Source organism: Lipophrys pholis (genome assembly GCF_963383615.2).
Source record: "Lipophrys pholis genome assembly, chromosome: 12".
Classification (NCBI taxonomy): Eukaryota; Metazoa; Chordata; class Actinopteri; order Blenniiformes; family Blenniidae; genus Lipophrys; species Lipophrys pholis.
In genome coordinates, this window is record NC_137641.1 from 24,931,889 (window position 1) to 25,045,834 (window position 113,946).

At 40.8% G+C, this 113,946-nt stretch overlaps 2 protein-coding genes across 3 annotated transcripts; one reads left to right on the plus strand and one right to left on the minus strand.

The window, feature by feature from the left end:
* Positions 1–35,772: 35,772 nt before the first annotated feature.
* Positions 35,773–99,761, minus strand: ap3b1a (adaptor related protein complex 3 subunit beta 1a). 2 transcript variants are annotated; one of them, XM_080476647.1, is made up of 27 exons: positions 99,464–99,761; positions 92,643–92,718; positions 92,451–92,525; positions 89,300–89,395; positions 88,935–89,095; positions 87,299–87,365; positions 80,904–81,086; positions 80,507–80,662; positions 78,620–78,717; positions 78,469–78,523; positions 78,316–78,387; positions 77,278–77,340; positions 77,042–77,174; positions 76,842–76,951; positions 76,551–76,727; positions 74,039–74,225; positions 72,744–72,874; positions 71,903–72,044; positions 71,401–71,572; positions 68,714–68,864; positions 66,306–66,354; positions 65,750–65,853; positions 56,046–56,274; positions 52,764–52,848; positions 52,087–52,184; positions 47,408–47,540; positions 35,773–37,549 (listed from the first exon to the last, which is right to left on the minus strand). In XM_080476647.1, the coding sequence occupies exons 1-27, from the start codon at positions 99,589–99,591 to the stop codon at positions 37,396–37,398; spliced, it is 3,285 nt and encodes a 1,094-aa protein (XP_080332773.1). In that variant the 5' UTR covers positions 99,592–99,761; the 3' UTR covers positions 35,773–37,395. The 2 variants fall into 2 exon arrangements, with proteins under 2 accessions (XP_080332773.1, XP_080332772.1); XM_080476646.1 differs by lacking the exon at positions 99,464–99,761 and adding an exon at positions 94,478–95,027.
* Positions 99,762–100,596: 835 nt separating this feature from the next.
* LOC308118030 (secretory carrier-associated membrane protein 1-like) lies at positions 100,597–111,575 on the plus strand. The gene is made up of 9 exons (XM_080477233.1): positions 100,597–100,849; positions 103,592–103,669; positions 105,182–105,289; positions 105,943–106,054; positions 106,562–106,690; positions 108,985–109,144; positions 109,250–109,351; positions 109,665–109,782; positions 109,885–111,575. Exons 1-9 carry the CDS (start codon positions 100,793–100,795, stop codon positions 110,032–110,034), a joined length of 1,014 nt encoding a protein of 337 aa, XP_080333359.1. The 5' UTR covers positions 100,597–100,792; the 3' UTR covers positions 110,035–111,575.
* Positions 111,576–113,946: the final 2,371 nt, after the last annotated feature.

Here is a 113,946-nt window from a genome sequence, read left to right on the forward strand (position 1 = left end):
TTCTTTTTAAAAATGCAAATGAAAATGAAAAAAAAAAGCACCAAATAGAACCATCAAAGATAATTAAAACACAGTTAGACAGTACATACGGACTTTTAAGCATCACACCAAAACATTTAGAAAGACAGACAGAAAGTGAGCTGCCAGCTTGAAAAAACTAAATATTCCTGTATGAGGGCTCTCAAATGTCGTCATGAAACAATTTAACATATTAGGGTAATAAAAAAGTCAAATTCTACTCAGATAAGCATTTTGTGGTCTGAAAATAGAGAATTTAAAGAATTAGATTTTCTTAAGCTCAGAATATCCTCCCCTGCATCATTAACTTCAAACTACTTTATTTTTATCTGCTGACTGACTTTATTTTTTTTTTCCCAGCTCCTTGCCGACAATAAGATAAAAGCCCCTCCTTTTAAAATGTGCTGGAATACTCTTTGAGTCTTTTTTTGCCCTCTGTGTAAAATGAAGACATCACATCTCCAACGCCGTCCTCGTATTTTATGAAGGGTCCCTGACAAATAGGGCCTCCCCGCTACGCTTGGGTGGCCACCTTCATTCCGCACTTGGCTTGTTTACATAGCGCCAGGACCATTTCCACGGATTAAACAAATCACCGCCCGGGGGGGACATCCATAATCCGCTAACGGGTCACCAGCAAGACAGTTATAAATGCCTGTGTCTAGAATTGGGGGTAGAATAGATGTCCATGTCCAAAGATGACCTTCCCTGAATGCAGCACCCGCTGCTCCCTGCAGTTTATTATAAAAAAAGAGAGAGGGGGGGGTGGGGGAGAGAAGAAAGAAAGGCTGTGTCACCAAATGTTTTATCATATTGGTATTAAATGACCCATTTTAAGAAAAGAAAATCAGGGATTTCTGGTATCATCCACAGTGAACACGGCGGAGTGAGGCCCAGTGATGAGAGCCCATCACTGTTTATCAGCTCCTATCAGTGTCTGAAGGATTCCGTGACACCCACAGTAATAATGGGAGACATTTTTCCCACAGACAGCGAGGGCCAGTGAAGAAGATCAGAAAAATACTGTGTGCATCTCTGACCAATTTTCTTCATCATTCCACATTACAGCCTTATGAATTGTTCAAATTTGATAACAAGCACTCAATTCACTTTATTATGTAAGTTGAATTAGACTTTGCAAAAAAAAAAAAGAGAGAAGAAGTTGTGGTGGCATTCAGCGGCTTCTTGAATAAAATGTAATTTGTGTGAGAATTTGTTGTATCTGTCACAAATATTCACAATTAGCGGCGGTAATTATTTGATAGTTTCTGCAATTACAGCCTAAACGGGTAAATTTGGAACTGTGTGGATCCCTAATTGACCTAAATGTGATATTTTGCATATTTGCATAATGAGGAAATTGGTAGAAAATTGTGTTCATTCATTTGTGAAAAATCCTATGAATTTTATGAATTTGAAAGGTCTGTTCCTACAGCCTGTGACTTTGCTGGCTGCTCCCTGAGGAGCCCGGGAGGGGGAGCGGGGCTCCGGCAGTGGGCCAAATGGAGGTGATTTAAAAGAGAAAATAAAAAGTACCAAAGTCTATGTCTGCTGTCCTGGACCAGACGGGATGTAAGGCATGATCCCAAAAAACACTTTTGGCTCTTATTGAGAGATCTTCTGTCTTCTGTCATAAAGCTTCTGTGTCTGAGATCTTAGTGAGAATTGTAGGTTAACGGATTTTAGCGGTAACAGCTGAATTTATACAATTTACACACACACACACACACACACACACACACACACACACACACACACACACACACACACGCACACACACATTTTTTTACAACAGAGATAAACTTAAAACATCAATTCATGCCATGTTTTATATGTATTCTGTAACATGGCACAAAGATCTGTTACACTACCTTAGATCAGGGTTTGTTTGTTTTTTTGCTTGTATGTTGCATTTCTTGTTTTCCGTGAATTTGTAATTTTTTTTTTGTCATTTTCTTCAATAATGACTTCTTTTATTGTATTCTAACATAATATTTTGCTGTCGTACAACATACAATGAAAACACATTTTGACTGTAACTTACAAATATTTCCTCAAAGCTGTGTTTTAATATAGTTTTATTCAAATGTCATACATTTAATTAAAAGAAAAAAAGAAATGTATGGTACATGTGCATGTCTGTATATTCACATTTAGTTATGGTTCATTCGTGATTTTATTTAATCTATTGTACTTTATAAATTAAATTAGATTACTTCACATTTCAAAGTCTGCTATGTTTTTTGAAAATAGTACTATTGTCATCATTCATCTCAAACCGCAGTCTGTGAAGACTTTTCTGTTATATTGTCGTTTTGTGTCATGTCTAAAATCGGATTATTTATAAATAAACACGTTGCAATGGAGTTAAATCACACTATATCATCTTTGAATAACTCTTTATAAACCACGTCTATTTTTATTAACAAACCTGGTCCATCATATATTGCAATTTGTCCTTGTGTAGCATGCAGTGGAGCTCATGTGTACTGCTTTAGTCGCAATAATAATTGGCTAATTTACCATTGAACAGCGTGTGCTCATTTGTTATCAGTTTCATTAGAAAGGACACAATAACATTACAACATTGTTTAAAATCAATTATGTGACCAATTACCAGGCACAGATTATATAGGGCTAATGATTATATGTTAACGTTCCAATATTAAAAGAATTTCCACATTAAAGTTGCTGCAAGAGAACAACAACATCACCAGGCTGTTGTTTCTTCTAGAAAATAAGTAAATACAAATAAACCTGTTCACTTGTTGGTTTAAAAAAAAACTGAATTGTCCTCTTATTTTAAAATCTATCGTTGTTAAAATATCTTTTTTTTTTTTTTTAAACATATAAAGCATGGTTATTACACGTGCCGAACATCAATACAGCATGTTTTTCTCCAGCTAAACTGACAGAGGTGATCTCACTTATGACTTGTATTTTAGTTACTAGAGAAAAGAACAGGAGTATTCAAATCAGTTCCAGAGAAGATCCTGCGGTTCTGCTCACTCTGGTGAATGAAAGAAATAACTGACAGCTGCAGTTTCACAGAGATCAGGCAAGAGTCAGCACGGAATAAAGTGTGCTGCAAGTGGACTGAAGTGGCCATAGAAGTAGAATTTCAGCTGACATCGAATGCAAAACAGTATGACGATGCTTCTCTGGTCTGGCTCACAGCAGAGCTCGAAAGCTAAAACAATTAGCATCCAGGCTTGTAACAACTTCAGGGACTTTAAAGAAGAGGTGACTAAACCAAACTGTGGCCTGATGTCCATTTTTAATTGGCGTGCAGCAAGTTAAAACATTTAATGGCACTGTTATGTAGTTCTGACCTTTACCTGTTGTAACACTGGGCGGAGCTTGAATGTATTCTCTTTGAGAATATAGTTTGGACGCCAGTGCTTTAAAGGAATGTCCAGTTTCCCCTTGATAGGTTTAATGTATCAGGGTTGTGCTGATGACACAGAAGTGAGTCTGTACATTCTTATTGTCATATAGTTTTGTGAGAGAGTAGCTGCATTGTCTTTTTGGCTTGGAATCTGTCGAAGTCGTGTCGCCTGCAGTTGTGAAATTGATTATTAAATAAAAAAAATGAAAACTAAATGTAAGAATAAATAAAAGTTCATATTTCACTTTAACTTCTTAGCAGAATGTCTGTCAAGAAATGACGATAAATAATGATAATGATAAATAATGATAATGATAAATAATGATAATGATAAATAGTTGTTTCTAACTTTTTCACATAACTGTACAGCTATAAGTTCACAGTTATATCTAGTATCAAGCATTGTTGTTCATCAATAATAAAAAGAAGAAAGTGGCAACAAATGTAGTCCAGTGAAAGATGGGAAAAGCATTTAGATGATGCAATCTGCTGCTCATCCTCAGTAGTGGAGGGGAAACAAAATGAGCCTCTCAAAGCTCAGACTGTATTATTTTCATCTTAATGAGAATCTGGTTGTTTATGTTTTGTGTTTTGAGGATCATCCACATTAATTAGAATTTGACAGATCCAATTAAAATTATAGGCCCATAATGATGTGATGGGGTTGCCACCAGGGGAGCTTCCTCAAAACAAACAGCACTGGTTTAATGCAAAGGTTGAGGGGCTGGATCACAAAGAGTGAGAGGCATCGGTAGGCTCGTGCACGCGGGCCTATTTTCCCGTATCGCGCTTCTCTGCCTTTCCCCAGAACCTCATAAAGCTCATAGACAATAATGATCCTGCCATAGACTGTAATGATCCCACCATTTCATGGGGTATTACACTATAATGATGATAGTCCTCGACATTTGCATCCCATCCAGCCTTTAGCTATAGCGAGGTGCACCTCCATCTTACCTGGCATTGGTAATTTATAGAGCAAAGGCGTGAATAAGCCGCTCTGGAATAATACAACCCTCACTTAGAGTCAACCACGGAGATTTATTATGGGAGTGTAAACCCAAATCGGCCGGCCGGTGTGTGTTTTTGCAGTCGGCGTCGGAGAATAAAGACATCCATGAAAACCCGCCAGTGACAGCACATAAAGGATGATGGGAAGGGTGTGAGACCTGGGAGGGGAGGTGGGTGGGGATGTGGGTGTGGTTGAATCACACAAATATTTCTGTCCAAGTACAAAAAGGGAGAGAGGGAGAGAGAGAGGGAGGAGAAAAAAAAGGCAACTCCGCCATAAATATGTTCTTTGCCCGAGAAATTTTTCACCACTATTCTTTACAAACAGAGAGACGCGTGCAACACAAAGACGACACACACTCGACACACACAATCACTGCAAGGAGGGGGGAAAAAAACAACAACCCTGTGCGTATTTTACTCTGAGAGTTAATGGGAATAAAATACCTTGGTGGATGAGTGCAGATGTGTTTGATACAAATAGTCATTTTCCTATTTGCTGCCTCATTGAGCATGATGAATGATGGGAGTCAGGGAGGCGGCGTGATGAATGGCAGCACCTTGGCTCCATTGCATGCCCTATTGATTCTCCTTCTTTATTACTCCTACAACCCAGCTGGCTGCTCCTGCCCTCCCTACACTCTCTCCTCTCCATTGAGGGGGAGAAGAAGAGGGATGGGAGGGGTATCTTCTTCCTACTGTATAAAACCACGCCTCTTACAGGAACAACGCCAGGGTGTGTGTGTGTGTGTGTGTGTGTGTGTGAGTGTGTGTGTGTGTGTGTGTGTGTGTGTGTGTGTTCTGGTTTTCCACACTTTTAGGGGTCTGCAACCCCAAAGTCCACCTACATTGTGGTGACCCCACAAAACTTTCAGTATATAAAAATATAATAGTAGTTAGTTGTTTTATGTACTTCAGCAAACAGAATGTTCACCTCCCTTGTTAGAGTCCAAACAGGCAGAACTCACATTGGGTGTGTATTTAATGATTAATACATGTTTTTTTGTGCTCGGGTGATATTTGAGTTTAAGTTACGGTGATGCAGTCATGGTTGCAGTCTTAGAGTTTAGGTGTCCAAGAAACCTATAAATCCACTTTTCCCACCTTGCTGCCGCCTTCCTTATGGAGATGAAAACATCAAACATAACCACATTTTACATGTAGTTGTGGGTTGAGACGTGTTAAGGTTAGACTAAAGATCAGGTTTGGTTTAGAACACGGGAACCAATTGAATGTTGTTCCAATAACCACCTGAAAGCATGACAAATCAATATGTGAGGAAAAGAGCAAGCATTATATGTATGGCTGTCTTAAGGTAACGGCAGTGGGAAGCTCATTGATTGAGGAAAAACAGGTTTTTATATAATGAGAGTAGAATCCAACAATCTTTGATTACAACGTGTCTGCGAGGCAATAATCTGATAGTAGACGAAGGGAGGAGAACCCAGGGTAAAATACTAGGACATTTATATCGTTACTACATTCAAACAGACCTGATAAGATGTTTTTGAAACATATGGGAGTCTGTGATGCATTAACATTTGATAAATTTCACCTCAAGGGCTGACCCGGGTCAAACCGATGACTCCGTTCCTTCTTCCTCCCTCTAGTGTCGACACGTCGGTAGCAGAACATAGCGAGGTAAACAATGGTCCAGTCACCGACCCTGCGACTTGTAACAAATCTCCTCCTCCCGACAAGAAGCTCCCTCCTCTCTGTGTTTTCCCAGTACAGCATCGTTCCTGTTGAATTTTCCACACAATCTCCTCACTCCTTGGGAGTGGCCATGTTTCTGTTGACCACGGTTGTGAGTGCATTATAACAATGTGTTGATGATGCAATTGAGCCAGGTTCACTTTTCCAATGTTCCCCGTTCACACAGCTGCTGACTTTGACCATATACAAAATCTAGATGGGTCTGCTGATTAGCAAAGTTCACGCTAACCCTGCATTCCCTAAGGGGACTTAATATTAGTGGGTTTCCAGGTCAGTGTCAAAGGGGTGTATATATATATATATATATATATATATATATATATATATATATATATATATATATATATATATATATATATATATACACAGTGTTTATTTATTTATTTATTTTATTAAAACATTTTTTTTTATTAATTAATTCCAGGCATTTAACATGTCAAACATGTGAAGAATCACATATGCACATTGACGTAGCTATAGTATAACTATATATTCCATATATACACACACACATACATCCTGGCCATACCCTTTTACTATCATGTAAGTAAGAACTGGATATATCTCCATATATTTAGAGTTAATACAAGCACATATGAATGGGTTATGACCTCTGGAACTGTTATGTTTGAAGCCTTCTCCGGTAGTTCTCAGTAGATTACAGGAGACTGTGAGGTGTGTTAAGTAAGAGGTAAAACACGTGTCATATACAAAGCCATGTGAGTGACAGCTTTGTGATTCCTCTCACTGTGGAGCCTTTAGAAAGATCAGAAAAAACATCTTGTGCCGGGGACTGTAACCTCAGTCCCACCGGCTCTGTCAAAACAAAGGCCTGTTCATCCATCCATCCTCTCATCTGAGTCCACATCTGAGAGGCCCGGCCTCGGCCTGGACAACAGGTCCGCAGGGGCCGGGTGTGTTGTCACTGCTCTGTCTGCGTGATGGGGGAGACTGGGGGGGTTCAACTTTACTGGGATGAGATTGGCCAGGAAAGACGTGGTACTTAACACATAGCCGTTCCAGTCAAGCTGTATTTTTGAACTCTTTAGAATCCCACTGAAGTCAAGCATGAAGCAGGGCTGTCAGGTTTCAGTCCATTTTCTTAAGTACAGGCTGCAGGCCGTGTCAAAATAACACAATAATCAGAAGAGTGGCTTTCCATATGCTTACTTCACACTGTGTCTAACCACGGTCTGTAAATGCAAATCAAATCCCAGATTTGAAAAACAATGCTCAGTGATGAAAATAATGGGCTATCTCTGCAGCCGATGAATTAAATTTCGATTCATTTCCTAAATGGTGCCAGGTAGAGATAGAAATGATCCCAACCAATAATATGCATGCACACATTACCCTCTGAGGCACGCACGCACACACGGCTGCTTCCTCGCACTCGCACACTCACAGGCATCCACACACAACCATCTCGCTCTCAGCATGGCTTGCGCGAAGCTTCCCAGACTAAATTACAAATGTTTCAGCGGATTGGAGTTGCAGGACATAATGAAGCAGTGCGGCACGCTGAGAGGTAATTACCCAGCAGCACTCCTGCCGTTCTGCAGCCCCGCCGAGGTGAGAGAGAAGATGAATAGCCAAAGTACAAAACCACTGACCCCTCAAAAGTTTCATTTACCATCTCCCCCCGTCTATCTCCCTCCCCCTGGTTTTTGGGAGCTTGGAAGAGGTAATCATCTAGGGACAGTTTTGGTAGGTTGATGAATGGTGTGTGTGGCTTTGGTGCTCGTACACACATGCACACCTATTTATCTGCTCCAGGCCCTAAACCCAGTCGAGCAGGGCTGGAGATGTGGAGCATGCTGAGCCTTATTGAGTCACCAGGGCTAGCTGAGTGGAGAGACAGGCCAAGGGAGGAGGAGGAGGAGGGGGAGGAGGAGGAGGAGGAGGAGGAGGAGGAGGAGGAGGAGGTTTTAGAAGGATGGAGCGATGGAAAAGAGGACAGACCGCCTGGCTGGGAGACGTGGAGCCGATCAATTTTCCCCTCCAGCCTATCAGTCATGTCCTCTCACTCTGTCCGTTTCTGCTGATGACACACTTTCTCTGCCCATCGGCCCATTTCCAGGCCAAGAGCGAGTGAGAGAAAGTCTGACTGTGTGTGTGTTTGTCTTGAGCGTGCATGTTTGTGTGTGTCAGTCGAAGAGCACACACCTGGGGGTTGTCCGGAGGGGAGCGGCGGTGGGGTTCAAGACGGCGGGGGCTCGCTTCTGTCAAAGTTTCCTCTCTTCCCAGGAGTGTGTGCAAGGACTGAGAAGCTCAGAGAGGAAAAGAAGGAGGCGGGAGGAGAGAGGGAGCGGGGGAAAGTGGAGCCGAGGCCCCTCAGGTGAGCCCGACTCAGCCTCCCTCTCCCAGGCGTGCCAGCGGAGGTGGCAGGATCCAAAGGCTTGTCAATGCATAATGCATTAGAGGCCTCCTTCTACTGACAGCCCCCTCTGCTGCCTTCCACTCCTGAAGCCTGGCCGCTAATCAAAAACGACACATCCGAATGTCCGGACATACACACATGCGCACGCCTGCGTACCCAAACAGACGCACACACACACATGGCCAGAAATTTACTAATCAAAAAGTGTATTTCCTAGAGGCTGACTCCCAAGAGAAATCCAGCTGGAAGAAATTGGAATAATTTATTAGCTTACAAGTTTTCGTTGACAGTTAGCCCGAGGCTATTTATCTCAGTAATAGAGAACGTCTCCAATGTGGCAAAATTGACCAAATCAAACAGCTTTGATCAGAAAATGAATCTGGCAAGGCTGTCTGTCTCTGTGCGTCCCACGAGGCGAGCGGGAAACAAACAAACTGAGAGACAGAGAATACCACGGAGGGAGAAAGAGAGAGATTATTTAACAATTGACCATGGGGAGGAAAGAAAAAGTGAAGGATAGGGCTCACGCTGCAAGTGAAATCTCTCCCTATAAATTATTATTAATTCAACAAATGGCGGCCGACAATATTCAAAAACGGGGGATATGGCTGGATAAATAATGTGACAACAGCAGAACATCAAAGCAATTTGTAGAGTTTACGGTCTCTCTTCATCGAGTTTGAGATGGCAGAAATTGTCCTGTTTTTTCACATTACAGCAGCAGAATAGCTAATTCACTTTGTCAGCTACAAAACCTGATACACAGAAAAACAAAGACAACTGTCTGACAGGAAAAAGTCCCACCAGCACTGCACAAACCTTCATTTTTTACAGAGCTGCTGAGATTTACTGGCATCTCTGAGTTACAGATATATTTCTATTAGAGTTTTATGGGGGGGGAATTATACAGAAGAATGGGACCAAAACTAACATATTCCAATAATTGGGCTGCCAAACAATTTAAAAGAAGGAAACAAATACAAATAGGAAGTTGACACTGTATCAAAATCTTGTGGGAAGAAAGACACGAGTAAATAAATCAGGATGAACACTGCAAACTGAGCTAGAAAGGGCCTGGATATTCCCTCACATCTATTCCATACGCTAAATTTCAACAGGGACAGTCTCTCCAGTTGTATTGGAAACATCAAGTCCTTTATTTACTGAGCAGAACTATACAAGCCATGCAACCTGCATTCTGAGATGATACCGCGGCTGAACATGCAAAGTACAAGTGTGCATGGTTCTTTGTCTCTGTGCTGGCCCTGTGGTGGCCGACCAACATTTTTTCACCGTATGTTAGATGAGATACTCCAGCGTTAATGTCTGCATCGGTTAGAGCAGATGGATGGAGTCTATTTTGCAGAGACAGAGTTCAGCTCGCTCAAAAGGTTTTTTGCTCATTTTAGGTCAACACTCATCTTGAATTTGGCCATTTTGTCATCTTTTGTATCGCTGCATGTGCACCTTCATCTCAAAACCTGTTTTCCAACATTGGTTGGGATTTTTTATTTTTTTTCCAAATGCTCTCAGATTTCATCATTCCTTTGAGTAATTCTGCCCAGCTTTGTATATTTATCATGATTAATCGCAACTGGGTTGCAAGAACCTACGCACTTTCCAACACAATTCCCTTCTTTAATTCTACACTCCTGGCGGGTTTTCCAGACACTTTTAAGCCAAATCTACTTCCACTCCTCCACAGTATATCTCTGTCACTCCGTCTCAGTGACAAAGACACTGAGGCGAGCTGTAGAACATGCTTTTGACATGATCCCCAGGCATGCCTCTCACTGTGAGGGACACATTCATTTGTTGGGGAGACTGACAGACAGTTCAAAGGGTCATCAGGCTGACACCGAAAAGGGGACAGTAAACACACCACAACCGTCTCAATTAGCAGTGGGGCCTTTGAATCACAGCTGTCAACGCACAGATCCCTTAGATAGGTCTCATTATGTTAAATGCACGTCAATCAGGGACGCCTGAGGCTAGCAGACGGAAGGAAGCGGCAGCGCGGCGAGCTAGTCGTGTCGTGATGGCGGCCTTGTGAATTCGCCGCATTCGAAGAGCTCAAAATAAGTTTCACTCGAGCCGAGTACAAAAGTCTGCTCTGAGTTTGTCTTCTGACCTCGCAGCTGAGCAGAGAAGTTTATAGAACAAACAAACAACAAATTCTCCCTATAAGTGGTGGTGGTGGGCCTCGCAGTAAAGAAACAATGATTGGATCACGCTGGGAAATTTCTCCATAGACTGGCATTAGCATTGACCCCCATCCTCACTCCCCCCACCTCCACCTGTTCTGCTCCCACACCTCCTCCCTCTCCGCGTCCTCTCCAATCTATCCGCCTAATGAATTTTTACCTGGCACAGACTGTTTTAAACTCCATTTGGACCTGTGCCTACAATTACCTCCTCAGAGTCTCCAAAGTAACTGCGCACAGCCTAATTAGTATGCATTATCAATTAACAAACTTAATAGCTGGCAGATTGATTGGATCCTCTGTAGAAGGGGGCAGAGCTGAAGCGAAACACAAAATGAAAAATCATCTCCCAACGCACTTCTCATTTCTCTTGCACACAAATTCGCATATGCATGCAGACATGTGCACGTTTGAATATGTTAACGGCTACATTACATTGTGCACACGAATGCACCACATGTCAGGTTTGGCCAAGCATGGACTTTGTTTAATTTTGTAGGGAAATCCATAGAACATGGGAAACAATGCTATATCTACACAGGGTTTGGTCCGCTTTAACATAATACTGCAACACTGATACAAGTGCACTGGCGGAAGTAGAAGGCAGTTACTTTACCCCAGCGAAATGATCAGTATCGCAATGTATGCATGCTGCGTTATCATCACTGAAGCATTCCTGAGCAAACAGCATTTTGATGTGATATGAGCAGAAGGTAGAGCAAATTACATCTTTATGAGGCCTGAACTGAAAAAAAAAAAAAATCATCTCCCCACACACTTCTCATTGCTCTTGCACACATTCACTCCAGTGCGCATGCAGGCATGAATATGTTGAATGTGTTAACATCTGCATGACACCATGCACTTGAATGCATCGCCTGCATGTAATTGTTTGCGATGCATGTTTTTTTTAATCATCATTTTTGCAAACAAAATCTCTAAATCAGGAAAACTAATCACACAGACATGCACAGATGCATTACTGCGTTACCAGCATTTAAATGTGTTATAAAAGTGCTACAAATAAGTGCTACGGTTGAGTGAATATACAATGAGTTATTTTCCACCATTACAGGATATTTTGTATTGTGTCACTTGGACAAATGAAGCAAAATGCATTATGTATACATGTAGTGAAGTGGGTATAGGAATCATTTAATTAGGCAGCACTTACACTATTAAAAAAGTAACTTCATTTAAGTTTTGAAATCAGTTAGACAGTGCAACAGTAATTGTCAGATCACCTTATATAGATATATAGAATGAATCATTGCCACTGATTCATTTGAGTGTAAATAACATTACTGGCTACAGTCTTTACCTACTGATTTAAAATACATACAGGATACTTTGACCCTTTAACTTACCGATTCCAAAGAGAGAAAATGTTTTTCTTTCTTATTGCAGATGCTGATAAATACCTTCATTTCGTCATGTGAGCAAAACTATATGTTATAGGCTTCAACAATGGAATACATTGGTGGAAAAAACTAACCGTGTGATTCTTGGGTTATCGTACGAACTGGCAATATAACTTTAACGTGCTCTAATTAAGTCACGAGCAGAAGTAAATTAGAATAATTTAACCTTTGTTACTGTTGATAAAAAGATAAACATTCGCTCTTTATAGTTGAAGGAAATAACACATATTTCATGTCAAATATCTTGAAAATGCCTATAAATTAAAAAAAAAAAAGAAATATGGCGTGGGGGGGGGGGGGGGGGGGGGGGGGTAAGATTTATAAAAAGTTCTAGAATCTTTTCTTACAAAACAATTCACTATTTGCCAGGGACATATTATGACTTGCACTCGGTCTACGTGCATACAACCAAGATAATAACGTTTTTTGGATTCAGGAGCATCATATTAACACGATATTTCCATTTTTCCTTGGAAAAGCTTTAACACAATATAAGTAACAGTGTAATGGAGTGAAAAAAACAGAACAGTCACATCACAAATCCGTAAAGTATTATGTATGTCAGATGTGTCAATATTTAAGTAAATGTACTCAGTTACATCGCCTCTATCTGCATGTCTGTGATGAGGTTTTTCATCCATGTCCTTTGACACCATAAACACATTGTCTCTTAAATAGGAGTAGAGAGGGGGGCTGCACTTCCAGTAATTCAGTATTAGGGGCTTTATGAAGAAGAAAGGCAGATGATGGAGGTGACGGTGGTGAAAAATGAAAAACAGTCTGCTTCCTGGGAGGCGTAAGTGGCAGCCATGGAAGGCATGTTAGGCAAAAGAAACCAATTTGTCAGGGAGATGAAAATGATATTTAAAGCAAGCATTCATTTTCTGGACATTGACGTGGCCATTAAATTGTGCTGTCTGACATAAAAGTCGCTGAATGGATGGGAATGTCTGCATTTTTCACTCTTCTGTTAATTAATGCCACCTGTTTCCCTCCGAGAACAAAAAAAAAACAAAAAACAAAACACTTTTCCGACAGGACAAAACAGATCACCGGCTGTGTTGTTCTGGTGTTCCTGGCTCATACTGTGAAGCCTGAAAGCTCAGCACACATCCAGCAGGACTATTATGTTAAAAAAAAAAAAAAAAAATCTTCATTTGACTCAGTTGTTTGTGTGCCAAGTGGTGATATTATCCCGTTTGTCTGTGTTAAAGTCTGTAAGTTTAGCCCACTTTAGAGCAGTGACTAAACAACACTCAGCCAGTGCAGACTTTTTAACTGCAGAGTGCATTTAGAGGGAAAATCATCCACCTTAATTTCACTCTTTATTCATAGCACTAATGCTCAGATAACATTCATAAACGCATTACCAAAACATGTTTGACAGAGTTGTTTTAGATGCAAATTGGCCAATACGTCCTCGGCTTAAAGTGCGCTGTCCGTGGTGCTAAATGTTAACGCTGCATTGATTCTCCACACATGCATTGTAATGAACCCCAACATTTTCACCTGATTCGAATAGTCTGATTAAACAAACTTGCTTATTTACATAAATATCAATAAGAAGACATTATGACAATTACCCGCCCTATTGGCCACAAACTTTATATGCTTGAAAATATACTTTATTTTCATTAGGGGGCATGAAATGCAGTCATTAGTGCATTAATTAAGGCCACTATAAACAATTATCTGGGTTAGTTTTTCAGTTATCCTGTAATGGGTCATTGTTGTGATAGAATCAACACCACCGCGGGACTAATTTCTGCACAATGCCATTCAGGACAGTACGAAAGGGCATGAGATCCTGCAGCAGGAAAATGAACAAATAGAGTAATGTTTGTGCTTTTATGTACTTTTCTTTTTTCTTTTTCGTGGGGTAGAAATGGCCTCTCAGCACATCAGGAGTGAGGTCCAAGAGGAGAAGATTGGAAAAAAAAAAAAAAATCCCCAAAACAATCCATTACCTGGTGCAAACACCGGTTGTCCAGATAGTTCATAGCACGGTAATACTGTTCCAGAAATGTGCTGTAAATGCAGGGAAGCAGCGAAATTGGGGAGTCACATACAATGAGTGTCACCTCCTGGGGGGGGGACAGTGGCCTCAGGGTGGGGGGTGGGGTGGGGGGGCGGATAGATTCAGCAGTGATTCCTAAAACACTACAGCAGCTTTGAGAAATGAGGGACACACATTTTAGTCTGGATGTTCGCTACTGCAGAAGTGTCGACTTTGCATGAGGTAATATGTAATATGATGAGAATGTTAACTGGGATGATGCGATCGTATTGTTTCACACACTCGATATTGGAGCTGAACCTGTCTATTAACAGATACTTGCTGATTATGAAAATGACATTGGGTTTATAGTAAGTTAATAAGCAAAAATGTAAATTAAAATCACTTTATAGTTCTCAATGCAAATGCTAGTTGTTAACAGGTTATATTATAAATAACTGCATTAATATTCAAATATGTTATATTGTTCCCCTGGTTGTGCTCACAGTGGTTTGGTCCATGTTACTTCCTGTGGATCAGTGGAAACTGCTTAGTTTTGTTAATGTAACAGTAAAAATTATGACATTTTCTCTCTTCACACAATAATGATAACATTTCCACCCCTGATATCCATTTATGTTTCATCTCTGATTTTCCTTTGGAGAAGAGGTTCACATCACGAAAGGCTCTCGCATACAACGTAGTCACAATAAAATACCAAATACAATACTACGAAATATTTCTCCAGTGCCATTGATGCTGTGTGTGGTGCATGTTGGCTATATGCTGCAGAAGAAAAAGCGATGGAAATCGTAGGCTAATTAAAGGAAGAGCCCACAGGTCCCTGTCCAGTTTAGCTTTTAGATTGCGTCTAATCGACTGAGAGCACGTTTAAAAGGCGCGAATGAGTGACTTATCACTAGTGCTGATTCGATTTGTAGAGCTAAATGAACATTTGATGGTTTAAAATGGCTGAAAAGGCTCTTAACACAAAGCAGGTTATGTGCTGCCATTGAGTGCCAGTACAAGTGACCAATAAATAAATAAATATTCTAAACAGGTTATGGGCAGAAAGACCTGCCCTTTGGACCCCACGCAAGGCGTTTCTTTTTAGAACAACCTTTATTTGCGTTTCTTGCCCTAAATTAGTTTTTATGGACATTATTTCTCAAATGAAAGTATGTTTAGTGCTATTATGGCTAAGCCTTGCATGATTTACAGTCTAAGTCTTGCAGTAGCCTATGCTGTTTATGTATATGTTAAAAGAAAAAACACACCCTGAAGCCAGACCAAGCAGTATCTATATGAAAACAAAGTGTGTAGCAGAGCTGGCGTGGTGTACCTAATACAGTGGTTAATGGCCCAGGGACCAACCAGATATTGACATAGATTTACTGAGAAATTAAACTGAGAAATAGCTAATGCAAGATAAAGATGTGGTGATATAGATATGGAAACATATCAATACACTATATAGATGAACGTACAGATATCTCCATTTACAGATATCAAGGATGAGAGTGATGGACAGATATAAAGATGTGTGGAAAGATATCGTATAAGATGGGGAAAACAATATGGACATATGGATGAAACTTTGGTATGAAAGAAAACATAAATCTAAAAATAAACTGTAGATATTGAGAGATAGATATGAAGATTCGAAGATACATGAATTGAGATACTGAGAGGAGAAGATATAGATATCAAGATGTAGAAATACAGCCTAAACAATGATAGATGAATGTTTATTTATACATATTTACGGAAAAAGATATAGAATGCTTTGAAAAAGAGGTACATATATAAATAGATATGGATACAGATATAGATAAAGGTATGGAAGTAAAAAACAAAACAGATTTAGACATAGAAACAAAAATAATGATATTTAAAATTAAACTGTAGATATAGAACTATATAGCTATAATGCTATAGATACAAACTTAGATATATTTATATGAAGGTATAGAGATATACTAATGGGAACTTAGATATAAATATATTGATATGAATAAAAACATATACAGAGATGTCAATATATTCTCCTTGATTCTCCTTTATATATACCCCTCTCATTCAACTTTACTTTTTTTATAGATAGATAGATAGATAGATAGATAGATAGATAGATAGATAGATAGATAGATAGATAGATAGATAGATAGATAGATAGATAGATAGATAGATAGATAGATAGATAGATAGATAGATAGATAGATAGATAGATAGATAGATAGATAGATTTATCTTTATATAGAGTTTAATCCATGAAAGGCACAAAACCTACCAGAAATTGTGTTTATATGAAAACTGTGTGACACATGAGAGAGAGAGAGAGAGAGAGAGAGAGAGAGAGAGAGAGAGAGAGAGAGAGAGAGAGAGAGAGAGAGAGAGAGAGAGAGCATACAAGGGCATCTTTGTATGTGAGCTTCCTTCACTTTCTCTCCATCTCTCTCTTTCTCTCTCTTTTCCTCTTCCCCTCTGCACTGATGTATATTTCGTTGTCCGCCGGCTTAATTTTGATTTATAGTCTGCCCATAAATTAGAAAAATATGTTTTAGAATTCCATCCCGCGGAAAAAGCGGCCCGTGATGTCAGGGGATTGGGTGATATTTAAGATGTCAGAAATACATATTGGATTAGTGCGCTTTGTTCCCCCAGCAAAAGCAGGTGTTTAATCATGGCTGATGGCTGGAGCGAAATGCGTTAGGACAGGCCAGGCACCAAAAAACTGGAGCCGCGTTCCCTTCGCGATAAATCATACGGCCCAATGTTGTTACATTCACACTCAGATGCCTTCCTCCCTCCTCCTCCTCCTCCCTCCTCCTCTCTCCGTCTCTCTTTCTCTCGCGCGCGTGCACGCCTGCGTCTGTTTACCGTGGCGCGCGCTCGCCCGTGCGCCTCTCGCACCTTTTGCACCTGCGGGTTAAATCAACTGATCAGCAGTGTAATTGAAGCAATAGTCCATTATCTGAGCCCGATGCGATGACAGTAAAACAATTACTCTCTAATATTAATTTAGATCTAATTCTTTGGCCTAATCAGGATTTACACAGCAACACTCTGCTTTAGATCATTTGCTTTAAACGCGTTTATTCATTCTCTCTCTCTCTCTCTCTCTCTCTCTCTCTCTCTCTCTCTCTCTCTCTCTCTCTCTCTCTCTCTCTCTCTCTCTCTCAGCATATAGGTGAGCCTTGCTGTCATTTCCTCATATTAACACGGATGAACAGATGAGGACAAACCCCACTACTAGTCTTTTTAAGCTCATATAAATCTAAATGACACAAATTAATGCTATCCATCATGGCAGACAGTGAAGAGAAACATCCATTCATGCCTTTCTGGGGGTATAATTGATTTTTCTTTTTTGTTTTGTTGATACCACCGGTTTGAAATTCCTGTGCAGGAGGTCATTTGTTCAATTGTTTGTCTACTCTGTAAAACCTCATCCAGAGGAGCATTTAACACAAACACGTTGTTAATTAAAATGATTAATTCAAATATTTTGAGCTCCTGTAACATTTTCTTTCTTTTCCTGGTAATTAACACATGATTTTTTAATTTACTTGAGGTGTTTTACGAATTAAGTAACCAGCACATGAAAGCACCATTTCATTGTGCTCATTTTTATTGTTTCGGAAACAGAGCATGGTTCACTGATGCTCACTCATGTAATGTTTGCATATTGTGGAAATGTGATGTATTACTAATTAAAAAAGTTAGGATAAACATTGAGTATTGACTTTTAAAAGTGTTTGTATATACTCATTCTAACTTAATCTGATATGAAATCTTAATTAAAAAAAATATAAATTGAAAATGAAAAAAAAAAAGCATAGTGGAGCGAAAATTCTTTACATACAGGGTTTAATATTCATAAAATTTAATATATTTGTATTTATGACTTGAAATTTTATATTCTAACAAGTTTAAGGACATCAGGTCTTGAGATTTACTGACATTATATGTAATCTTTCAAACTTAGTTTACATTTTTATTATCATATATAAAAAAGTTCTGACCATATTGAGTTTTCTAAATCATATAGTTAAAAAACATTTAAACAATATTTTTGAACATCTACAATAATAATATTTGAATTATGCCTACCACAATAATATTGTAAAATAGTAATCTGGCCTATACCACATCCAGCTTTGTATTGACTTATTTGTATCTGCCAGTTTCACATTTTATCTGCCACATATATTTGTTTTTATTTAACTGTGGTCTGTCATTTTAATCACATTATACAGTAATGCTTTCATTATTAAGAAATAATCAATACAGATTGCTAAAGTCCAACTTGACTCAATCATGGTTGAACCAAATTCAAAGCTACAAGTTGCATGGCTGAAGGGGAACAAGAGTCTGTATTGTAACAAGTTTGAGTTATAGATAGTTACCTTGTGGCCATCAATGGTGCATCATGTCACTACTACTTAACTAAACTCATGTTAACTTATTATTAACAAGCGCACTCACTGATCACGTTTGTGCCCCCATTTTTACATTTGCAATAAAAAGGAAACTTGACCCAGCCTTGAGATATTTAAATAAGTTTACTCATGGCATTACATACATAAAGATTATAAGAGGCCTTATAATTAGAATGTTATCAAAGCATGCCTTCTCTGTATGAATAAAAAATACAGTTACACATCAAATAATAATACTTTATTTTGTCAAAAGAAATCTCTCTTTGACAGTATGGCACTAAAATAATTTATAATTCTTTGAATTAAGTAGGGATAGAGATCATGTCTTTTCTGGATATAAAATTAGATTTTAAGTCTTCCTGTTAAAATAGATATGTAAAAAATATGAAATAATCTGAAGTACTTCTGTTTTTTTGCGACACTATGGACAGGTCAGCATAGGACAACCAAGATTCAAACCAGGGAACACTCGTTGTGAGGTAAGTGTGCTAACCACTGCACCACCATGCAGACCACCCTTACTATGTTGGACACATATTATACAAATACCTTTAGAATGGTCTTCTAACAGTAATATGTGTCCCCTTAGCCTGTGCATCAGTGAAGAAAGTCTGTCATCTCCCTCGCCTGCTTTCTCCACCTTTTAGCAAATGTGTGCTCATACAGGCAAAACCGAGATTTTCCCATCATGATGACAAAGGATGCTCCCTTTAACCCTCCCACAGGTACATGAGCTCTGCCCAGTGGGCACTATCTCCTCGCAAATGCTACCAGAAAACATACAATAAGTAGGTGTCGGCTGATTAGCATCGAGAGGTCAAGACACAGAAACTGCCTGTTCTTGGTAGAACTCACTAGAGGGACTTTTAGACTGGCTGAAATTCAGGACCAAGTCTGGATTTGGGGCGATGCACGTTGAATACAATGCTGCTTGACCTCTGACAACTATGTGGAATGTTGAAAACTGTATAATATGGGGCCTATAAAGAGCTTTCAAAATCAATATTACTTAAAATTCTATTGTAAAACTATTAAGTGTGAACAAACTTTAGTGTTTTAGCAATAGGAAAATGCCTTTTTGGGGTGGGGGTGGGGGTGGGGGGCATTAACGTGTTTAAAGCCTGCTGAGGTGGCAAACCTCCAGTAGAACCCCTGTGTTAGACCAACATGAGTCCACCAGTTTGTTGGCATAGATAAAAAAAAAATCTACAGTGAAAATGTTCAGTGGGTAGGCTTGTACACCACTACCTTCAGCCATCAACATCATCATCATCATCATCATCATCATCATCCTCATCACCATCATCATCCTTAGACTGCGTCCGGTTGTCGGCCTGTCCCCGACCGAGATCGTTTCCCGGTGATCAGCCGGAATGGATGAGGGGAGGGAGCCCAGGAGGCTTCAGGGGGAGGGGGGGGGGGGAGTGAAAGAGGAGGGGATGGAGGGAGACGTTTAGGAGAGCAAACATTTTCAAGGTCACCCGGTGAACTGGAACCAGAGGGGGGGAGATGCATGGGGAAAATAGTGCGTTTTGACACCGGCGTGCCGTTTGATTAAAAGGCAAAGTAATGGGTTTAAACACACGCAGCGAGAATGCCGCCAGACTGTGTTGGCTTTTTCCCCCCCGCAAATTACTTAACGGTGCAGTGATGGAAATAAGGTTGTAATGTTTGGTAATGGAAAAGAAAGCCTATATATTCTTTTTTTTTTTTTTCTAGTCTTCTTGTTTTCTGACATACACAAAATAAATTGCCCAGCCTAATAACCATGGCGCATGAGATTTTCTTGTTTTCCCCCCAGTGTGAGGGAGAATGTGGAGACCCTCTTTTCTTTTCTGCTGTTTCATTCTCCCTTCGTTACAATGAAGAGTAAATGGAGATGAAACCTCAATCTAGTAGTGTAACATTAGCAGTTGTGACATGGTCTGAGACATATAACAATGACAATAATAATGATAATTAAAATAAAATCGGGTTAAAAGAGGATAACTTTGCAAGGAGGAAGAAGAGAACACGTGGCGCACGGCAGTGTGGTACAGGGGAGCACCTAAACGCCTCACGGTGGCACCTGCAGAGTGAAGGAGCCTGCAGAGCAGAACAAAAGAGAATTGCAAAACACACTGGAAGATGATTTAATGCAGGGTGCGTGGGGAAAACAACCTCAAGCATATTAAGCTCGCTGAGAGAAGTGCTAATCATGCATGCTCGCCAAGCGGGAATACCGCCCGCAAAACCAACCTAAATATAGGCTTTATTGAACATGGAAATTCAATAATCAAAGCAGCTTGGGAAGGAGAGGAGAAATGCAGTGCGAGGCTGCAGGGTTCCTCGGTCTGTCTGCCGGTGCTGAGGCGGCTCCTGTTTATCCTGGAACCACCTCCTCAATGAGTCTCTTAATTCCTCTCTAATTCTGTGTGTCAGGGCAGTATATCCCCGCTGTCCCGCCCAATGGCCCTTTGTCGCCCCGTTTTCAACTCTCCCCAGCATTACTCAGCTCAATGACACACGGCAAATTGCATTTAATAAATTAGCTTAATGGATTCGACGATCGGTTAGCGGGCACAGTGTTTCCTCTGGTTAAGCAAAACATTTATATCCCACAAGCTCCCCTCACTCCCTCTTCCTCTCACACACTCCCTCACATGTGATCTGCAGTCTTATGACCCTGTGCATCCAAACAATAATCACTATCCAATACATTTTCCACGAAACGTCTACAAACTTGAATATGTTTCCTGTTTGTGACGGTTACTTGCTTTTCAACGAACATAGTATTTTCTTAGCATGCATTAGACTTAAAAGTGTCATTTTACTGCTCTTCCTCTGGACCACTGTCAACAGTGACAGTGAAGAATTGAACCAAAGAGGATCATCGCGATCAGAATGTTGATATTTATGTACACCTGTAACCTGTAAAGTCTGGGGCTGAAAAAAAAAAGAAGGTTTATTTCTTTGTAAAATTCCCTAAATGCTGATTTGTGATTGTAAATTGTATTTAAATGTATACATTTATTATGGTCTTTTGTACACAGTGTAGTGGTGAGACTAACATCACTGTAGAAGATGGAATCATTGTAGCAGGGTTATATACCATAATGAGGAGAAATAAACACCTTCAGGAGATTACCAAAGTGATCCAGATACTACTGATATAGTGTAAAGAAATTACTCCTTACATTTACTTAAATGGCAACCTTAATATTCTGTTAGAGTGTGTGACATTTTAACTTAATTCAGTAAATCATTTTGAATAACTCAGCTGTAACTAAAACTACATTTTCACTTAATTCCAGTTGTTTACGTTCCTAATCAAATTGTAAAATTAATATTATTATTGACTTTTCAAATTAATTTTGCACCTGAGAGCTGCTGAGCAGTACGTCATTGTTTTCTCTGATACTACACATTTCTTCTTTTCGATTCTTTTAAATTAGACACACTATTTTTATACCCTTTTCTGAACATATATACGTAGTGGTGGGTCTACCTTTAAAGTGAGGTAGGAGCAAAACAACACAAGAGACATTTAACACCAAAACAAAGCCAGTAACTCAGACATCAATCTTGTTTAAGTTGTTGATATCACTTAACTCAATGGGCTGGACGACAGCAGACAGAGAAGTTTGAAACTTTGTGCCGGTTAGCTTTTGGTAAATCGGCGATCACTGAGGCGAGACCATTCCGGCAAACTCCCTAGGCTTGTCATAACACGTACACAAACAAAAACTACAAACATTATTCTAAAAATCAGGAGAGCAGAGCGGGAGAGAACGACAAAGAGAGATAGAGAGAGCACGTACGTAACAAATAATGACTAAACTAAAATAATAATAATTGTAATGTGAAGTCATTAAATCTGGAATTGTATAACCTCTGTTTATAATAGTCTCTCTTTTGCACTTTATTCAACTTTGTTGATAGATATCTATGCCAGTCATTTGATACACAAGAGGTAGCTGAAGCTTTATTATTTTCAACAGTATTTCTTTCAATCTTTAGTCCCTTCAGATCATCATTAATCCATAAAGCATACCTGCATTTGACTTTTTTAAAGGAACATATTCTTCTACTGGCCCTCATATACACTGACCTAGAATAACACCACGTATTCTAAATGCAACTGCAAGACAACTACAGCAGGTACTTTACGTTTTCTGGATGTAATAGTGAAGCCAAGTTTCTGCTCTTGTCGATTGATATCCTTCCTTAGTGCAACAGGGATTGGGTGAGGGTGTTCTTTAGTAGAACCCCAATTATTATGTCTCACTTTTCACTGGTACCATGTGGAGCAAAGGTCTTTCAAAATGTTTTAAATATATAATAAAAGCGACATTATAAGCGATAACTAAAAGACTAAGAAGGCAAACACATAGTCGTCAGCAAAGAAAGCTTAAATGTGGCTAAAAATTTAATAAAATATCAACTTTTTCAAAATAAAGTCATTAAACCTCTGCTGCTAATGTGTACATGAACATTATGAGCTGTGGTATCCTCATTTTAAAGGTTAATTCATGTTTTGTGGCTCCGGATGAATTTCATTTGGTGGAAAGTGGTTTTAAAAAGAAAAAAGAAAAAAAAAAGGCTCCTTTGGTTGTTAAAGGTTGCAGACTTCTGGTCTAAGGTCACATCCTCAGGCTCATGGTGCGAATGGTCCGGCATGGCTTGGTAGAATCATCATAGACCTTAAGAGCCTCGACAGCGGTGGGCTCTGGACCCCCTGTCCTCCCTCTGCAGCCGAGGTTTCAAATCTTGCGGAACTCAGCAAGCGTTTGAAAATGAATTTCAGCTGAACCAGCTCCCCCATTTTTACAGTGTACTTAAAGGCGACCCCAAAACATTTTCAGGCTATAAATCATCATCATCATCACCATCACCATGAGCATCATCATCCACTCCTGAAGCCACGCTGGCTGCACGCACCGCTAAATGTCACGACATCCTCCTCCCTCACCGCCACAACAACAATCCTTTATGGCCTCTGCATGTTTGGGTGCGCAAAACAATCTCATCGGACATTATTGATGTTACAGATGTTATAGTAATCAAATTATCGGCCTGTGAAGGGCCCCTCTGTCACCGCGCCGTGTGATGAATTATAGTAAAGGTCACAGCCTGCTGGTGCTTTATGGAGGGTTTGTATGGTAACGCTCAGGTGAGCGCCTCCAGGGCCGGCGGTGCAGGTGCTGCTACCTCTCACACACACACAAACACAAACACATAAACATACACACACACACACACACACGTTTCTGTTGCAGTATAACGTGTTCCTGCACTTCAGGGGAAGAAGGCTGGAGGTGAGGGTCACATTTTTCAGAACAGAGTATTTACAGATAATGTGAGGCCAACTTCCCAGGTGCCTTTGCTGCTGGCAGGAACAGTAGAAGTGCACAAGTGTGGCTTTGCAGTGCAGTTAAAAGATTTATAATGATCGATATTGTTTTACAGGAGATGTTGGTATTTTAAGGGAATTTGGGTATATAAGTTGAAATACCTGGTTTTGGTTGATTGGTATTAACCAAATACTCTCACTGATGATTATATTACAGTAAATTGCACTATAATCCAAACATCTTGGAACATTTGGTAACAATCAATGTGTTTTATTGTCGACACTTTAGAAATGTCTGACATGATAGAAGCTCTGAAGCGAACCTCTCTAATATAATATTGACAATCCTTTTATGTAGACTGACCATCCTGGTGCATTGTTTCAAGTCCATACTTTCAGTGTCGTCTCAAGTAAAGAGCAGCTCCATTACTATTTCACTAAACTCCTATTTACTTATGAACTAACTCCCAGCGGCCGTATGGAAAAAGTCTGACTACATAATTTGCAACCTTAGTTTTAGCATTTGATCAGCTGTGATAAGAATCACTGGTATTAAATAAATGTTTAATGTCTACTTAAACGTTTTAGTTGCTACTTTTTCTGTCATGAATTCATAAATATATTAAAGTTGCACTAACATACAGGCTGTAGAGCATCTTCCCCCCATTTACTGAAGTAATGTCATCAAAACTCAAAGACTTAACCCAAAACAGAGTTAAGTTGTGACCTTAGATGTCAGGAAAGCAGGTTGGAGGACTCTTATTACTCTGTATTTTCCTTACCAGGAAGTAATTTTCACACACACAGTGGAGTTTCTTTTAACCACCATGCATATTTTTTCAATACATCATGTATACTATGTCATTGTCTCGTAAGTGATGAGTTTCTATTTTTGTTTTGGAAACACAATGACCATACACTCATACAGTAAAATAGTAAATTATTGGATTGGCCCAATATGGAGAAACTAATACTAAATGAAACGTTTTAAAAGAGAAGAAATATTATATAGTTATTTAACAGACCAAATCTCCATACATATAATTTAAACAATTTACATCATTGACAATATATATGCAAATTATTTCATTAATTTCAGTCATTATGCATTGTATTTCCATAGTTGAGCAATATTTCCATTCTGTACATTCAGGGTGAGTTCAGTATGGATGATAAACGTTGTACAGAGGCAGTGAGATCAAATTCACAAGTCAGTGAACTATTTTATTGTTTCCCATTTTGACATATATGTATGTTAATGTTCCAGTGTTGAGTGAAAATGTTTGAGTCATTTCTCTGGAGCAAACTCTGCAGTCAGATATTTGGCATGCTGTGTTTCTATCTTTCATGCAGGAGTTCTGAGAGCATTACCTGGGTTTGTAACTTCTGTATGGTTGTTTAAAAAAAACAACAGCTATGTGACACCAGTTGCAGAAGGAATGGAAAAATAAAAGTCTGCATTGCAAGTTTTAATGACTTGCTGTAAAAGGAAACGGCTGAATCGACACTAACTGTTTCACGTTATAAAATTAGTTCTCATACAATCTTTACAGGTTGGGTTGATCCTCCAGTGACTCCTGCCCATGTTACAGTCAAATAATGTATTCAGATGCATAATGTGTGCGTCATTTCTTTTAAAAAGCTCATAAAATCACTTTTTTTTTTAAGGTTGGATTTATGATGCTCGCAAAGGAGGCAAAGTGTCGGGTTTGGTGGGAGCTTTTTGCTGTCAGTCTTGGCCACATTAATCCAGACGCAATTATGTGTCGGAGCTGCGGCTCTCACTCTGATGGTCGCCTCGGGCTGCGCGGCGCACAGAGCCCTAATCAGGAGAGTAAACTCCGCTATATTTCAATTTGGGAGGGCGCTCTTCCGCTCCGGGGGGCTGTGGCACCGGTGATAAATAAAACGCCCATTTACTCTCCCCTACCGCAGACATCCAAACCCCGCACTTCTTCGCCACCACAGGCCCGTAATCATAGCCCCGCGTTTGGACGGCGCACATAAATCACGCAATTGGAAACGCCATGATTAGGAACGCCAAAGCCAAACAAATGCAGCGTGTAACCTTGTCAGCCACCGGGAGCTGATATCAAATCATCCTCAATGAGAAATGAAACTAAATGGAACAATTGACACCCATCCAAATATTGAGGCGAAGAGAGAGGAGGAGGAAGAAGGAGAAGAAGAAGGAGGAGAAGAAGAAGAACGTGCCCGGATCACAGTTGTAATCTTAACCTAACAGGATTACAACCTCCTCTCCTGTAATCCCCGCAGTATTATGACACATCTGTTATTAACCAAAGGTGGCTGCACAAGTGGGTCCGGCCTCAAACTCCTTTTCAAATGTTAACCAGCATGTTCCCGGAGCCGTTTTAAAGTGTTAATTGGCTGATTGAGTCCATTTATCTAATCCCTCCGTTTCCCCGCTGCCCTCAGATGAAAACCTCCAGAGCGCCAGTGGATTTGGGTGAAGTGCTGCACACGATCTCTATTCAAATATTTCCATATGACAACTGCTCACGGAGCACTCCAATTAAAGGCCAGTCACTTTCTATTTAAAGCGCCTCAAAAGATCTCCGCCGTGTGCGTGGAGCAAACAAAAGGATCTTTCCAAAAGCGTTTAACTCCCCAAAAGTGACTCCGGTCGACCCCGTTCCCGCCCCCTCAAAGGGCCATCCCGGGGGATTAAATGCTGGATTTGGGAGGAGAATTGGGGTTGCAACACTGCCTTTCCCTCCACCACCACCCCACTATTTCTGTTTCCATCTTTGGCGCTAAAGAGAGGGCTGCCTGTGCGTGCTCAGCACCGTGAAAATGAGATGCGCATTTAAAATGTGCGCGCAGTGTCCACCGCCTGTGGCCAAGCGCTGCCAGCAGAGCCGCCCGCCCCGCCGGCAGGCCCGGCCGGCCCGGGGGTTAATTAAAGCGGCTTGCAGAGCTGCAGGAGAGACACAGGCCAGGTTTTGATGCTGTCTACATCTGTGGTTTCCTTACTGCTTGTGGAGCAGGGAGGATTTTTAAACAGCGAATTAGCATTCAGATGAGCGCCGGCTGCGTTATGGCGCTGCGCTCCGGAGCGCGACGCAGGAAGAGTTACGGATTACACTTTTTTTTTTTTTTTTTTAAATGTCCAGGGAAAGAGGATGATGATGATGACTCAAAGCACGAGCGTCTCTCTGCCAAAAACGCGTCACGCTCCGAGTCTTTTGTCCTAAAGTGAAATCAGATCAACTTTTCAACGTATTTTCAACAGTTAGACGGTTAAAACTTAATATAATCTCTCCAAACAGCTATCTCATCAACTGCTCATGCGCAGGGTTTTCATTCCATAACGTCGGAAAAATAAAGATAATCCACAGGCAATAGCAAAGAGTGGAATTACTTCACTCTCACAGTATTTTTGGGTTCTTCTGAGTGGTTTAATTCAGGCAAAATGAAAGACCTGGGTTCGAATCCCTGCAGCAGCTTCCTTTGTAAAAACGACGGCCACGTTGTTTAATGTGGTTTAAAGATATTTAATACTTGTAAACTGAATCAAGTCTCTTCTATTGATAATGTGATTAAAAACTACAATTCTGAGTAGTGTTGGAATGACCATTTTATAGATTTAGTGTCTTTCCAACAATAATATTATCAATTATAATTAACACAGCTTTAACTCTAGTTTTACTTGAGTACAGATGATCAGTATTCCTTTCACTTCAGTGACTGTGTAATAAAGTTTTGCAAAATGAAGGTTTTGAAAGTGAGCTAATAAAGTGAGTTTCTACTGTTTATTTATCATTCAAAGAGTCTATATTTTTGGTGGTTTAGGTTTATGTAGAAAGTTAAAACTTGGTTAATGTGTGAACTATACCTATCTTGGCTATAAAAAAAAAAAATAAGTCAAATGTTGACTCAATTTTCCTGCTTTTGTGTAATTTGTTGAGACATTTTCCTCTAAACTACATATTACCAGCTATTCTTTCTCGAAAGCTTATATTTTCTGTGCCATTGCTGCATTCACGCTGCTATTTTTTTTATACTGTGAGCTTTTAGATTGTTATACATCTCATGAAGGCATGTAGCCTGGATTTGCTTGCTCATTTTTTTTCTATTGCATGCATTGAAACTAAATGTCGCTTGAAAAAAAGTTTCTGAAAGTATATTTTGCTAACAATACTATATGTCTATGTGGATGAAGCGTCTTTACCTCTGCTGGTAATATCGGATTCACCGTGAGGTAAAAAAAGACACATAAAACCAACACAGAAGAAGAAGAGCTCTTACCCTTTCATCATAACTCACCCATTATAACAGGTTCACTTAAACATTGTTTCAAGCCGGAACGATATTGTGTTATACACTTACCACTTCATTATTTTATTACAGATGTTAGTAAACTCATATGAATTTCACCAGCTTTACAAACACTGCATAAGTTCTGAGAATTATAGCTACTTTTTTCATTGATTTCTTTTGATTAGTCAGCACAACATAAGCCCCCCCCCCCCCCCCCCCCCCAATATTTATAAAAAAAAAACAAAAACAGGAAAAAGTCAAATTAATGGTTTGGTCCAATGTACAGTCACATGACTGAAATTATATCTATGTAGCAATCGTTACCATACAATTTTTGATTTTAATCATAATTTTTGCCTGGAAGAATATGTTCCTATATTTCTGGTGCTTCACAAAATAATCAGATTTGACAGAATTGATCAACTTCTAAGTCAAATTCTTAATGTTTCTATTTATATGAATGTTATTTTTACACGGCCAAGATTCAGGGTTCGATACGACTCAGAGTGGCATGCACTTACAGAAATCTGGAAATTCCTGCAATGAAAAGTCAAATTTATGCAAATGTTTTGATCTTAAAAAGAAAATAGTTGTTGCATGTTCACTGCAACAAATAAAACTTCCACAAATGTGTTAATTGAAGTCGAAAAACCACCTCAAAGTTGCATTTAAATCTGCAATGTGGCGTATATACACATTTTCACGATTGCATGGATGCTAAGAAAGACAAGAAAGTCATGATACCACAAGGATGTATTATTCACTGTTGGTTCAAGCAGATTATTTCTAATTCATGTCGTCTGTAGATATGAGAAAATAATGGAGAATGCTTATTGCTTCTTGAGTCTAAAGTATCTCCTAAACAACAAATACACCAACATTCGCCATCATGTGAAACAGTCAGAGTAGCCAGTTTTCTGTCATTGCAGCTCTAATTATTATTAAAAACTGCGGGAACACAAGGTGCTCTGAGGGGAATGGACTCATGCAGACATAATGCACTGTGTAACAAGAGGGAAATCAGCAGATAGGACTGTGGTGAGTAAGCAAATCATGAACAAAAAAGGGGGCTGATTCAATCTCCTAAATGCAACTAAATTCCTTGAATGAACAATACATTCATTGCAAACAGAGACACCGGCGCAGAGGCACTTCTTCTCTGATTTCCAGACTCCGCTCTGGCTTTTATGATCATTGAGGGGACGGAGGCTGATGCAGATGCAAAGTGTTTGCAGGCGGAGGCCCGGCACTCTGCTCCCGGTGCTTTATTGTGCGCTTGCTGTCACATACAGGTCTTCATTAGGAGCGTCGAGAGACTCGGAGTGGGGGCTTTTGTGTGCGTGAATCACTGTGGTTTATGTGTCTTTTTGCACCACTAATATGCCACTATGTCAGATGGAGTCTGTTTTAGTGCAAAGCCTTTATGGGGGCAAATTGGTGCAGAATAGGACGGCGGAGCACTTTAACAGCACTCACCTTCTCCTCACCCCTTTTAACTTATTAACTTATATTAACTCATTTTAACCTGTCAACAGTGTGCTGCATCTGTATCATAAATAAATCACAGCAGTGGGTGGAGGAGAGAGTGTATGTGTGTGTGTGTGTGTGTGTGTGTGTGTGTGTGTGTGTGTGTGTGTGTGTGTGTGTGTGTGTGTGTGTGTGTGTGTGTGTGTGTGTGTGTGTGTGTGTGTGTGTGTGTGTGTGTGTGTGTGTGTGTAGGCTGGGCGCAAAATGTGTTTACCCCCGCGTGAATCCACAAGCTTTTTACCTCTGAGTCACTATTAATGAAGCCAATCTCCACTTTGACTGTGTGATCACTTTTTAATGCACTTGAGTGGTTTTTAAAGTGCAATCAAACGTTAATTAAAGGCGAGCTGGCTCCCCCCCCCCCCCCATGACCATAAATGCTCTTTCTATGAGTTTTCTTTTGTGCTTGCTTTCAGTGAGGGGGCACACAACAACCATGAGTCAATTGTTTAAATGCACCTGCAAGACGGCCCTCGGGGAGCTGGGCTTTCTTTAAATGAATTTGAAAAAAAAAAACAACATAAAAATGGAAGGTAAACAATGTAATGAAAGGGCAGCCTTTCAGAAAATGTGCAAGGATTAGATTTCCATTGCTTGTTGAGAGTGCACAAACCTATACAATGAAAAATTCAAAGTCTTATCTGATTTTTGAACACATGATGTTTCAATAGCTTCCTAAACCAATGCAAATGAGCCAATTTCGATTAATCAAAAGCAGAAACAAAGTATCTGAAATGATGGAAAAACACAAAAAAATTAAACATATATAATCAGACATCTATACAGCTTCGTCAAAGTAATTCATTAAAAGCTGAGTTATCACGTGGTCGAAATTAATCAATAAAATATGTCTTGTCCCTTCAAAAATGGGCTTGTTGTTCAGTTCCCTCTCCACAATGGTGAATTAAAAAGTGTTTGAGAGCATCAACTATGCTATTAAAATTACCAAAGATTACAACATATCTGAGGTGGAACAACTGGGAGCATGCGCCACACAGGCCGAATGCAGAGGACCCCGCTACTGAAAGAAAGGTACAAATACCCAGAGATATATATACAGTATATATATAACAACAGTTAAGGACATGTATAAACAGAATTCTCTGAAAATTAAGTGCCTCAGTTTACCCAAAAACCACCAAATGAAGTCTCGAATGAAAACTGCAAGCTCCCTATGGTAAAGCATGGTAGAGGTATCATCATGCGGTGGTGCCCCTTTGCTGCCTCTGGTAATGGAAGCGTTGAACATATCAAAATAACAATGAAAGTTGAAGATTTTTATCGCTTTTCGAGGAGCATTGTATTCAAGGGTGCCAAAGGTGAAGCTCCTGTTTTTTTTTAAAGAATAAGTGGCCAGTATGAAGTCCTGACTTTGAGTTAACTGAAAACCTTTGGAGGGAATAGAAATGTGTCACTGATGAAAAACGGTCCTGCGAAAGTTTCTCAATAGAATTTGAGCGCTACTAAATTATGACTGAGATGCTCCAAAATTTGTCATTTAAGTATATTTTGGATGTTTATTGTTGTTCAGTCAACTTACGATATTTTAGGTTGTGAATATAAAAAGAAAAAATCAACTAATTTCTCTGTTGAAATATTGCAACTTGTCCAGGAATTTCTTTATTTAGAATGAATTATAATAGTAAAACTTATTCTGAGTTATATGTCTATAAATTATTGAAGAAATTTGTCTAATTCCAATACTGCCCATGACAAGTTTTCATTTTTGAACGCCATTCAGGCACAACACAACTCAAGGCGCTCTATGTCTCCAAATATAAATCTCTATAATGGATTTCAAAGCCAAAAGCAGTGTGCTGCATGTTCTCTTGGATTAAAGGGAGATATTAACAATATCAATCTGTTGAACATCAGCCACTGAAATACTTAGAAAATGTCACACGCATTTAATATTGAATGAAACATGCTGAAATGTATAAAACTGAGAAAATAGATATAAAATCCCCAACACAACAGATTTTGGGGTTTCAAAACACCTGAAAACGGAACATATTTTTTGATGGATTTCTGCAAAAAGTCATAAAATCTTCTCACCATTGCTTGAGAAAGTGTTAAAAGTTAGAATGTCCACCGTCTGAAGTCAGACCAAAGCAATGGATTACTGTGAAAAACCAATGTTGGAATTTCCTTTGAAATTCTGAGACCCCCCCCCCCCCCCTAAACGACTCCTGCTCATCTCCTCTGGACTGCAGGTTGATAAATGCAGGACACCAAAAAAGGAAAGTGAAAAATCAAATCAGCAGAGCTAAATGCGTCTGTCCCCCTAATGAGCCGCTGATTGAACATTTCAGAGGGGAAACATGTAGTCATTAGTCTCCATGCTCCAAAGAAGCATTTAAAAGAAACTTCAGTGGAGCTTTAAAAAAAAAAAGAGAAGTAAAAAAAAAATGTAATTACAATACAGGAGACACAGGAATAACTGCGAAGCATCAATTTAAGTATAATCACCACAATTACCGTTCCCACGGGGTCCGCTGGAGCTACACACTGATTGTTTGGTTGGAGGAATTGTATTTGTGTGGATGTGACACCTCTCGCTCAAATGTCGGGCGTCTTCCCATCAGCAGGCAGGCCCGGGCCGCTTAAAGGCGTCGGGGGAGTGTAATTCTATGTTGCTGGAGGATTAGCGGCTTGTGAAATAATCAGCTGCACAATCTGTGATCAGTTTGTATCGCCGGGATCGAGGGAAAACTTTCCAATTGCTGCCAAAAAAAAATAAAATATATAATATATATATTATATATTTTATATATATATATACAAAACAGCAGTTCCCTATATATTTCCACGTTTTCTAAATCAGTTGATCATTATTTACTTGTGTAGAACAGTATGTTGCCCTCTGTGCAAACAAATAGTTCTCAGTAGGAGTCTTTTCATGTAATTATTGGAAACTCTGCAGGAAGAAAGCTAGTCCATTATTTTCTGTTGGCATGTTTGATTTTTTTCTTTTTCCTTCTTTGCTCTCCGTTGAAGAAAACAACACTAAATATAATGAATAAAAGAATTCACACCCACATCTTTGCTATGTACCTCAGCAACAGATGCTAAAAAGGTCAAAAGGTCACTTCGGGACGGTTTTCACAATAAACAGTAGATGACGATGGTTATGATGGTACGAGATGATGTACTGTGTTTTACTTTTTATAGAATTTGAATTGTGTGCTTTTATCACACTCAGGCTCAAGACTTCACCCAATTTTTGAAGTAACTTGTTATTTGAGGAAGTTATTTAAAAGATACCGTCGTCCCTCTCAGTTGGGCTGGTCTTAACAGTGGCCACAGATTTGTTTTTGACATCAGTTAGCAGGAGGAAGATGCTCTATAATCCAGATGTTATCAGTGACGGGAAGGTACAGATTTAAGAAATCATGACTGAGAAGAAGCTGTAAACTGAAAGTCTATCTCATGCTGCTAATGCTGATTACAGTGGAAACCCAAATAGACGCTTTGTGACTAAAATGGCAAAACGCATAAAAAAAAAATAAAAATAAAAAAGCACGTGGGATGTAAACAAAAGCTTTTTAGGGAATTTCTCTCCAAACACAAATGTTCATGATCGTGTTTCGCAAATGGATGGCGCACGCTTATGACGTTTTGTCGTCGACTTAAGTACATCGTCGGCTGCGATTCCGCTTGTTTACATGGTGCAATCTGCAGACGTCATGTCGTGGCCCAAAGTTGATCAGATTCACGTTGTACAGTGTGGCTCACTGTGAACTTCTGAGGTTGTTAGAATCGCAGCAGCTATTTCATCACGACCGAGGTGTTCCCCTTCCAGTAAATTGAAATGTGATGGTGGCACACGCACGTTTTCTGCGGGGCTGATTGGGGGTAGAAGAGGGCAGCAGGTCGAACAAGTGATGTCCACGGTGGGTGAGATCATTTAAAATTACAGTCCCACCCCCCCAACCACCACCACCACCACCACCACCACCCGCTGCAGGTCTTTCGTCTATAGATCAGAATCTTTTCCATGAAAATGAATCAGCAGGAACGATTGATTCAAACTTTTTCCAGCATTGTGAGGGAGTACGTTCTCCACTGGACCTTCTTCATCTCGATGATGTCTCTCATCTGGAGAGGTCCATAAAGTCCATAAAGCGTGAGCGACGCAGCGCGGTTGGGAGGAAGCGACACAGTTAAAGGCGACGAAAAGCTTTGCTGGTGCAGGTCCGACTGTGCTCGCTCTCTTTCCCCGCACGTCTGTGGCTTCCTGTCGGATTAACACGAGGCTGATCAGTCGCACGCTGGTTAATGAGAAGTTGCTCTCAGCGGTAAGGTCAGACAGGCGTTTCCTCAGCTGGGCTCCCCCCCGCCTCCCCCCTCCCCATCCCTCCTTCCATCTCCCCACTTGTCTTCAAACTAGAGACCAGCTGAGCAGACCCATCATGTCGCTGTGCTGCAGCCCAGAGAAGAGAACCAAATCAAGCTGTCACTGCACGCCGATGCTGAGGAAGAGGTGAAGGCAACAAGCCCCCCCCCAACCCCCCCACTGCTCTCATTCCCTCCCCAGAGTCCATTATAGCAGGTGCCAACAATGGGAGATGGATCTCACACACTCGCGGACACGCGCGTTTCCTTCACTTCGACTTCATTTTCAGTAAACTCTAATAAACTCTTCACAGATGTGGACTTTTCAGTGTGATGATGCCAGGCGAAGAGCCGCGACGTGTCGTCGTGAGACGCCAGAGTCAGGAAATTCCCAGCAAAAGTTACACATCCGTGACAAGATTACAGTCAATACATTGGTAACTAAGTCCCAGCGGACTATTTACTCGTTATAAAAACATTTGAATCTACTTTGCGTTTCCAGTACCTGATGTGGCAGTGAAAAGCAGCTTTGTTACCATTTCTCCAAACTCCTGTTCACTGGCGGAGGAGCGCCTCGTTTCCACGGATGCTACCAAACATACATGATTTCTACTGTACATGAGCCTGTAACCACAGTACAGCAACAGAAACACAACATTGACCACTTTTTGAATAAATAACAAAAACAAATATGTATAAAGTCCATCTGAACTCGTGAAACGACATTCCAATGCATCACCTTGTAAGAGACTTGAAAACATTTTGTCTTCCATCAAAGACATTGTTTTAAATGTGTCATTACCTTTTAAGTTGCTGTGTTGTCTGTGAAATTAGTGGATACTTCCATGTTTTCATCTCTTGTAATCATGGGAACTAAAATGTGTGCCACTTTTTGTTTTTCCTCCTTTTTGCACCAGGAGCACAGAAGTTGCAGCGTCGATGCATCGGGAGGACTGGGACTGTTTGCACACATCCTGAAACCGAATCACCTTTTTTTTATTTTATCATTTTTTTTTTTTTTAAAGATTCTAATAGTGTGAAAATGTAGCTCAGGTTTGTGTGTTAAGCCTCGACATGGTGTGAAATCTCATCCAACATCCAACGCGTCGGCAGCCTTCGTCGCGGCCTCGCTGGCGTCTTTGTGTTCGCTCTCTGTGAAGTAACATGTAAAGTGTGCAGATATGTTTGAAAATCCTCTTTGTGGCTGTGCGGGTCTGTGTGACGTTGAGAAAAGCGAGGTGTGTGCGTGTGTGTGTGTGTCTGGCAGGCCTGACACAGCTCATGCCTGTGTCTGTGTGTGTGTGTGTGTGTGTGTGTGTGTGTGTGTGTGTGTGTGTGTGTGTGTGTGTGTGTGTAATGGGAACAGCTGGCTGAGGGAATGAGTACAGAGGGAGAGGTGATGGATGCGAGTGGAGCTCCTGTGACAGATGAGCTAACAGGTGTTCACGGCGGCCCTCAGAGAGACGCTATTTATGAGCCGGAAAAGACAGCCAGACGCAGAGCACACCACGCCACGCCGCGCCACGCCGGCCTCCTCCCCGCTAAAACACATCACGTACATCTGCACAACTTTTACCCAACAATGCGCGAGGCGGCAGGGGCTGGGCTTGCTCACCAGAAGAGTCTGTACTCACACAGTGGGGCTGCACAAGCTCTACATACGTATAAAAAAATTAAGACATTTATGACGCTTAATGCAACAGACAGACAACCAGAGTGACTTTACCTGCATGTTTCTGACTGAAGGAAGACACTGGAGCTTGTTTTGAAATGTTTCATACGAACAGAATACAACCTTCATATATGAGCTTCATCGCGCTGCAGGGAGAGAAACAGCTCTGCAGGTTATAGTCAGCATATTTAGGGAGGCAACATAAGCTGTTTACACTAATGTCTTTATCTTGATATACAGTATGCACGCCAGTGTGTGTTTCTGGTTAATCCACCACATCACAGGCTCCTGCAACAGTATGGTGAAAAAAAAAAAAGAAAGAAAAAAAACTGCAATATGAAAGAATAGTGTGGTTGAGATAACTTGCAATTTATAAAACGTAATCGATCAACAGTGGAAATAATTTCAGATCGTCCACTTTTTTGGACGGAGCGAAAAGTTGTATTATTAAAGTCACATTTTATTCTTCAGAAGCAGCAACACAGATAAAAACATCTTGTTCGTTTAATTCTGACGTGAGATTGGATTCCTGGACGTCGTTAACCTCGCACCGAAGGCACTTGGATAAATGAGATTTGGCTGAAATGTGAAATTAACCAGTTTGAAATAGTGTGGAGGAGTTCTGCCTTCTCATTTTCCTCGTCAAAACGGCAGCGAGGACACGTCGAAACTGTAGACTGCCTGAAAGCTGAATGATCACAGGCGAGGCACAACCCAAGTTTCCCAAAATGTTGGAACTATGTGTACAATCTTAATAAAACAGGGTGCAATCAATTGCAATACTCATAAAACCACAATGTTACAGAACATAGAGAGAGGGCACATACTCAAAGTAAAATCATTTTACCATCTCATGAAATTTAAAGAAAGTTGGGACAGAAGCTGGAACACTATGTGTTATTATGCCGAGTGAACAAAGAACTAGAAGTGTTAGAAAAAAAAGAATCAAAAAATTGTAAAACTATTAAAAAAAAAAAATCTTTTCTTAAAGATGGACTATGTACATACTAAGAAATGCTATTTCAGCCTCACATGTTGGACTACATGCAGGAAGAGTAAATAAAATCACTCACTCTATATTGCGGTATGAAGCACCACATAATCCTAACTTCAATTTTCCATGTTGCTTAAAATGCAAAAATTGCAAAGACTATTTTTTCCTCTAAATTGCACAAACCTTAAGAAATATGAAGAACACGGCGGTAAATTTTTAGATTTTGGTAAATGTAAGCCGATAATGTCAGTGAAATGGTAAAATATTTGACTTGTCGATGTCCTCTTAAGATAAAAATCTGGAGTTATGAGAAATACACACAATTCCATCATATTTTATTAACATTTTACACACTGTGCCAAATCATTTGGGGTCTAAACTGTGAACAGGCAGGTATTTCAAGACGGTAGTGTCACCTTAATCTCTTGCTGCAAAGGGAACATTTTAAAACAATGAGGGAAACTTTGCTTTCTCAGTGATTCTATGGAGATTTTCACTTTTGTAAAGACGTTTAAACAAAACTACTCCTGCGTTTCTGGACTCCAGGAATAACAAATAGCCACAAATGTGCCAGAATCACGGGAATAAAACGCCTAAAATCTTCATTGTGGGCGTCGTCCTCTTCGATGTTTGACAACAGGAAGCTGAGGGGGCAGCGGAGGAGGGCGTGTGGCGCTACGCCTGAGCGAGCGCTTGCTTGAGGTCTCGGAGCAGCATGGACGCCATGACGGTCTTCTCCGTGTTGATGGTGAGCAGAGCCGCCGGCGACTCCCGCAGCTCCAGGGACACCAGGACCAGAGCGTCGCTGCTGACCGTTCGCCCAGCAAACCTGCAGAAGAAGAGCGCGCCGGTCACCAAAACAGTCTGGGACGGGACGTTTCTGTGGGGAGTTTGCATGTTCCTCCAGGTACTTAGGAGTCCTCTTAACAGTGTTAAAATTTTTTTATAAAATAACAATTTGACCTCTCCTGAAGATGGAGGATTCAGCATCGAAGAAAAAAAAAGACCTTCTGAGGTGGTTTGTTTCGTAATGTTGTACAATGGGTGTGAGAGGAAGGATGATTATTTTAATCAGTTGTGAAAAGATTGAATGTTTACAGATACAAATTGCAAAAAAAAAAAAATTCAAATTTTGGGGATGAAACCTAAAACTAAGGGAGTATAATTTCAAAAGTTAACTCAAAGGTAAAGTCAAAATGATTTAGGGAAAAGAACATTTTAAAGATCCAATCAAAGTGCTGACAGGTTGGGAAAACACTTAAACTGGGAATTATCAAGGAGACCGTGCGCGCCACGGAAATGAAGCAATGATGGGAAAACATTTTGATAATAAATTTAAAAATCTGGAATAAAGTCGAGCATAAAAACAAAGATAAAATCTACAAGACACATATGTTAGTGTAAAGTAAAAAATATCTTCAAAAAGGTGAAAATCATCAGGAATACATTCGACAGGTCAAGAATAAAATCAAATATCCAAATAAATTTGACACATTTAAAAAGTCAAAAGGTCAAACATGAACTCAAGGTGAACTCATCAATACGTGATGTAAAATCTGGTACATGGGGGGAAAAAATGGGATTACATAAAAAGATATGAAAGAAAATGAATGAATGAGAATAAAGTAAAAATGACAAACACAAATCGGGGATATCTGCGATAAAGAAAACATGTTCATAAGCAGGATAATGTTTGCAATGTTGACATTAAAACGGAAACTTCAGGAACAAAGTAAATGCGACTAACAAGCTGAAAAAGTCTACAGGTCAAGACATGTGAGAAACAATCTACGTGTTGGATTAAAATTTAAAAAGTCAGATTGTGGAAAATAATAAAGCCAAAATGTCAAAAACAGAGTAAACGTGTTCGTGACGAACATGAAGAAGAAACGTGCGAATGAAGTTGAAAAAAAGTCGAGAATAAAGACGATTTTCATCTTTAAAATGAAATGATATGAACATGTCCACAATAAAGTTTATCTCTCCGTGATAAAGTCGACTCATTAGCAATATATTCCAAATATGAAGGCGTCTAAACGAAATAATCTGAAGCTCAAATGTCGGGAATAAACCTGGGAGGATGTTAAATGTCCCTCTTAATGAGAATAAAGACAACGAGACTCGGAGGACGAACCGAGAGCCGAGTTTCACTTTGATGAATTCTGATGGAAGCCGTGACAAAAATGTTTCGATTAATCTCGACGTTTTGACCTCACGTCTCAAAAATCAAGTCAAAAAAAAAGAAGCTTCCTAAAGAAATGGAATAAGAACATTGAAGCCCACAGGATGACTTCAGGACGCTTCCATTCATTTGACTAAAACTGAATCTCGACGCCGGAGGGAGACGTGTCGGTCCGGCCGCGGGACGACACACTTTCCCCCTGAAGCCATAAATCCCGAGGTTGGAAAATTCTCCAACACCTCGCTCCTTGTAATTACCCTAAATTAGAGGAGGAGACAAAGGAGGAAAACGATGTGACAGGAAATATAGAGAGCGGATCAACAGCCAGTCCATTGTGGCAGATGACTAAAGAGCCATTAGGGAGGCGACACGCCCTCCGTGCCAGTCAAACTCAACTCAGCCTCGTTTTTATGGACTCTGCGTCTGAGAGTGTGTGGGAGCCTGGGGACTGCTGGGGGGGGGGATGCCCCGTCCCACCAGCTCCCTCTGGGCTGTTTGGGGGGAGGGTAGGGAGGAATTCCCAGTCCCCAGTTTCTTTGGAAACCATCCCTGAAGACTGGGGGCAAATCTGGGCGCACATGGTCCCCATTGAGAGCGCTAACAAGAGGCAGACAGGGGCTGTGACCCAGCGTGACCCCCTCCCCCCCTTTCCCTCTGGCACACCTCCCTCTCGGAGGCCTCACGTGGCTAACTCCCCGCCATCTGCCTCCATTTAGCACTACACCTCTGCAACAAAGACCCCCCGTGGCAGCCCGCTTAAGCCCGACAAACAGCCCACAAGGAGCCCCACTCCTAAAACCTGTCAAGGGCCCGCCGACGACCAGGTCCACCAATTAGCACGCACGAGTTAAAGACGTGGGGTGGGGGTGGGGGTGGGTGTGGTGGTGAAGCGGGGGGGGGGGGGGGGGGGGGGGGGGGCGCTGGACGTGCATACACAATGGAAACGGGCCCACAAACCGCGGTGTGTCTGGGTGCGTCTCTGGGGAGCGGCTAAATTACCATCAACAGAGGAGAGGGAGTTTATCAGGGAGCTCTCAGGGAGGAGAGAGAGAGTCCTCCTCAGGCTTAATTAAAATATTAGCCACTTCAGCAGGAAACAAGCCATTCAAGAGAGGGAGGATGAATTTCGATCAAAAAAAACAAAAAAACAGTCTTTGCTCTTATTTCCTTCAATAATTCTGGGGTTGTGTTATTTTAAATGAAGAGCTGGGAGCATCGGCGGTCTTTTCCTTTTAGTTTGTGGCTAATCTGAATTATGCAAGATATTTTTCTGCTTGTTATCGGTTCACAACAGTGACTGCTGATAATATTGACCAGATTTTTATGGAATCTGTGTAGAGAGAGCAACCGGAAAGCGCTGCGTCATCAGAATGTCATTTTTTTAATCCAAACAGCCATAGAAAAGTTAAACTATAGACTATTCCTTGACCATAAACCAAACTATAAAAAATGCTTCACTTTGCCGTTGTGATGGGAACATGCATTTGTGGGATGAGCAGAGGTGTTTGGTATGTGGGACATACTAGGAGAATCTCAGAAGTCAAACATTTTATTTAAAAAATTTTTAATGACCCTGAATTATTTATTTCGTCAATTAGTTATTCTGAGAAAAAGCAAAGCAGCTGTTTCGGTGAATCGTTTTCACTCAATTTTGTGCTTTTCATGCTTGTGTTTAAGGTTCCTCTGGAGAAAGTAGGAAAGACTTTAGTGAAATTTCGAATGGTTTTTCTCAATGAGAAGCCAAGGGAGGTAAAATGAGCCAGTCAGATGTTTCCTGTGAGGTACAACTTTTCTACAATTAAGCTTTAATCGGCGAATTACAATCATGGGTGTAATGTTGTGGTTCTTCTACCAGACAAGAGCTCGTTGAGAGCATAGAAAATGAGGAATAGAGCGGCAGCAATGACTTCCTTAAACACATCAAAAGGTTTCAGAGATCTTCGGCTTGCGGTCCGGTTGGACTTTAATTGAGTTGTATCAGAATTCATTTAGAAGTGAACTTAACGTTAAGCAGCTTTTCAAACAATCTGCTTCGTTAGGTGGGTTCAAACTCCTACAAACAAACCTCGAACGGTATAACCGCACCTGAGTTCAGTTCAAATGAAGCAAGTTTGCAGAGTGGCGGGGAGATAAGACCATGATGCACCTGGGCCAACGGTTGAGATTCGTTTTTGTTAAGTAAACAGAGATATCATGTGATCGTTACACTCATGTTTAAAATTGCACCAGGTGATGACTGCATTGATACTTCATGGTTTTCTGCTGGGGTTTTTTTGTTACTTTTTTTAATAATTCATATTTTTTTTTTAGATGAAATCAAATTTCTATTTTGCTGCTCCCTCTTCATATATTTGCATTTATTTTTCCCAATGATATCTCATTGCATAAATAAGTCAAATATGTCTGTTCGACAATCACATAGAATAAAATTGAAATTAAATGAAGGCTGACACAGTTAAAACAAGTTTCTCTGTGATTGAAGTGAAATAAAAAAAAAAAAATATATATATATATATATATATATATATATAAAACCAAATCACAAATAAAGGATAAAAGCTGAATTGAATGAAAAAAGTCACTTTGGAGTTGGAAATACAATCATATACAATGAAATTAAATAAGATTACATTAAAAACATAAAACTAAATTACATTAAACTTACTTGTGCAGATTATCTCAGCACAATTAAGTCAATTAAATAGATGAAGCTGACTCGTGGAAAACAAGATATTTTAATACGACCGAAGTCAGAAAATAAACATAATGGAACTCCGAGAAATAAAACATACCGAAATATAAAAAAAATACAAAAAGGTGCTGTTGAAGTCACACAAAAAGCTCTTATTACAACCTTTAATGTTAAAGAGCCACAACAAGAACCATCGTCAAAACTAAAGGGGAAGAAACCCAAGCAGCTTCTTCTGTGTTTATGTGAAGTTAAAGCCGTGTGAACACACGTGGTTGCCCCACGTCCTGTTCCCGGTCGCCTCCACCGTCAGCAGCCTGAGGTGTCTATGAGATCCCTGTGGCTTTGCTAATGGATTTAGGATATAAATCTATCATTTACTCAGCCAGTTAACACCACCCCGAGGCTGCTTTCATTTCGTCTCAGGAGACTCTGCTGTGGGCTTTTGTTCACGCGTGGTAATAAAAAAAAAAATAAAAAAAAAAGAGAAGAAGCGGAGTGAAAGAAACGAGAGCGTGTTGTAATTTTGTTGATTTCCAGGCGTGTTTGCTTTAGATTCTTTTTTAATGCAGGTGCGAAGACGGGGGGAAAAAAACAACAACACATCAACATCACATCTGGACCCAGATCACTGCATTTTTAAAAGGACTAGAAGGGAAAGATTAAGGTCAAGCAGGCCTTAAACGGGTCATTGGTATTCTCCCGCGCTCTCCTCACACTGGGCTAAACACTGGATTAATTGCGGCGTATGGAAAGAAAAGCAAAGCATAACCCCTGGACTTAGAGCAGGTGGATTGGCATCGATCGGCAGGGCTGCGGCTAAGCATCACTCTCCAATTACCCGTGATTCTCCTCAGTGCGGAGAGCCTGTGTGTGCCATCTGCCTCCCCTCCACCCTGCCACTGCAAAACACAAAGTGGGCTTCACCTTTACATTCACCCTCACGCTGAGAAGACGCAGGCTGCAGAGGCTTCGGCTCAGCAACCGAGAAACGCGGGGCTTAACCCACAGCCAGCGCGCAACCCGCCTGCATCTCAAACCCAAACAGCCGAGCATGTTCCAAGCTCTGGAAAAAAAGATTTAAAAAAAATAAATAAAAAAAGGCTAAACTGCATGTTTTCACCCAGACTCACAAACTTATATGAGGGGGGGGAAAAAAACAAAAAACTGAGGTTGAGTTTGTGGAGGCCACAGCTGGACGCTTGTTCCAGGCTGGTTCCCGGCCAGGTGGACAAGTGGAGGAGTGTCCTTCAACTGAGTGGTCAGCGAGGCCGGACCACCGAGCCCAAGGCAAAGCGAGCAGGCTCAGACCAGGCAGATGGCCAAAACTATTAGCCTCCATTAGAAGCAGGAACCCTCCAACGCGTCTCCGGAGCTGAGCCATACGGACGAACTGCAGCGCTGCACTCGAAGGGCGGCGGGGGCAGACGGACATGAACGGTAGGAGAGGACAAACGGACCACCGCAGGGGCCAAAGATGAGGGGATGAAATGTTAAACGTGAAGATAAAGCAGCTTCATCGAGTCTTTGTATCATCGGTCGTTCAATTAGTGATATACAATCACATTATAAAAAGGAATAATACTGAATAGAAGAGAATTCAGTGCTTAAAGCAGCGTGATTTAATTATATCAAAGTGTAAAGTAAAGAGAAAGCGTAGCTTGTAAATCAACGGGTTTAGTATTTTTTTTTTCTTAAATTAGGCTCTAACCAGAGGGATTGGCAATGCATGCAAAATTCGATCAAATTTGCTTTCAAACGGACTGAAAAATAGAGCACATTTATTCTATTCCGCCTGTTTAGACATAAACAAGAACAGCGTTTTCTACATTTGCTTTCCTGCTTGATTTATTGCCATCCTCCTTTCCAGCAATCAATTTCTGTGTTTCAGTGGCACACAACCCCCCTCCTCCCTCCCTCCTTCACCAAGCCTCCAATGCCTGTTTGGAGAAAAGCAGTGCTGCACCCTGCTGGTAAACACCGGGACTGCATGCAAGCAGAGGCGAGCTGTTGCTTTTTGTTTAACACAAACCTGTGCTGACTTCCAGCACTGCCATCACTAATGCAAAAAGCATCAAAAAAGCATCTGAGGTCAGTTTAAAGCGCCTGAAACATGTTTCATGAACTGCATCGTTCCACAGCTCCGTAATTAAACCCTCTTCATTATTACTGCGTTAAAGCCGAACTCTGACTCCTCCGGAGGGCAGATTTCTACGTGATCTCGCCCAGATTAGAGGGGTCTTTCTCTGGGGAGACCAGAGAATGTGTGTGTGTGTGGGGGGGGGGCACCTCAATGGAGGTCAAGTCACACATCACATTTAATACAGAGTGACCTCTACAATAAGCTCTCAGTGGGTGTATCCGACCTGATCGATCATTCCTTGCCCCTGTGTGTGTGTGTGTGTGTGTGTGTGTGTGTGTGTGTGTGTGTGTGTGTGTGTGTGTGTGTGTGTGTGTGTGTGTGTGTGTGTGTGTGTGTGTGTGTGTGTGTCAAAGCAGGTATTCCAGCACCACTGAAAACCAGAATGTAGTGACAGTACAATCAGTGGCGAAAAAATGTTTCATCCATTTTTATATATCAAGCAAAAACAAATATCTCAGAGCTTTTTAAATAGCAAAAAAAAGAAGCTTTTTCTTTTAGCTGGTCATATTTTTATACAACTCACAATTGAAGTTCATTATTTTCTAAAACATACCATAAAAACAGGCATTTATAAATACTGTAGCCATATGTTATTGCCTCTATATTTTGACAACTCAAGTACAAGTGAAAGTAATCTGAAACTAGCATTTTTGAAGGTATTAAATGTGCATTATATTGTAAAATGTACGAGCCTGGTCACAGAATTGTGCATCATCATTCAAATGTTGGCTGGGACAGACGATTATCGCTGGGACAGCAACAAATTATATTTATGTGACTCGTTAGCATTCAGTGGCTAAAGTGTTATATTGTTCCTCACACAGGGAGGAGTGGAGACCAAAAATAGAGGTACAAGGACGTGCTGTGAAGTACTTTAAGTAATGAGAGAGAAAGTGACATGTATGCATCTCTTTAGGTATCAAGTAAAGTCTATGGCATTATTTCTGTGGTGGTGTTTCCCCCCCTATTGTGTAGTTGTTGCTCCCGGCATTTATAGTACAGTAGTTAACTGGACTCAGAATAAACATGGATGAATGAATATGTTGCGATCAGTTGAGTAATTAAATGTTAAAGCTCCAGGTTTTCTTGTTGATAAAGTGGTGGAGACCAAAGATGGAGCTAAAAATGAAAACATAAATCGTTGATTATTGTCGTTTCTTTCTTCATCTGGGGGGCAGATCAGTAAGTGAGGAATAGAAAACGGATTCATGAGTGGATATGCCAGCTATAAGAAATATTTGCAAATACAATATGAGGTAGTCAAAAACACCATCTCAACAGAAAGAGTTGGAGACCAAAAATCGAAATTAAAGTGAGTGAGCACAACAGTTGTTTTCTCTGTTGACCTGCATTATGCGTCTAAAACCATCAAATCTATGTTTATTAGAATTATAGGAGAAAAGACCAATAAAACAAGAAAATTATCAGATGTTTTTGAACACAAGGCTGCACTGATGATGCAACAGGCCACTATGAAAATGATGTCTCTTTAAGCATGCGCCTACATCACGTGTTTAAAACAATGCCATTTAATTCACAACATGCCACATCAAGTGTGTAATTCCCCCAAAAAACTATGATTATATGTGCTTTATTACATGAAATGTTAAAAAACTAGAGTGATATCTGTAGCCACAGGTTGAATAAATCATAGGCATCCAAACTTGCCTCTGTTGCATCAAATCCTTAATGCCGAGTTGTCACACCTGCCTGTTAAGGCTGAGGAGACAAGGACGCGGGACTTCGTCAGTGAGGAAACTCCATCATCTCCACAGAGGAGCTGGTCATTGTGAGGGAAGAGAGTGTCTTTATTAACGTGGGACTACAGGGCGACGTCGGGACACTGTCTTCCTCTAAAGCCGTCACAAAGGCAGGAGAGAGATTGATAGCATGGAGCCTTTTGAGCTATTGGTTATTCTGAATGAAGTATGGGCTTATTGGGTGCAGGCCTCTCCCACTGCCTATCATTGATTTCCACTCACTCCCTCAGTTTTCTGTGCCCTTGTGCAAACGTCTCCCTCAGAGTTCTTCGCTGTCCCTTATTTATCCACGCCGTCTATGACATTTTCGCCTCAATCCCACCTCAGATCTATAAAGAAATTATTGCAGATCACCTGGAGACGGGGAGGGACGAGGAGGAAGATGAAAGGGAGGAGGACAAGAAAGACGGAGCGGGGGGATGGAGTGAAAAACAAAGAGGAAGTGAAAGAGAGACAGCAGAGCGGAGGGAGAGACAGATGGGGTGCAAAGATGAATTAAAAGAGAGACAGAGCAGGAAACAGAGGGAGAGAGGGAGGTGTAATTATCTATCAGGTGTTCGGGTGTGCGTGACAGAGGAGGAAGCTCATTAGCACACTCTGTGTACACCAATTACACAGCCAGGCTTCTCAGGGCATTCCCCTGGCATGTCTGCACGGAGCTGCCGGGGGGACACGCACACACTTTCTCTGACACACACACACACCAACAAAACCACATAAAAATTATAGCAGACACTCGGGAACATTTCAACTTAACCACAGGCAGAACAAACTCTTAAATTCAGATGCAACTCCCACAAGCGTCAAACTGAGGTTTATTTTTTATCTTGATTTTTTTTTTTGTGAGCTCATATTTATACATCAGTGTAATTAAACTATAAACTACTCAGTCATGTAAAGCAGATAATGACATTTAAGTAGCCAGTTAGACACATCCCTATAAAACACGACAAGGAATTAAGTAAAAAAGGCCTAAACAGCAAAGACTCAAGCTAAAAGCCGGCGCACACTACAGGATAATCGGGCCGATTTTAGTCCCGATCTCTGATCCCGAGCATCGGGAGCACAGGCCCGATTGTCGGATGTTTGCAAAAAAAAAAAACCGTGTGATTCTCCTGTGGTGTGAGGAGTGTTAAGAGCAATTTTGTTGGGTCCGATCCACTCGGAAGGTCTCGGAGGGAGAGATCAGCGATAATGAACATGTTCAATATTTGCGAGGAGAAATCCTGTCGTGTGTTCTGCTACAAGTGGAGCCGAGCAGCAGGGGGTGTGACGTCAAGTGAGCCGGTATGAAAGTCAACCAGGGTGAAAGCAACACCGCCAGAAAGTTCCCAACTTGTTACTGCCTGACTTCATGAGATTATACGATTTTAATTCATTGGACAACATAAGCGGACCTGCTGATTTTCCATCAGTTTGTTTTGAGGCCGTTTCCTTAGGTGTGAATGCAGTTTGTGTTGGAATATTGTATCCAAGTATTCCAAGTGGGCGGTACAATCCGTGCACCAATCAGGATATTGTTAAAATAGGCAGGTCATTTTCCAAGACATGTGATTGGTCAGTAGACTTCATTCTCTGCTCCGGAGTTAAACATCAGCGATGTCAATCTACATTGGACAAGAGCTGTTTAGTCGAGTCTTCTTCCCGTCATTAGTTCGTAAATCTCCTTCACTAGGAAGAAGCTCTATAATTATCCAGATTACAGAGCTTCAAACTAACTTTTTTCATTTAATATAAAATTTTTGTTACTTTTATGTACTTCAAGCCTCTACATGAGCATCATTTTCTGAAATCAAATAAACTATCACCGTGCCACATGAAATGAATACTTCTGCCGTCTGATCAATGTGTAGAAATAAAGCGAATGGTTGTTAAAACCATGTGTGTCCTGTTTTGTTTTTTTTGTCTTTTACCTGCTGATGTTGGACTGGCTGGAGGAAACCACTCCCACATTGGCCACCGACAGGACCTGCTTGCTGATGTTCTGGCTGGAGGCGTTGGTCGTGGTGATGGTTGCCGAGGTCTCGTTCATACCCAGGAGCTTTCCTAAGAAAATGCAAGAATGTCAGGCAAACATCGGACAAATCAAAGAAAATTTAATCAAATATTTCACTTTCAAATATAATTAAACATTTTTATACATTTAAAATGGCCATTAATTTTCAGGATATATGTTTCTATATTGAAACTAAAAGTGACTTTTAGTCCAGTAACATAAATTAGAAAAGTCTCAAAAGTAAACATTAACACGCAAAAATTTACCACACTAATTTGAACCAAATCTACATTAAATCCAAAATATATCTAATGTTTTGCAGGAGAACTACGATGCCATTTGCCCTCCAAATGGCATCATCAGTTTAAAACTTCAGCGTGATTTAATTGTCAAGCAGCACCTCAAACTAAAAATATCAAATTTATGTGGTTGCATAGGTTGTCAACTTAGCCGGTGACTTTTATTGTACAGTTACAGTTGCAATGTCAAGTGATAGACTGAGATGTTTTCATTCATGACTCCCAAGGAAGCTGAAATTTCCAACAGATTCAAACCTGAAAAGCAGGATGAAGTCTTGTGGACAAATACAACTATTTACCATCTATCCATAGATTTGAGACAAGTCTCTTCTCACTCGTTTTTCTTCCTGCTTCAGCCGGCTGACTATCCTATGATGATGCCAGCTTCAGGCTTAAAACACTTTCCTCTGTGCTATATCGAACTTTTCATACACAATAACACAAAGAGTTGTCCACAGTAAAAAAAAAAAAGCATGCAAACAACTGTTTGCATCACGAAATGCGGCCTTATAATTAGTCGGTATGCAGAGTACAATCTTTTATTTTTCATTCAAAATGCAATTTTTACACAATACACATTGTGTAATACACACATTAACAATAGTCTCAACATGAAATTGTATTCATAACAATTTATCTTAGCAGCTGCGCTCATGAACCCTTAAACTATAGTCAAACCATCAAGTTGAAAGTGTACAACATAGTATATCGTAACAACGACTGTTACATTTTCTTTAAACTTTCAACAGATTTCTTGGTGGTTTGTGTTGGAACAAGTTTCCTGTGTCCCTCAACAATTTGAAGAACAAGTTGTTGTTTTTTCTCTTCATTATATGCAAGCACTGTGTTGTATTCTTGAAAACGTTTCACGTCCCTTTCTACTGTGTCATTAACAACAAATCGCTTCTTCATCAGATTCCAGTAGTTTTCATTTTCTGCCCATTGGTCTGGAGAAAGTGCACCTTTGATTTCAAAGTTATGCAGAAGTTGTGATGTCCTGGATGAGGCAGTGTCCCAAACCAGCATCATCCTTCGTCATGGCTGCATTCCCTCTGACTTACCACTCTTCTGGATCTCTGTTCATTCCGTTGCATCTTTAATTTTTCTAAAGCAGAACGGCGGTCATCAAAGAGAGCTAAGCCAACAAGATCATCTGACAGATACGACAGGTGCCTCTGAAGTACCTGTTTTACAGCTCTAGTGATATCAAGTTCAATTAGCCCAAATCTTGTCGAGTCTTTCCAGAGCTGAAGGTCATTTGCAGGAGCCTGGACAGGTCGGGGTGCACAAAGCCATGCTTTGGTGTGAATGAGTACACCAAACTGCACAAACCGTGCAATTTGTGCTTGTTCCCTTTTTGTTAGTTGGATGATATCCTGGTGTCGAAAAAGATAAATCTTGATTGCGGAGATGACTTTTGCCATCCACCTTGCACGATGTAGTGCCCCAGGTGTACTCCAGTGGATCCTTTCAGGTATATTTCCAAGAACAATCAAAGTCAACTCCATCAATTCCTTGTGGTCATCCTTGATTTGTCGTGCGGTACCCTCTGGCTGAAGACATTGTAGAGTATCTCCCAGAAGGTCCTTGTTCCTGTCTTTCCTTTCCATGATTGTGAGGTCCTCTCTCTCAACTTGTGCCCGAACTGCCTTGAATCTTTTGAACAATGGGATTTTATTTATTTATTTATTTAATGGTAAATTATGTGAATCATTGAGGACCCCCTTCCCTTTTAACTACATGTTTTAAACTTCTCCCAAATACTAAATGGAAAAGCTCTAGGGCGTGTCTTGAACTGAACCTGTAAGTTGATTTTTTGGGACCACCCTTCAAAATACATGCAATTATTAGTTGTGTTTTTATTGTAGCACTTTGGGATTTGTTTGCCAAATGTAAATTGCATTACATAGAACAATTATTATTATTATTAATTCTCACCATAAAATTATTATTATTATTTTTTTTTTTACAGGAATAGAGAAATGATAGTCTATCTTATGGGCTACAAGGAAAACAAACCACTAGTTTGCCCACCTCAGAAATTCAAAGGTATTCGACAAAAATAGACCTCGCGGAACACCATACTTATTAGATAAAACATATCCATGCATACAAAGAATTCACTGCCAGTCAGCTACAACTTGAACCTGTTAACAATAACAGTGAATTGCATAGTCTTATAGAAGAGGTCATTTATAGTGAATTAGGTTCCACAGGTTCGATTGCTTTAGAAGACATCTATAATGAACCTGTTAACTCAAAAGAATGAATAAACTTCACCCAAACGCTACTCATGAACAGAAGAGAACATTGTCCTTTAAAATATGCAGTTGTGTCTGTTGTGTTTGAGTGCAGGATGTACTCAGCAGGGGTAAAACAAAGAAAAAAGACGTGTGAATAATAATTAATGCAGAGGCAGCATTTAAAAGGCACTTAGGAGCTCACTGAATGGTTGGATAGGAGGACGCTCTCAAAGCTCCCATGACGTGTCTGCTGTCGATGGAAATGTTTCTTAAAAGCAAAGGTGAGGAGATTCTTACAGACGAACACACTAAAAGACACAGAATCTTGTAACATTAGATTTTAGATGAATAAATCTTTAACGCACAAGTCTGATCATTTTAGGTTTTTATGACTTCCAGTGGCACAGAGAAGCAGTTGTGAAGCTGCTGTTCGTATCTGCAGCTGCTCCTGTATTTTCTCATTTAAAAGTCTCTTTTTTTAATGCTGTACCTGTATTGCAGACGAGCTTTGCTCCCAACAATCTGTGACTTTGTTAACCAAGCTTTAGCTGTCGTGCTTCAGTGTCAGACTTCTTTGATTTCTTTATCACGGTGGCAGTATCTTTACTTTCTCAACAGTCCCTCACAAGTTTCTCGCACACGCTGAACTCTTTCTGATTCTTAGTTTTCATTGTGTCCTGCATATTCTATAAGTTTTTGTTTGAATTCTGCCGTGTAGCTCCTTCTTTTAGGCAAGAATTTGCTTACGCCGTCAGTCAAATACGTAGCGATAAATTTGGTGGTACTGTAGCGGCATTCTGTGGCTATACAGTGACATCTAGCTGTCAGAGATGGTAGGTGTAAGGATACTTTGATATGCATCACTCATTAGATTAAGTTGCAGATCCATACAGACAGCTAAACAACACTTGTGGTCCAGTAAATAAGGTAATGTCTACAAAATGGAAAGAAATACTCACCAGATGTACAATTCACTGATCTTTAAGTAAAACATTTAATAGTCTGATGCCGGTTATGAAAATTTAATTTAAAATCCAGTACATATATGGAAACATGGGATTGTGGTCTTAAGATTTAACTGGCATACCACCTTTACATTTTTGTTTTATACAATAGTTGCTAAATAGGGCAGACTTCAAAATCTAGGGATAAAACATTTTAAATTGTAGTGTACATTATCTTTTTACAATGTACCACCTCAGGTGGGCGCTGCAGAGTTTAAGGGGGACACACAGGATCAGTAGAAATCTTTGGGTTCGAGGAATGCCTGACAATTTTTACTGATCTGGCCAATTCATGATAAAAAGAAATAAGTGGTGAGCAAAACTACTCATTTAATTATAATACGTGCTTATTGCTAACTTTGTCATAGAGACCAATTTAAAGTAGAAAATAAGCTTTAGTCCAAAAGCATACTGTGGGCTATAAAAGTCCCAACATATGTACAAATAAATCAAACTTACAGAAGAGGAGTTTTGCTTTTCATTGCCTATGGATCGCAGCAGCCATTCACAGTTAAACCCCAAAATTATAAATTACTACTTGATGCGAAACAAAACTGCTGGATGAGGTTTGAATACAACAAAATTGGTCAAATGTACGAAGAGACGGGAAAAAAAAAAAAAATGAAACAAATAGTACGAACCAATTTGTGAAACATTGACGGCACTTAACCAAGACATGGGTTTGTTTACATGAGACAAACAGAAAAGTTAATACTTTGCTTGTCATTGATATTATTAAACTCACAGAAACTCTGATCTTTGATGCTTTTTTATTATAGCTGTGTACACTATAACAATAGGAATAATGAGCATACGCTCCCATATGACAGACTCTTATTGATTTAATATGTATTCAACAACACACTAGATGTGCCATACTGGATTGTTTGCAACAGTATTTGTCCTTTTAGAGATAATATTGATGAAAATATCTAATACATGTTAGTTACAATGTCATTTCAATATGCGGCGTAGCTCTGTTGTGTACATATCAGAATTGAACTTGTGAAGAGTGTTTCGGTGTTGTATTTTGCCAACAATTTGACTCACCTTGCTCCTTGCAGAAGTCCTGCTCGGTCATGGAGCTGGGCATCAACAGCTCTCCAACAGCTGGCTGAATGGACACGTTAAACTGGTCCTCCTTGGTGCTAAAGAATGAAAAACAGGATTTAAAGCTTTATTGACACTTAAATAGGCATTGTAAAGCAAGAAACTGAACAAACAAGGCTCAATTTATCCTGCTTTTTTAATTTCAATTCACCCTAATTGGATGGAATGGACACAGCTTGTGTTGAGTGGAGTGTTTGTGTGTGCGAGTGCACGTTTAGTTTTGTGTATGAAATGTTTCTCGTTTGAATGCGTGCAGACCACGCTCTGTGAATGGTATTTTGGGCCGGATTGATTCCCCCATTTCAAACAGATTTTCTGATAAGGTTATTGATTGGCTGAGTAGTGGTGCCAATGGCATTCAGCAGGTTGATTTGGGCCGGGGCTGATTACTGGAGGAATAATTGTTATCCCGGTGAACCGGGATCAATTGTGGCTGATGTCTCACCTGGGAGTGCTGGCACAGAGCAGATAGGAAGGAGGAAATTAACAAAGAACAGAGGAGAAAGGAGAAGTAAGAAAACCAGGCATGTATAGGATGTGTGATGAGCAGCTGCGAAAAAGAAGTGCAGCCGAAGGCCCGGGAGGAGAAATACACCTGCGTTGTCGGGTTTTCTTACCATAACTGGAAGTTGGCTGCTTGTGTGGAGTCGCTGAAGTCAATACCCATAGATACTGTCACCGAGGCCTCTGGCTGCAACTGATCTGAGAGTGGTGAAGAGAGGAAGAAAGACAAGAGAAGAGGAAGAGTGAGTGACAAGGGCAGTCTGCAGCGTGGGGAAGGATGGAGCATCGGGAGAGTGGAGGAGGAGGGTTGGTTGGGTGGGGGTGAGGTGGTGGTGGTGGGCGCAGCAGCAGAGTGGAACAGACAGGCATCCACACCACTTGTGTTTTCTACTTCACAAAGCAAGGCCACAGTGTGTGAGAAATCTATCCTTCAATCTCATCTCCCACACCTACAGCCCGGGTGTAAAAAAAGAAAAAAAAAAAAAAAAGCCAACATGTGAAGGACTAGCATATTTCCAAAACACCGGGCTTGTCAAAGAGAGCGTCAGCATCAAGAGAGATGAGGTGTGGGAGATAGAGGCAGCGGGGCGAGCTCCAGGAGCGCTAAGCAAAGCCAAAAAATGCTGAAGAGAGTGTCTGGACAGCTGAACGGGTTGAGGAGGAGGAGGAGGAGGAGTCGGATGAAGAGGAGGGGGGACGTTAACAATGAGAGGAACGCAGATAGACAGAAACATCCTCCTCGCCTCTCTGGTCGGCCTGTGTATCTCTGGATGTGCAGAGCAGGGCTGTTTCACTGTGTAACTGTTTCCACAGACAGAAGTGAAGAGCAGAGACTCTAGAGGACATGCTCAGAAAACAGAGCCATCACGGACTCACATCCGAGCAGCTTTACACTGCTTCTCCAGAGCCTTTCCCTTTAAAATTCAATACAGGCGAGAAGAGACTAACTCAATAAAATCCTGGTTTGGTAGATTATTTCTTTGTTGTAAAAATGCTTCTCGGCAATGAATCAAACTGTTGGTAAAGCCCGTGTCACTCCTGCTTTAATTAGTGTGAATATATGTAAGGAACGGACATGTGTGGGATCATCCAATCCGCCAATAGGGCAGAAATGCATTTTGGTTAAATTTTTATGTGGTCAACAACACAAACCTCTCCTGCTCATCTCACAAATGCATGTTCATTAATAGTGGGGGACAATTTCAAAAGGAAAACCAGCTCACTTTACTTTTTGTGGTTTTTCTTTTTTTCATTCAGACCATAGTGTACATTAGCCATTAACCATTAACCAGCTAGTTATTCTAGATTAATGGTGCGGAATGTTTGATAGCTGTTAAAATGACTTTCCTCTTCCCATAAGTTGTGGAACCAAAAATTGGATCAGAGGCCATAAATAAATGCTTTAGAATTCACATGAACCCTGTCAGTTGTCCATGCCTTTAAAAGACTTTGCTTATGTGGTATTTTTTTCGCAATTTTAAAACCTATTTCAATGTTAACGAACGTTACATTGCTATATTATTATGCAAATGAACTGAACTTAAAAAAAAAAAAATCTGTGAATTTGTTTTCTTACAAAGTTAACTTTTTTTTTTTTTTTAATTTACATGCAACAACCTGAAAATAAGAACATATACAGCACATATGAGTAAAATATGTAGATGTTGTTACAATAAGTTAGTTTAGAGCAGTCTAGTCTGGTCCTTGAAGGACGCTGCGCCAGGATGATTTCTTCCATTTGATCTCATCATCATGAATGCGTGCTAACTGAGCTCTGCAGAAGTCTCTTCATGAACAGCTCACTAAATGACTGGATTAAGGGCATAAAAGGAGACATTCCTCATTAATGTCCACTATTACATTCTACATTTGCCCACTGTTAAGCAGCAGGGGGTCGTGCCTCTTGAAGCCACAAGAAATATTCCATTTTAAATTCATACCCTGTCAAGTATTATCTCTAAACTAGCACACACATACACAAAACAAATAGCAGTACATAAAGCATTGTCTGTATTCATCCTCTGCAACTTATCCAAACTAACTGCAGCTGCCCGCTCACAGTAGCCAGGCTCAATCGATCCAAATTACCCACTGTTTGGCTGCTTGAGTTCCTTCAATGCCCAATCAATCCGCTGCAATTGACAGTTTTAACATGCTCCACTGCACACTATACCTCTGTGTGTGTTTGTGCACACGTGAAACCGAAAGCGTTAAGGGAGCACTATTCCCTGTCTTATATTATTCCCCCATCATACAACAGTGTGTGGAAAAATATGGAGATTGTGTATGTTTGTTCGTCCTGATCGATAATAATGAACTGGGATTAGTTGGAGCAGTATTGGCTGTTTTCTGGTGAAGGGGGTGCGAGGTGGGGGTGGGGGTGGGGGTGGAGGTGGGGGTGGGTATTTGCAGCATTTGATAGCAAACAGGCTTTAAGGTTTTTGATGCCATGATGATCGCTTAATATCTGTCTGAGAAAACAATCATAGCAGCAGAAATTTGGTTGTGGAAAAAGCAGATGTGGCCTCAGAGACTGAACATATTGGAAGGCAGCAGTTGTTTTATTATAATTCAGATTAAAGGGTGGTTTTAAACCTTTTTGATTGCATTATATTTGATCCTATCCTACTTAAATACATGGAAACACACCAAATATTTATACGTTAAATGTTGCAACAATATAGCAGATTGTGCTACTTTGCTTGTGGATTCACAGTTGAATTATAACTTGCTAATTTATTATTTGACCAACTAGTTAGTGGTGCAAAAACATATCAGGAGACTATATTGCTACCCTGAGTTGATTTTAGCTGCGATTTTTCCCAGAACTCCAGAAGGTTGATTATCAGGATGACAGATTTCCTAGAGATATAAATAGAAGAATGCAGTGGAGTAATTTAAATGGCCATAGTTCTTCTACAGTTATCAAGAGCAGAAAAGAGCGTTGGTGCAGCAAGTCGGCTCTGTTGTCCAGTGCATTTGCTTGATCGTGTGTTGAAGAAGTGAACTAATGGAAGAATGCTTGCAGGCAAAGATCCACATCAGACTTGCAACTTTAAAGCTGTTTTAGCTTAATAAAACAGCAATTGGAATGAAAAATACAGGCTTGGTTTACAAGACTTGAAGAGCAGCAGTATTTACTCGTCGTTCATTAGAGCTGAGACTGTACATTTCTTTTCATTCCCTACATTTACTGCCTTTTTATATCTCTAGCAGCACACTAGTGGCTGCCCTTACCTACACAACAGCTTCCAGTTAATTTTTGTAATGCACAAAACATGTGCAAAGGGACACAGCACAGGAGCCAAGATACTAAATTACTTCAATATTCTACTCTTGATATCATTATAAAAGGAGAGAGTTTCTTAAGTCACACATGACACAATCTTACTCACCAATAGTGTTAAAGCAGTGGATGTTTAGACTTGCAGGGGTCCGGTCTCCAACGTGGATCTCCTCCAGGCAGTGGTCCGAGTTGTTGGTCAGTGAGAGCTGCACTGAAACCATACTGGGCTGGTACAAACATGGCTGCCTGGGGAAATGGTAGCTGGCTGAAAGCCCTTTTCCAGTCATGTGGTGGAGCAACTCGTAGCTTTTCACAGGGCCGAAGGACTGTGTGCTGACCTAAACGGATGGATGAAGACATGGGGATGAAGGTAAACAAATACACCAAAAAATTTAGATAATTTTTTTTTTTTGACAAAGTAGCAGACTGTGACTCTTTGGTATGAAGCATCATTAAATGTGTCAAATAATAAACCATTTTGAAGTTCTATTCTCTGAAAAAAATAAAAAATAAAATACAAGCTTAGAATTGTACACACTGGATGTTGTGTATAATGCGATATGGAAAAAATATGTTTCAGATCCAAGATGGTCAGTCAGGCCACTAAAGACTTTACATAGAAATAGAAAATCTCTTCACATATTATGAGCTAAAAGCAATAATCACACAGTAGTTTGTGGATTCAATGTAATTGACACCTTCGAGACATATACACATTTTAGGTATGTGACAATGTTGAGTTCCCCAACAATCTTTGTGTGAAACACTCTTGCGTAATTGCTGAACTGTATAACACACACACACAAAAAATAAATAAATTGTTAGGAAACCATCAAACATGATATTGGAAACATGAAAACACGTCAAATGAAATGGTCCCGTTTCATTTTACAGGACTGACAAAAGGATAACGCTAAAGTAACAAACTGCAGCACGAGACCGATTCCTGCAAGATTTATCAACCAGAGAGCAAGCAAAGAAATATGAAAAGGATAAAAAAGAAAGAAACGCACCACATTCAGAGCATCATCTGAATGCCAAACACTCCCTGCATCAACACAATATCCAGGGATGCTTTGTACATTACAGTGCAAATGCATCCACACAAGAGGCCAAATTAATACAAGAATCTCCGGTCTTCCCATCACCTACATTCATGCAATTTATGGCGGCCAATCAGCAGCCAGACTGCTCCACTTCTTAGTGAAGTGGGACCAAGTGATGGCTGAAAACTCCTCCGCCCCAACGCTCCCTTCATTAACTCTGTGGGGTAAAGAGGAGCGCATTTAAGAAATGTTCTCAATCAGCCCAGTTAGATGGAGATGGGCTGAATGCTCAGTCAAACCAGGGCTGAATAAAAACAACCCCTAATGAATAGAAACACAAGTGTCTGCACGGCCCCAAACCTGCCATTCGCCGGCGGTTTAAAAGGAGCTTTTACCTTTTCAGACGCAGGAAATTGCATTACCTTTGAGACACAGTGGAAAAGAAAAGAGGTGGAGGCAGCAGTCTTTCTTTTTTTAGCCTTAAAAATTGTGGTGTTGTTACTCTTTGATGAGCATTGTTCACACCTGGTGGCATTGAGATTTTCACTTGATGCTGGTAAACGGCTCGCATTACAGCGAGATAAGGCGAGTCGGCCCACACAATGTAAAACAACACGCTCTACATACTGCACTGTTAAACGTGGAATTAATTCTATAATGTGCATGAGCCTCAGACACGCCTCTGCTTTATTGATGTCAGAAACAAAGTATTAAAAGTGTGGCAAGTTTCACTAGTTTCTTCAGTCTTCGAGGGTCCCTTGGTTTTGAGTGACGGCGCTAATTGGCTCAAAACACAAGGACAGATCCAGCCTGTTCACACCTTCTAAAACAATTAGCACTTGAATGCACAAACACCAAGCTGGAGCGGAGACACACAAACGTCATCCTGGGTCGAGACGAGTGTCAACACACACGCACAAAAAACTTATACACCACCTTAGTCTGACCCAAAAACAGAAAAAAGAAAGATACAACTTTTAAAGAAGTCACGGGAATAACAAAAGTAATGATATCTAATATCATGCAAAGTTTTAAAAAAGATAAAACAAGAGGTGGGGGAAAAAAACAACAACAACAGACTGAGTGAGCTAATTAATCTAATTGATGATGACTGAGAATATGATGCGAAGAAACACAGTGGAAGCGTGGAGCGGCGACGGCAGCGCTCGCTGTGTTGAGTGGTGTCAGTGTACATTGTTTTACTGAAGCTCGACGTACTGCCAGTATGTTCCGACTTGGACTGAGAAATGTAAACGGCGTCCTCGGGGTTTGTCATGTGGTGAAGAGGAGGATGAAGAATCGCTCTGACATAGGAAAAGAAGCCGTATACATCCGTTTCTTTGTCCTCATTTGTGAAGGCGAGAGCATGAATAAAATATAACAACTAAACATCAGAATTGAGATAAGAAAACAACACATTTGACAGATTTGATGTCATTATTTAACTGGAGTTCGGGACCCACTTGGACAGTTGTCAAAGTCAGATCTGCACAAGTCATAGAAGATGTTCACAATTGGGCTGGACTAGTAAAATGATGGCAGAGGAACTGCAGCATAAGATCATCATAACACCAACACGTACAATATAATTTACATACTACACAACACTGACTGAACTGCAATAATTGATCAACTTCCTGAGCCCACAAAGTGCCTGCAGAGCTCTAAGTGAGCATCATGAAGGTGGAAGAGAAGAAAACTCAGGATGGGTTTTGGCCACAGAATTCACACTGATACACATGTTTTACATCTGGAATGGTTTGGCGGTGCACTCCACAGATTATATATCTGGTATAAATGGAAGCTACATAAAGTTGATCAAGCCAGACAGGAAGTTGAGTGAATCCATTCTTTTTCCAAATAAAAAAATAAATCGGTCCCATCAAATATTACTACATTAATTCATTGCAATATCAAAACAAAATAACCACCTCTAACATTTTTACTTAATATTATGCACGAACAAAGTTCAACGTTTTCCATCAGTTTTAGTGGAAGAAAACTCTTGTCATCCTCAACATTTGTGTCTTTAATTCTTAATTCTATTTAACTAGCAATAAAGACATTAGCTTTATTTGCTGCAAGTCTCACTGCTACAATTATTGCTGCGATCTTCTGTTCAGTTCTGGGTCTCAGTGTTGCATTATGACTTCTATGGTTATTGAAACAATTCCCAGAGAACAAAATTGTTAGTGAAAGATTGCTGCTGACCTTTCCTTTGTTATTTTATTACATTTTGCACAGTCATCCAGATTGAAGCCTCTTGCAACCTTGAGGTGGATCTTTAATACCCGTGAATCTCGAGCAGCCCTGGGACACTGCTTCTCTTTTTTTCCTGCCCTTTTGTGAGAGCGGGTGTGTCTGCTCACACTTGGCTTCACTAGGAAGTTTTGTCAAATGAGGTTCTTTTTTTGTTGAGAACTGCCGATTGAAGAACGACCAAAAAAATACAGTTTCACTTAAAATAAAACAATTTTTTTCTTGGGCCAGCAAACAACATCATGACTTTCAATCCCAAAATCTCTTGATTTGAATTAAAGTACCTCCTCACCAACAACAATTATTAAAAAAATGATGACAGAATCTTTTATTCGGTCTTGAATAGCAAAATATGCTTGAACCAGTTTGAGTAGCCCATGAACAGCAGCATCATAAAATTTTAAACCCCTATGAGATGGAGAATAAACCCTCCAATCAACAACACCGTCTCACTGTCCTCTTGTCAGACTAGTAAGAGTCCCTCGTGCCCACACCGCCTGAGCGACTGCGAGGGAGGTCAAACAAACATTTGTTGCCGTGCTGTAACGCCGCTCTGCCCTCACAAGCGCCCGTCACGCCACCGCCAGCCTGCGGAAATTTATTGGGCCACTTTTGGACGTGTCAGAGCAGTCCGTGTCGATAAAGCCCGCCGTAATGTTTGCCACCCCATCACAGCGGAGATTTACCTTCCTGACAGACACATCCTGCTTCAAGGTCCTGTCTTGTCACCTCGCCCCGAGCTGAGCGGAGCAGAGCCGGCGCGCAGCGACAGGACGAGGCTTCAAACTGCTTATTATCACCAATTTGACACAGTGGACAGTTAAAGCCTGACACTCGTGGCCACACGCGCCCCCTTCACATGCCCATCCATTGTTGTTGTGTTAAGCAGCGCAATCCCATAACACCTCAAGTGTAAATAAGAGAAGAAGAGGGATGTAACCTTGACTCTTGTGTTACTCTACCTCTTTTTTTTTTTTTTTTAATTCTCTTTGGGCTTGGCTTGCAGTCTCCACCCTGGACACGAAGGAGGGAGGTGACAATGAGCGAGGAAGTTGATTGAGAGGCTCTATTATGCATCAACTTAAAGGAAGCTCCTGTGATGGATGACACAGACACCTCCAGTCACCTTCAGCAGCCCCGGACGCCGCGTTCCCAGCATCCTCTCTGGCAAATGACCTGAAAATCCCGCTGACATATTCAAAAAAGGGGCCGGGCAGCCTCTCGCAGTGCGCATAAGACGGGCAATTTTGAAAGAAAGAGGAGCGAGCTGTATACAGAGATGTATGGGCATGTATTGAAAATCCATTTCTGTATTTCAGACGCCGCCTCTGCTTCAAACAACCGGGGGTGGGGTTTCATTAATGCTCTACAAGAGTTGTGAGCATTAAGGTAAGGGACATGTGTTTGACTTTAGGGGCCTAATTGTTCCCTTCAGTCAGGAGATGACAATTAATTGAGGGACGTCAGAAAGACCTTGACGGCAAATTGAATTAAATAAACGTTACTACAGCTACCTAAAACTACTTTAATGTAACAAGAAGTCTCTCCGGCGCACAAGAGACAGAGGTTAGTTAATTTATGCCAATTTGTCAGTAAATTAGGTATTCTGAAATGATTAATTGTGAAAATTTTCATTATAGAAAATTAGCAATAATGGAGGACTGTTATTCGAGAACACTGGTGTCCTTCATCTAGTTTTGTAAGTGTTGCTAACAAACTCCTGACACTTTCATTGCATTGGCAAGATATTCAATATGAATAACACTGCAGCTGACAAGCACTCATCACCAATTCCATTTCAGACTCATAAACTAAGTTTGGTTGACTTACTGTATTTGACCGACTATAAGACGACCGCTGCTTTCATCAAATCTTTTAAATAAAAATATCAAACCACTGTTCTTTGTATAAATAATATTAATGAAACACCGAAACACATGCAGTCATATGAGATGCAGCCTTAGAAACCAAAAAATGTATCGGCGCATTTATACATTATCTATTGGTTATCTTACGTTCACATTTTCCATTTTCATCCTTTCATTTCCTGGTAGACTGGTATGAAAAGACAGAGGAAAAACCAAACAATAATTATATGGACACAAGAAAAAGTGTGTAGAGTTGAAGTCAATGTCACTAAAAATGTAAGTAATCAGCAGGCTCATGACACCAACATAATAAAAAACTAATAATTTGCTGATTGTACACATTCCATACACAACATTTACAGTTAATACAGAGAATTTAATGTTTGGTGAATTTTATTCTCACAGTCTGAAAATTATTGTGAAACTTTCCGTCATGCATGCGATGGTTTTTCCAACCTGAAATGATCTATTACCTCAACAATTTAGTAACTATGCATGGGAAGAAGGGTGAATACACTAGTTTCACCATTATTCATATATGTTGATTTAAGTAGTTAATTAAATTAATCCAATAGTTGATCTAATTTGTTTTAAGGCTCTACACCTTTGTCAAAATGATGCTTTACATATATTGTAAGATCAGTAAATGTCAGACCAATGCATGTCACTGTATTCCAAATTCATTGGATAAAGAAATTTCCTTTTCAGGACTAGAATTATAATTTCAATCCTTTTATTGGCAAAAGACCATACTCTGCAAGAAATAAGCTGCATAATAGCAGCAGAGTCAATATACACCAACAATTACGTTCCAAGACTTAAATTAATTATGGCTTAATTATGGCTGAGACCTTGATTCAGTTGGTTAGAGTAATAAAAACAAAAAGAAGGTCTTGGTCAGTAGTGTCACTATCCGTCAGAAGTTGTCCAAGGAAGCAAAATGGCTAATCCTACAACCGGTTCACAAGTAGAAAGTGAATACCGATGCATGTTGCCCTTTGCAAGATTACAGAACATAAAGCACACAGAATCCATGACTCCATGGGTCGGGGCTGCTTGGCAGCAAAAGAGATTCCCACAAGATCAGTCTGGTGGTCATAATGTTGTGGCTCATGTGTGTGTACAAAGGTTTTAAAGCGACTGAATAGAAAGAAGCTTGGAAAAGATAAAATGCAAACAGCAGGAAGATACCAACATGTCTGATAAAGATACCGAGTTGCATGTAGTCACACAAAGTAGTTAATGAGATGGAAAATGATGTACGGCTGCATTAAAAACATTCTCAAAGTACCTGCCGGCCTCCCAGGCCGCCGCTCTCACTGGCTATTTCCGTGTGTGCGTTTATTCCTATTTAAGAGGCAATCTCTGCCGTTTGAGTGGCAGCAGGAGGTTTGGAGGGCAGGAGCTGCTATATTCGTGGCGCTGGAGGTCCTCCTGCTGATTCATAATTAGACGTGAACCCAGAGAGCCCACTACGGGGGGAGGTCAGAGGGGTGAGGAGGGAGACGTGGGAGGAGGAGGGGGAGAGCTGGCGCCCGCCTGATGGACACCAAATGAACAAATTATGATGGCCCCCTCTGGGCGTGATGGGGTCAAACGCCCCGCGCCCTGCCGCTGACAGTTCAATTTCCCTCCAACGCAGCCCCATTCGCCGGCTGCTAATTATGAATGAAAAGTTATCAGCCTGAGCCACCCCGCCGCACACACGGACAGCGGTCGGAAGAGGTTTGGGGTGGGCTGAGGCGGGGCGGGTTGGGGGATTTAAGAGGCATTTGTGAGAGATCCTAATGTCAAAATGTTATTAGAGGGAGCGGTAGCATGCAGAAACTGGGGAGAGGAGGAGGAGACAGAGGAGGAGGTGGGTCAAAGACAGTGACCAGGGTTAATCTAAATGCCTTTGATAACCATGCAGTAATTCTCTAAAAAGGCCCGAGCGCTCAGCTGAGACAGACTCGCTGCCTCTGTGGGCAGATTGCTGAGAAATAGAAATGACACTGAGGCCAGTGTACAGGTGTGTGTGTGTGTGTGTGTGTGTGTGTGTGTGTGTGTGTGTGTGTGTGTGTGTGTGTGTGTGTGTGTGTGTGTGTGTGTGTGTGTGTGTGTGTGTGTGTGTGTGTGTGTGTGTGTGTGTGTGTGTGTGCGAGTGTGTGTGGGGAAAGAGCTCCAGCGTACATGCACGGGGAGGGGCTGTGTGAATAAAGGTGAGGTTATTTACCCTTGTCTATGAATCCCGTTGCCCATCATGTATTTATGCATAGAATTGACTCTAAATCAGATGTTGATGTGCAAAAAGTTCCCTGTTCTAATCTGCATTTCTATTCTCTATTACTCCCTGGCCTTCACCTGAGGAGAAGAAATTGACTAACAAGACTTGTGCTGCATAAACGCTGGCCTGAGAGCCGCTGTCAATCATACTGAGTGACAGGCGGTCGGGACTGCCGGGCGGACGCAGAATATTAAGACCAACTCGCCAAGTAAGTGAAGCAGAAGAGCTGGGACGGTGCAGCGGGGCGATGAGACGGGCAACACGCAAGTGTTTAGGCCAAAACAGTTAAAACACAGACTTGAGAAATTAGACTCCCGCTCTAAACCAACTTGTGGGTTTTCACAATAAGTTATCACAAGAGCTACTTCAAACCACGAATTTGCCTCTTTTTGTTTCCCCCTAAACCTTTACAAAAATCTTTAATATGAAAGTTATCAATGCCAACTTTACCTGCCACTTAAATTTGAGGTTAGCTGCATATTTACTCTTCAGGTCAGTCTTCATAGACATTTTAAGCAGGAAAACCTATTTCTGAGGATAGTTGTCATACTTAACTGTCTTTGTTTAGATTTCTATGTCGCTATGAGCATATTCTCTCACTGTTGCATTGTCTGCTTTGATCAAAGTTTCCTCACCACTATAGTGACAGAGCACCTACGGCTTAATCTTTAGTATGAGTTTATGCATCTGTGGAGCTAAAGCCTGACTTCAAGTCTACAAAAAGAATCATTAAAGTGTTGGTGAAGGTCTAGTAGTAAGGATCTGATGATTCCATAGAGCCAGAAGTGCACCGATTTACCAACACAATATCTCGGTTACAGCATTGTGATCTATTCTTAATTGTTTCTTCCGCAAAATTAGTGGGACAGGAAATCGAGCAAAGCCAAAATGTAGCACACCTGGCTTTTAAACAATTGATGGTGACTTTCTGACACTGAAAAGTCAGAAAACATTGATGATATATTTTTAAGCTCAGTAGAAAGGCCATTCATTTCACAATAATTTCAAAAACACCTAATCTCCACAAATTGCAGTAAAAGGTGTGAGTATCGATTCAGTGCACCAGGAGAGGATTATTACATTACACGTACAAAACAGTGACGATTGTGTTCCCAGGACACAGGAGCTTATTTTGTTTTCTGAGGTCTCGTGGTAATATTTACCGTCACTAGTAATTGACTTTGTCAATACAAGTTAACTTTCCAACTCTTTCTGATGGTTCTCCTTTATTTTGTGTGGTGATACGTGTGAAGTATTGTTTGGATTAAAATAATCTTATTCCTACACAAGTTAAAAAGATTTTCACAATCTAAATGTAGTAAATGACCTAAATTGTTGACATATGAATACTTCTGTGAGGTAAAATAGACATTGAGTTCAAAATTGTCAATTAGATCACGTTAATGGGAAACAAATAAAATGTGCAAAAGGTCATCTGAAAATCCAGGCTAAATATATTATCAGTTGGTGCGTGATTAAAACGATTTTTACTGTTTTGTGAAAACAAGCTATTTGAGAACAGAACAAAGCAAAGCGATGCACTTATGACATGAATACAATAATTGCTATATTGAAGCTCCTTTCAAGAAATTTACCTACAGCAAGATTAATTGCATGTATCTAATTAAATCCAATTAAAAGGTATGTGCCAAACAGTTAAATGGAAACAGGACATATTCCAACACAAAGATAATGTTATGATTAAATATTTAAACCCTTTGTGGATTCAAAATCTTCAAACAACAGAGTGGCCTGGCTTCAAGTGACACACAATAGACACAGCAACCGCAGCAAGAAAAAAATGGACTGGACATATTCCCGTCTCCCGGGGGAAGAAAAGACAAGATACAAAATACACAAGACGAGCGGAGCCGCTCACAAACCGAGGAGAGAAAGGAGCCGTCACACGAGGAAAGGTCAACCATCAGATATACACAACATGGAGACACGGGGGACGCAACATCTGACAGAGAGAGATGGAAGGTGACAGGAGGAGGGGAGAGATAAGGGGGAGAGAGAGAGGGAAGCGTGGTGGGTGGACTTATAGATGAGACACAGAAATAGAGTTCAAGGGTGTGGAAGAGCAAAAAGACAGACTATAAGAGATACAGGAAACAGGCAGAGCTGCTGTACCGTCCTGACTGGCTATAAATATAAGAAGGCAGGAAAGGTCAATAGTTGGCGTCTGGAGCTGAAATGTTCCACAAGGGAGAGAGGCTCATTTCACCAACTCATACGCTGCCCCACAGTACCGTCAGTGTCAGCCACAAACGGAACAATCGACTTTTAACAACACATGGAGATGGAGGAAATGTCATCCGGTGTGTCTCTAATGCTGAGACATGAACACACTCAGGAGAGTGAAACCACTAACCTGCATGGCGGGCGAGACGTTGGACAGAGAGAGGCCCTCCAGGTCGGACAGCAGGCTCGGGGAGAAAGCCAAGGACTGGGGCGTGTTTGTCGGCGAGGGAGAAACTGATGGAAATGAAGAAGAAAGACTGGTTTCAAGCTCAAATGTATACATATCAGAAAACTATGATCAACAAACAGGAAATGACCAAAGTGATGCAAGGAATTAAAAAAAACAAGAACCCACACACAAGGAAAAAACACTGAAAAATAGAAGTGAAGATTTCTTGCAGAGAGCCCACAGAATACGAATGAATGATGAATGAATAGGCTCGGTTAAAAATAAAATTATTGAAAGAAAATCGAAATTATTAATTATCTTGAGTTGATCTTTCATTTGCATCTGCGACACTAATTTCTTTCTAACAGATGAACAAATATGAGCCCAACTTTGAGCTCAACCTTAGCCCCTTCATGATATCGTTTAACCGCACAAAAGAATAGGAACCATAAGCAGATGTAGGTCGAATGCCTTCACTTTTATTACATATTCAATACATACAAGGAGAAAAACTTACAATCATCAAGATCCAAGAGAGAAACTTCCTTCTTTGGCTTCACTGCCGCCTAAAGAAAGGATGGCAACAGCAAGAAAGTGAGAAACTAAGCATGAGGTGTAAAAGATGAACACTTAACAAGGGAAAACCGGGGATTATTGTAACAAATGGCTTTTCTGACAATGTCTCAGATATATTTCAAAGGGTTACTATAAGAGATTATCTTTTTCCAATAACCTCTTTCTCCTGTATCATCCTCCCTTAGCGAATGAGGAACTCCTCACAGGCTTATCTCTTCTCAAAGTGTGTTTTTTCTTATTTGTTAAAAGAAAACTTTCAGGGGTTATGTTTGAACTTCTTATTGAGCTGAACGTAATTTTGTTTTACAACGGTTCAAACACAACATACTTCCTTTATAGACATTGTGATCTAATCCAACAAGATCTGCAAATGTGGACAAGCTTCATCAACAGAATGAATGTTTGTTCAGCTTATCTGTCTCATCCAGTTATGTAACCGCAACATTAATGCAGCATTGTAGGAGAATAGCTATGTGCTAAACTCAGCATAAACCAACTTCTCGTTTCGCCAAACCAGCTACACTAACCGGCATGTAACGTCTCTACAGAGACACAATAAATAAGTTTCTGAATATTGGCTCCAAAGCATTTCGTGCTATAAACTGGAAAGTGCTCAGAGTGGACCAGGTTGATTTTAAATGGTTGCTGATTGCAATAATAGGAAGATTTACAATTGTTCCCAGGGTCACTGGACAGATATTTCAGCATCATCACCAGTGCTGCTTCTCAGGTGGTGACAAAGCCATCCTCAAAAGGAGGAAAAAAAAAAAACCCTGTCTGGATTTATAGGTGACATGTCGGGAACCATCAGTCGTCGGTCACGCACGGTTTCGTGTCACAACCACATTTGCGCGACTGGCTTGTCAGCTGTTGACTGCTGGGAATTACTACACACACTTTCCACTCGCAGCACAAAAAGCTCCAATAAAAACCCATTTAAACAAACTAATGTCTTTATCACCCTTCTCGATACTCTCCTGGCTCTGATCGCGTCGCATAAAGAACCATAAAATTCCCCTGCATACTCCAGGCTGATCAAACACGGGATGAGAGGCAGACAGAGGGAAAAGAAACACAAGTGGATACCAGCAGGGTGAGTGAGAGTGAAAACAAACCATAAAGTTAGAGGCGTATCTTATCAGATTTTCTCTGATTGATGCTTGGTGGCAGTAAAAGAGACGGAAACCTTGTTACTAAAGGGAGGAAGAGGTATGAGGAGAGAGCGGGGAGGGAGGGAAAGAAAGATACATAATTCATAGGCCATGCCCAAATAACAAAGTGTATGAAATGAGAATTTCATAGTGCAGAAAAACAACTACAGGGTAAGAAATAATGTGATGAGCAAAACTGGTATGGAAAAGACTGGGAGGGCAGAAAAAGGTGCAAATGAAAGACTTGAGGGGGAGAAATGGAGATACCACAAAGCCAGATAACATCCTAGAATATAATTTGTGACTTTGAAGGTTTCAGCACATGGAGAGCTGAACAGCGCAGGGCTTTTATCCTGTTTACATTCTCACCACTGGTTTATGCATGATGTATTGTAAATAATAAATGTATAATATCTTGCATAAGGGATGACCATTACAGCTTGATATATGCATGTTTCCTTTAGTTTTCTTTGCAAGGGCATTCAAATATTTGATATCAGTTCCAAGGCGACATCTTTTTGTATTCATCACCAGATAATGAAGCACAGTGGCATGCAGTGCGTTGCCATGGCTGCACAGATCAATGTAAACTGGGGTCTATTTTTAATATCTGGTGTCGTTGATCTACACAGGCAATGAGGGGATGATGAATAACTGCAGCAATACTTTTATCTCCTGGAACAATAGACAGATGTGAAATCCATCCTGAATGCTAAACATTTAAACCTTTTTATTTAGATCCAGTTCCAGCATGGATGAAAACTTGTTTGCATATTATTGTATTCGATTTAAAGTTACTGAAATGTTTATGACTGTCATAAAAAGATATAGTTGTGCAACAGTACAGCAAGTGATTGGGCAAAATAAATTCAGCGTGGCTTACATGCAATTTCTCAATCAGACGACATCCTTTGTTATTCGAGCAATTCTATGAAAGCTATTTGTTAACGTTGAAAACTTATGGGGAAAATGCCTGCAGTCTGAACTTTCTCTTCAAAGAAGGTACGGAAAAATGCTCTTCAGTAAGTATTTTGGGTAGCTTCCTTCAGGCCATAACGTTATATCATCAGTATTTCAAATTGAATGCTTCTAATGTTGTAGAAAATTTGAAAAATGTTATTTAACATAAAATGTAGTTTCACAATCTATAAACCTGAAGTAACACTGCCCAAACAACCTGTTAAAATCACTGCATCACCTTTGATTTCGGCTTTGCATCATTCTTCTTCTGGGGTGGAGGAGAGTCAAAGTCCGAGTCCTCCTCGGAGTCCGTCTCCGACTCCGACGAGGATTCGGCTGACGAGCTGCTCTCCTGGGTTACAGGTCCATTCCCGTTTTCATCAGATTCACTGCAGCACACAGGAGAGCCATCTCAGACATGGGATCAATATGACCAGCATATCATGCATTAAAAAAAAAGAAAAAGAAAACGGCACTGAAAATTAGACTTTTAGGTGAAACAAACTTTCATTTAAGTAAAACAAATGGTCACAAATAAACCTGACTGTATCTTTTCTCTTCCTCCTTTATTCAAACTGAAAGCATCGGAACAACGGAGATCAATCTGTTTGTTTGTGAAGTTAATTCAATGTAGCGTTCACCTACAAAGATTTTTTCCATCTTTCTCCTCTCTCTTTCACTTGCTCTGTCCCTCTTCAATTTGTCTCGATAATGAGTGTTTACTCCACCTGCCTGGGATTTTCAGCCGTTAAATTAATGAGGGGAATTGTGACGGTAACTGGCTTTTTAACTTGGGCGATGATGAAAAGCCAGTATTAATTTGGCCTACAGATTTCATTTGCTGCGAACAGGAAAAAGTGATATAAATCACTGTGGGCCTGATTAGGCCCTGCCTGAAATGACTGGGCCATAATGAGGGCATTATGCCGTGTTTGTTGTGGAAGCACTGGGGTGAGCTGCTCTAATTACTGTGTGTATGCGTGTGTGTGCGTGTTTGTGTGTGTTTGAGCACTGGGGTGAGTTGCTCTAATTATACTCTCTAATGGAGAGAACAGGGTCAGCCGGCGGCCTGTCACACAGCAGGATCAGGTACAATCGGTGTGAGTTTGTGTGTCCGTGAGCAAATGAAGTAGAGTGCATAAGAAACTAAATTTGGCGGTGTGTAAGAGCGTGTGCGTGAGCATATTCAGTAGTAATGACTCAAATCTCATTCATTGGTAACACCAGGCTGCTAAATGACCAATCAAAAGTCATTATCCATTAGCCATGTAAATGTGGGTTACGCTACTGGAGGAAAATTCTCCTTGATTAGCTTGTTAATGGAACTCACAGTGACGACATTCTTGCAGCCATGCCAGCCTCAGACTGTGTGTGTGTGTGTGTGTGTGTGTGTGTGTGTGTGTGTGTGTGTGTGTGTGTGTGTGTGTGTGTGTGTGTGTGTGTGTGTGTGTGTGTGTGTGTGTGTGTGTGTGTGTGTGTGTGTGTGTGTGTGTGTGTGTGTACACGGATGCGGACACATCCACTACTGCATTTATATTATGGAGACTTGTCACTGTTGTAGGACAGCAAACAAGTTACAATCATTAACCTCTCTGGTTAGAAAAAGGAAAAACTAAAGTCAGGTTTATGGAAGTAGTGATGGTTTAATCAAAACGGTCTAAAAAGAATGGAAGCCCATGTCATGGCTCCAGAATGCATTAGTGTCTACACTTATATCACAGGGATTTTCAACTGGAAATGAATATTAAGGCCCCAGGACGAAATATTAAATTTTTGTAAATTGCAAAGAGTGACATGGTTTAGACCGAGTTTTAGGTTAGGATTAGATCAAATGTTGTTATGGTTAATGGGAGAAGAGGTCTGTGGGAAATGATCTGTTTGATTTGACGAACATTCACAGCGAATATCACCTTTTTTTATCTCTCAAAGGACTCTGCCACTTGTCAGACCAATTGCTTATTTATTATATCCAACAGGGGTTTAATTTAAAAAAAAAAGTATGAAATTGAACTAGAGTGGTTATGGGGACACAGCATTGACTTAAAGACTGTATCTTACTTGATGTGATGCAAATTTTTTCTTTTGATTCCCAATTTTATAGAGTGATCGCAAATTTTCCAATTTATTTTGAAAATTACTACATTTTTCGTAAAGTCCTTAGCTCATTTAAATGAATATTTTCTTAAACCTTAACAGTTGAAAAATGATGAAAATGTTTATCGTGCCTCAAGCAACTCGACATGAAGCCTCGAATTCTCTCAAACCAGTTAACTATTTCAAAAAACTATTGATAGCAATACAATCACAGATAGCCACACTGGCTGCATTATTTGTACACGATTTAGATTTCACCCAGATATGATCAGAACAACAGAACGGGGTTTTTTGGCACACAGTTACTTGAACATACCTGGTTCACCACATACAAACTTCTAAAATGCGCCAGTGACACATTTTTCCTCTTGAAAACAAACTAAACATATCAGGAAATTATCAGAAAATAAAGTAGTACTGATAGCACTTTGGAATTAATACAAACTCGCTTCGGGGGATTGACAGATAGTCAGATGAGTAAGATATAAGTTAAGGACTTTCAACTGTTTTTGATGGCCTGTGTGTTGCTATGAGTGATAGTCGCTTTAAAATGATTATAAACATGCAAATATCTGGCAGGTAAAGTTTGAGAGAACAGGAGAACAGAATTAACTCAAGATGTAAACCGGGCTGTCACTCACAAAGTCTTCAACAGATGGAGGCTGAGATTACTGACGCAGCAGAGTACTTCTCACATTTGTTGTTGCTACTCGAAAACACACACCTGTCTAATTAGCCGAGCGAGAAAGGAGCAGGAAGCATCTGGACTTTTTCACGAGGAAGAGAAATGATGCGCTCAGGCTCCAGCAGACAGTTGGGACTTCACCGTACCTGTCAGGAGCAGCCGGCTTCCTTTTCTTTAGCGGGGCCTTTTTCTTCTTTTTCTGTTCGGATTCAGACTCACTGGAGCTCCTTTCAGAACCACTGGAGTCGTTCTCAGTGTCACTGGAAGTCTTTGCCGACTCTTCGATGCTGCTCTCCTCCTCGCTTTCACTGCCCGACTCTAGAGACACGCAAAACATGAGCATATCAGCTTCCATTTAGCAATATAAGGAAAGACTGAAGACCCCCTCTGATTTCTTTAAACGCTACAGCCAAATATTTAACACACTCACTCTTACCAACATATAACAATAGGAGCCTTCAACTAAAAAGAAAGAAAAAAAGCAGATTTTATTCCTCAACCTCAGCAGGCCAAGCTTTTAGGGGCCCTGGGACCTCTGGTATTTCTATGAGGAACCACAATTTAAATGCCCTGTGGATCTGTAGTACCGTACGTGTTCTGCATACACATCAATTGTGAAAGGGCTTTAGGACACAGACATAAACAAACCTTCACTGCTGCTGCTGCTGCTGTCTTCACTGCCACTGCTGTCAGATCCTTCATTTTCTTTCTCCTCTTCATCATCAGAGTAGAACTTGTCATCAGATTTCAGTTTCTTGGCCTTACTGGCTGTGGGTGCCCACTCTTGCACCTGAAAACAGACACCATAGGAAGGCATTCAGATTTTTAAAATTGTAATCATTTGAGTTTGTGCTTTAAGCAACTCAAAATTATATACATATATAAAGGAGTTAACCAGTACAAATAAATAATTTTTATACCACGTTATTTCGTCCTGCACGTTACTCAGAACATTTTTTTTTATTTTATTATAGTCACGTTACGTAGAAAACAAGCAGAAAAAAATGGTTGTTGACTCTATTGCTCTAGTGTTGTTTATAGTTTTATTGGACTCTCAAGGAAATGACACAAACTAACAAGCATGACGCTTAAGCTGCAGTTGAAAGAAAATGCACAATCGATAGTATCGCTGGCTGAAAAACAAAACTATGTCATTTTAGTTACGTTTGGTTTATAACTTTGCAACAAAGCAAAAACAAAGGTCGTTCAGGTGAATGGAGGTCAAGCATGAATGTTAATTTTCACAAAAAGAAAGACCAAATGTGATCCAAATCACAAGACATACTGGAAACTGATAACTCATGAAGTTACGCTCCTGTAAATATACTCTTCTGCAAAGTCCCTATGTGAATGCATTGGCTATAATTCATTGGTTTACTTCACATAAAGAAAGACACATTGTATACATTCACATACTCCAGAAATGGGATTTACTACAATTAATTTAGTCACCACTGATTAGTGTGTGTGAAGAAAGCAGATAACTTACTGGTTCAATGACCTCCACGTTCCTCACAGACTGGTCAGGAGCGACAGCAGGCCAGTCAGAGAGCTCCTGGTAGCCCGAGGCTTTAATGTTGAGGCTGTGTGAGAGAGTTCCCAACTGGAAACGATCTCGATCTGGAAAGTGAAATTGAAGAAAGCAAAAGGTTGTCGCTGGATTAGCAAAATGAGGGATGTAGTTAAAAAAAGGAAAAAGAAAAAAAAAGTAATGCATGATATAGGAAATGTAATAAGAGGTGAAGAAATGGGGTGCGCTGGCTATAACCTCAGTCTGTTCTTAAGGACATAACCATTAGCTGAGTGTCCATAATGAATAAGTAAAACACAATAACTATGGAAATTTCTGCCTGCTTTTAAGCAATGCATCGTAAGAAATTGTATATGATTATTTTTTTTCTTTTATTCATTTTCAAAGACGTACATTTGTGGGATGAGCAGCAAAGCCAAGCAAGTGTTGCACCGACACAAAAACTCAAAAAATTGGCATCCTACAGATGCATGCCAATTATAACTGCTGCACTATAATTAACAGGATTTCTTGCTATAAAACATTCATTGAAGAAAAAGCATGGTCACAGACAGCTTATTAAACATGCATTTTCGTCCCTTTTTGTGCTATATTTATATAACAATAATCTCTTCCATCATTCACGTGCATTTATTATCCCCTCACTGTGTTTGTGAGTACACTCATTTACTCCTCTCTCCCCCCCAGTGGTCAGCACAAGCAGATAATCAGCGTCGGTGCCTCAGGAGGTATGCTCTAAAAATCAGTGCTTTGCTAACACACAAAAAAAGAGAATATTAAGAATGACAGGGGTGGTTAACCATCTCCATAAACATCCAGTAGGTGAAAACTGCATCTGAATTTTAATGTTGCAGCAGGCAGTTTGTGTTGCTCTCGTCGAGAAGGGAGACAGAAAGAGAAGACAGACAAATGAGGGGAGATTTCTTTCAGCATCTCGGTGTCGGAAAAAAGGTTAGATTAGCTCTACAATTTACCCATCTCATTAGTCCGAGGTAAAGGGGTCTGGCCTAACTGCCCTTCAGAGAGACAGGCGCAGCAGAATAATAAAAACGCAGTCTGATTCAGCTTTGCATGCTCCTGGAAGGACAGCCAAAAGGTTTATGCATGCAGATTATGCAAAATGTATTCAGTGATTTGCTTAGACGATTCACAAAAGCAGAGATGGGGAAAGGTAGAAGTTAATCGTACACCGAGGGGAGGTAATAGGTTTGAAGATAAGGATTAGAAGATGATTTCACAATTTTCTATAGTACCTTTGAAGGAAGACTCGAGCACTGGAGCTGGCTTGGAGGCAAGTAAGATGCGTCGAGCGTACTTGTTGAGGGCGCCGCTCTTCTCACTGGGTACTATCAGCTGTCTGATGAAACGTGTTCGGTCCCTGATGTCGTAGTTCTGGTCGTATTTGCCGAGGTTCAGGATGTATTGAGTCAACAGTTTGGTCTGTGGGGATCAGAATATGTGATATGAAATCAAAATGGAGAATATTTGAGTAGATGGTAAGATAAGACTGAAACAGATTTAGCCAAGTAGAAAGAAATACTGTATATAAGAAGTGGTTTAAAGCTCAATCCGTTTCAAGAATGGACAATGCAATGTATAACTAGTTTTCTTTTCAGTCATGGTTATGAAGTCTATTCTGTTGTTAGTGGACTGTCAAGGAGTCATTGTTGTTGCTGTATGCGTCTTCATCATAACTTAAGGAAGAAAATCCAGCTCGTGGACTAATCAGTTCAGTTTCTGCATTAAATTAGTGAAAGTAAGAATCGACCCCACAGGTTGCAAGATGGCAGAACATCCGTACTTCAATTCAAAACTGTCCTCATAAACCTTGTGTACCAAACGCGCAAAGTACTGAAGATCTTTTTTTTAACATCTGTTAAAAAAAGATCCATCATCACAACAAAGAGAAAGATGATCTTTATGTGTTTAGAAGTGAGACAAACATCAACTGAACCCGAGTTTTCAATCAAATAAACCTTTATTTTCATCCGCAAACTGCCAGTTGAACAAATGACACCCTACTTTGGAAATATCTCTCAACTTCAACGTCAAAGGAGAACAAAAAAGAGAAACCAAGTTAGAGCACTCACATTAACATAAATTATTCAAGCCGGCATAAAAATTAAAGATGCTGCAGCCATGAAAGGCTCGGTATTATAACTCTGTTTCTTTTTTTACTGCGTGGTCTCTATCTTGCCTCCTCCCTCCTCCCTGACACATTATGAGGACCGAGAAGAGCAATAATCGTTTGAGAGGGCAGCGTCTGGGCTCATAAACCTGGCTCGGAGGCCACTATCACCCCATCCTAACTAAATGGGCCTCCGGTCGCCAAGATCCTCCTAAGGGATGCAACATTACATTAAAACTAATACAGCTCAGTTTTGAAATTGGTCTTCTAACTCCAAAAGAAGGCTGACGAAATAAAAAGTTTAAAGAATAATTTCCAAAATCAGCCTCACGGATCAGGCAATTTAACTTCCCATCTCCAAGTAGTATTATATCGGGACTATTTTACCAATCTAAATCTGTATTTTGGGGAGTTCACTTTTGCTATTGAGCCGCTAATTATCTATTAAGCAAGCAACATGTCTCAGTGGAGTTGCTCGTATTCCACTTATCAACACATTCCCAATGAAGTATAAAGTAGAGCACACACAGTAGTAAATCTTATTCCTCTAAAATGCTGTCAGGAAAGCAGCAGAAATGAAGGCTCTCTGTAGAGAACACGTGCATTTCTGCAAAAGTGAAAGAGACAGCTGTGATGAGGCTAAAGACTGAAAACAGCCACTGTGCAACAAATGAACTGAGCTGTATCAAGGGAAGAAAAGCGCACAGGTGTCGAGATGATTCCTGCTGCGCCACCTAAATAAATGTGCACAAGCTTTGCAGATGCACACAGGACTTTCTGACACTTGCAGCTATTTCATAAACTCAGATGAAGTAACTTAACAAGCAGGAAGCAACAAACAACTTCTACCCCTTTTGACATGTAAAAAGCAAGAGTATGCTCAATGTGGTCCACATAGTGGGCGGGGACCCTGGGGGCGTTGACACACTTCGCAAATGGTTTTATGGCTCTATTATTGTCCCTTTTACTTTATTCATACTTTACGTGAACTATGCATGCATGAATATATCCATGTGCGTTTGTAGGCTTCTATATATTTTGTGGTAATATAGTTATACAGTGAATATTGGGAGCAGTGGTGGGCTTAGGATGACAGATTCACAGGTTCCAATCTCACTTTTGACAGGTTACTGCTGTGGGTCCCTGAACATGTGGCATTTAGGTTAACTGGATAGGATGGGTTAAATGTAGATAAGTAATTTCACCAAGGGGACCAAGAAAGTAATAACGTATGTATTAAATAATACAAGTGCTTCTATTTCATACTTATTTTCCCTTTAACACATTTCATTGTCTCATATTTTTATTCAAATGGCAATGGGTGGGCTACATTATCTAATTTCTTTCTTCTCATCCAACCTAATTTATTTTTCTTATCTCATCTTCATCCATAATCTCACTGAAAATTTGATCTATACTACAATCTTGCTATGGTATCTGTCTCATTTTTATGTTGTGTACGTCTTCATTCTCATGCCATGCCATGTCTTTATTCTTTCCTGCCTCTTTGTTCTCATCTTATGTCTTTATGTCATCTTACCCCACATCGTCACTCTCATGTTGTCCTCATCAAATGTGAAAATACCTCAAGTCTCTTCATTGTGATTTCTTTTTTTTTTTTTACTTTTATTTCGTACCTGCTTGGAGTTGGTGAGGTAGAGTTTGGCAGCCAGGTTGACCGTTTGCAGCTTGACAATGTCTTCCTCAGCTGTGAACGACTTGGCCATCTTACGGAGAACATCCGGTGCGATCTTGGGCACCCTCTCGCAGTACTCTCCAATCAGCCAGAGGATGCTTGCTCGGGCCATAGGAACCTGTGATTTCAGGTGAGAATTCCCTGAATAAGAGCCGCTCCCGTCCCCTAACAATTCATAAAAACTCAACTCAACCCCCCCCAACCGTGTCAATAATGTATCGAGGAACCGTACCATTATGTTGTCAAAGAGTTTGGCCATGTGTTTGATGATATCGCTGTGCTGTGTGGGCTGAGTCTGAAGCAGCTTCTTGATGACCACCACACTCTCTGCTACTACAGTCTCTAGAGACACAAAACAATAAAGTTGGCACACAACCAGATGCGCGCAATGCCTCCATGCAGTAAACAAGACGCAACAAAATGGCATCTTACCGTCTCTGTTGGACAGCAGCAGCACCAGGCCGTTGAGACACGTGTCTGTCACCTCGGTGATGTTGGTGGCACACCTGCCGATGGCCTGAATGGTCGCCGCTGCAAACGGCTTGTCCTGACTCTTCACATACGTCTGCAAAATGAAATCATCGGTGAATGGAAAGTGCTGTTTGTTGCCTGTGTCGATCACCATTAGATTCAAGAAAACAAACAAACAAAAGAAAACACATACACACCTGAAATTCCCTCAAAATAGTAGAGATGTTTGCTTCATTGGCTAAATTAGTCAGGATCTCCAACTGCAAGAGAGAAATGCATTAATATACATAACACTCCAGAGGTAGGTGTGTAAATGACGTCTACCTCCCTGAGATTTCTAGAAAAGTATGATTTGTATATTCAATTCAAACAAAAAAAACAACAGTAGCACAATAACCCCTCTTTTCTTAACAGTTTTGTGCCCTCTGACTATGATATTAATTCCAGTAAAAGTAATGCTTTATGGTCAATTGCTCAAACACAGAATTGTCCATCACGCCAATTAAAACGTCATAACTGTATATATGCAGATAAATAATACATAAATATAATTTTACGACGCCACGACATTGAACACAGCATGTTTTGACATTGTTTATTGAGGAAGCAAAGGCCAAACTCATACGCAAGTAATTTTCATAAAATATTTTGCTTCAAAGCGCTTATCAAATGTTTAGAAAATCTGATATATTTCTTCTTCTAAGTGGCTGCATTTTAAATAATGTTGTGTACCTTCGGAACACAGATTCAAAAACTGCGCAGTTTTCTTTGAGGTTTCCTTCTTTTCATTGTGAATTGACGAATGCAAAATGTCCAAGATGATTAGAAGAGAAACCATTTCAGAGTCTCTTTAGTAAATATGGCACCCATAACATTATCCGTCAAGGCTTAGACTTCATTACTGGTATGCTACACTCACATTTAGATTTAGTATAAAACCAAACAAAGGAAAATGCTTTTAAAACAAACAAAACATTTAAATAAAGTTTATTTTGAATTCAATTTGATCTTCAATTTTAACAGAGTGGCTTCATCCATTTTTCCCCAACTTAAAGCTCATTTTGTTGTGGGGAAAAAAAAAATTAAATAGAAGTCTCCCACACTGATACACCTCAAATAAATGACTACGTAATAAGAGATGCAAATACAAGCTCTAAAGTTGTAATGGAAATATTCTCAACTCTTTCATTTGAAATCATATTTTGACAAAAACGGATAATAAAAGTGGTAGCTACCTTTAGTGTTTTTATATGTGTGGAGTCTGTGGACCTCACGTAGAAACTCTTCAAGTAGGGCTCGAACATCCCCTGTGTGGAGGCGACTCGTGTTATCAAGACAATCTGAATATGTCACATTGCGACTGTGCTGCTGTGCACCAGCACACCTACCTTCCTCTGGATGGACATGGTGGCGATATTCTGAAGCACAATGTACTGCACCTCCCTGCACAAAAAGACAATACGATCACAGGTACTAACAGAAAAACAGCACCGGAGGGAGAACGTGGCCCATCTATCAACATAGTGGGATGTCATTTACCTGTGGCTTCTCAGGAGTCGAACCAAAGACTTTGTGACAATGCTGACCTCGTGTTTTGGAGCAAGATGCCAGTAAAGCTGTGCGACGGACATTACAACCTGAAAACATCACAACAGACATGTATTCAATGAGCTTAAATATCTTCTTAGGGAAAATGGCTTAATGACTTTGATTAGAATATATCAATAATTATCTCCAAATTATGTCTCTCATGTAAACCTGATATTAGCACCAAAGACTTTTTTTTTTTTTAAACATTTTATCAGGATGTCCTTCGAAGTTCCCGTTGGAAAATCTTTCGAAGGAGAACTAAAGGTACCATGCATTAATCCAACAAGAAGTAAGAGCTAACGTGTCCTTGAAGAATAATAATATTGCATTAGTTTGTCGATCATTTTGAATTTGCCTGTGTGAAATAAACTGCTGAAGCAGCCGTTATTTCTGTGGATTACAACGTTTTGAGTAGACTGGGGGAATCTGAGAAGGGCTGACCTGATGAGCAGGAGCTGACCCACATGAGACATGAGGCAAAAAACGATAGGGTGTAGTTTGCCTAACTTCAGTGGAGGAAACAAGCCTAATGTTGGGATTTATATTGTTGTAGCTGCAGCTCTCATGTGAGGCAGTGGGACTCTCTCCTCTCTGTCTAAATTCTAAACTTGAATTTTCCACTTTTGTTATGATGGAACAATATGACACTATTCATGCTTTTGTTCTAATTCATCGCAAATCACTAGCAGTACGAATAGTTCACTCACAACTGTTTTGCATTTTAAAGTCCCTGCACAAGTCTCACGAGCGTATCACTCTCCGTCTCCTCAAGGGTAAACAGAAAACTCCTTTCATTGGCTGCTTTTTCTAAGAGCTCCACAAAGCCACTACTGACACGACTGTAGAGGGGTAATATGTCAGCAGTGCTTTAAACAGCAGCAGGCCATGTGTCCATCGTTGCAGGCAGAATGAAAGGCTTCAGGCATCGATGAAGATGGAGGATGTCACCGCGTCATCACCAGTAAAGACACAGCGTGTCACATTTTAATCAACACTTTCATTTGGGAGCATTTTTCCTCCTGCTGCTACACAGCGACAGAGACCTTGAGACTCCAGGATGATGGAGATCTGCACTCAATGTGTTGCTTTTTTTTTTTTATTCTCCCATCTAAGAGGGGTGCACTTCAGTGGGTATGCTTGTGTGTTTGTGTCGTGTGTGTGTGTTATATTTGTGTAAGAATATTTATCTACTAATGCTTCATTCCAAGAAAGTGTATACAGCGGGCTGAAGCTACATTAGCTGTTCTAACTTTTTTCTCCGAGATACGAGGCTGCACTCACTTCCTTGATCAGTGCATATATCTCTCAGCAGGGTAAAAATATACCTCATGCTTGAACTCACTTAATGTCTATCAGCTATATATCAAATGAGTGTCGACTCAGTCGTGGGGACATGACCAAGGACTGCAGTGGTGAGCAGAGCTACTCAATTCTGCTCAATACTAATATACACTATTGACAAAAAGTTAAGATAACTTCAGCTTTTGGGTGAAATGTCAGGATTAACCTAAAATGCAATAATATGACTTTCTATAAACTTTTGACTGCACATGCCCAACTAGACGACGGCCCAGTGCTATTCCCTGATCAAAGTTCATTCACACTGAGCAGAGATTTTTTGTTGCGTTATACCCAAGAGTGTTGTTGACTTTTGTTTCAATAAATTGCCTGAGATGAGAAAATCACCATTTCATGCTTCTACTTAAAAGCCATACTTTCATGATGTAGTGTGACTGTAGCATGAACTTTAAGTTTCCCATAAAATGGCTGAACAATGCCCAGGACTATTCTTAAAGACACAGCAGCCGTTTGTGTGGAGGTGGTGTGTCGACTCACAGCGGTGTTCCTGCTCTGCAGCAAAGGTTTGGTGTTTCTGAGCAGCAGCCTGTGATCTGGATCCATGATGTAGGGCTTCGACTCCATCTCGCCTCTTTTCTCCTCAGAGTCAGAGTCGTAGAAAGCTTTCTCGTTGTTCTCATCAAACTCTACACCCTAAAACAAAAAAACGCAGTACGTCAGACTAATGCTGTGACCTTACCATCGCAATTTAGTTTGTCATGTCAGCAGGTGGCGCTATGAGGAGGAAATGCTATTTAAACAGCACATTTACAACTTAAATTATCTGACAGTTTAAAAAAAAGAAAAGAAAAAGGTTGTGATCTACTGCTGTATTTATGGGTTTGAACCAATGTTCATTTCAGTCCTAAACGCTGGGGGAACAGGTGGGCCTGACCTCCTTCCAGGGGCTGGTGAACTGTGTCCTGGCGTAGCGTGTCAGCATGGAGATGATGACCACCTGCCCCCACTCCTCCACATCTACCAGCAGGTTGCAGAGTTTTCTGTAGTTTTTGTGGATCAGGTCGATGCGATCCGGGCACACCTCGTCGAAGGCCATCACCACGCTGCCGGCCACCAGCTGCAAAGGGAAGAGTTGAGAGGAGACGTGAAGAACAAAGAAAAAAAATAAACAACCTCAGGAGAAATGTACTTCTCTCCACTATTATTAACATATGAGCTAATGGAAGGGAGGAAGATTTGCAGCCGTTACGTTAGACAGTTTCAACAAATACTTTATTTCTTTAATAAGCTGTAATTTACAAACTCTGGAGAAATAAATCAGTGGTTAACAGATATGACCCTGGTTACAAAGTAGTATAATTGCACTTAAAAAAATAAAAAAAATAAAAAAAACGCACACAATGCCAATTTACAACTTTGATTACTACACACGCAGTTCAGACTCTAAGTACTTAGGCGATAATTGGAAGGGAAAATGCTTTAAAGTTTTATGAAAGCCCTGTGTGTGAAATAAATTCATCAGTAGGAGTTTGTCTCATGTATAAATGTTTAATACGAAGGAAAAACAGGCCACCAGGAGGAAGGAGCAGCTGAGAGATCCAATAATCAACTATGTTTTATTGTGGTTGGAGGGAAAAAACCCATTTATCTGCTGCGTCCGCCCACCCCCCAACCACCACCCCCCCACCCGCCTGCCTGCTCCCTCACTGACTGACTGACTGAGACTGAGTGAGTGACACCGCAGTGTATTAATATGCAAACAGCATTATCAAAGGCAGGCGAAGAAGGTGAGAGAGATGGAGGGAGAGGGAGCTGAATCTGGTCCTCCCAATTAAAGCCTCCTGGCCCCCGGTGGCCCAGCGGGAACCTGCTGCATTTACCCATCAGAGTCGCCCATGAGCATGCATTGATTGTGCGTGCTCGTGTGCACGTGCACAGCCGCCGTCTGCAGACTCCCTGAGAAATCTCTACCTTAAGCCCGAGCGATGATTAGCTTTTCTGACATTCGCACGCCAACATTGATAGATGAATCACTGGAGGTTCAGACAACTTGATTATTTTGCGGTAATACAGCGATCTATGAAGTTACATTTGTTGATGGGAGGGATGTAAAGATGTTATGCGTTTTTGAGCAATGACACTCACTTTGCAGCGACATCTCGGCAGCCTTTGAAAACAACACATACAGCACCCATCCACCACACTGGCAGTCAAAACATAATGACAGCTAATAAAAGTAGTACTGGTATCAGATGTGCGATTATGCACACTTTATGCCTCTGCAAACATCAGTAGAATTACTCTAAGACTGTAATGAGTGGTTCCCTAATGAATTTTTTTTGTTTTTTACCATGCTTCTAAATAGGGACTGATGGGAATTACACTTCGCTGTAGCCTGCCTCTGCCAACTAGTAACGTTGCAGCTAATATTAATGTCTGTTTCATTCTAGTCATGAAGAAAACTCTTAAGAGAAGAGATGCAACTACACAATATGCACATGAAAGGATATATATATAAATTTGTATGTATGCAACATACATTTGTGGAATTAGCAGACGAGCTGAGTATGTTGGTGAGAAATTGCTGAATGATTGTTGAATTGCACAGCAGTGAGCATTGGTACATTTTTCATGGGAGGGAAACTGAGCTCTTCTGCTCATCCCACAAAATGAGCAGGAGAGAGAGTCTTAAAAATGTGTCATGATTAAAAAAAAAAGAAAAAAGAACTGAACAGTCCAAGAGTGTTAGTTTTGTTGACAAATAAAAAACTATTTCTGTGCAACGTCAAACTTTTTTCCAGCATTTATGAATTCCTCAGACACAATATCAGCATATTTTAAATTATCTTTGTGTAAATGACATGTGTCCACTTACAAAACTGAAATACACAAGAACACTCACTGCTGCTCAACACAAACATGTTGCCAACATGGGTGACTACGTTTTTGTCTATCCAGCTTGCGCCCTTTAAAGATGAGGAGTGGGTGTCAAATTAGCATATTCATGATGAAAATTGTGATTTCACTCCAGACAGACGAGTATAATGTGGAGTCACAATGCATCCTCACCGCCACCAGAAAATTGGAGATAGACATCAGACATGACTTCGCAAAACATAAGGATGAGTGTCAATCAGCCCAGGATGGACTGAAGGTGATTTGTGATCCTAAACAGCTATATGTGTGGTAGAAATCTGGTCTCTGCAGACTAATTACGTTAAGCAACATATTGTTAAGTAAAAGTTGTAAGTGTAAAGAATTTTGCCCTAACAGTAGCTTTCTATTATACGTGTGTCAGCATGGAGCCATTAAGATGGTTTCACCCTCACATAACGTTCTCATTTTGTGGGGGGGGCACCAGAGATTGTCAAAATTAGCTCTGCACATAATAGGACACTTTCGACGATCTGGAGTGGAACTGGGGGACTATTCATTGTTTTTATTTGCATGAAAGATGGCAGCTCTTCCAGTGTTTGGCTTCACTGTTTTGTTTCTTCGGGGCAATCTGAGTAGCTTTGTGGAATAAAAGGTTAGAGATGTAAGCAAACAAAACTTTGCAACATTAAATTTTGGCTTATTAATTCAGTAGATGGTATGCACTTTTTTAAGTAGCATAGCGAATAGAAATGAACATGTATGCCCCCATACTCCACTGGGAATGAATCTACATACAGACGTACTGTTTGTATCCTTGCGCGCGTCTTGCATCACCTTCCCAAGGCCTCTCCTATCGCTTATCTGCATTACCGTCTCTGAGCATGTGGTTCCTGCTGCAAGGCTTTATGCATTCTCTCCCAACTTCCCCCATTAGACATAGCTCCAAGGTAAACTACATGCACCATCAACAAAACTGACACCCCAATCTATGGAGTTCATACACCTCCTTCCCCCTCCACCCCCTCCACCTCCTAGACCATATTATCTACCCTGCGTGACAAGCCGGTAATGGAAAAATCACACTAAGCAAATGGTTCTTCTAATAACAATAAATTTCCTATAAAATTATGAAGGGCCCAAACCGTTTCCTTGCATCTATTTTGCTATGAATTCTAATTAGGGTGCCAGAGAGGCAGAGAGTGCTGGGTCATCACGTCAGAGACAACGTGCGCCTATTTGATTGATGGCCCGGTGAGGGGTCGGCCTATCCTCCCCTTCCACTCGCTCCTCCACTGCTCTCTCCTTTTCTCCCTCCGTTTTCTCTTAAATTAATGGGCATCTCACCTAGCCCCTAATCATAGCAGCCCCCCTCCGCCCCGTGCTCCTCCTTTCTCTTCTCATTTCAATTTTGCAGAAGGTGCAGCAGTGGCAGGGAGGGAGGGGAGAGGGAGGACGGCAGAGATCGATCATTTATCTTGTAATGGCTGGATAATAGATCCATCACGCTAAAACAGCTGCACAAACTCCTATGTTGTCTCTGTCATCAGGCCTTCCACATTTTCTCTTTACACCATCCTGCCTATAAGCATCACCGCCTCCCCTTCCCTACACATGTGTCACAGCCATTTAACCAAGCAGGCCCATCTGTAAAGGTAAATGTCAGGAGGCCCGGACAACGCCACAGACTGGAACAATAAACGAATGTTTCCTCTTTCCACTGACATCACACCGACACTAGCTAAGCAGCAGTTACACACTTATTTGCAGTTAATTTGATTGATTAACATCAGATAAAGTAAGACTGTGCTACCAGCCTAAACACACCAGGAAAGCTGTGTGTAAGGATAAGTTAAGGTCTAAATTTTTTATTTTTTTTATTTCAAGCAGACATTTTGGCAAGAAAGGGTTAATTAATAGCTTGAACAAAAACCTTTTTTTATATTATGGGCAATAAATTGCTTTATATCAAATAGTAGTTGAGAAAAGACATTTATCTCAGTCTTGCCTTTAGGCACCCACCAGTTTACTTTGTGTGAAACAAGTTAGTTTATCTTTCAGACGCTCTTTTCGCCAAAAGCCATCTTACGTCCGAGAGGCTCTATGTATGCTGGCCTATCAAGTGCACTAGGGATGAGTGATCAGATAAACGATAATCAAATGTTGATCATTTACTCAGTTCTCATCTGGTCGTTATTTTTAAGGGGTGAATTCTAGCATCCTATTTTGCTAATTGAATAGTTTACCTTATTACGAATTTAAACAAATGTTGATCTTTGACCAAAATAAACAGAGCAACACTGTGAAGAAAAATAAACACGCGCACACACACACACACACACACACACACACACACACACACACACACACACACACACACACACACACACACACACACACACACACACACACACACACACACACACACACACACACACACACACACACACACACACACACACACACACACACACACACACACACACACACACACACACACACACACACACACACACACACACACACACACACACACACACACACACACGCCAATGAGATCTACATTCATTCTTAATAGTCTTCAAACTTTGAAGGAAAACATCCGTCTTTGTCAACGAAACCCTTACCCTCAATATATAAATGTACCCAGTTATCAAAAATAATGTTTTGACAATCGATAAAATGCAATCAAACATATTCAATACGTGTACTTTTTTTTACACCACTAGCAAACATTTTGACTTGGCCTTCAAGAAAACTGTTGATGCTGATTTACCAGTTTATGGATGTCCAGTTAGTTAATTACCATTTACAGTGAGCACGGTAACTACGCATATTCATATAAGGAACTGCGACCAGCTGGATGGAAAAAGCTAGTATGACTTTTTTGACTCATTTCGCTCACCTAAATAGTGCTTATTTGCAAACAAAGCAGTATTACGAGGCTGTCATTTGACACCAGCCTCATTTCCCACCGGATCTGAAAAATAACAGCCGAGTATTTATAAATGTCTCAAGTGTTTGTGTCTTATTCCCATCGGCAGCCAAAACAGAAATACATTTATCTTACGCCTTTCCTTCACATTATTTTTGGATCAGCAAACGTTTCTAAGCAATTAACCCTTTTATTCAAAAAATAAAAACTGTGTTTCGCCAGAAAGCAGTTTTAGCAGTTTAGGTACAATTCTTCCCCTCATAAATGTCCCAATTCAATATCCAGGTTCTAATCCAATCTTGCACAAGCAATGTTAGATAAAAGCTCTGACGTAGCAGACTCGACTCTAAAAAGTAGAATGATTCTGGCAAAAGCAACCAACTACAGACATTAGCTTGAGTGTGGTTGATGCATGCAAGGCCAAATTGTTCAAATTAAACCGTCTTAGCCATTACTAGTATCTTAACTAAACAATACGGATGCACACTGTAATAATGTGACCGGCTCAGTACTTCAGCAAACATTTGTGTAGCAGTGGTCACGGCTGAAATTCTGATTAAAAAACAGTAAACAACTAACCAACGGTTTATAAAGCAGTATCCTCAGGCTGCAAACTTAACTAATGTTGAAGTATAAATTCTGTGGGAATAGCGTTTTGCATTGCATAGACCCAACAAACCGCTCATGTATTCTTTCTCGACCTCAACTCAACTCCACGACTGCCTGCTTTGTGAGTCCTGAACACAACACGTTTATCGTCCCGGCGCCGCAAAAATGCATCGCTCGCTAGATACTGAGTATCCGCTATGTTTAGGTTTTTCACCATTCATCACCGACTGATGTGCTTGTGTGTCTGTGTGATGATGGTGCCCTCTCTCTCTGTCCCCTGCTTCGCGATGTGGGCTCCAACAGGGAGAAGTCATCTGTCTTCGTTAGCGTCCAGGGCTAAATATGCTATGCATCTGGCACTGGGCTTTCCATCCCCCCATTGGCCTGAGCCGCTTTGTTTTGTTTGTATATTGATAGGTATACTCTGTGAATACATAATCACGACAAACTGTGCATGAGTTGCACGTACACACATGGCACACCGCATTCTCCAGCCAGCGTCTACATATTTGAGTGTGGCATTTAAACAGCCTTAGTATTCACTATGACCTCTCCAAATTAATGTGCTGCCTGCTGACTTCTAATGGGCTGTCGGCATTGTGTCTGTGACTGGCCTAAACACAGAATTTGAGAATCCAACTCATTTATGGTCCATTTTGTGGAAAAAAGAGAAGAGGTTGGCCTTTGAGAAAATTAAGCTGACACTAGCATCAGTGCGAAAATTCCTTCCAAATGGACACTTAACAAGGAGCATCTGAAGATGTGTGGGTTTAAGTGGGTGTTAACAAACCATGGCATTGCCGAATGAGCTGTGGGATGAAGTGCTGGAGGAGAATTGCTTGACTGCGGCGCCCTCCAGTGGTGGTCCGCCTCACGGTTATACTGTGAAGCTGCTCATTGTGTGTACTTACTGTGCTTTTGTCTTTCAGGAGCTTCTCGATCACCTCGATCAGCTGTTCCTTCTGTTCTGGATCCAGGCTGCAAACAAAGAGATTTAAAACGACGTCAACTACGAACAGGCATTCATTCACGGGGTAACTAACAAGTTAAATCATGTTCCTCTGTTGTGCTCAGAATGTTAAGCTGTGCTCTGGTCAGTTGTCTGGGCGTGTGATGTGTTTTCTGCATTTAAAACCACTTATAGGGTCAATCACTCGCTCCCCCTACTATAAGAAAAGTCTAATACTTCCACAGGAGCTGTGACACATTAGCACCTTAACATTAGCTCACTGTTTTAAGCAGTGAAGCTTAATCTGATTACTGGTTTGGAAATAGTAACGCATTAGATTACTCATTACTGAAATATGTGGTCATATTAGAGTAATGCAGTACTCTAATATGATCACTACAACAAGCCAAAAATGTATTTCATGAATCATAACACCACATAATACATTGTGGATGCTTTTGCAGATTAAAGAACATATACCAGTTTCAATACACTTTTACCAATTTAGTCTGCTAATTTAACTACAACACCAACTAAACAAGTAGTCGGATAGTTTTATGGCGAGAGGCATTCGTAGTAATATGAAAGGTGCCACTGAAGCAGGTCTGCAGGTTTTGGATGACACATTCAAAGCTTTTCCATAACTTCCTTTTCACTGCTCAGTCAAAGAACCTTGTTTTCAAATTAAATGAGTCTTAGGTCAGAGATTTTATAACTGCGAATACCGTGACACGCTGTGAACTATCAAGTAGGTCAATAAACACGCTTTTATAACTACTAACTAAATAACTGTTTAGACTATTGGTCAAATTTACCAATTAATTAAGAATTTGACTACTTTCGTGATGATTGAAATGTTAGAAAAGGTGCCCAGTTTCAAACACAAAACAATTAAGCATATAAAGAGATTCATTAGCTGAAGCCACACAACTGAAAATGTGTTTTTTTTGCTCCATTGTGATAATAGTCAATCCATATTGGTTATAAAAAGCAGTGCAGAAAATCAACACACTAAATAAAATGTGAAAGTGTTAGTTTTTTATGAACGAGTAGAAATGTTAAAGCCGCTGTCTGTAGATTTAATGGCATGTTAGAAGTGAAGTTGCAGGGGGAAAACAACTAAATACTGTTCAGCTCACATTCCCCACTGAAAGTATATAAGAGGACATTCAACATATTGACTCAATATAGAAGGGCTTGAGGAATATAAATGATTCTACAATAAAAAAAAATTAAAAAATTGTAATGAAATGAAAACATTTCTGCATCAAAGGTGAAACCCCACTACGAAACATAGTGTGCTTCTTATATTTGATCTCTGCAAATATATCTTCTTTCATCTTTACTACTGGATGTTTTAAACAAACATGCAAACCTCCTTTTAATGTCCAATCCGACATACTGTAAACCACTAAGCCATTCCTTCATGAACAGTCTATTGATAAAAGGAAGATAACTGCAGGGCGAGGCCCTTAAAATCAACATAACGCAACATTAACTGTACAAACCAGGGTTGAGGAATGAGATGGTAAAAAGTTCAGTTCAGTTGGTTTTTATCCATTGACCATTGATCCATTAAGCTTGTGTTCCCGTTTTACCTGTAGAGCTTCTGGATGGCGTGGGCGGCGGTCTTCCTGACGTACGGGGACAGGTCGGCTGCAGCCTCCTTGATGGCCAACATCATGATGGGGACGATGATGGGGACGCGGATACTGGACAAAACCCTCAGCGCACTTGCTCGGATTAACTGGTTTGGGTCCTGCCACATGGAGAAAGAGTTTAAGCATGAAAAAGTGGTAATTATTCATTAAATACACTTTAATGTGCACAATACACAAACATAAATATCTAAATTGACTTAAAAAAGGCTGTAAGATATTAAGGTAAAAAAAAAACAATACCTGGTTCACATCTATCAGTGTTATTTAATTTCTTTTGTTTAAGCACAAGGCATTACAGGTACCTTCAGGGCCCGCTGGAAGGTGCTGATCGAGAGCAAAGCCAGGTCCTGCTGCTCCTCTGCATACCTCACCAGGTACACATACACCAGCTTCTTTAGCTGCAAAGGACAATACCAGCAAAACTCAAGCAAATACAAGTGAAAACAGTTCAACAAACCAGCCGTGTTCAAAAACCTTAATGTGAGATGACCTGCGAGGTTTTCTTTGTTTCATACACCCATTAGAAGTTAGACAAAATGAACAATAACTCCGCGGCAGTTTCTTCTGTCAGGAAATGTAAGTTTATTGTTTCAAGGGGCTTTGAAAAAAAAATAGTTTGTACAAAAGTGTTCCTGTCTCGATTTTACAAGCTTGAAGACTTGATGTGAACATTGTTGTTTCAGGCAGAGCAGCGAGGTTATGCTTCTTTTTTTTGTTGTTGTTCCTATTTAAAAATGGCTACTGAATGATCTCCCCCCCCCCACTGTTCTCCCTCCTCTGTTCTTACAGGAAAGTCTGAGATAACATTTGTCCTGCTTTCAGACAAGTTTAACTGGAGATCAAAAGTCGCCCGTCTGCCGATTCACGTCAGCTATTAATAAAGAAGAAGAAGAAACTGAGCAGAGCCTGTGGATTCACAAAGAAAATGAAGAATAATTGGGTTGGTAAAAATGACGATTTACCTCAGGAACTATTTATGGTTTCATTTATGAGTTCATTCGAGCTCGAGGTCAAATTTAAGGTTACATTTTAGGTAGAATCAGTGAGAGCTTTAGCCAGTAATCAGTGCCATGCTTTCTAATGTAGCAGGTATCGACCTGCAGGGGAGCGCCACAGTTCTCAATCATGGTTATTGTCATTACTGTGGGAATTAACGGCATTACTCACTATAAAGAGGAGATACAACCCATCTGCCCTCAAGGATCTGGTTCCTATGACCACAAAGCTCACCAACAACTTCATATTTGACCCACTAAGTAAGCAGGAGTAAAACTGCCCAGCAAAAATTTGTATTTTTTTTTTTTTATAATTTCTCACACTGCTTGAGGCACAAATCAGCTAGAGCATGAACACTGATGTGTAAGGTACACTGCCAGTCAAAAGTTTGGACACACCTTTTCATTCAATGTTTTTTTTCTTTATTTTCTTGACTGTTTACACTGAAGATCGTCACTGAAGGAATCAAGACTATGAATAAACACAGAAAGATGTAGAAAACCAAAAAAAAAAAAAGCAAAGGGTGGCTATTTTGAATAATCTAAAATATAAAACATCCATCCATTTCACACTTATCACACTCATTACTAGATAATTCCATATGTGTTTATTCATAGTTTTGATGCCTTTAGTGAAAATCTAGAATATAAATAGTCAAGAAAATAAAGAAAATAACATAAATAAGAAGTTGTGTCCAAACCTTGCACTGGTAGTGTACGTGGCGTTAAAACCAGAGTCCAGAAATGATAAAAAGAAAATATATAGCCATGATTTTAACTCCTGCAACACTGTCAATAAAGTGTCGTTATGCTGGCGGTCTAATTAGCGGGGGATCGGCAGCGACTCGCATTGACGAGGACGGTGGAAAAAGAACAGGCCATTTTTAGCCAACGACACTGCAGCGGAGAGGAGAGTGGAAGACGGAGCAAGAAAACAGAACAAGACCTCACACTACCTTAGCAGCTGGTGTGTATGAGGCGGCAGAGAGGAGATGTGACTGTGGGCTCTCTTCTACCAATTACGTCCACCCACCTGCTCCCCTACCCTGCCACGAGCTTCTTCAGCTGCATGCCTTGCACACAGCGCCCGGACGGAGGCCCCCCGCTCACATGCTGCCCCTCACGGTACCCGATTATTCTGCTGCCGCTAATCAATATTCACAGGCTCTGGGCCCTGGGAGCCCCTCTTGAGCGGCTGCTTAATGTTCGGTCACTCGGTGGAATAGGCTGTGCATGAGTCCGTCATGGCTCACGCGGCGCAGGATTTAAAGCACGTTGACACGGGCCCATTGTGCCTTATGCTATTTTGATGCTGCTGCACTTGATGAGGAACTGCGATGGATTGAGCTGTGCTACTGCAGACTGATGAGAAAAAAGTACTCTAACACATATAAAGCGGATTTATCTCCAGTGAAAACCTCTATTAAAACTCCTGATGAGTCGCGCTGTGGAGTAGTGATTAGCACTCTCGCCGAACTCGCCTTACGGTCCGGACACAAACCGAGATTGGGGGGGGGGCATTCTATGTGGAGCGGGGCGACGGTTCTCCCTGTGTTAGTTGAGAAGGGGGGGGGGGGGGGGGGGGGGGGGTACTCGATAATCTAGATGCAATGGCTTCTTAAAAGATAAATTAATGTATTAATCACAGCGAGGAGACGCTACAATTTTGAGAACACAACAGCACTGACTTCAATACAGATTGTGTCAAAGCACAGGAATAAAAAGATTATCCTGCATGTCTGAACACAAATAAGGAGAATTGTGGTTTTCTTATGTGGAGAAATTTGATCAGGACTTTAAGTTGACTAGTTTAGGTCATCCTAATGGTACAGTCTAAAAAAAAGCCATGCATGTGGGGTCAATAGGTGACCTTAATATGCTGGTTCTGATGGATGTTTACTTTTTTTAATCAATACATTTAGTGTCCTCAGCTTGCTATTTAGTCTCTTCTCTTTCTATACAATTGACTTGAATGTTCAATGCCGTGACATGATTATGCATTAAATGGAGTTTAAACAAAACTAATATGAAATAAATTGTGTGTACAAGTCAGATGATCAGGAACAAAGTTTGAAGGATAAGGAAAATTCCCCAAATCAAGTCCAGGGTCACAATCGAAGGAGGAAAATGCCTAAATCAATTCCAGCAGCTGAAGAAGTGTTTTCATTGATCCTAATGGCATTTTCTCATTATTCTTACTCTACTGAACCCAAGTCCTTCACTTAACTGTTGTATCGTAACAAATACCGAAACGTTCAAGCGGATAACAACAAACTGATTTAAGAAAACTCTTTGATATAAAGCCACATGATCCAACAGTTTTTCTCTGTGAGGAAGTTTCTTCTTTCATGTGGCTTTTTAGGGAACACGCGTGCTTGGTCACACGAGAATAGAATTAATCATCGCAGCCAGCTGCAGCGAGGACGACAGCAGCTGTGATTTCTCAATAATGTCATACCTCGATGTTCTTGCTCGCAACGTTCTTCACGACAGCAGGAAACAACTCGGAGGCGTTCTTTCCTTTCGCAATGAGCTGGAATGGAAAAATAACAAATAAATCGAACATCAAGAAAAATTATACATCAATTTTGCTTAAAACATTTTATTTTAATAAAATGAACATTTCTAAGAGTTCCCATCGTGTACTTACGCCAACAATCCTCTTCATGGCCTCCAGTTTGAGTGACTCCTTGTTGCTTTCCAACATCTCTTTGAGGTCTTCATTCCTACAAACAGAAAACAAGGTGAGCAGCGTCCGAGAGGTCAAAGGTACTGCGAACGCTCCGCACACAAAACATCTGTGTCAGAGACTCCAGGGTCACACACAGGCTCCTGCTGGTCCATCCACAAACAAACAATGCGCCCAAGCAAGCAGCACCAGTTTCATTCCTCGCAATGTGACAGCCGCATCGCAACAATTTCTCCTAAAACTTTTCACATGACAATTCATTCCTCTACCGACGCCACAGAGCCGCTGCAAAACCGCCACAAGAGGATGTTTGTTCCATGCGGAGGCGGAGTAAGACAGCGCGCCACTTTAACGGAAATATCTCCACTACTGGAGATGCTCGTGTTTCCAGGTAAATCTGCACATTTGCAGGTTTTGGCCGACCACTGGTGTTTCCAGCAGTATTGACCTTCATCATTTTGAGAGAATCCTCTTCAGATACTGTTGCTACGACGCTGAGAAGGTTTGTATGTTTCCATCAGGATGAAGGTCTTAATTCAGTTTCTTTAGCACACTTTTTTACAAGAACAAAGATATGAAACACAACAGGATGTCAGATTTAATTCAATTAACTTGCATCTATTTACAAAGCTCAGATGAAAAAAAGCAAGTTTGCAGAAACCAGGATTATCATTTTCTTAACTTTGAATTTTGTCCACCATTTTCTAAAGTATTGGGAAGTATGACTTACAAATACTATGTACAAAATAACTCCCACATTGCATTCATTTATTTTTATTTACCATTTATGTGTTCATGTTCAGATTCTTTTTCCATTAGTAACTGATTTTATGCCATTTCAAAACTGTGGCACAACCCACATATTCAGCTCGACTGCTCATCCCACAAATGCATGTTGCTTCCAAATGAGGCAAAATTCAAATGAGAAATAAAAAGGACGATTCTGTCAAAGATTTATTGACAAATGAATCATGTGTTGCAAAGGAATGTACTAAAGATTAGATTAGACAAATTGCACATCAGCTCATGTCGGTCATTTTTAATTCTTTCCCCACACTAAACCATCTATACCCAATATTATCAGATACCCAACCTACAGCCACATAACGGCATTCATACACACAAACATGCTTCACTTAAATTCCAAAAGTTTGGTGTATAGCTTAAAGGTTGATAAACCGAAGTCCCTCTCTTGAACAGTTCTCAGATTTTCATCAAAATGAGAAACAATTTTTTGTTGTGGACTGACGTTCGGATTAGTAAGATCAGGTCAGATGTTTAAAGATAATACAACTAGTCTAAAAAAAAGTGTTGGTTCCATGACGTTGTAAGCTAAAGCCAAACTATGGCTCATGAAAGTATGGAATCTATTCTAATATTTAATACTTCAGACCAGCAATGAGATTATTAGAAAAATAAATAGATCTGGAACACCAACCAGAGCAATTAGTTTGCATTACTTTTCAATGCTAAAAGAACAGAAAAACACAAAACTTGTAACCGGAAAACGTGTCTTTTATAATACTAACGAGAAGAAAAAAAAGACCATGAATGACACATTTTATTTGAAAAACAAAATAGTGAGTGTTACTGTAGTGATATCAGCCTATCGAAAATATCACTGGGAAATCATATAAACAATGATTAAACTAAATCTAAAGCACACTGCCAAAAACCGTTGCTAAATTAAATTTGTATTTAAAGCCACATGGCTCCAGGGCTGCTCAGCAGAGAATTGTTTCTAGTTCCTTTCCTGCCTGAATCATTGTCATGGAACATCCTGCCTTGTACTGTACCGGTCTTTCTGTGCCTCCTTGGACCTGCTGCTGGAGTGGCGAGTGAGGGCCTGTTCCTCCTGACTGGGCTCAGGCTTCAGGGTGAGCTGTAAGGTGTCCGCAGAAACTAGCGCCGTTTTCATGGCCAACGCCGCCTCCGAGCGCAAAGACGCAATCCCAACATCCATACTGAACCGGACCCAAGGCCAGGCACTTTCACGTTTCCCAGACGGAAGAGAAGGTCAGGGAGGGTCTCTTGGCTTTATTTGCTGCCGTCTTCCCGTCTTGTTGGTAAATCTCAGAGCTGTGGACAAACAGCACAGGCTCTGCTGGCTTTGGTCCGGTCAGATCACCGCTTTCCTTCCTCTTCTGTCGGGCAGACCAAGTCACAAGATGCCCCGTCAGCTCACTAATGGCCAGCCATCCTTACGCCTCGCTGTCGTAATATCTCCCTTTTATGACCGCCGCTCAGCTCTTTCTGGATTGTTGGAGCGTTCTTCCTAAACATGTGGCCTTTCGTATGGAGAGTCCCACCTGCCTCCTGGCTCCGTGTGCGACTCTGCCCTTGTGTGACTTCGGTTACTTCCCTCTAGGGGAAAAAGGAGGGCCTTATCTACAGTGGTGGGTAAACACTGGGCTACTTTTCAACACCGCCACAGCACAATAATCCACTTTAGCCCGACACCAGCGAGAGCACATGCCCTGCCAAGCCTGGCCCACGAGGCCGGCTGCCCAGGCCTCCATCAGAGATAACGGCACCGAGCTGAATGTCAGGAAATACCCCCGAAGACCTGAGCGGCCTGGAAGGATTATGGAATCAGAGAAATTAGCCTCCTACGCCTTTTCCCGGGAGTAAATGGGAATGACTGAGTCATAACCGTGGTGAATTACCGGGCCGCCGTCATGTGAAAAGCGTTGAGTTTAGTTCACATTTCAAGCTGTGCGCACATTGCAACTTCTAGTAAATGTTATAGCTAAAGCGTGGTGCCGTTGCTCGTTGAGGAGGGATAAACTAAATTAATACGTGGCGTTTGCTGATAAGTAAAAAAAAAAGCAACTATTGATTTCCCAAGATCTTGGGTGTCTTTCCTCCCGTTTCCTTCAATATTGAATATCCACAGCAAGTCGTTTCAACTTGCAGCCGAACAGTAGGACAAATCCTGTTGTTTTACCCCCTTGTGAAAATACTTATATCAGTACTGCGACACAGGCTATTTATTTATTTATTTATTTATCATCAATCACAAGACAATAGTTTTCTTTTTAAACATGAAATATTTTGCGTTTGATTCAGTTTATTGAATAACTTGGAAAAGTGATGTTGGTCATTAGTTTAACAGGGTGACAATATAAACTATATGATAACAAGCCAAAATAAATGAATAAATCCTAAACCTAACAAAGTCATTTCTTTAACTTGAACTGCATTCGTTGTTTTTAAAACTTGGTGTAGAAGCAGCGTTAGCAGATATACAAGGAGCTGACTAAAAACATCTGAAGCATTGTCGTCCTTCCCATTGGCTTCGTCACCTAATTTCTTTTATTTGGTCTTTCTGCGCCCCGTCTGGCTCATTACGAGCGTCTCAAACCTTCTTTCCATCACCGCTCAGATTGATTGGATTATATTGCACACATGGCAGTTTCCTAATGATTATTTATCACAAATGAGCCACGTGTGTATTCATCTCATTTAATGCCATGCTGCGATATACGAAGACAAAATAGATTTCAGTCTATGACTTCTCATGATGTCAGAGATTTTAAACTGGATTTTACGGAGAGAAAACACAATGTTTGAAGGTCTCCTCCAACTTTTCACAGCTCTTCGTTGCCATCGCTTCACTTTTCTCACATAAGCATTTCGTCCCGACGGACGGCTCAATTTGCATTTGCAAATGATCTGGTAATCTTTTCGAGCATGCAAAATGAAGAATTCTAAACGGGACTAAAAAATATCAGTCCAGATATAATCGCAAACAGCTGAAGGAAAATGAACTGTGGAGAGATCAGTGCCTCTGTGTGGCTGCCCGTCTCATTATATAATGCTAACTGTGGTAAGAGACCGTCATCGCAATGTGATGTCAAACACAAAATCTCAGATTCACAACATCTTTTTCTTGGGTACCGACACTGGTTTGTAGTCAACCATTGAAGAAATACGAGTTATAATAATAACCTGCTGGATCAGTATTTCTATTTGTCAAGAATCATTGTTCAGTTCAAACAAAGTATTTGGTAATATAGAAAAAAAAATGTCTGTACTAAGCTGCAAACTCGAGAACCTTTGTGTGTAAAAAAAAAAATAAACCAGGTTTGTATGTCTCCAGTCTGTCTGCATGCCTGCCTACATGGCTGGAACATGCAAGTAAGCTGTGAAGCAACACTAAACCCCCCCAAGAATCCAACCTACTACAACAGTACCCTGAAATAAAATGACGCCAGTTTAAGGCCGTATCTGTCAGCCCAAGACTGAACATTCATTCTTGAGCTTGTAAATAATAGCATCTTGAGTCGGTGATAAGAAATGACTCGCATGTTTCCATGTCTTGCTGCTGAATGCCTGACACAGAGCTCTCAGTGACTAAGACGAAGCTGAAAAGTATTACTGGAATGTCGCTATTTCATTACCATTCATTTTCGCACAACTGACTCTAAAACGTATCTCCAAACAAGCGGAAGCTTCGATTCTCACTTGCATTTAATGGGCTTGTTTGTTGTGAAGGTAGAAACAGAAAACATCATTCATCCGTCGACTTGTGTTTTCTTTCTTGTCAAAATAAATGACTTACTGCCTCTCTAAACTGGGTATAGGGCTATTCTATTCTATTGGGTCATGTGAGATGATTTTAAAAGGGACATTTTACCATCGAAAGCAGCATTCAGGACTTGGTGAAATCAAAAAACCTATTTGTAGTTTCTTGCAGAGAGAAGCTGCCGTGAACACGAGAAGGCTTCTGTTTCTGCTTATAACTCAAACACACGAATAAACCTGCAGTCAGTGATTCTCCAGATGAAGAAACCAACAACCTCTGAGAGCATCACTCAGACAGCATGATGAGAGCAGAGCAGCAGAGATGCACGATCATTGACTTTTCAAGGAAATGCAAGCGTTTCCCTAATGATTGGGCTGCCCTCTAGTGGCAGGCTTTTGCAATGAAATTTAAAAGAAAACACACATGAGCAAAACTGGCAGTCAAGTTTCAATCTGGAAAAAACAACAACAAAGCTCTGATTATCAAAAGCTACAACCAGAAAGTCCTCTTTTCAATCTCACCTGGGAAACAGAGATTCTGACACTTTTCACATTGGATCAAAATGCTCACCTGAATGAGAATTCTCTCTGAAAAGAAGTGCAATAAAAACAAAACAAGGCCCCCAAAGGATGCAAATCTATCTCAAAAAAGTTGCAAACACACCATAATCACAGCTGATTAAAATTGGACACAAAACAAGTGTGAAGTCGAACCAGTAAAAGATCCACCACCAGAGGCACAAGGAGAATGTACAACAGGACATATCGTTGAATCCAACATATAAAATAACACATAGAAATGACCACTAAGAGTCGCACAACAAGATTAGATGGATTACATCAAAGATGAAAATAAAAAAGATAAAAAAATACTAATAGCTCTTGAAGATGGGATGCTGCACATGTCAGCCATTAAAGTTGTTTTGCAATTGGAGCCAGAAAAAAAAAAAAAAAAGGTACAAATTCAATATTGGCCTTTTCTAACAGTGGCTTTGTACAGGAGGTACGTCTGGACGTGGGATTCTGTGAATTGTTGAAATTCATCTCGTCCCACCTCCTCGCCACGTCTCACACCTCAGTGAAGTCAAAGTTGAAAAGAGAAACGAGCATTCACACTGAGGGGGCTTTGAAAAACATCCGATCTGCAGCGCATCTGGACCCGCAACTGGTCAGTGAGACGACCACGTGGTTAATCAGGAGCAGTGGTGAGAGACGCTCAAAGGTTCAAATCCCACTGCACACACTGCACAGACAACAACGGGGCAGGACGCTGCTCCCAGCATACTTAAGGTTAACGCTAAATACAATGGGATGAATACAGAGAAATAATTTCCCCAAGGGCATTACTCTTTCTTAACATCAATTCCTTCTCTAGTCGGAACCAAATCAAATACTGAGTGTTTTATCCACGTCCAAGGTAGCGCTCAACTGTCATGCACCCGGCCCACCACTAGTCGGTGCTACAGAGCCTTCCGACAGCGGGTAGTTTTTTGCTGAAGTCGACAGCGCTGCAGAAAATCCATTTTTCAGGACTCCGTCAGATAAAAACTGACAATGACGCTGCACAAACCATCAATCCGTTTATTAATTCGTATATCGACAGCAGCTAAGGCGGACAAGACAGTTTGACACCGTTTGAGCTCGTTTCCTTCCCATTCTGAGATTACACATCTCAAATTCTCAATGCAACAATAAATTGCTCCGAATACACACACGATCTATTACAAGTACGATATTTAAAACCTATGAAACTTGCAAAAATGTTGACTGTTTTCCTGATTTGAGACCAAATGTAAGTAAAACTTTCATTTCGTCATTCAGGGACATTAGTTGCCATTATTCAGACTGTAATAAGACAATTAAATTTGAGATACATGTGGGCCAGAAAGTGGGATTTGATCCACTTCTGTCTCCAGTGAGAATGAACGTAGTCTTGTTATATGTGGGACTGCGGGGGGGGGGTCTGCGCCCAGGGGTCACGTTTATTTACAACACGCGCCTGCTCGTGAAGGGGTGAATGATATTAGGAAGTATAAAAGTAGGTTCTAATATGAAAGGAAGGTTAATTTATTCCCTGAAGTCGCTCAGTAGGAACTTTCTTGCAGCAAACCGTCATTCGCCATCACCGCCTGGTGCGCGGATGCTGGCCTCGGATCACGTCGTTCACCCCGGGACTTCTCCAGAGGAAGCCCCCCGTCAAACTGCACCACAGGTATAAGGGGGGAAAAAAAACAAAAAACACCGGGCTGGCTTACTTTTTAAAGTCGGTGCTGAAGAGTCTGAAGGCGGCTCCGGTGTTGGAGGAGGTCAGGGTGTTCTCCTGCCCCGCTTCCACCGCAGCCTCCGCTCCTCCCTGGTCGTTGTAAAGAGCTCCGGACGACATGTTCCGCTTCGAACCGACAAAAAGTCACCGTGCCGAGACACACGAAAAGAAAAACACTCATAAACGTACCGGTATGCCGGGGTTACGTGGCTTTTTAAAAGCTGCAGCGGAGCAAAAACTTCTTCCAGATTTCAGCAAGTTTTCACACGCAGCAGCGGAAGTGTGAGCTGGACAAGTTGGTGTCACATGACGGACCCTCAGCCGCCCCGGTGTAGATGTACAACACATAGACTCCGTATTGTTCTAACGTTATCGTCAAACGTCAACGTTCAAAGAGCCGCAGAGCACGTGTTAACTGAAGCCGATTCATAGCAGGGAAATCTTTTTAAGAAAAGTTCGTTTTTTTTTATAAACAATTACCAAACACATGATCAAATGTATGTATATCTATCGAAACTCTAACTACACCAATGCCAGTAAAAATATTTTTCATTTTTAACATCACATGTTAGATTAGAAATCCAAATGAGAAAGAAATGTCAGTGCTCAAAATTCTGTTACTTCACCAATGTATTGAATAACATTTTCAACAAAGTTAGAAGCGAAAAGTGATTAGTTAGTAAAAAAACATATTGAATGAAAAGTTTAAGAAAATTCAAAGTAAAAAAAGACATACATTCGGAAGAGATATTTGGCCAAAAATAAACACGGATTGACTAATGGGTCATCTTGACTTACTATGCCAAAACAAATTTAAAAAAAATAAATACAGAGAGATACTCATTCCCATCTCATGGATATACTTACATTAATAGTTAAGAAATCACAATATGAAAAGGTGTTGCACAAAGTTGAAAAGTTTAGATAATCATGCCCATATTTTGTTGATTCATTGAAGATCAAATAGAGCTGTCTGAGGCCCATGAACTAAAATGAGTTCGGCAGCCCTGCAACAGAAGATTACAACCATGTCTACAATTTTATCAGTCCAAAATTTCGTTTCTCTTTAACTGTAACCGCAGGACGTGACGTAGCCTTCACTTCCGCCTCACTTCACGTCACGTCACAGTGAATCTGCTGTTGGTGTCCAATCACCTCCCGGATACTATCTCCGAACAGTCAACAACTGACTTCACCTCCGACAGTGTCAGCTACTCCGGCGCTTTCTTCGTCTTTTAAGTGCCCTCGCTAAAAGTTTAATAATATTTATCTCTCTTGACACGCATTTAACGGAATCATCTCGAGCCGTCCTGTCAGGAGAATGTCAGATTTCGACAGCAACCCGTTCGCGGAGCCGGACTTAAGCCACCCGTTTCAGGTAACGTTAGCTTTGCTAAGTTAGCCACATTAGCTTTATTTCCCCACACCAAGTGTCCAGAAAAGTCTGGAAATGCTCAGTCCCGGTGGAGGTGCTGTCACCGGGCTGCGTGGATACAAACTGCTAACCCTTCAACTGATTGGACGTGTTTATAAGCACTCTCACGTTAAGTTGGCACAGTTTGTGTGGAACAGTACAAAAAAGTTGTGTTAGCCTTCTTGATAATAACATAGTCATCTGCAGTAGATTGATTAAAACTTCCCTATTTTCCTCTCTGTTCCTTTTACTTAAAGGGATCGACTTTCTTTATTAGGCCAGTGTTGATTCGCCTCATGAGATTTTTCTAAATCGTTAATATTTAATTATTTCGTGACGCACCTGGTTGCAGCAACATTTTGCTGCATGTTTGTAGCCCTGATGTATTTAATTGTGCAGGAAAATGTTAATTTAATTATTTAGATGGTAGCAAATGACAGCAGATTCTATTTAATGGCACGTGCATTATGGAAAAAAAATGAAATGTTTTTAGCAGGAAATTATTCACATTTCTGCCTTAAAATGTGCATAAATTAGGGTCCAAATGTCCTTTACATGTTAAAATGAGAGAAATGCATGTCTTTTAAATATAACTTTTTTCAATTGTAGTTGTACTGTTTTCATGCTACTTCAGAATTAATGGTTCAAGTCATGTCAGGGTTAAAAATGTTTTTTGAAAAACAGATCTAAATAGTCCTGATTTTTTTCAGCACATTTTCTGATGTTTCATCTGTAAGTGATTAAACTGAAAGATCAAGAGTTTTTTTTTTTTTTTATAATAGCCATTTTGGTGAGAAAATACAGATTATTGTTGCTTGAACTTTCTTGCAGAAACTTGGTGAGATGCTTATGGCTCAGTGTGGCCGTACAGACTCAGGATGAGCGAATCATTCACGCAGCCTCATTAACATACTGACATGACTAGTGAACTCTTGCTTGTCCTGCCATTTTTTTTTTTATTTAATTTTTTTCCTGCCGTTTCTTTCCCGTCGCCCGAGGTCGGCCGGAGCCTGGTTGGAATCTCTCAGCTATTCGTCAATAGTTGATGAAATCATATGGCGACATGTGGTGCCCGGCGCTCCGCTGGCTCCTTTTCCTGCTCGTCTTCATCACTTCCAGTCATGTCTCAGATTGCCCGCTCGAGTTTTGTCCCCATTTTTTGCAGGATGTGTGCTACTTGCCAAAATTAGGCTCCCGTGTTGTTTAATTAAAAACTCTTGTGATGGAGTGCAGACATCACACTGTGAATGGCTGTGGGTTAATCAGATTAGGGAATGAGGTAGCAACAGACTCAGTCTGGTCTTTATAGTATTGAAATGTGGCGTTAATAATCCTGCACGTGCTTCACTGGCACGTCAAAGACAATGTAAATGTTGGACTGCCCAAACTGGTTTCTTACTAGTAAGACTTTGTTTCATCTGGGCGTTTGGGCCATGTTGTGATAGTGAAAGAGAGGAGGTATACTAAGGTGTGGCAGGCAGATGAAGCTTGTTCTTTGTAGGTTAACAATTCAAATATACAGTGTTTCTAGGAAGTGATACAGAATGTCAGGGCAGAGGTTTTGAAAACGCACTTATCTGGTTTGATTGATGTCAGTTGGTCAGTAATGTAGGACCCAACAGCTCTGGTTTCATCAGGAAAAGCATCCAGCGTTAAAAAAAACATTGAAAAAAAATTGTGAACGTGCAAATCACAAGATCCGCTGTGGAGCGTGGCTGAAAAGAGGAAGAGGAGGAACTGACCAATGCCACAAAGTTTGGCTTAATATGTAACCAAAACTTGTGTTCATGACGTGCAACAAGTGCAATCATCTGTAGTATTTTTTATTTTATTTTTTTATGTAGATGCGGTTCGCAATGAGTCCTTGTGTGAATATGCATGCGTTTGTTTGGCTGTGGCACTCGGAGCGGGATTAAACTTTAAACCGTTACTGTCCGCTGAAATATTCATGACCCCGGTCTGGTGACAAGTGTGCGGCAGTAGAAGGGGAGATGCTCCTAGAAATTTAAGAGTCGAGGAGAGGACGGCGCCGAGGCCGGGGTCCCGGGCAGCACTTGAGGAATATGCAGATCGGATGTTGATCTTGACGAGCAGTTTGAATGAAACCGGTGACGCCAGCTGATGGTGAGCTCACGAGTGGATACGGTTTTTTATTTTATTTTTATTGCTTATTTACTTTCTTGTGACGCTTTCTGCCTATAAAAGTCTGAAAGTGTTTGTTCAAATGTGTTGTTGTCTCCTTGCTGCAACCTTTTGTCTCAAAGCTTCAGCGGCACTTAGAAATAAAAGAAGACACTGTTTTTTTTTTGTCTTCCTCTGCCAAAAGTCTTCCAACTACCCCCCCCCCCCCCCCCCCCGTTGCCTGCTAATGCCCAGGAGCTAGATTATTTATAGCCGCCTTCCTGTGGAAATTATTGGAATCATCCCGTCTTTGCCGCTATTGAATTATAGGCCTGTTGCTGGGTTGTTGGCTTTTTTTTTTTTGGGTTTAATAAAGAGTGGTTTGGTCTCAATCTGGCGGATTAATGGAGGCTTTTCACGCTCGTACGAGCCACGACACTTCTGCAGCCGTCCTCGGCTGAAATGCAGACACAAGACATGACGGAGACGCCTGTTCTGGCAACAAAACATAATTAGTATTACTTCACAGGAGCGAAGTTAAACTTGAAGCTCTCTTATCTCAGGCTGTTGCTGTTTTTGTTTCAGGATCCGTCAGTGACACAAGTGAGACCCGCGGCCCCTCCGGGCTTAGAGGAGTATAATCCCTTCACGGAGGTCAAGTCGGTGAGTTTCCAGACGTTTTACACTTTCACTACTCGTAGATTAAGCAGGTCGACGTTTAAGGGAAGCTTTTCACCTGAAGGGAACTTAATGTTTCACTCAATCACATTATTTTTTATATCTTCATCGAAGCACAGATGGATAATTAGAAGGGAAGCCTCCAGTCTTTTGTCAGACTTGTCATACTCGTACACGCCGTCTCATCTCTGATCAGCTTCCGTGACTCGGGTTACTACAACAGTTCCCTCCTGTTTTATTTTGGGGTTTGTTTTTTTTAATTAGTTTGGGTGCTCACAGTATTTGTGGCCCACAGTGTCGGACAGGTTGGTGCAGCTTACTTGAATGAACAAATTCTCATCGTCTGGCTCACTAAGCAGTTTTCAAGTTGAATCGGATCACGTTTGCGACAATCTGCATGGATCCAGGACAGTAGACGCAGGATCAGCATTTAGACTTTGTCGTATTTTTACCGTTTGTCTCCAAGATAATTGTTTTTGCTCTTTATCTCACGGTTTAACTCGTTGCATAATAATGTGAATAACATTTTATTTTCTACTTCTGTAAATGCAAACTATCTCTTGGGTCTTACTTTTTTCAAGGCCCAGAACATAAAAGCGAAAGAAAAAAAACAGTTAATCACTTTTTTTGCTACATTCAATTCTGATTAAATGTCAATAGTAGGAACTCAAATGGAAAAACAAAGTATATATACAATTCACACTATAATAATCCAATGAGAACTTTGCAGAGTTACCCTCTGCTGTTGGTTTTAAACAGATGGGTTTGAATTAAACTGCCAGTTCATTACAAAGATGCTTAATTAATGAATTATTTCTCAAACAGATTGAAGGCCAGAGGCTATAAAAGCCGAATCACTCAAGCTGGAGGATAAGAACCCACGTAGACGCCGCCTCCCTTGTTTCCACTGCCTTTTTCTAGAAAGTATCAACACATTGAAATCTTCTTTAAACGTTTCCTGCAGACTTTCAAGCTGGATTAGGTTTCGTCAGCTTTGTGTGCGCGTGTCCCGTTGCACCAAGTTATAATAAATTCCGTTCTATAATTGTAAAGGAGTCATATTTTTACTGTACACTCTTTTCTAATGTTCCTAATTTCTTAGATATTTAAAAGAGCAAAGTTATGCTGGGCTAAAGACATCCTCCTGAATAGTAGTTAAATATGCAACCGTGTCATTGAGTGTTGCCATGGTTACTGTACTTTCAGATTAGAATTTAACGATGCTCTTTCTATTATTCCACCCAAATTTAATCAAGCGCAACTTTTTGTTTTCCTTTGGAAAAAAAAATGTATGTGGCATTTGCAGATCCCACCTGCCGTTATTCAGAAGCACAGCGGTTGTTCACGTGTCATTTTATGTCGTTTTCCCTTCATTTTTATTTATTTTTTTGTGCCTAAGACTTCTGCCCCGCTGTTGCAGTTCAGTCTTTTACAATGGCGATAATGTTGTGTCGTTCGTGCGGTCACCTATCAAGCTCTCTGGCGCTTCCTTCACAGATGCCGGCGGGGATGGCGCCCAAGGCCGGAGGCGCTGCCACCAACATACAACCCGCCATCATGAAACCCACCGAGGAGCCCCCGGCCTACTCGCACGCTCAGCCTCAGGTACGACTCGCCTCAGCCCGGGGGGGCCCCTGCGGCCAATAAACCGCCCCGTTTTCACGACTTTGTGCTCGTGGGGAAGAAGAACGCCAACGTGAGCAATCAGGACAAAGACACTTGAACTGAAATGAGACGCTGCGAGTGAACGATAGCAGCGGGTGAAACAAAGCAGAGGGACAAGACGGCGTTGCTGTATCTTCGCGTGTGTATAAGCATGCGGGCCGGGCCTTTTTGCACCTCGAGGTTTCTCCCAGCATCGCCAGCAGAGGCTCCGGGCGGCGTAACGACGGCAGAAAATGTATTAACACGACAGCTGGTTTCACACGGAGGCTGAGCACCGAAGAGCGGCCCCGCAGGAGGTGGCCATGTGGAAATTCTCTCTCGCCGAGCTCGCCGGCGTCGGGAGAGAAATCGCGGCCGGTGGAGGAAATAACTTGTGATGCGGCATCTCGTTTGTGAGACGGACTCCTGGGAACACGTTGTTATGATGTCTGTCCCCCTCCTGCTGCCGCCGCCGCACAATTGGATTTATACCAAAAGCAAAAAAAAACAAAAAAAAAAAACACATTTTCTCTTGAGCTGAATATATATTTCAAAAGTCGGCAAAGCTGTACTCGGACCACGGTGATGACATTGGCTGTGGTTGTGTTTTGCAGGAGCAGACGCGAGCAGCCACTGAGCTGCTGAAGAGGCAGGAGGAGCTGGAGAAGAAGGCCGCAGAGCTGGACCGTCGGGAGCGGGAGATGCAGTCGCTCAGCGCTTCAGGAGGTCAGCGGGAGACGACAACACGAAGACATAATCACGTTTTAACGGATTCTGTTTTGAATATTCTGTGCCATTTTGTATCGATAAACGTTGATTCACTCAACAAATGGATATACTCCCTTTGTAGTTTTTAACAATGGTAGAGACATGCTCTCGTAGTGAAATTGGATTGTTACGAACACCAGAGATTTCACAGCTGCTCCACAGATACCAGGAGCAGAAAACAGCGTGTTACTATGGTAACGCGCCTCCTGTGCACAGTGACTTTTCTTCACTGTGTGTGGTCATAGCAGTGTCAAGAAATTGGAAACAGTATGAATAGAACTTGTGTGATTCCGTCCTCAGTGTCCTGATAGGGTCAGACTGACGCGCTCAATTCATTTTCGACAAACTGCTGCTGAATCTATATCTTTTGTCGCACGCAAGTTTTTTTTTTTTAACTGATCTCTCGTTGGCGCAGGAGAGCAGCGTATGAAGCGTGGATTCACATTCTTCATTCTCCTCCTCCAGGCAGGAAAAACAACTGGCCCCCCCTCCCGGAGCAGTTCCCCGTGGGTCCCTGTTTCTACCACGACATCACCGTGGATATCCCCGTAGAGTTTCAGAAGACGGTCAAAATCATGTACTACCTCTGGATGTGTGAGTGTTTCCCTTTAATCCATGCCACACTGGTTTTCACTGCTCCCATCACAATGACTCAGTGTTTGTTGAAGGGAGTAAAGAGTGCAATGAGATATTGAACGCTACTTTTTTTATTAAATTCCTTTATTCAAAATAATATTTCAACTTCTCCGCCCCGTCTTTCATAACGTCGAGATAACTGGCAACTTTGCAGTACTTCCAAATACGTCCGAAATGCTATTTAGACGTCTTTAAAAAAAGTTTAGTTCACTCATCACTTCTGGAAAAAAAATAATAATAATATTGTACAGTTTATTCTTCAACCGACAAATATTAATCCAAGTCTTGAAATATAATTAAGAGATTTGTTAATAGATAATTCAGCAATATAAGGATTATTAGCTGCAGCCCTGCCTTCTTCACGTTGAGCTTTTCGGGCGTCGTCCTGTTGGTTTTACTCTTCAGACACTTTGTTTAAATGCCTCGAAGCTGAGCTGCTTTTTAATGACCTGCTGCTGAATAGTTAATGATGGCGAGCGTTTCTCTGCAGGCATGTTCTTATGGATTGTTTCCATGCCTTTATTGTGAAAATATAACAGAACTACTTAAAAAAATAAAATATATCCATTCTCGTGAAGGTTTATTGTAAATTTCTAATAAATGGCTCACTTTAGTGCGTAAACGCAGCCCTGCAACCAAAGCCTTTCTGACTTGTTTCATGCAGCTCATCACACCTCCCTGGACACATAAACAACCTCTGGTGTAATGCATTGCTTTACAACGCAGGATTAAAAACACTCATCTCAATCAATTAGCTGCTAAAAATAATAATCCCAATTCGTTATGAAAGAGAGTCCTGGATGTTTTATGAGGAGTTCCTCCTGACGCTGCCGGCTGGTGTCACGGTTGAAGCGGCGTGCAGCAGTCCTCCGTGTCCTGCCAAGTCCAATCCGGGATTGGAAGTGCAGGAAACGCAGACGCTTAATATTTCAACGTGCAACTCGGCGCAGGACGTTTTAATAATTCATCGTCGGTACCGTTTGTTCTCGTGGCCCCTGACGGAGTCATTGTGGTGTTCGGGTCAGACCGGAGGGATTTTACACTGCGCGGTGAAATCTGACATCAGTGTGTGGAGAGAGAGCGAGAGAGAGAGAGAGAGAGCTCTACTTTGCTTAAGAAGGAGGCAACAGAGTAGACTTTCTTTGTTTTCCTTAAACATTAATCTGAAGGCTCCGGCCCTCTGAAGTCTGCAACCTTTACACAATCATCTGACCCAGGCGCTGCGCGGAGCCACATGACTGCACGCCATGCGTTTGTCATGTGGCTCCTGGATTCCTGTCCAGCCCGTTCACTGTACCGCAAGTGTGATTTCACCACCAGGAGGGGTTGCGGGGAGAAGAAGCATTTTTTTTTCTGTTTTAACCAGAAAGTAACGCTTGTTTTCTCAGGAAACGTCTCCTCCAGGCCGTGTGACGTTACGGTGTTTTCAGACAATGGAGCCTTTGTTCCTGTAGCGTTCTGCACAGAGAGAACTCGATGCAGAACGCGCTTCGTCATTTCATTTTCGCTCAAGGACGCAAAAGGACGTTTTGGTGGAGTGCTGTTGTTGCTTGGTGTTCCTTTCTGCTGCGTTCCTCTAAGTAGATAGTAGCCGTGGCTCCTCGGAGCGGTCGCATTGTTGACTCACTTGTACGTCTCAACCACAGATTCAACCAAAGACGACATCTTGAACTTTAGTCTGAGATTGAGGGACAAAACTGTACAGCAGTAGGAAAACTCCAGCGGGTTAGAAGGAATGAAAAAGTCAATGATTGTGAGTGTGATGAGCTGCATTAAACAAGTCGTAAAGGCATAAAGGCAACGTCTAAATAGCCTGAGATGATCCGGAAGAGATATTAATCATAACTAATGAACTTTTTAAAGCTCCCGATGACTTCTGATTACTACTATCATATTGTTTATTTACAAATATCTCCTTTAGAATGAGCATTATTTGTAGCTTCAGTTGACGCAGATCTCTGTTACTGTTTTACTCGGCGTCTTGTTTACTGGGGGAGGAGCGCCTCATTAATCCTAAACTAACTGAAAGTAATTCTGTTAGACTGTATCTACAATCCTTTTAATGAATCACCGGCCGTAAACAAACGGTGGCTCATCTTTGGACGTCCTGTCTGCTGCTGCTGCCGGCCGACTCGAGAGCCTCTGAATTTATTCAGATATTAACTTCCAACAAGTTGTTGACAGTTCCACATTTTCCTCCTTCAGTTCAGACTGCAGTTACTCACCGCTCTGCTGCATCGTTTCCTCCTCAGTCCACGCCGGGACGCTGATGGCGAACCTGATCGGCTGCCTGGCCTGGTTCATCGTGGACGCCAGCCGCGGCGTGGACTTCGGCCTGTCCATCCTCTGGCTGCTGCTCTTCACGCCGTGCTCCTTCGTCTGCTGGTACCGACCGCTTTACGGGGCCTTCCGGTAAACGGCACAAATCATAAAAAAATAAATTATCATTTGTTTTCACACGTCGCAAGAAAAAAAAAACGCCCGTCCTGACGTTTCTGCTTGTTTGTTCTTGCGCAGGAGCGACAGTTCATTCCGATTTTTCATTTTCTTCTTCGTCTACATCTGCCAGTTTGGCGTCTACGTCATTCAGTGTATCGGCATCTCCGGTTGGGGAGCCAGGTGAGACTTTCTTTTAGTATTGAAATCACAGGGAACAAAATATTCCATTAAGGTAAATTGTCAATTGATGTGGAAGCAATGAAAGTGATTAAGGTCAAAGATTAATACATTTAGGACTTTATTCAAAACGCCGCTAATCCAAACCCTTTTCTATCCTCTAAGTTGGATGTTTGCCTTTAGAACTGTCTGCAGCAGGTCGTTTGCTGCAGAGTTCGTCTGAAGGATTCTGACGGATAAAGAAATGTCCACTGTGGTTCAGGTTGTCAAGACGAGACTTTTTGTGTTGCTTTTTCAATCATTTCCTCGTCCTCAGCGGGTGGATCTCGGCTTTGACCGGGCTGAACAAGAGCGTCCCGGTGGGCATCATCATGCTCCTGATCGCTGCCCTCTTCACCTCGCTGGCCGTCATGTCCCTCGTCATGTTCAAAAAGGTAGCCGCGTGCGTTCTAAATCGGGGAAACGGTTCAAACAAGGAGGCCTCTCGCGGCTTGTGACAACTTTTCTCCTCGTTGTTTTTTTTCCCCCCACCTCAGGTCCACGGCATGTACCGCACCACAGGCGCCAGTTTCGAGAAGGCCCAGCACGAGTTCGCCAGCGGCGTCATGTCCAACAAGACGGTCCAGACGGCGGCTGCGAACGCCGCCTCCAGGGCCGCACAGGAATCCTTCAAAGAGCAGATCTGATGGGGCCGGGGAGGTCCGTCCTTTCTCCCTCCCTCCCTCCCTCCGTCCATCTCAACATCATCTTTGAACACGGGAGCGATCTTCTGACGAAGTTTGAAGGCTGATCTGGGACATTCACACAGTTGGTCGCTCTGCCTCTCAACCAGCGTGCTCAGTTTTACTTTCTGTGTTTGTGTGCATGTGTGTTTGGCCAAGTCCATGAATGTGTGCCTTTTTGTTTTTTGTTTTCTAAATGTTGTTGCCGCCTTGTGGCCTGCCTGTCTACCGCTGACAGATTGTAACATAGCTGAACTGGTCGTCTCTCGCTCTATAAACCAGGTGAGGCGTTTCTGTGCATCCCCACACCAGTGAAGTCTTCTGCATCTAAGCCTTCATTTGATCTCTCAGCCTGATCCCCACTTCTTATTATAATCTTAATTTATTACCGGTGAAATGGAAGTCGACTTTCAGTTCATGCACATGTAGCTGGAGTGCATAACTTAACACTACTGCCCCCTGGTGGAGGAACGTTGTATTGCTAAAGATGAATGCTGTGCATTCCACTTCACCGCCTCCTTGCCTTCTAACTTCTTTTTTTTTTTTTTTTTTTTTTGCTTTGCTTTGCTCAGAATTGGGTTTTCAAAAAGTGCAAACTTTTCACTTCTTTGAAAGGATGCTTCACACAAAATCTATTTTTAAGTAACAAACAATCAATGGAGACTGTAGAAGCCCAGAACAAAATATCACACATACAACCAACAAATATTTAATGGCTTATTTAAATCTTTGATTTCAGAGTGGCCTTGTTCCATGGAAATGTTCGAACATTATGGGACAGTTTGATCTTTGGTTTTAAAAAAAAAAATAAAAAAAAAGTCTCAAGCTATGGATGGATCGAATCAGTTTTTTATCCGATTTTTTTTCTAAAAATGCACGAAGTGGATTTAATTTGGACAAACTGACGTAAGCTGACCATAAATCTCAGTCTTCTCTCCTACAACATTGTCTGATACACAAAAAAAAAAAAAAAGAAAGATTTTGAATGGAGTGTTGGCACAAATTTGCTTGAAAACCTTTGCCTATTTAATCTACACATCTAATGTTAACTCACAACAAGTTGCACTTGAAAATCTGGTTATTTGTTTTTGTCAATGGCGGGATATTTTCTCTTCGTGGCCTCATTAACAAAGATGGTTTGCTCCTATTTCCACGTGCGCACCAGCCGAGTTTTCACACTAAGTCTGCCTTCTTGTGTCTTTTCCTCAGAGTCACATTATTGAAAGTCACTAAACCACAAAGAGATACACTATTATCTGTATATGCAGATGCATGTTTATACAGTTAAAGTAATTTGTTTCTGGCTGTTATCAGTGCTGGAGATTTACCTCAGCTTTTTACTCAGGATACTTTTACTCACGTGACGAGGTTAAATTAAGATTGTTAAAGACCCTATCCAGCCTATCCTCCGCTGTCTGGCTGTCCCCTGGGTTTTCAAAACAAAAGATGTAAATGAGCTGATTGCAATACAAGACGTTAAAAAATAAAAGTACTGAACTCCTTTTAAAAAAAAAAAAAAATCTTTCAACTCTTTTCTTTCTTTCTTTTTGCTTAAATGAGCAGATTGGAAACTTCCCCAAAGCATTTCACCTCTTGAACTGGTCAAATGCATCTTTTTTTTCTCCTTCTACGTCCTGAACAAGCTGCAGAGTGGTTTCTGTCCGAATGTGTCTGATTGACTGTTGAGTCTCGTGTTAAAGCCAGTTTAGCCTCGCTGTTGTGAACAAGTGTTTCGTAGAGGGAGTTTGGCCTTTAAAGTCTTAATCTGTGTGCAGGGCAGAGTCTGGATGTGGGATCCTTCCTCACATCCGTGTTGAGCTCACTATACTTTTATTTCTTGGGGTTGTTTCTCTCCGTACACTGGTGCGATTTGAGCCAGTACACACTTAAATAACAGTTGCATGAGATCATATCTGAGAAAGAGCCACACCGATATTGTCGCTGTTATTTTTGACTGAAATGGGTGAAAGGAAGGCAGGTGTAGGAGGCCAATACAATGTGAACCGGCGGGTGTATTTCAGACAATTTACAATCATCAGTCGTAGAAACGCACAGGAAATTCAAATGAATTGCTCACACACATCTCTAATGATTCAAATTTCTATTCAATTATAGAGGAAAAATCTGTTAAGGGATGTTTGTGTATTTTGTCCAAATCGTTTTTGGTGTAAGATCAAGACGCATTCTGGGTTCACCTGCAGACGCATGTCGAGTAGTTTGAGTTTTGTATATTTATTGTATTAACATAAAATAAAGTTCTTCTTCTGTATGCGTTTCCTGGCGTCTTGGTATTTTAAAAGGGGAAATGCCAGACGTTGTGGTCCTGCACCATCAGCTTCAAACCAGATGAGGTCAGTAGTTAACAGATAATAAACATGAAGAGTTTAAATAATGAGAACGACTGCTGTGCTTCTGTTTCACTGGGGGATTTAAGTGGTTTTAAAGTTTTCTTTCTCTCATTTTTGACTAATTTAATATGTTGAACCTAAAAAAAAAAAACATTCATCAATCTTTATTCTGCAGCACACCAGAGTGAGAGGTTGGTCCAGAATCAGAAGTATTTTATTTATCTCCCGGGGGGGGATCTTTGGCATAGCTCCACACAGAATGAAAAGGATAGTTTAAATCAAGTAAAATAAGTAACTTTAAGTTGTCCATGTATGCAGGGTTAAGCTCAGCGGTGACTGGTGGAACATTGCAGAGTCAGCTTAAAGGGAAAACACAGCACACTATTTAAGAGTTATACGAGTTAAAATCAAATATGGGCAAACAGTCAATCATAAATAATACACGTGGATTCCAACAAGGTATATCCTTGATATGAAGCAAGAGAGCGCACCACTACGCTATGTAGTACAACTTATGTATAGACAGTTTTGATTACTGTGTTCAGTTTCATCTTACAATCCAAAAAACATTCTTCAGAGCTTAATAAGTTAAGTAAGTTGAAATTGTCTATTGGTGAGATGGATTGGTGGCCTGTCCAGGGTCTGCCCTGCCTTCCTCCATCGTCCCATGGTCCTAAGTTCAATGAAGATGAATCATTTACAGTAAATTAAAGTAATATTTGTGCTTTATTCATGTGTTGTCAACACCGTCGCCTCACAGATATCCGAGATCGATTACACCTGGAGTTAATGCAGGAAATGTACAGTAATCGTGCTGCATCATCTGTGGTACATACTGTACTATGTTTCAAGCAATTTTAAAATAATGACAATGATCCTCCCTCGTTCCCCAGACAACTTGTACAAATCATGTGTATTTATGGTCTCGTCTCTGAGGCTGCAGAGTGAACCTTCACAGCTGACTGAACACTGTTCTCTGCTTCGATCTTCATACAGTATTCCATGTGGTCTACTCATAAACTAATTTATTGCCACATCCATCTCTATGATACCCAATCATATTTCGACTAAGGAACTCTTTAATTTATCCTTTCCTCGATTATGTCATAATATTGTCACATCTCCATTGTCTCCTCCTTCTTTTCCACAGTGGATATTCCTGCTTTGAATCACGCCGACACTGCTCTTTACTCACACTGCACACATTCCATTTGATTATTTTAAAGTAAATATGACAGATGTTGAAAGTTGAAGGCACTTCTTTGTTTGTTTGTTTGTTTGTTGGCACAGTTGCCAATATCCACTTCTAAGATGAGTGTTTTTCTAAGTGCTGTGTCTCTGTTGAAATAAACCTGTGTGACGGGGAAGCAGAGCGACACTCTCACAAAAGAGGAAAGCAAACTGGGAGCAGACAAAATTCTCCTGCCAAAAAGAAGGGGCACAAAGGAGGACTCACAAGCTCTCACTGACTCCAGGGCTTCTTCTTCTTCTTCTTCTTCAGTGCCTCTTAAGCATCTTTTGGAAGGAC

Excerpts from the sequence above, each read along its gene's own strand:
- LOC308118030 (XM_080477233.1), top strand. The coding sequence starts at position 100,793 with ATGTCAGATTTCGACAGCAACCCGTTCGCGGAGCCGGACTTAAGCCAC. Across the intron at positions 103,670-105,181 it reads CCTTCACGGAGGTCAAGTCG|ATGCCGGCGGGGATGGCGCC; the intron begins GTGAGTTTCCAG and ends CTTCCTTCACAG. Across the intron at positions 106,055-106,561 it reads GTCGCTCAGCGCTTCAGGAG|GCAGGAAAAACAACTGGCCC; the intron begins GTCAGCGGGAGA and ends CTCCTCCTCCAG.
- ap3b1a (XM_080476646.1), bottom strand. The coding sequence starts at position 94,644 with ATGGATGTTGGGATTGCGTCTTTGCGCTCGGAGGCGGCGTTGGCCATG. Across the intron at positions 81,087-87,298 it reads TCCTGAAAGACAAAAGCACA|CTGGTGGCCGGCAGCGTGGT; the intron begins GTAAGTACACAC and ends TTCCCTTTGCAG. Across the intron at positions 56,275-65,749 it reads ACGTCTCGCCCGCCATGCAG|GTCAGCACACAGTCCTTCGG; the intron begins GTTAGTGGTTTC and ends CCATCCGTTTAG.